Genomic DNA, 131,416 nt, shown 5'->3' on the forward strand with positions numbered 1-131,416 from the left:
TGATAGCCAGGACTTCAGGGAGAAATGCCTCTGTTCTTTGAAGTCTTGGCTTGGCTCCTTTAAGATCTGTGTGAGGGGGCAGAGGGGACCACGGTTAAATATCGAGTGGCGGGCGGCACAGTGGTTAACACTGCTGCCTCACAGCGCCAGAGACCTGGGTTCGATTCCCGGCTTGGGTTACTGTCTGTGCGGCATCTGCACGATCTCCCAAATCTGTGTGGGTTTCCTCCGGGTGCTCCGGTTTCCTCCCCCCAGTCCAAAAGACATGCTGGTTAGATGCATTGGTCATGCTAAATTCTCCCTCCAAACAGGTGCCGGAATGTGGCAGTGTTAATGTAAGCCTACTTGTGACTGATGAATAAATTTAAAACTTTAAAAGAAGCTAAATTATAAAATTATGAGAGGTATAGATAGGGTGAACAGATGGAGGCTTTTTCCCAGGGCAGAATGGGGGGCGCAAGTTCAAGGTAAGAGGGAAATGTTCAGTGGAGATGTGCAGGGGAAGTTTTTTTTTACACAGTGGATGATGAGGGCTTGGGATGCACTGTCAACTGAGGTGGTTGAGGTAGATACGTTAGCGACATTTAAGACTTATCTTGATAGGCATATGGACAAACGGGAAATAGAGGGATATCTATAATTGGCTGTCAGGGACATCTATAATTGAGAAGACTAAGGAAATTTGGCATGTCGGCTATGAATCTCACCAACTTTTACTGATGCACCATAGAAAGCATTCTTTCTGGTCGTATCACACCTCGGTATGGCTTCTGCTCTGCCCAAGACCGCAAGGAACTACAAAAGATTGTGAACATTGCCCAATCCAACATGCAAACCAAACTCCCATCCATTCACTTCCTGCTGCCTTGGCAAAGCAGCCAGTATAATTAAGGACCCCATGCACCCCAAACATGCTCTCTTCCACCTTTTTCCATCTTCTTCCATCTGGAAAAAGATACAAAAGTCTGAGGTCACATGCCAACCGACTCAAGAACAGCTTCTTCCCTGCTGCTGTCAGACTTTTGAATGGACCTACCTCGCACTAAGTTAATCTTTCTCTACACCCTAGCTATGACTGTAACACCACATATTCTGCACTCTCTCCTTTCCTTCTCTATGAATGGTATGCTGTATCCGTATAGCACGCAAGAAGCAATACTTTTCATTGTATGTTAACATACGTGACAATAATAAATCAAATGAAGTCAAATCAAAGCGGTCGGTTAGATAGGTGAACGTGATCAGCACAGGCTTGGAGGGCCGAATGGCCTGTACCTGTGCTGTACTGTTCTTTGTAAATGAAGGGGAGATGAAGGGCTGTGTTCTGTGTGTCCATTTCTATTTCAATTCTTGTATCAAACCTGAGAAAATGATGTGAGCGTCCTGCAGGTATGATGAACACCTTCTGTACTTGAATAAAATAGTTTAGTTTTGGTTTATTTATTAGTGTCACAAGTAGGCTTGCATTAACACTGCAATGAAGTTGCTGTGCAGATCCCTGAAAATAGTCCGCTCTATAATTCGAAACTACTTGATTTAAAACAGGCTTAACTTTAATATTGAAATGAAGGCCACCTGAGAACATTTTGATGGCGTGGGAATTTTCCAGCCATCACTGGGAAAAGGATTACTCAATGCAATATTGTGAAAGTTTCAGTTAATTTTTAACTCGCCTTTTCTCTTCCTGACTAAATAATCAGCAGACGCCATGGCAACGCTATTGCACAAATAATTCTCATTGCTAGTGATATTAATAGTGCCACAATGGTTTTCCCATCCTATTCATGATACACATGGCCCAACGGCATTATCGCTGGACTATTAACCCAGAAACTAATGTTTGGAGTTCGAATCCCACAGATGGCAAATTTGAATTCAATAAAAATCTGGAATTAAGAATTTACTGGCGGCCATGAAACCATTGTTGATTGTTGGAAAAACCCATCTGATTCTCTAATGGGAAGGAAATCTGCTGTCCTTACCTGGTCTGGCCTACATGTGACTCCAGAGTCATGGCAAAGTAGCTGACTCTCAATTGCCCTCTGAAATGGCTTAGTAAACTCAGTTCAAAAACAACTAGGAATGGGCAATAAATGCTGGCCAGCCAGCGACACCCATGTCCGACAAATGAATAAAAAATACATCAATAATTTGGGACTAAAATTAATACTTCCAAGTTTGCTGACGTCACAAAGCTTGTTGGGAAGAGGAGGATGTTAAGAGGCATTAAGGTGAGTGGACAAATGCAATATGACATGGATAGATGTTCACTGAATCTCTCCAGAGCAGAAGGTGGTTATTTGGCCCATTGAGTCTGCACCGATCACAATCCCAGCCGGTCCCTATCCCAACAACCTATTTTCCCTAGCAGGTCCCCCTGACACTGAGGGGCAATTTAGCATTTTCAATCCACCTAGCCTGCACATCTTTGGACTGTGGGAGGAAACCGGAGCACACAGGGGAAACCCACGCAGACACAGGGAGAATGTACAGACTCCACACAGACAAGCCAGGAACCGAACCCAGGTCCCTGGCGCTGCGAGACTGCAGTGGTGACCACTGTGCCACCACTTTGAACGGAAAAACAAACACAGAAAGGGACCCGAGTGTCACTGAAAGCAAGCAGGCAAACAGTTAGGTAGGCAAATGGTGCGTTGGCCTTCATTGCAAGAGGACTTGTGTAAAGGGGCAAATATATCTTTCTGCAGCTGTACAGAGCCTTGGTGAGACCATACCTGGAGTTCAGGTCTCCTTAAGTAAGATATACTTGCCATAGTGGGATTGCGGCAAAGGTTCACCAGATTGTTTCCTGGGATGGTAGGTTTGTCACACGAGGTGAGATTGGGTCGATAGGGCCTGTATTCACTGGAGTTTAGGAGAATGAGAGGGAATCTCATAAAATTCTGACAGAACTGGACAGATTGGATACAGGGATGTTGTTTTCTCTGGCTGGGGTGTCTAGATGTGGAGATGCCGGCGTTGGACTGGGGTAAACACAGTAAGAAGTCTCACAACACCGGGTTAAAGTCCGACAGGTTTATTTGGTAGTAAAGGCCACTAGTTTTCGGAATGCTGTTCCTCAGTCAGGTGAGTGGAGAGTTCTGATCAAAACAGGGCACATAAAGATGCACACAGTTTACAGAATACTGATTAGAACGTGAGTCCACATTCTAATCAGTATTCCAAACTTGGAGTCCACTCACATTGCACCTTTAAGACTTGAATAGCAGATTAGCTGTAAAGACTCACATTCTAATCAGTATTCAGTAAACTCTGTGTGTGCCTTTATGTGCCCTGTTTGTGATCAGAACTGTCTGCTCACCTGACGAAGAAACAGCGTTCCGAAAGCTAGTGGCGTTTACTACCAAATAAACTTTGGATTTTAACCTGATGTTGTGAGACTTCTTACTGGGGTGTCTAGAACAAGGGGTCACAGTCTCAGCATACCATTTAGGACTGAGATAAAGAGAGACTTCTTCACTCTTCACTTGCCATAGGGTGGCAACCCTATGGAATTCTCTACCAGAGAAGGCTGCAGTGACAAATTACTGAATATACTTAAAAAGGAGACAGAGTTATAAATATAAAATTAGAAATGGATAGATAGGTGTCAAGGGCATGGTGTTGAGATACAGGATTGGCAATGATCATGTGGAAGGGCAAAACAAGCTCGAATGGCCAGCTGCAGCCCCTATTTTCAGTGTAGTTCCCTTATTCTGGTTCATTTGAGTACTAATGGAGCAATACCAGGAAGGTTAGGCCACACCCATGGCATTTGGTGCTGACATTAGCACCTTAACATCTACAGAGGTTACAACAGAAAAGCACGTCAAAAATTAAAAGGACATGCCGACACTGGCTCTCCCCATGCGACACCTTAGTTAAGAAAGTCCACCAATGCCTCTACTTTATCAGAAGATTAAGGAAATTTGGCACGTCAGCTACAGCTCCCACCAACCTTTACAGATGCACCATAGAAGGCATTCTTTCTGGTTGTATCACAGCTTGGTATAATCCTGCTCTGCCCAAGACTGCAAGGAACTACAAAAGGTCATGAATGTAGCCCAATCCATCATGCAAACCAGCCTCCCATCCATTGATTCTGTCCACACTTCCCGCTGCCTCAACAAAACAACCAGCATAATCAAGGACCCCACACACCCTGGACACTGTCTCTTCCACTTTCTTCTGGAGGGAAAAAGATACAAAATTCTGAGGACACGCACTAACCGACTCAAGAACAGCTTCTTCTCTGCTGCCGTCAGCCTTTTGAATGGACTTACCTTAGATTAAGTTGATCTTTCTCTACACCCTAGCTACGATTGTAACACTACATTCCGCACCCTCTCCTACACTATGAGTGGTATGCTTTGTCTGTATAGCACGCAAGAAACAATACTTTTCATTATATCCCAATACATGTGACAATAATAGATCAAAAATCAAAATTAAATCATACTCACTTTGTCCTTTGTCCCTGAGTCCAGTTCATCAGGGAGACGGAGATGTCACTGTTTAGATGTTGCCTGATCCAATGCCGATACTTCAGGAGAAACCTGAAATTTATACAGTACCTGGAGAGTGGAGTAAGCTGTCTGAAGGTGCTTCATAGGAGGTGCTGTGAGAAAGAGATGCTGAGCCAGACAGATTAAAAACCATACAAACATACAAAATTGGAGAAATAGGCCATTTGGCCACTCGAGCCTCTACACCATTCAATAAGATCTTAGAATTCAGAGAGTTCCTACAATGCAGGAGACCATTCAGCCCATCAATCCCGCACTGACTCATCTGCTCGAGTTTTATATCCAATTAATTCTCCCTAACATTTGTAACAAGAATCTACCTCCAACTTAACAATATTCAATGATTCCACCTCCTTCTGAGGCATAACTCTCTTAAGAAACATATTCTCATTTCTGTCATACAAGGAAGAGACTAACTCATGATGCTAGGGAAGAATAATTAAATACAGTTAAATGATATTTTACACTTAATTGAGAGGCTCTCATAACCTCCAGATGTCCTGATGCACTTTATAACTAAGTGTAGTCACTGTCAGTTTGTATGAGAAATGCACACAGATGGACTTTCACTTCCCCAAGGAAAGTGCGGAGACTGATCAAATAAAATCCTCCGACAGAAAGGACATTGGCAGCAGGTTAGAAACCAATTGATTAGTCTTAATAAAATCTACCTTGCTGTGTAATAAACGCCTGTACGCATTTAAATGTTTCCTCCCAGAGACTGCAAATTCTGACTGCACTGGGAGAACCCCGGGAATTATTTTACACTGGACGCTTACAAACAGTGGACAACATGATGCTCATCCCATCAGCATGGGCCAGATTTGAAGCCAAGGTTTCAACGTCTTACCTTCTGTACAACCAATTCCCTGGAGATTGGCTCCTCATTGATACAGCTGTGGGTATAAAAGCTTCAGGAACTGAAGGAATCGTAGAATCCCTACAGTACAGAAGGAGGCCATTCGGCCCATCAAATCTGTACCAACCACAGCCCACCTAGGCCCTATTCCCGTAACTCCTCATTTACCTTGCTACTCCCCCCTGACACGAAGGGGCAATGTAGCATGGCCAATCCACCTAACCCGCACATCTTTGGACTGTGGCAGGAAACCTGCACCGACACAGGGAGAACATGCAGACTCCACATAGACAGTGACTGACCCGAGGCCAAGAATTGAACCCGGGTCCCTAGCGCTGAGGGGCAGCAGTGCTAACCACTGTGCCGCCCCGAGGATTTATAAAACATTCCATGCTTAAAAACAAAATGCACCGTTTTGCATCATTAACATTGCACTTTACTACCAGTGAAACAGTACATGAACATTTACTAATATACATACCATCATTATAAGCAGCCATAATAGTACATATACAATCAGGACTTTTTTTTGTGTGGGAATTAAGTTGAATAAGTGCCATTTGACATTGTTGTTACTGTGTCAGTTCATATTTTGCGACCAAAACAATTTAACATCTTTAAATAAGCTTGTACAGTTCTAATATTCAGATTCAAGTTGAGGATGTGCATGTTTTCACATTTGAGAGACGGGAGTCTCACGCCATGAAGCCTCTGAACTGCTGCTGCTTGGTACAGTACATCCACATGCAAATACATCATTTCATCTCATTAAAAACATTCAGCTTCAAGAGCACCGGAACTTATGAGCAAGGGGCGTCTTTCATTCTGGTACGAGAATATAATCGCACCACTTTACATTCGAGTAGATGGTTGCAGCCTACTGTTTCAGGTTGTGCGCCGTGTACAACAAATGGTCGGATGCCATTCTGTCGAAAGACACAACCCGCCCCCCCCCCCCCCTCGCTTCCCCCCACCCTATGCAAACCCAGCACGTTTAATCTGCCTCCCTTAATCAGGCGACGTTGTGAAATATAAGCCGCACTTACCAACCTTCCCCCTACATCCACTCAAATCATTCATCAGATGCAGACAGCTATCCACAAACCCTACTCTGCCCAGCAAAGTTTCGGGGTAGATAAGAATCCATCTGTCTTTTTCATTCAAAACCCAGCAGAGTCCGTTTTCATTTAATTTTTTTTTGCACCGTCATTCTTTATGAAAATTGCTTTTGGCTTTCTGAAAGATGCAAAAAAAGAAGTGTCTGTGGTACCTCACGAAAATGAGAACTCATTTTTTTTGAAAAAGAAAGAAGCCAGAGTTGAATACTTAAGCTAAAATGTAAAAACGCGAATGTAATTGTGCAGTACAGGTGAGTGCGGGGCAGAATGCCTTTTGTTCCGAGTTACCGGCGTCTACAAGTGATCACAAGAGAAATGGCGACAAGAGGAAAAGAAAAACCACAATTATAGACAGAACGGTCTATTTCGGCCAGGTACAAGTGTATTACAGGAAGTTATAGCACTGCAGACTCGAGGCGCATTTACACTCCGTGTACCTCATAATACTGAACATCATGCTTGCACCAAGATCTGGATTATACACAGAAACGTACTTGTTTGTGGGAGTGAAGGGAATGACAACAGTCTGTTCAAGCAGTCCTGACGTGCGCACAATCGCACTCAACGTCAGCACTTCACTGGTCTCGTTTGGTCATTCATCCGGCAGGTGACTGGGAGACTGACTGCAGAAGACCTCTCGACCGACGCAAGGTCGAGAGGTCACAGGCTAGGACGTAGTGTAAAAGACCTGAAGACACACGGGTGTAAATGCACCTTGAAGCCAGCCAGTGCCACCTCACAACTTACAGTACAGAGGTCATTTCAAGATATCGAATATCCGTGTCAACCAGGCTACTAAATTCTTGATCAAGAGCAGCCATTACAGATTCAAAAATATTCTGTGATAGCCTAAAATTAGATCAGGTCTCCTCGATTACTGTATCAACACTAGTAATGGTGCAAAGAACAGAATTCTCATCAGCGATTTTAAAAGTGCGAGATGAAAATAGTCTTGAGCTATCAAGTACTTGCGGAAACGTGGGACTGTTTGTGTGCGATCCAATTCAGTTATATATGTTGGGAAACACTTGTATATATGTATAAAAAGATGGGATGCATTAAAGTTTGGTGCCTGATCCCGACTTAGTCTGGCGTTCCACATAGAACAAGATGTAAGCCTTGGCTTTCACTACAGTCTCCTCCTCGGTCAGAGTAACAGTACTGTCATTGAAGTGGAACCAACGGCCTTCGTGAGTCGCATACGCAGTGTAATGGCCCGAGCCAACTCTGTAGGGGGGAGAAAGGGAGGGCGAGAAAAAAATAAGTTACTGCTCAAATGAGAAAGGACGTGGTTTGCAACATCTACAGTCAATTTCAATATGCTTTACATGAAAGTTATTTTTTTTAATTCATCATTTTACATCGGCTACTTTGAATCATGAATGACTTAGTCACACAACTCAACAAAATGGGCTCCTTCGAATCCCTGCAGGAGGAGGCCAATTGACCCACTGAGTCTGCACTGACCACAGTCCCTATTCCCATAACCTCATGTATTTACCCTGTTAACTCCCCTGATAATAGGATCAATGTAGCAAGGCCAATCAACCTAACCCCGCACATCTTTGGACTGTGGGAGGAACCCGGAGGAAACCCACGCAAACACGGGGGGAGAATGTACAGACTCCACACAGACTCTATGGTTGAGGAAGTGGTGACCCCACTGAATGGAACAAATAAGGGAAGACCAAGAATATTGCATCTAATGAAGCAAAAAGCAGGATCAGGGAACAGATATTAGAACAGCACTGAGACAAATAGGAATTTGGAAAACTGCCAGGTGGGGACAGGATTAGGCTGGCTTCAACAGGATAATTAGGTGAACTAGAATTGGTTGAACTGGAATCAGGGTGGCACAGTGGTTAGCAGTGATGCCTCACAGCGCCAGGGACCCGGGTTTGATTCTGGCCTTGGGTGACTGTCTGTGTGGAGTTTGCACTCTCTCCCCGTGTCTGCATGGGTTTCCTCCGGGTGCTCCGGTTTCCTCCCACAGGTGGAAAGACATACTGGTTGGGTGTTAAATTCTCCCTCAGTGTACCCGAACAAGTGCCAGAGTGTGACGACCAGGGGATTTTCACAGTAATGTCTTTGCAGTGTTACGTAAGCCTGCTTGTGATTAATAAATAAACTTTAACTTTAATCAGTAAATAGCATTTGGCCAGCTGCAGTTTTACAGTGAACTGTTCAGTCACGGACTTGATTCCTGGACTAATTGAGCTGACCTCATCTGGGGAGGGGTGAGATAGAGAAGTATAATAAATCGGTCCTGGGAGGAATGAAGGAAAACTGGACAGGTTCCCACTCTGCATGTGACATAGGTAAGAGGATGCTATTACATAACACTCAGATTAAGGCTCACACAATGACAAGACACACTTGGCTAAAGGACATGAGGGTTTGAAGGTCCATCAGGACCAGAAAAGAAAAAGCACAAGGGAAAATTCACCCACGGTGAGATCCGTATTGTCTAAGTCTGGAATCACAGAATCCTTATAGTGCAGGAAGTAGTCCATTCAGCCCATGGAATCTGAACTGACTCTCCGAGAACACGCCCCACAAAGGGCCCGCCCCCCTGCCCTATCCCTGTAATGCCACACATTGCTTCTTTAAACTTTTAAAAGTTTATTCATTAGTGTCACAAGTAGGCTTACATCCACACTGCAATGAAGTTACTGTGATAATCCCCCAGCTGCCACACTCGGGCGCCTGTTCGGGTACACCGAGGGAGAATTTACAATAACTGATCACTTTAATTACAGATACATCCGAGCCAATCCCCAGTGGACATGCTGCAGAACCACTACTGACAACAAGTTGCAGTTACAACAATTTGCGTAACGACAGATATTAGATGGAGGTGGGGTAAGGGGTAAAACGTGTCTGTGTCTGGGCTCATCAAATTACTCCCTAGCCTCTAACCTTCCTTTACCTGAGCACAGTACTCAAATTCATCCTAAGTCCTCTTGTGCAGGGAATTTAGTGCGTTTCCTGTTCTCTATTTATTTTATGTATTATTTATTTGTGTCACAAATAGGTTTACGTTAACACTGCAATGAAGTTACTGTGAAAATCCCCTAGTCGCCACATTCCGGCGCCTGTTCGGGTACACTGAGGGAGAATTTAGCACGGCCAATGCACCCTAACCAGCATGTTTTTCGGACTGTGGGAGGAAACCGGAGCTCCCGAAGGAAACCCACGCAGACACAGGGAGAACGTGCAGTCTCAGCACGGACAGTGACTTAAGCCGGGAATTGAACCCAGGTCCCTGATGTTGTGAGGCAGCAGTGCTAATCACTGTGTCACCCACGTTCTCTCACAAATTCCCCAAACCTACACATTTTGTGACACTAGGGGGGCAAATTTTGCATGGCCTATCCCCCTAACCCACATATCTTTGGACTGCGGGAGGAAACCGGACCACCCAGAGGAAACCCACGCAGACATGGAGAGAATATGCATTCTCTGCACAGACAGGCCGGAATTGAACCTGGGTCCCTGGAGCTGTGAGGTAGCAGTGCTAACCACTGTGTCAGCATGACTGTGCTCGAGCAAGTGCAATCACTGCAGAGCAGATGGCCAATTTAACCTGTTGGTCGGATTAGGCAGGGACATTATACACTATACACGGCAAATATTAAAACTATTTTAAAAGCAACATCGCCAAATATTGAAACAAACAGTAACACTGGCCGCCAGCCCAGTTGCTAGCTGCATAGTAAATTGATCCTCGTATATGGTGCTCTGTTAAGTATATATTTGACCATCTTCCCAGACACTAGTGAATGCAAAGCAGCAGCCAAAAAGACATGTTTGCAGCAGTGCAATTATACAATGTAATTACAAAAGTTAATGACCCCCTCTTCTTGGATTAGACTTGAGCACCAGTCCTTACCCCAGTGGACAGACTAGCTGACTCCTGAAAGGATCACTCTGTGGAGCTCCCCACTACACGGAGTTCACAATCTGAAAACTGGCACCTGGGTCCCAATGCCATTCATCATAGAATCTCTACAGTGAAGGAGGGGGCCATTCAACCCATTGAGTCTGCACCGACCACAATCCCTCCCCCACCCAGGCCCTATTCCCCTGTAACCCACATATTTACCCTGCTAATCCCCCTGACACTAAGGGGCAAGTTAGCATTGGTCAGTCAACCTAACCTGCACATCTCTGGAGTGTGGGAGGAAACCCACGCAGACAAGGGGAGAAAATGCAGACTCCGCACAGACAATGACCTGAGGCTAGAATTGAACCGGGGTCGCTGGCACTGTGAGGCAACAGTGCTAACCACTGTGGCACCATTGTATTATAATATTATAAAATTATAAAATTGTATTATAAATTATACTTTGCTTCCCTGCAGCATCAGGCTAGAGTCTAGAGCCACAGCTGGATCTGACTGCCAAAAAGATGCTTTCATTGTGAATATTTAGTTTTTAAGGCATCTTCAGTTTGCATTTTATTTACACCAGGGTAGCAGGTTCATTCCCACCGGGTGCAAGGAAACTAAGAATGGTCAAACACATATCAAAAAAGACTTGGCTTAACCACCGGACGGAACTGTTCCAGCTCCATTATTTTAAGCTCAATAACGCTAACATTTATTGCATGTTTATTACTATAATGGAAATGCATTGACTATGTAATTCTTTCCATAGAATTTCTGGCTTCGCTTTTGGAATTCACTAAAGCTTCAGGTCAAGTTTCATAGATTCACACCACATGACAAATGGCACTGCTGCCTCTCAGTGCTGAGGACCCGGGTTTGATTCTGGCCTCGGGTCACTGTCTATGCAGAGGCTGCACGTTCTCCCCGCGTCTGCGTGGGTTTCCTCTGGGTGCTCCGGTTTCCTCCCACAGTCCAAAGATGTGCAGGCTAGGTGGATTGGCCATGCCAAATTGCCCCTTAGTGTCCAAAGATGTGTAGGTTAGACGGATTAGTCATGGGAAGTGTGAGGGGTTATGGGGAGAGGGAGGCAAGGAGGGGGCCTGGGTAAAATGCCCCGACAGAAAGTTGATGAGGACTTAATGGACCAAATGGCCTCTTTTGCTCTGTAGGGTATTCTATGATTCTCTGAGCAGGTCAGGTGGATTGGCCATGCTAAATTCCCCCTTAGTGTCCCAAGATGTGCAGGTTAGGCAGATTGGCCATGCTAAATTGTCCCTTAGTGTCCAAAGATGTGCAGGTTAGGTGGATTGGCCATGCTAAATTGTCCCTTAGTGTCCAAAGATGTGCAGGTTAGGTGGATTGGCCATGCTAAATTCCCCCTTAGTGTCCCAAGATGTGTAGGTTAGGCAGATTGGCCATGCCGACCACAATCCCACCAAGGCCCTATCCTGTAACTCCGTGTGTTTACGCTACAAATCCCCCCCAACACTAAGGGGCAATTTAGAACGGCCAATCAACCTAACCTGCACATCTTTGGACTGTGGGAGGAAACCCACGCAGACACAGGGAGAATGTGCAAACTCCGCACAGACAGTGACCCGAGGCTGGAAGTGAACCCGGGTCCCTGGCGCGGAGAGGCAGCAGTGCTGACCACGGTGCCACCATGCTGCTCTGTGAAGAAAGACAATAACAATGAAGAACAAAAGAGTGCTCACCCTGAACCATGATGCACCACCACAGCCGCAAGGTCATATAGACAACTTTCTGGACCACTGTTCTCGGGCTAGAATAGGGGAAAAGAAAAATGCAGAGATCTTTATTACAATAGTCATATTCTATTATATCTTTCTCTTCATAGCATTTTAAAATTGGTCCTCTCGTGGTACACTTCCAACTGATCTCCCCTAGGCCTCTATCCATTCGAGCTAATGGGAGACAAGTGGGTGAGATTTCTTTTCCAAGACAGTGCCAGTATTAGGTGACTTCTTGCAAGCTGTGCCCAGCATTCCTTCTAATTCTGTCTTTTACTCTCATCTATGCTTCTAAAATTTAATTCTAACTCTTGTAAACTCTAATTTAATCTCTTACAGACTTGGAGCTTTCACCTTCTTTCGTAGGGAAAAAGATACAAAAGTCTGAGGTCACGTATCAACCGACTCAGGAACAGCTTCTTCCCTGCTGCCATCAAACTTTTGAATGGACCTACCTCGCGTTAAGTTGATCTTTCTCTACGCCCTAGCTATGACTGTAACACTACATTCTGCACTCCCTCCTTTCCTTCTCTATGAGCGGTATGCTTTGTCTGTATAGTGCACAAGAAACAATGCTTTTCACTGTACACTAATACACGTGACAATAACAAATCACATCAAAATTAAAAAGATGGGTTGGTTGGTCCTTCCTCTTCAGGGGCTTACTGAGGAGGAAGAACGCTGCTGGAAACACCAACACGAAGATCAGTGATGGTACACACACCTCTGGGTCAGATAGATTCGAAACCCCACGGGAGGACTTGAGTATGGACTTGGCGATGGCTCTTCATTGAAGTACAGAAGTAGTGCTGGGAACGCAGTCTTTTGAATGTGTGCCTATGCAGACGATCACAGATGCTTCAGGAAAGAGCAGAAAGCTCTCCCGGTGCTAACATTCCTTGTTCACCCAACACCAACAATGCTCCATCACTCATTTCACTTTCCATCCGAGTGGCCTTGCAGTCTGAGATCTGATTGCCACATTAGCTTGTCAAGCAAAGAGGACATGCATGGCGGGTGGCATGGTGGCACAATGGTTGCTGGCACTGCTTTATCACATAACCAGGGCCCTGGGTTCAATTTTGGCCTTGGGTCACTGTGTGTGTGTGTGTGTGTGTGTGTGTGTGTGTGTGTGTGTGCAGTCTGCATGTTCTCCCCGTGTCTGCATGAGTTTCCTCCGGGTGCTCCGGTTTCCTCCCATAGATCAAAGGTGTGCAGATTAAGTGGATTGACCATGCTAAATTGCCCCTTAGTGTCAGTGGGTTTAGCAGGGTAAATACGTGGGGTTACAGGGATTACAGAATGGGAGGGGGGGGGAGGGGAATTGTTGCTGGCACAGGTTCGATGGGCTGAAAGGCCTCCTTCTGCATTGTCAGGATTATGGGTCACATCTCCCACCATCTGCGGAGGATGGAGGTCGGAAACTGCTTTCAATGAAGATTAAAATAGTTCTGAGGCAGAGAATACTCAATCAAAACTCTTAAGAAAAATATCAGTAACTCCATCACTTTACTTAAATCAAACAAATGGAAAGTTGGCAAGAGCCTTAAAAATCTTATTTGTGGATTAAGCTGGCGCATTTTCCTGGAAACCTTGGATGTTACTTTGCTGTAAAGAAGTGTTTTTTTACAGAAACATAATAATTATTAGCAACTTGTATTAGTATGGCAATGAAGTATTTCTAGATATGGCCATCCCACAGCTTGAGGATATACAGTGCCAGGGACCCAGGTTCAATTCCGGCCTTGGGCGACTGTCAGTGTGGAGTTTGCACGTTCTCCCCATGTCTGCGTGGGTCTCCTTCGTGTGCTCTCTGGCTTCCTCCCAATCCAAAGATGTGCTGATTAGGTTGATTGGCCATGTTAAATTGCTCCTTAGAGTTAGGAGGATTAGCAGGGTAAATATTGAGGTTAGAGGGATAGGACCTGGGTGGGCTCAATGGCCTCCTTCTGTACTGTTGGGATTCTATGATTCTAGGTCCCACAATCAGTTTGGCAAAAACGTTCTTCAAGATCTCAGAGTGTGGTGCCCAGGGGATTTTTACAGTTACTTCATTGCAGTGTTAATATAAGCCTACTTGTGATACTAATAAACTCAACAAGATGTGCTACATTCTTCAAGAGAATGGTGAAGTCATTTCAGAACTATGCTATTTTGAGAGTCCCTTTTGAAAATGGTTACTGAGCAAATAAAATGCTCAAAGGCCACTTATTGTTCTGTCTGTCAAGAATAGCTTCTGTTATGCAAGAACCAGCCGGCATTTGAAGACAACGATAGAATGAGGTATTGTTGACATATACGCAGTGATAGATCTCCCGTGGTTTGGCGTAGGGCAAAACTGTTTTTCATATTCTAAAGCAAGTGATCTGAAACTTAAACATGTCTAAACCAAGACGTAGCACGATGAGGTGGTGAATTTGGGGTGAGCGGGATCGAAGGTTATTGGTGTTAGAATGTAACCTTTTTATTAGATGTAATGTGACCAATGGTAATAAGCTGTAAGGGTCAGCTGACCCAGTAAACCATGGAACCAATTACAGAATGATGTGATGGTCAGCTGACTCGCTATCAATAAGAACCGGTTGGGAATTGTAGGGAAGCTTGGAGTGGCCCAGGGCGAGGCCCCAAGTTTGGGGTAATGAAGTTTCTTTATTAAACCCTTTCTGTGATTTATAAGTTGGAGTAAGTTTTGTTGGTATTTTTATTGTCTACATTTGAAGAATCCCCTCTGAAGAAACACTGGGGGGGAAAGCAGGATTAGGCTATTGATTAGCCATGATTATGATGAATGGCGGAGCAGGCTCGAAGGGCCTAACTGTCTCCTACTGCTCCTACGTTTCAATGAATTCCCACCGAGGCTCTCATACATGGACCACCAAAACTACAGAACCACCGCAGAAACCTGGGGAAACGAATGCAAATGCCATTTTTGGTGCTTGTCCACGGGTTGTCTTGGCTTTCCCCTGAAGTTACAGTATATCAGTGACAGAGCCTGGTGTGAAAGGGGCCCCTGTCGGACTGGAATTTATTCAGCTAGGTGAAAGGACACAAAACAACTGGCCGACAAAAACAGGTAAATTTTAATAAAGGATTTCAGTCAGAGAGGTTGTTCTGCAAACATTCATATTGTCAGACAGACAACAGATGATAAGTGCCTCGTATCTTAATACATTTACCTCCAATAAGAAGCACTTCATATCCAGGCCTCGCAGAGGAAATTCTACATACGTGTCTATTTTATTGCGCAGATATGCTGTCCAATGAAATCTTTTCAGATGCAAACATAACACCTAAAAATAAAGGAAAAATCAGTGAGGCTACTTGGTGGGGTCACAAAGTTATTCAGTTCTTGGTGTAAACAACTCCCTTCCAAACATCCAACTATAACATGCTGAACAACCAGAGAAAAACGACCATGGCATTTCTGCATGATCCAAGTGTTTACAAATGAATCGTGCATCTTTAAATTAATCTGTGGATCATCTGAGCTTTCTATCAGTTTTAGTTTATTAGCTTAATAGTTAACGCACTGTATAAAACAGCAGCAATGATGATTTTACACCTTCTATTGCCCGAGATTGCTCAGTGCAATACGGTAATTAGCACTGCTGCCTCACAGCGCCAGGCACATGGGTTCGATTCCTGGCTTGGGTCACTGGCTGTGCAGAGTCTGCACATTCTCCCCATGTCCGCGTGGGTTTCCTCCGGGCGCTCCAAATTCCCCCTACAGTCCGAAAGACGTGCTGGTTAGGTGCATTGGCCACGCTAAACTCTCCCTCAGTGTACCCGAACAGGCACCGGAGTGTGGCGACTAGGGGATTTTCACAGTAACTTCATTGCAGTGTTAATATAAGCCTACATGAATAAACTTTAACTTTTTAAAAAAGGTAACTGTCACATTCTAAAATACAAGATGACACCCTAAACTAGTTCCACGATTACAGTGAACATGCCCAGATTCACACTCTCTTGAATCCCCAAATTGAAGCAGTTATCTCCTTTTCGATATCTCTGTCAGCCTTTGTTACTCAGCCTGAGCAGCTTGAAGCTCTGCCCCAGGCACAGAGTTGTGACCATCTTCCATTGGTCAGAGGTGTTTGAAGTTTATTTATTAGTGTCGCAAGTAGGCTTATGTTAACACTGCAACGAGGTTACTGTGAAAATCCTCTAGTCGCCACACTGCGGCGCCTGTTCGGGTACACTGAGGAAAAGTGGGAATATTCACTGATGATTGTACAATTTGCAGTTCCTCACACACACTGAAACAACACTTGACCATATGCAGCAAGACCTGTACAGCATTCAATTCAGACTTGGACTGATAACTGCCACACAAGCAAATTTCAATGTCATTACCATCGCTCAATCCCACACTATTCAACATCGTTGGGTTTCCTCCTGCAGTCCGAAAGACGTGCTGGTTAGGTGCATTGGCTACACCAAATTCTCCCTCCGTGTACTTGAACCATTGACCAGAAACTGAGCTGGAGTGGCCACACTGTGGCTCCTAGGGCAGATCTGAGGCTGGGAATTCTCTGGCAAATCCCACACCTCCTGACTCCCCAAAACTGTCCACAATCATTAGGAACAAGTCAGGAGTGTGACTAAATACTCTCCACGTCTAGATGAGAGCAGCTCCAAAAAACCCTGAAGGAAGTTTGACACCAGTCGGACAAAGCACCACCATCAAGATCTAATCTCTTCACCATTGATGCAAGTATCAGCAGCATTTGGCATATACAAGTTACACTGCAGCAACTCAGCAGCTCCCTCCAAACACACAACCTCTACCACCAGCAACAGGTGTATGGAAACACCATCAACCTCAAGTTTCCTTCCAAGTCACCCACCACCCTGACTTGCAGCTATATTGCTATTGCTTCACTATCGCTGGATTAAAATCCTGAAAATCCCTTCCACCAGCACACCCCAGTCCAACGCCAGCATCTCCACATAACAGCACTAAGATCTACTTATACCTCATGGGTGACCAGAACTCTCCACTCACCTGACGAAGGGGCAAACCCCGAAAGCTAGTGGGTTTACTATCAAATAAACTTGTTGGACTTTAACCTGGTGTTGTGAGACTTCTTACTGTGTCCAAAATGCCCATCGAGACTGCACTGACTCTCCGAAAGACCACCTTACCTAGACCCTATCCCCCACAACCCCATGTATTTACTCCAATAATACCCCTAATCTACACATCTTGGGACACCAAGGAAGAATTTAGTACGGTCACTGCTTGTGCAGAGTTTGTACGTTCTCCCTGTGTCTGCGTGCATTTCCTCCGGGAGCTCCGGTTTCCTCCCACAGTTCAAAGATGTGCGGGTTAGATGGATTGGCTGTGCTAAATTGTCCCTTAGTGTCAAGGGGCTAGCTAGGGTAAATGCATGGGGTTATGGGGATGGGGTCTGAATGGGATTGTGGTGATTCAATAGGCTGTATGGGCGTCCTTCTGCACTGTAGGATTCTATGATTCTTCTATGAATCTAATTCCTCTAACCTACGCATGCTGGGACAATTTAGCATGGCCAATGCACCTAACCAGAAGCTTCATTGCAGTATTAATGTTTACTAGTGACAACAGTAAATAATAATAAATCTTTGGACTGTGGGAGGAAACCAGAGCACCCGGAGGAAACCCATGCAGACATGAGGAGAATGTGCAGCCTCCGCACAGACAGCGACCCAAGCCGGGAATCGAACCTGGGTCCCTGGCGCCATGAGGCAGCAGTGCTAACCACTGTGCCACTCTAACAATTTGATAAATAAATACAGCAACTCAACCAGTTTGACTGAAGCAGAACGCTCACCTTTGGCAACTTCTGAATCCAAAATTTTTTGGTGCTCTTCTGTCGCTTTTTACACTTGTGGCACATGTAGAGCTCGGTTTCATCCAGCTCCTCCAAGTCTGTAAAGCTGCGCAGGCAATCTGCAATAGAAATAGCCCAGAGAACTGCAATCACTGGCATCTGGAATTCATTCTGTCACCAAATTAAGCAAATCCAGTCTGAGGGAAGGAAATACGGAGTAACGCTCCCACACTGCCTCAGAATGGAAACGTTAAAGTAGAAAAGTAGAACGCAGCAATGGTCTCCTTCTGTGGTTTGTTCAGGTAATCAAACTGATGAATCCATTGACAACAGGGTCAGTGACCCAGGGGAGACAGGGTATAAGGTAAGGGTTAAGGTAATTGACAAAAGGAGCAGGGTGGGAGATAATGGGATTTAACTCCTGAAAAATTCAGCAAGTTACAATCATGACTAACTGGGGGAGGTGACAGGAGAGTCAATATTCACTTTCAAGAGGGCAATGGATATAAATGCTGCAGATACTATTCTGCGACTTGATTCTCCCCACTACCCCCAAACCCCCAGGTTCAACTCCCAGCTTGGGTCATTGACTGTGTGGAGTCTGCACATTCTCCCCCGTGCTTCCTCTGGGTGCTCTGGTTTCTCTCAAGTCCAAAGATGTGCGGGTTAGGTGGATTGGCCGTGCTAAATTGCCTCTTAGTGTCAGAGGGACCAGCAGGATAAATGCATGGAGTTACAGGGATATGGCCTGGGTGGGGTTGTGGTTGGCACAGACCTGATGGGCTGAATGGCCTCCTTCTGCACTGTAGGGATTCTATGATTCTTTCTCCCATGCTGGGTTTATAATTTAGCCCAGACGCAGCATAAATATTGCCTTCTCTCTCGGGAAAGATTGACTAGGCTGGACCTTCATTTTCTGGAGTTTGGAAGACAGAGAGGTGATTGCATTCAAACATACATAATTCTTACAAGGTTCGAGTGAATAGATCCGGGGCAGGGGCAGGGGCAGGGGCGGGGGTGGTCACATCATTCAGAAGAGGAGTGGCGAATATTTAGAATTCAGAGAGCTGTGGAGACTCAGCCTTTGAGTATGTTCAAAGCGAAGATCAAAAGGTTTGTACATAAAAAAGCATCATAAAGGAAACAGGGAAAGTGCAGGAAAACGTTGTTGAGTAGCTCAGCCATGTTCTCAGTTAATGCTGCAGCAGGCTCAAAGAGCGGCATGGTGGCACAGTGGTTAGCGCTGCTGTCTTCGCAGCACCAAGGACCCGGGTTCAATTCTGGCCTCTTTGTAGAGTTTGCACATTCTCCCAGTGTCTGCATGGGTTTCCTCCAGGTGCTCCAGTTTCCTCCCACACTCTAAAGATGTGCTGGTTAGGTGGACTGGCCGTGCTAAATTGACCCTTAGTGTCAGGGGGACGAGTGGAGTTATGGGAATAGTGAGTGAGATAGTTGTTGTGCAGACTCCACAGGCTGAATGGCCTCCAGGCTAAATGGCCTACTCCTGCTCCTACTTCCTATGCTGCAAAGTTTCCTATTTCTCCATCATTTACAGGCGTATTAATGTTTGCTCATGTTTCCTAGACTGGATTTGTCTACAACAGCCAGTACTCTCACCATGCTCTGGGACTGACTGACTAACCAACTGAGTGACAAACAATTTCTCCCATCCAGAATGTCTGAGCTCAGCATCAACGTGTTTCTAATGTCCTCCTTTTGGTCTGACGTGAAAACCAGTCCTTCTCAGTGACTCATCCCAAACAATGAATTATTTGCTGACAAACTGATTAAAGCGCTGCAGAAGAAAATATATTTGTAGCATCGTCCTTCCTGCAATTCACGTTGTTCGCTGTCATGTGCGGCAGAGGGTCAGGCTGAAAATTAAAACTCCCACTTTGTACTACTTTCACATAGAGGATTTGTTAACATCATCACAAAATTTCCAAGCACTTAAAACCCAGTGATTCCTAACTCAGGACTGCAGCAGCAGAATCATAGAATCCTGACAGTGCAGAAGGAAGCCATTCGGCCCATCGAGTCTGCACCCATCACATTCCCACCCTATTCCCATAACCCCATGCATTTACCCTAACTAGTCCCCCTGACATTAAGGGGCAATTTAGCACAGCCAATCCACCTAACCCACACATAGAACGTTAAGAGTGCAGTACAGGCCCTTCGGCCCTCGATGTTACGCCAACCTGTGAAACCAATCTAAAGCCCATCTAACCTATACTATTCCCGTATCATCCATCTGTTTATCCAATGACCATTTAAATGACCTTAATGTTGGTGAGTCCACTCCTGTTGCAGATAGGGCATTCCACGCCCTTATTACACTCTGAGTAAAGAACCTACCTCTGACATCTGTCCTATATCTATCAACCCTCAATTTAAAGCAATGTCCCCTTGTGCTCTTTGACAGAAGACCTCAGGCCCATTGGGAAGAGGCAGGTTTACAGGGAAAATCCTCTTGTAAGACATTTCGAACATTAAGTGATTGACTTCAGAACACAATGGTTATTGAGCAACATGGTGGCACAGTGGTTAGTGTTGCTGCCTCACAGAGTCAGGGACTGGAGTTTGATTCTGGTCTCGGGTCACTTTCTGTGTGGAGTTTGCACGTTCTTCCCTGTGTCTGCGTGGGTTCCCTCCACGTGCTCCGGTTCCCTCCTACAGTCCAAAGATGTGCGGGTTAGGTGGATTAGCTATGGTAAACTCTCCCTTCGTGTCAGGGGAACTATCAGGGTAAATAGATAGGTTTAAGGGGATAGGGCCTGAGTGGGATTGTGGTTGGTGCAGACTCGATGGGCCAAATGGCCTCCTTCTGCACTGTAGGGATTCCATGATTCCCTACATTTGCATGTTTTAGATATTTTAACTGGTCCAAGCAAAGGGGGAACAACAAATAAAGTGCAAAGAAACTAACGATCCCCCCTACTCCATTTCCAACTTTTCTGTATATACTCATTACTGGCCAGTAACTTTCTGCATTTCAAAAAGTGATATGACGATATGAAGTTAATTTTAATTTAATGCGTTATTTATTATGCTTTCTTTCCTTTTTCCTGTCACTTGATCATCACATCCTTACAATATGATTTCCTGGAGCATCTGCACCCTATATCATTCTCAATTTGGACTCATAATTGGAATGAACACACTGCAACTTAAGACAAGACCCAATGTGATATTTAATGCTGCAGACACAGGTTTTATACTGATTACTAAGTGGCTGCATTGCCAGCAACCAAGGACTGGCTTCACTCAGTGTCCTGTCTGATTTGGTGAGCTTGATGTTTGACAGATACCAAAGCTCTTCAAATCCTCTGTCAACGGCAGCTGGAACTGGGTGGGTCCAGAACCATTTTGCATCCTGTGAATGGCTGAGCACACAAGAATTTTGATTATTTTTTTTCCTCTCATTGAGTTTAGAAAGGATTTTTAAGAGTGTAACAAGGCTACCTTCCTTCCAGTCATCATAACTGGAGTGTTAGGGGCACACCGCAACCCTGCGGCAGCGACTAGCCCGTTTACACGTGTTTCCGGGTTCAACTGAGCGAACAGAAATGAGTGTTACTTTCAATATTCTGAGGACCACAGTGAGATTTAAGTTTATTTATTAATGTCGCAAATAGGCTCACATTAACAATGCAATGAAGTTACTGAGGAAATTCCCTAGTCGCCTGTTTGGATAGACTGAGGGAGAATTTAGCAAGGCCAATTCACCTAACCTTTTGGACCATGGGAGGAAACCCACACAGACACGTGGAGAATGTGCAGACTATGCACAGAGTGACCCAAGTCGGGAATCGAACCCGGGTCCCTGGTGCTGTGAGGCCACAGTGCTAGCCCACCGTAACGCCCCGATTTCCAACTGTAGTAAGTTCACGGAGGCAGAGGTCCCTCCACCATATTCCCTTTATTTGCAATTCCACCAGCAGTACACAGAGTGCGATCAGTCAGCAGTCTACCTTCAGGAGCGCCAGAGGAACTGACACACCCTGTTAAATACAAGGAAAAGACTTCCTGATTGGCCCATCAATTGGCCCCTTACTCAGGGAGTTTGTATTCCAATAGGCCAACCTTAATTGAAGTCATTACGCTAACTTCAGCAAATATACTACTTGCTTTAACAGTTTTATGTGGAAGATATCACAAATAGTTTATAGTAAAGGTGTGGCACAGATAGTTTATAATAAAGGCATCGTCTTCCTCCTACATTAAATTGCAGTTCACATGACAGCATGGTGCAAATTCGGTTGTCTGAAACACAGGGGCTGCTGATCAGGAACGCGTTGGAAGGGTTAGTCTCGGAATTCCCAAAGGACTAAATTCCCAGTGCACAGGGAATCCAAATTTGGAAACAGGAAAACAGCTGCAAACTATTATAACATCTACTTCTCGTAAACTTGACAATTACTACATCCTCAGCTCCCACCGATGGAAAAAAAAACAGGCCGATTCAGGTGCACGGTGACAAAAACACAAAATGTTGGAAGAATCTCAGCAGCGTCTGTGGAGAGAGAATAGAGCCAACACTTCCAGTCTGGATGACCCTTCGTCAGAGCAGGACATCCAGATGCATCAGTCTTTGAGAAGTTAGCCCAGAACTATCTTGTAAGAAGTCTCACAACACCAGGTTAATGTCCAACAGGTTTATTTGGGACCACGAGCTTTCGGAGCGCTGCTCCTTCATCAGGTGAGCCACTAGCTTGTGATTACAAGCTGGACTTCAAGCTGGTGCTCTGAAACTTCTAACTGAGCTTACCCCAGCATCTCCACATCTGAAATATCTAAATTGAGAACAAGACCTCACCATTCACCCAACAAACTTTTACAGCAGTGTCTCCCCATGGTGTGAAGGTGCTGGTTGGTCACGCTAATTTATAATTTTTAAGAAACAACAGCAATGCAGATGGCAGAATTTAAGTTATGATCTCACATCCTTCCGCAGCAACATCCCTTCCTCACTGGTGTGGCTTACAAATCTAACAAACAAAAGCAAAACACTGCAAAGACTGGAAATGTGAAACAGTAAACAGAACGCTGGAAACACTCGGCTGACCAAGGAACATCTCTGGAGAGAGAAACAGAGAGAAACAAAGTTCTGACAAAAGGTCACTGGGCGGCAGAGTGGCAATAGGGGTTTTCCTGATTCTTTTCCCCCTCTATAAGGAGCCAAAACGTAGCCATGACTTGACATAATAATAAGCTCTTGCAACAAGGTGAACCTCAAGCGGATAAAAACCATAAAGAAAGCTAATTAAAACACTCATTGTGGTGAGAAGTACAGGACAGAAAAGCAAATCTACATAAGCCTTAGAAGATCAGGTAGCATAGTACGCTGAGTTCGGAGTCCCAAGCTACAGGGAGGATGCTGAAGCTGTAGAGAATACACACAGATCCACCAGGGTCATTTGGGAGTACTGAACTTGATACTTGCTGAAAAGGGGCACATATTGTCAAAGCTTTTCATTACACACTCATCAGGACAATTGCAAGAATACTAAATTGCAAACACTGACAACAACTTACACACAGTAAGAAGTCTCTCGACACCAGGTTAAAGTCCGACAGGTTTATTTGGTAGCAGAGCGCTGCTCCTTCCTCAGGAGGAACCCGACGGAGGAGGAACACTCCGAAAGCTCGTGCTACCAAGTAAACCTGTTGGACTTTAACCTGATGCTGAGAGATTTCTTACTGTGCCCACCCCAGTCCAACGCTGGCATCTCCACGTCATAACTACTTATACCACAGGAGAAAAGGCTGCTGATTGGTTGGCAAGCGTCAGCTCTGATCTGCCAACATGTTGCCATGGAGAAGGCTACAGGGAAGTAACTACAGGCTCCCTAGACTCCCAGGCCCTTTAAGGAACGCAAAGGCTGAACGTATTCCTTTATTTGCAGGGAATGGATCCTTGTATTGCTACTCTAACAACCAATTTAAGAACCAGTCAAATTCAGTAATACACTTGCTAAAACTCATTCCCAGGGAGCTGTCTGTGCAAACAAAAGGAATACGGTCAAGTTGGATTTTCTATGTAATTTCATGTACCCCTGACATATGTAAATTGCTCCACTTCCTTCTTCCAGCCTAGCCCAGAACATCTAAATTTTCTATGCTTTGCTTTGCTCCTTTACCTGCAAGCAACCAAGCTCCACTTCAGACACCACAGCACAGAAGCCAAGCTAACATAGTGGTAAGGTCACTGGACTAGTAATCCATGGGGAAAACATGCAAATGCCACACAGACAGTCACCAAATGCCAGAATCAAACGGAGGTACCTGGCTCTGTGAGGCAGCAGTGCTAACCGCTGTGCCGACCTTCATCTTCTTCAAAATTAACAGCTTAGGTTAGCGTATGCTCACTGCACGTAGAGAGTTTTAACCTGCCCCAGAATTTGCACATTCTTCTAGGATCAGAGACCCACCAATCCACACTGTGGCCAAACGGGGCCACCTAAGATGGTGATATACAAAGCATGCTGGGATAATTGGCTAAGTACAAAAACAGACAGGCTGCAGCTTAAAGGACAGAGATAAACAGACTGCAGCTCAAATGACCGAATACACAGGAAATAGTCCATCCCAAAGACAATGGACACTCTCTGGTCAAACAGGGTTGTTTCTCGACACAGGGGCACCTTAACCCCTTATTTGGGAGACAGGTAAATGACCTATATGCCTCCAGCACCTACAGGCACGGCTGTTGGGGACCCACCCAGAGATCAGTGTGGCAGCACCTACTTGGACCCTACTGATCAGGGTGATCAAGTCCCAGTCGATCGATCTCTCCCTCCCGTGAACGATGACAATGGTGACCATCCCCAGCTATGACTAACACAAGGACAGCCATCCTACCAAAAGCAGAAGGAAGACCAGAGCCAGAGTATCAGACTACACAGAGGACTACGGAGGCCAACACGAGGATAAAAGCCAATATCTGCCTGGGTACTTGCCAGTCACTCAAAAGTTAAGTCAAGGTCTAATATTGGACTTGAACTTTAGTATTCTATAAGATAAATTACTGTTGATTGGGTGGGTGATTAGTATCAATTGTGTGTGTGAATAAACATTACTGTACTAACAAGAAGTTGACTCACAATTCTTTGTCACCGTATAAAGGCTAAAACAGACTGTGTGGCAGTTGAGGCAACAACACAAAGTTCTAGCCATGAATGGGAGGGCAGAAATATCCTAATCCAGCTTGGATGCAAATTATTGGGAGAAGGGAAGAGACGTCCTTGAAACAAAAGTACTTGACCTTTGAACTGTCCTTAAAACACAAAGCCTTCCTCACTAAAAACTAGCACCTTTTCTGTTGAGTATGACTTGGGATCACAGCCGTAATCGAGCAATGTGGGTATGGGAAAAGCTCTCAGAAAATAGTTCCATCAGCACAGATTGTAATTCACAATACACCAATAGCATCCTGTAATCCTATACAATAATAAAGGAACATAACTAGAGAATTTAGCATGGCCATGCACCTAACTATTTCAGGCATCTTAAAGGCAGAGGGACAATTATAAAGTAATATAATAGTTAATAGTGGCTCTTTCAAACCAGGCAGCACAATAGAGCTCTCATTTTGGAGTGAGTCAATGATATTACAATTTACTTTTGTGGTAACAAACATTTGCACAGAAAGGATGGAAGTAAGGAGCCGCTCTGTCATTAAGCAGGCATCGAGTGAAGCGTATTCCTGCAAAACCAGGTGGATAAAGCCAGAGTTACACCAACGAATTAAAACCAGAAGTAGTGTAATCAGGAACTGAGTTAGCGAGCAGCGTGATGTGGCATATCCTGGACCTGCAAAGTTTCAAGAAATTGTGATTCGAGCAGAGAAACATAGAGCTTGTGGGACAAGCTTGCTACACCATGCAACATGTGCGAGAAAGGTGGGTTGACAAGATGACACAGTCCAGAAGATGGTTATCGCACGGTCAGAGAGGAGTAGGAAAGCAGGACACATGCAGATGCTGACCTGCAGGAAGGAACTGTACGTGAACGTGTGAAAATATTGTTAGTCTGGAAAAGGAAAGATTTTATTAATGACCACAGTCAGAGGGAGTCAGAAACAGTAGCACATCGAAACTGAACAGTAACCCAACAGCGAACGCTGAGCAGAAATGAAACTTAAAAGACCACAAAGCAACAGCCAGCAATATAATTTTATTGGTGAACCAAACATCTCACTCAAAATATTTTCTCCACCCTTACTGCTGAGTTTTTAATTCCTTCAGATTGTTACGGACACACTGGTAAACAGTGCATGATGGTCTACATGACTTGCTGGGAGAAAACTCAACGGAAACTAGTACCAAGCAGAGGCCTAAGGCTCGCATTGGTGTCAGTACTACTATCGAAATTTATGGCTTGCTTCAGAGCACTGGCACAGCAGGTCTGCTGTTCCTCACAGTGGGGCGGGGAACATTAGTTCATCCTGAATTTCTGACTTACCATAGGAAATGCCACTGGGGGAGGCAGGGGGTGGTGGTGGTGTGGGGGTCTCAGTTTAAACAGAAGTGTTAAAAGTTAAAGCTGCACCCCCTTGCTGTCTAACTCGCTTCCTCTCCCTCCCCCCCACCCCCTTATTTGAGATTACTTTCAGTGGCCTGTTCACTGTTAGGCGGTCACCAATTTTATACTCCCTTTGCATTTTCCACTTGTGTAAACATTAAAACCAAACAGAACCTTACCACATAGGGTACATACTGGTCCATTGTCCTGGTTCTTGGATCTTTTGTTTCTGAACTGACTTGGGATATCTAATGAAAGATCTTGAAAGAAAAAACATGGTTGAGAGTATAATAAATCCCTAGGTAGGAAATATTTTAACACAAGAATACTTACCAAGGAATGGGTCAAACTTTCTGGATTCGGTCCCACAAATTAGACAGTTCACTTCATTCTGAAGTATCCCTCCAAATATGTTCGTGACAACTGTTGAAACACCATTTCTGAAAGCGATCAAAGTATCGTCAGTGACAGTGAAGTAGAAAAGAGGCAGTCAGGCTAACAAGTAACTAACGACTATACACCACAGCAACGACGGGCAATGCACAAAATACAGCGCTCAGTAATAAATATTCCCAGTATACTTCATCTGATACACAAAACGATCCAAATCAGGGGCTTACATGCAGCATCTACTGGACGAAGAGATACTCGAGCTGTCCGGCGAGATGAATGAAGTTGTCATCCCATTGTAACTCCGCTGAAGCTCTAAGTGGAGATGGTCTAACAAGTAGCGCATAAACTCATGGGCATCTTGCTGCTGATATCCCCTGCACAGGGAGACGGGAGAAAAGCACTCTTTAATCTTCCTGAGGCACAACATTTCAACCGATTCTTTCCATCATAAATTGCTTAGAGGACAGTATTCAATCTGATATTAGAATTATTGAATCCCTATACAGTACATTCAGCTCATCGAGTCTGTACTGACCACAATCCAACCCAGGCCCTATTCCTGTGACCCCACACATTTACCCTGCTAATCCCCCTGACACTGGGGTCAATTTAGCATGGCCAATCAACCTAACCCGCACATCTCTGGACTTCTATAGTTCTGTAAGTAAATGCCATTCTAGGTTACGTGTTCAAAGCCTTGAGTAGGGCTTGAACCTGTTGCAACTTTTTTTGTTTACTTGGGTGAGAAGACTGATTCTAGGAGGTCCGACAGTGAATTCCTGCATACCTTGAGACACTAAGGGGCAACTTACCATGGCCAATCCACCTAACCTACACATCTTGGGACACTAAGGGGCAATTTAGCATGGCCAATTCACTGAAGCTTCACATCTTTGGACTGTGGAAGGAAACCGGAGCACCCGGAGGAAATACACACACAGGAACAATGTGCAAACTCCACACAGACAGTGACCCGAGGCTGAAACTGAACCTGGGCCTCTGGCGCTGTGAGGCAGCAGTGCTAAGCACCGCGCCGCTGTTATTTTCTTAATGATGGAGTTGCCATTTCTTTGGATAAGTAAACTAGTTATTATGCAAAGAGTGAAAAGAAAATTAACTTCTTAAAATTGTTCATATTGAATGTGAAACCTTTGATATTATTTACAACGTGGAACTTGGAAACATATCGGCCTTTCCTTTGCTGTCGCAGGGTCAAAATCCTGGGCCTCCCTCCCGAACAGCACTGTGGATGTACCTACACCACATGGACAGCAGTGTTTCAAGGCAGCGTCTCAGGCATGACTTCTCAAGGGCCATTAGGTATGAACAATAAACGCTGACTTAGCCAGTCACACCCACAACCCGTGAAAGAATAATAAAAAATACATTCATGTGAAGCATGTTGCGGGCAGGAGGCGAGGGAAAAGATTTCCTGAAAAGTACTGGCAAACATTTGGAAAGCGGTCACTGAGCTACATGCTGGACCACAACTCAATGTGCAACGTGAGCTATGCAGCAATGAACAAGGGCAATTGAACCATGCCAAGGGAATGGACCACTTCTACTGTAATGTACCCTGTCACACATGACAAGCAAGTAACATATGTTTTACCGACCTCGCTATATTATGCTCCGAATGGGAATTATTCTCTCCCCCTCCCTCACTGCATCCAGAAATTCAAATCAGGAATCTCCATTATAAACTCCAGCCCTATACGCTCAGGGGCAGCACGGTGGCACAGCAGTTAGCACTGCTGAATCACAGCGCCAGGGACCTGGGTTTGATTCCCTGCTCGGGTCACTGCCTGTGTGGTGTCTGCACGTTCTACCCATGTCTGCGTGGGTTTCCTCCGGATGCTCCGGTTTCCTCCCACAGTCCAAAAGACTTGCTGGTTAGGGGCATTGTCCATGCTAAATTCTCCCTCCGTGTACCCGAACAGGTACCAGAGTGTAGCAACAAAACAGTAACTTCATTGCGGTGTTAATGTAAGCCTACTTGTGACAATAATAAATAAACTTAAGCTTCATGATAAAGCAAATGGTAGGACTTTCAATTTGCTTGTCTGGAAATGCATTCAATTTGTTGAGGGAATTCAATGTGAAGACTCCTTGCCGAGTGTCCATACTATATTAGTACACCAAAAAATTCCTTTAGATTCTATACGCTAAGTTAAAGTTTATTATTAGTTTATTTATTGGTGTCACAAGTAGGCTTATATTAACAACGCCATGAAGTTAATGTGAAAATCCCCTAGTCGCCCCACTCCGGGTACACTGAGGGAGAATTTAGCTTGTACACTGCACCCTAACCAGCACATCTGTCACGCTGTGGGAGGAAACTGGAGCACCCGGAGGAAACCCACGCAGACACGGGAAGAATGTGTAAACTCTGAACAGACAGTAATCCAAGCCGGGAATTGAACCTGGGTCCCTGGCGCTGTGAGGCAGCAGTGCTAACCACTGTGCCGCCCCTTTGAAACATATTATGGACAGCCTCCTAACCAAACTATTTACAGTTCCAGGCAAGGCCATTACACGCAAACATAAAGTAGATTACAAATCACTAAATCCCAAGAATCAATGTGCTGTTTATAAATGTTTTGCGTTGACAGAGTTACAAAATAAATCGAGGGGCCAGGGCCACATTTTCCTTGATTGAACAGGTTTCCAAGGGAAATGATGCACGTTCTCAGCTAAGTCAGTGCACAAGAATTTCCCACAGCAAAATGACTCTGTAAAACAGATGGCAGACCAACTGATCCATTAAACCTTTCTCTCCTGTAATTCGTCTGTTTTTTATTCATTCGTGGGTTGTGGGCGTCGCTGGCTAGGCCAGCATTTATTGCCCATCCCTAGCTGCTCTCGAGAAGGTGGTGGTGAGCTGCCTTTTTGAAACGCTGAAGTCTACCTGATGTGGGTTTAGCGATTGATACAACTGAGTGGCTTGCTAGGCCATTTCAGTTGCCAGTCAACCACACTGCAGCGGCTCTGGAGTCACATGTAGGCCAGACCGGGTAAGGACAGCAGATTTCCTTCCCTGAAGAACAACAATGAACCAGATGGATTTTTCCGACAATCAACAATGGTGTCAGGGTCATCAGTAGATTCTTCATTCCTTTTTTTTATTGGATTCAAATTCCACCATCTGCCTGCGGCAGGATTCGAACCCGGGTTCCCAGAACATTTGGATTAATATAGTGTAGCGATAATACCTCTAGCCCATTGCCTCCCCAGTACAGATCAGCAGATGCAGCAGGTCAGCTCCATATTCTTGGGTGCACTTTTTCACACAACAGTTCTCCCTCTTGCTGCTTACCTGAAATTTGGCATGATTTTCCAAATTACGTAGAAGAGAGACTCAGGACAGAATGCAGCTTGGCTTCCCTGCCATAAGGCACAGAGTGTTTTCCGGAACTCTTCTACTAGGGAGCTGTCATTTTTAACAGAGAAACAGGAAATGAAAGGTGCACCGTTAATAGCACTGCTCAAAGACTCCTGGCCCCACTTATATACCTTACAGGAGGAGAGAACCACACAGCACATCTGACCCAGTTTTCTAAGCATTATCCGCTGAGTTTCATCCCTCTGCATTTATTGCGTTACCCTCTTCCTATTTAAAATTTGATAAAGATTCTGTCCTCCCACTGTTTCTGACATTGGAAAAACGTTACGGTCACAAAAACATTGCTGTTATAATATCCTGGGCTCTTCAGGGTCTTGTATATAACTCATGATGTGCTACGGGCATAGCGCACTATAGCAGTAGCAGTTGATTTATAACTGATTTATAATTTCCCACAGCCGTTAGCCAATGAATGCTAAACAACCTTCAACCCTTTTGAAATTTCCATTTCTCTTTAGCATGAAGTAATATGATAGAATAACAGCAGCATCAAAGGTGGCCATTTGGTCCCTTTCTCTGTGCTGGCCCTCTGAAGAGACAATTCACCTAGTGCCACACCTCTGATTTTTTTTTCCCGTTAACCATGCAAATTTTTCCTGTTGAGATAACGGCCAGGATTCTCCGATCTCGTCCATCCCACCACCGCTGCCAGCGGGAACAGAGAATCTGGCGCTCAGCCGAAACTTCACTCACTGCAGAGTGGCCGGAGAATCCCAGCCAACAGTCCGATTCCCTATTGAGATCCTGGATTGAATGTGTCTCTGCCACAGTAACATTCCAGATCCTAACCTTAAAAAATGTATTTGAACATAACCCCTTGTCATTCCCAATCCTCACCCCACAGTCCAACGAACTAACCATTCACCTGATGAAGGAGCAGCGCTCCGAAAGCTCACAATTCCAAATAAACCTGTTGGACTTTAACCTGAGACTTCTTACTGTGCCCACCCCAGTCCAACGCCGGCATCTCCACATTAAGGAATTAACCATTCTAAAGGACACATCCAATCCATTTGGCTCAACTCAAAGTTACGGACAGTGGAATATTTTTGCCAATACTGCAGTGACTGGGGAATATAGTGAGCATATCTGCCCTGCAGCTCAGGTTAAATAAAAGACCGAGCTTTTTTATTGTCTCAATTTTACAATATTTTTTGATTCACTCTCGGCTTATAGCCACTCCATTCAACATTACAGATCATTACAACAAACAGAGGGATGTAGCAACGTACACACTGTTATCTCCTTGGCTCCTGGTATGATAGGTCCTTCTGCCTGCGGTTTTACCACTGCGCAACTCCACTGCTGGTAGCTCCTTGAAGTAACAGCAGAATTGCTGGATGTTGCTGCAAGGGAAGGGGAAAAAAAGAACAGCCATTGGTCGCAAAGCCCATCACCATCACTTTCAGTACACATTTTTAAAAGTACCATTAGCGCGATTTTTCCAAACTGCGGATGTTAAATAACACAATGCCGGGAGCAATCACGAGGCAGCAGTCTGATTGATGGGAGTGCCCCGAATAAGCAAACACAGTACAAATAGTTTCCAACAGGCACACAAACCCAGAAGTGAGATTACAGCTTGAAGATCTCTTTGGGGAATTCTGCACAAGTAAATGTGATGAGGCACCTTCTCCTGCCAGCACGAAAGCCCCAGCAGTTAATAGCACAAAGCTAGCGATCAACAGTGCCCTGAAGCGACTGCAAGGCAATAATCTCACGCTGTGCACATACTTCTGCTGGAACTTATTCACACTGTGCTCTCTTGTTCTGAACACTTCATCAATCAGATCATTGCCCTGATATTGCTCTCGGGCACGAATTATTTTAGGAGCGCGTCAGAAAAAAACCAGGCCCTTAACTCTCAAGTCTAAAAGCATGGCTTTTTAAAGAAATAACAGGTCTCTCAGCAAAGAAAGTGCTGAGCGTCTACTGAACAATTCACAGCAGTAGACCCAGCTGAAGTCAAATTCAGTATCTCATTTATGCCAAATCCTTTTAGGATCCCCAGGCTGTGCTATCCAGAACTGCACTGAAATGTGGTGCAGGTTTTTACTGGAAATTTAACATACATGATTTCAGACTAGCAGGGGGCAGCATGGTGGCTAGAAACGCTGCCTCACGTCGCCAGGGACCCGGGTTCAATTCTGCCCTTGGGTCACTGTACGTTCTCCCTGTGTCAGCGTGGGTTTCCTCCGGGTGCTCCGGTTTCCTCCCACAGTCCAAAGATCTGCAGGTTAGATGGATTGGCCGTGTTAAATTGCCCCTTAGTGTCAGGGGGACCAGTTAGGGTAAATGCATGGGGTTATGGGGATAGGGCTTAGGTGGGATTGTAGTCGGTGCAGACTCGATGGGCCGAAAGGCCTCCTTCTACACTGATTCTAGAAGTTTGGGCCTCCATCAAATTACTCATTCTGAAAAAAAAATTGAAAAACAAATCACTCACAGGCTCTCGAAAGCTCTGATGGTTTAGTTAGTGAGCAGCTAAAGTAAATATAGAAAGTACCCAGGTTCAATCTCTGGTCAGCACTGAAAGAGCTAATCTCAGTCAGCGGGTGGAGTTCTCAACCACTTGCAAGTTCCCCTGTAAGCCATGCACATTCCTGACTCGGAATTACATCAATGTTATTTCTCTGTCGCTGTATCAAAGTCCGGGAACTTCCAATGCTGCTTTGAGTGTACCTGCCCCAAATGGACAGAGGCAGTTCGAGAAGGCGATTCGCCGCCACGTTCACAAGGGCAATTAGGGATGGGCAACAAAAGCAGGCCTTGCCAGTGACGCCCACACGTCATGAAAAAATGAAAAGGAAACAGTAAATTTCTCAGCACCCTGGTTACATGGAAACTAGAAGCAGGAGTAGGCTATTCAGCCCTTCGAGCCTGCTCTGCCGTTCATTTTGATCATGGCTGATCATCAAATTCAATATCCCGATTCCCCCCTTTCCCCCATATCCCTTGGTTCCTTTAACCCTACAAGAGCTACATCTAATTTCTTCTTGAAATCACACAACATTTTGGCCTCAACTACTTTCTGTGGGAGTGAATCCCACACATTCACCACCCTCTGGGTGAAGAAATTTCTCCTCACCTCAGTCCTAAAAGGTTTACCCCTTATCCTCAAACTATGACCCCCTAGTTCTGGACTCCCCCACCACTGGATACATTCTTTCTGAATCTACCCTGTTAGAATTTTTTAAGTTTCTACAAGATCCCCTCTCTCTCTTCTAAACTGCAATGAATATTTTAAAAAATGCATCAAATTAAGAATCTGCTGATGACCATGAAACCACTGTTGGAAAAACCCATCTGGTTCACTCATGTCGGTTAGGGAAGGAAATCTGCCGTCCTTACCTGGTCTGGCCTACATGTGACTCCAGACCCGCAGCAACGTGGTTGACTCTCAACTGCCCTCCAAGGGCAACTAAGGATGGGCAATAAATGCTGGCCAGCGAGCGACACCCAATAAAATAAAATCCTAATCAACTCAGACCTTCCTCATATTACAGACCTGCTATCCCAGGAATCAGCCTGGTAAATCTTTGTTGTACTCTCTCTATAGCAAGGACATCCTTTCCCAGATAAGGATGGCAAAACTGCACACCAGGTGTGGCTTCACCTATACAATTGCAGTAAAACATCCCTATTCCTATACTCAAATCCTCTTGCTCTGAGGGACATTAGAAACAGGAACGGCAGTGTTCCCTCTCCCAAACTATTCTCTGAACCTGCTTGAGATGCACTTACACAGATATTGGGCAATGGTGGAAATAGGCAATTTACTGATCAGACACTGTCTAGGTTTACAATTCAAGAATGTCCAACTCTCACATGGAACTGGATTAAGCCTCCAGGAATGCAGGGCAACGTATCAGGCACGGTGGCGCAACAGCGCCAGGGACACGGATTCAATTCCGGCTTCAGGTCACTGCCTGCGAGGAGTCCGCACATTCTCCCTGTGTCTGCATGGGTTTCCTCTGGGTGCTCGGTTTCCTCCCATGGCCCAAAGATGTGCAGGTCAGGTGGATTAGCCATGCTAAATTGACCCTAGTGTCAGGGAGAAATAGCAGGGTAAATATGTGGGGTTACAGGAATAGGGCCTGGGTGGGACTGTGGTTGGTGCAGATTCAATGGACTGGATGGCCTCCTTCTGTAAAGTACGAGTTCTATGATGAGTCTACGATGACAGGATAGATCATAATCAGTTTCTTAATCTGATTCTGCCCAATCCTCAATTGGAGGGATTATTTAGGGACTGGCTGGGCAGAGACACCCTCCCACCTCACATGGAGAAGAGAATCTAACTCCTCTTGGCTGCTGCTGAGTCGATTCCCTGGTCTTCTCAGGGAATGCGAGCCTTCTACTATTTTGGGAGCTAGTGGTATGAAGTGGAGCGCTGCCTGTGCGGAGTTTGCACGCTCCCCCCTTGTCTGCATGGGTTTCCTCCCACAGTCTGAAGACGTGCGGGTTAGGTGGATTGGCCATGCTAAATTGCCCCTTAAGAGTCCTGGAATGTGTAGATGAGAGGGACGAGTGGGGTAAATGTGTGGGGTGACGGGGTGGGGCCTAGGTGGGATTGTGGTCGTTGCAGACTTCCTTCCTTCTGTGATTCTATGAAAATCAGGGCCTGCCGAAGTGAGAAATCCGGATGGAATTCCATTAACATCTGCATCATACACAATGACTACAGTACGTTCTTTGCACTGGATCACACTGTGTACAATCCGAAGCGTTTTTTTTTAAGCAGTGAAATTTATTTCCACCCTGAATTCAGAACGTTTCCTTAATCATTAACTATTATACCAAACAGTGTTGTACCTTGGCAGTTAAACAAAACATTTAGAGAGAAAAAGTGCTTTATTAAAAGTACTTCCACAGGGGCAGCAAGGTGGCACAGCAGTTCGCGCTGCTGCCTCACTGCGCCAGGGACCGGGGTTTGATTCCCGGCTTGAGTCACTGTCAGTGTGGAGTCTACATGTTCTCCCTGTGTCTGCGCAGGTTTCCTCCGGGTGCTCCGGTTTCCTCCCACAAGATGTATGGGCTAGGGGGATTGGCCTTGCTAAATTGCCCCTTAAGCGTCCTGAGAAGTGTAGGTTAGGGGGATTAGCGGGGTAAGTGCAGGGTGGGATCCTCTGTCGGAGGATAGTCAGCGCAGACTCGATGAGCCGAATGGATTCTATGATTCTAAGGCAGCACCGAAAGCTTTGTATTCAAACAATCATCAAATCCTGAAGATTAAATACAAGCCTGTGAGCTCTGTCATTATTCAGTAAAGGTGACATCTTTTGAATCTATGCTGCAAAGATAGTTATACTAATTATAAGAGAAAGGAATGACTCATTAAGGAGCACACTTCATTCAAACACAACAGTAACTTCAAAACTTTCTCTGAATAGAGACACATTTTCAGTAATTAATATTAGACTAACTAGCCACAATTTCATAGAATCCCTACAGTGCAATAGGAGGCCATTCGGTCCATTGAATCTGCACCAATCACAATCCCATCTAGGTCCCATCCTTGTAACTGCATGCAATCCCCCTGACGCTAAGGGGCAATCCCACCCAAACCTTCTCCATAACCCCAAGTATTTAGCCAGCTAATCCCCCTAACCTACATATATCTTGGGACACTAAGGGGCAATTTAGCATGGCCAATCCACCTAACGTGCACATCTTTGGATTGTGGGAGCAAACCGGAGCAAACCCACACAGGCAGGGGGAGAAAGTGCAGACTCCACACAGACAGTGACCTGAGACTGGAATTGAACCTGGGTCCCCGGTGCTGTGAGCAGCAGTGCTAACCACTGTGCCACCGTGCCGCCCTTGGAAGGAAAACTAAAGAAGTCAGTAATTCGAAGTGCCTGCTACCCTTGTCCTTCTAGGTGGAATTTGTCATAGAATCCCTTCAGGGCAGAAGGAGATCACCTGGCCCAAAGAGTCTGCATCTATTCTCAGACAGTACATCCTACCCAGGCCACTCCCTTGCTCCATATATCTACCCTGCGAATCCCCCCAACCTACACATGTTGGGGCACTAAGGGGCAATTTAGCATGGCCAAACCACGTAACCTGCACATCTTTGGACTGTGGGAGAAAACTAGAGCACCAGGAGGAAACCCATGCAGACACGGGGAGAACGTACAAACCTCCGCACAGGCAGTCACCCAAAGCTGGAATCAAACCCAGGTCCCTCTCACTGTGAGACAGTAGTGCTAACCACTGTACCACTCTGTCTGCTATTATCCTTATTCTGTTCTGTTGTAGTTAACTGGTACAGTGAGTGGGTCGCTGGGCCATTTCACAGGGCAGTTAAGAATCAAGCAGATTGCTGTGGGTTCTGGAGTCACACGTAGGCCAGACAAGGTCAAAGATTTCCTTCGTGAAAAGGATATTATAGAATTTGTTAGGTTTTTGAGTCAATCTGGGGGTTTCAATGTCACCATTATTGATACTAGCTTTTTTAGTTCAGGCTTATTTAATTAACCAAATTAAATTCCTCATCAGCAGGTTATTAATCCTGGCCTTTGCATCGTGCAGTGCTACTGGCACACTACTGTAGCCATTAATATGAATCATCTCTGACCTCCCTCTCTCCCTCAAAGCTATATTTCCCTCATCTTTTACATATAATTCACAAACCATTGCCTGCCTATGCAAAAGCTCTCTGCCTAGGCTGGAACAGAGTGCTGTTTACTCAGTATTAATACTGTACAATTGGATTTGCCTACTAGCACTCAGCGTACTAAGCTCCCTGGATAATACAGAAAAATTAAAATATTTTGCTGCTTAATGCACACTTATACTTCATGTTGGATGGCACAGTGGTTAGCACTGCTGTCTACAGCGCCAGGGACCTGGGTTCCATTCCCGGCTTGGGTCACTGTCTGTATGGAGTCCGCACGTTCTCCCCGTGTCTGCGTGAGTTTCCTCTGGGTGCTCCGGTTTCCTCCCACAGTCTGAAAGATGTGCGGGTTAGGTGGATTGGCTAAATTCTCCCTCAATGTACCTGAACAGGAGCCAGGGTGTGGTGACTAGGGGATTTTCAAAGTAACTTCATTGCAGTGTTAATGTAAGCCTACTTGCGACAATAAAAAATAAACTTAAAAACTTCAAACTATTGAGGAATAGAAAGTACTTCAATCTGTATTCTAACTGCTGGATGGCACAGTACACACTTTATAATGTGTTAAATCATAGAGCAACCGTCCAATTACTGAGAGACTGTTGCAATTTGCTGGAGTATTCCTGTTGCAAAAAAAAGGTTTCAAAGACAGGCTGCAGAAAAATGGGTTGTAAAACTGTAGCATCGTCAGGCTATACAAATTCCAATAGATTCTGTGTGCATGCAAAACCTGCTTAATCTGGCCTTAATATTTCAGTTCCACACACCATTTAGATAAGGCTTGTCAAAACAGCAGCCTGTGGGCCAGAATCCAGCCCATCAGCCTTTCTACCCAGCCCACTAAACATCCTTGGACATCGGGGACAGCAGAGTCTGTGTGCATGTGTGTGTCTTTGTGTGTGTGTGTGTGTGTGTGTGTGTGTGTGTGTGTGTGTGTGTCTTTGTGCATATAGGAGGTGTGGACAAAATGAGCCTGGTTGAAGGTTCAGTATCATGCCTGATCTTGGGCTTCAACTCCATTTTCCTGCCCATTTCTCGATTGCTTGAAAGTAATTTAGAATATAGAATTCCTGCACTTCAGAAAGAGGCCATTCAGCCCATCCTGGTCTGCAGTGGCTTTCTGAAGAACACCGCCCTAACTTTGTAAGCCCACGCATTACCATGGCTAATCCACCCCCAAACATTGTTCTATGTTCTACCTCAGCCTAAAATGTATTTAATAATGGAGCATCCACACTCGTCTGGGGCAGAGAATTCCAAAGATTCACAACCCTTGCAGTGAAGAAACTTCTCCTCATCTCAATCCTAAACAATTGGCCCCTTATCCTGAGACTTTGCCCCTGTGTTTTAGACTCCCTGACCAGTGGAGACAATCTCTCAGCATCTAGCCTATCAAGCTCCTTTACAATCTTCACAGAATGCACTCATAGAATCCCTACAGTGCAGAGTCTGCGCCGACAATAAGGTTCACTTGACTGACCCCTGGGATGAGAGGGCTGTCTTATGACGAGGGACTAAGCAAATCGGGCCTATTTTCTCTGAACTTTAGAAGAATGAGAGCAAATCTCATTGAAACACACAAGGGGGCAACAAGGTGGCACAGTGGTTAGCACATTTACCCCACTAATCCCTCTAACCAATGCATCCCAGGACACTAAGGGGCAATTTACAAAGAACAAAACAGCACGGGAAACAGGCCCTTCGGCCCAACGAGCCCGCACCGCCATCTTAACAATGTGTTTTTCCTCCTCCACCCTTGACCCATGTCTATGCTTATGGTACCCCCATTGGAAACCAGATTAAGGGGAGAATAATTTAGGGACAATTTGTTAGCATGGCCAATCAACCTATCCTGCACATCTTTGGAGTGTGGGAGGAAACCGAAGCACCCGGAGGAAACCCATGCAGACACGGGGAGAATGTGCAAACGCCACACAGACAATGATCCAAGCTGACCCAGGTCCCTGGAGCTGTGCTAACCACTGTGCCACTGTGTGCCACTCTTGTGCGTTTCAATGAGATTTCCTCTCATTCTTCTGAAGTTCAGGGAACATAGAGCCGATATGCTTAGTTCCTCATCGTAAGACAGCCCTCTCATCCCAGGGTTCAATCTAGTGAACCTTTGCTGTACCGTCTCCAACACAAGTATATATTTCCTTAAGTGCGGAGACCAAAACCGCACACAGTATTCCAAATGCGATCTCACCAAAACCCTGGACAACTCCAGCAATACTTTTTTATTCCTGCGCTCCAATTGCCTTGCAATAAAGGCCAACATGCCATTTTCTTTCCTAACTGTTTACAGTACCCACACGTTAACTTTCTGCATTCCTTGTACGAGTACACGCAATTCTCTCTGAACATCCAACACATACAAATTCCTGGATAAAAGCAAATTACAGCTGATGCTGGAATCCGAAAACAAACAAGAAAACGCAGGAAAATCTCAGCAGGTCTAACAGGTAAGGAGAGGATAGGGCTGACATTTCGAGTCCAGATGACACTTTGTCAAAACTTTGTGTTCAAGCACTTTAACAAAGGGTCATCTGGACTCGAAATGTCGGCACTTTTCTCTCCTCACAGATGCAGCCAGACCTGCTGAGATTTTCCAGCATTTTCTCTCTTCACGTGCAAATTTCTCACCTTTTAAAAACATTCTACTCTTTCCTACATTGTAATCGGTGTCATCTTTGTTATCTGTCTGTACCCCTTTGCAGCCACAGTGTCCTCCCCACAGCTTACCTTCCCACCTACCTTTGGGCTATCTGCAAACCTCAGTTCCATTACTTTGTTTCTTTTCATTCATTAACGTGGATTGTAATACTGAGAAAGTGGGACCTCAGGGTTGAGTAAGTTACCTGAGGGACTGGAGGATGGCATTCATAAAACAGGTGTTCCCAAGATTCCGAAGTCCTGTGGCGCAGATGGCAGTGGTTCCGCCCTGTCAGACAATTAAAAGTAATGAGTTGGCGATTAGTAAACGGGCCCCAAGTTCAATGTGAGGCACAGCCAGCTGGAACTCATGTGAACAACCAAAGTGTTAAACTGGCTAAACCGAGTTACTGCAATATAGAATCATCTACATTGCACTGCAAGGCTTTTCTTTAAAAGGAGCTGCGTTAGGTCGGTCCTTTCAAATTTCTCTGTGTAAATACAGATTAAAAACTAAACAATTAAATACACAACCGGAATGGGGAGTCATCTATTCTGAACTGCATAAACTGCGCGTGAAATTTACTGTTATTTAAATACCTAAGCAGAAGACTAGTTGTGGCTTTAATCTCAGAATTTAAAACACACTCTCCGTTTAGAATTAAAAGACATGGAAATATCAAAGAAAGTCATCGAAGACACGGGTTCGATTCCCAGCTTGGGTTAGTGTGTGTGTGTGTGTGTGTGTGTGTGTGTGTGTGTGTGTGTGTGTGTGTGTGTGTGTGTGTGTGCGCACACATGCGCGTGTGGAGTCTGCGTGCTCTCCCCATTGTCTGTGTGGGTTTCCTCCCGCAGTCCGAAAGACATGCTGGTTTGGTGCATTGGCCGTGTTAAATTCTCCCTCAGTGTACCCAAACAGGTGCCAGAGTGAGGCGACTTTCACAGTGACTTCATTGCGGTGTTAATGTAAGCTTAAGTTTCCTCCCACAGTCCAAAGATGTGTAGGTGAGGTGGAATGGCCATGCTAAATTGCCCCTTGGTGTCAGGGGGGACAAGCTAGGGTAAATAGGTGGGGTTATAGGGATAGTGCCTGACTGGGAGTGTGGTTGATGCAGACTTGATGGGCCAAATGGCCTTCTTCTGCACTGTAGGATTCTATCAACTTAAAACATACAATTACCAATTAGTTTAGAGTTAAAAGATATAGAAATGTCAAAGAACATTAACGACAAGAGACGCTAACGAAAATAAATCAAATGTAGAAAGGCTTCACAGGACCGTTTTCAGGTCACTGTCATAGACACAGTAACAGAAATACAAGCAACTACACGGAGTGCTATGAAAAAGGCTGGTCTTTGATAAATCTGCAATAACTCAACAGAAGCCTCTTTCGCTGAGGATGTTATTTTTACATCCAGTCAACAACAAAAAAAAACAAAGCGAAACACCCCAAGGTAAGGGATCATAAAAATTAATGGATGCAGGAGCATGTAGAAGGAAAGATGCCATCTTCGTTCACCACCCTCCCCCCTCCAGCCCCGCTCCATCCTCCCCACTGTTCCAGCCAGTGGTAGAAAAAGAAACACTGTCAACCACCACAGTGGCACAGTGTTTAGCACTGCTGCCTCGCAGTGCCAGGGACCCAGGTTTGATTCCCGGCTTGGGCGCTCCAGGTTCCTCCCACAGTGCGAAAGACGTGCTGGTTCGCTGCACTGGCCGCCAGGCTAAATTCTCCCTCAGTGTACCCAAACAGGCGTGGGAGTGTGGCAACTAGGGGATTTTCACAGTATTTTCATTGTAGTGTTGGTGTAAGCCTACTTGTGATGAATAAATAAAATAAAAATAAGTTAACAAACCCTCTACCAAACTGTATCCTTCATGCGCGACCACATGGATGTTATTTACGCTAAACAAGAAGTGAAAGCCAGAATAGTATCATTTACTAAAAGGCGGGGGATTACCCAGGGCTGTGGTGAAGACTTGCTTTTAAATGATGCAGTGCAGTGTTGCCTGGGTTCTGAATCAATATTTGGCACACATGTATCTCCAATTAACTTCTCATACAGGCGACACCAGGCCCCAGACGTTGGCCTTTTTTGTACAAGGGCGTGTTTTTGTACACGTAGACACGGGATGGCAGAATTTGAGCAGCCTAGATCCGCTGACATTGAGGCAACCTTCCTTGCAATTTATAAACAACCTGGACGAAGAGTTTGAAGACAGATCACATCCCCAAAGGTCTCACCCCGAAACGGGACAATGTTTCTGAACATTAATATGTGACAGGACCATTCAAAAGTCTGAAGGCAAAGGCACGGTGGCGCAGTGGTTAGCACTGATGCCTCACAGCACCAGGAACCCATGTTCAATTCTGACCTCGGGTCTCTGCCTGTGTGGAGTTTGCACATTTTCCCCATGTCTGTGTGGGTTTCCTCCGGGTGCTCCAGTTTCTCCCCACAGTCCAAAGATGTGCGGGTTAAGTTGATTGGTCATGGTAAATTGACCCTAGTGTTGGTGGGATTGGCAGTGTAAATATGCGGAGTTACAGGAAACGGCATTGGTGGGATTACTGTTGATGCAGTCTTGATGGGCCAAATGGCCTCCTTCTGCACTGTAGCGATTCTACGATTAATCTGAAAAAAACACACCAACCCAATTTGTATGGTCGCTTCCCAATCGCACCCTTTTTGGTAAGCAAGGCACTTTGATTAGTCAATCACACTCATCATGCAAGGTACACCTTCTTCCGTCGGGATAAAGACACAAAGGTCTTTGTATCAAACACGCACCAACCGGCTCAAGAACAGCTTCTTCCCCACTGCCGTCAGACTTCTGAATGGTCCTATGACACATCAAGCTGATCTTTCTCCTCACCCTATCTGTAACGGCAACACTACGCTCTGCACCCTTTCCTTTGCGTTTATGTACTCTATGAACGGTATGCTTTGACTGTATAGCATGTAAGAAACAATACTTTTCACTGCATGCTAATAAATATGATAATAAATTAAATCTATTCAAGGGCACCTAAATAACAAAGATACCTATATCAGACTGATCTTTCTCCTCATCCTATCTGTAACTGCAACACTATATATTCTGCGTTTTCTCCTTTCCTTCTCCCCTACGTACTCTATGAACGGTATTGTTTTGTCTGTATAGTGTGCAAGAAACAAGACTTTTCACTGTATTCCTGTACATACGACAATAATAAATCAAATCAATGACAGACAAGGAATGGTGCAAGAGTGATTAATTAATATTCCATTTAACAAGGTTCCCATCACTTGAAATGTCCTATACTTACATTGACCTTCACATACTTGTTGTTCACAGACGAACTTTCCATCAATTTTCTTTTGCGGTGTCTGTCTGCTGAAAATGCTGAACTGTGTGATGAAAAGGACACATTAGAGAGTGCATCACTTCCATACAATGCAGTGCAGTCATCTCAGCCTTTTATTAGCTGCTATTTCCTATTCAATGCTGGGTTCAAATAGCCAATTATCCCAAATATTTGTTGAGTCGTGCTGCACAATCAGATAAAATCTCACAGAGACATTGGAAGGAATTGGACGTGAATCAGAGATTGTCGCTGACTCTGTGTCGACGGGCGGCATGGTGGCACAGTGGTTAGCACTGCTGCCTCACAGTGCCAGGGACCCAGATTTGGATTCATGACCCCAGAGTCACTGCCTGTGGGGAGTCAACACATTCTCCCCCGTTTCCTCCAGATGCTCTGGCTTCCTCCCACAGTCCAAAGATGTGCAGGTTAGATTGACTGGCCATACTAAATTGGCCCCTTAGTGTCAAGCAGGGTAAATACGTGGGGTTGAAGCGATAGGGCCTGGGTGGGATTGCGGTTGGTGCAGTTCGATGGGCCGAAGGGTCTCCTTCTGCACTGTAGGGATTCTATGATTTCTATGACAAAGCAGGAAAACGTATCACTTGGATCACAAACTGAGTTAGCAACGGAGGACTAAACTCAAGAACGATCATCGACCTGAAACATCACGGCTGTTCCTTTCTCCACACGGACTGCCTGACTGGCTGAATATCTCCAGCATTTTTGTGTTTCCTTTCCAGGTTTCCAGAACCACAGCGTTTCACTTCTTTCCATATTTATAATAACTGATCACTTTAATTACAGACACATCCGAGCCAATCCCCAATGGATATGCTGCAGTAGCACTATTGACAGCAAGTTGCAGTTACAGCAATTTATAGACAGTTTGCGTAATGACAGATATTAGGCGGAGGTGGGGGAGGGGGTAAAATATGTCTGCGTCTCAGCTTGTCGAATTCTCCCTAGCCTCTAACCATCCTTTGTCCTTGTACTCAATTCATCCACAGTTCTCTTGTGCAGAGAATGTAGTGCACTTCTCGTCCACTATTTATTTTACGTATTATTTATTTATTAGTGTCACAAGTAGGCTCATTATTGACACTGCAATCAAGTTACTGTGAAAATCCCCTAGTTGCCACACTCCGGGTACACTGTTCAGGTACACCGAGGGAGAATTTAGCAAGGCCAACGCGCCTAACCAGCACGTCTTTGGGACTGTGGGAGGAAACCGGAGGAAACCCACGCAGACATGGGGAGAATGTGCACAGACAGTGACCCAAGCCAGGAATCGAACCCAGTTGCTGGCACTGAGAGGCAGCAGAGCTAACCCACTGTGCCGCCCTATTTAGTTCGTGTCACATTATTTCTGGATTGTAACCGCCATCATTTCAATTTCCCTACAAAGGGGGAATAAACACTGGCCCCTTGCCCTTAAACAAACAAAATAACATGAACAGTGATTTAAGGAGAAACGTTAAGCTAAAGTGATATGACCGGCATGGCATTAACCTGCATTCATATCTGGCCTTGCAATGCAGTGAAACATTCTAAGAAGCTACACAATCAGGTTAAGCATGAGGAAAATTCTACACTCTGTAAGCCAGATTTTGCAGCTGCAAATCAGGCTGGCCAACACCTCCAACCAACGCCATCATGCCACTCTGACATTACAAGTGGTGAGCGGGTGTTTTAACGGGTAATCGGCCTGCTTAACGATCAATCAACTACGATTTTTCATCGCCCACGCCTTTTTTTGTTCAATGCACAAAAAAAAAACCCATTGTGAGTGAGTTACGCCAGGTACGAGGGTGGATAAAGAGACTCTGAGGAGAATCGGCGGCTGTACATTGCTGCAGAGTTAGACTTTGCCTTTTTTTAGGCTGCCATAATAAAAGACTAAGAAGTCTCACAACACCAGATTAAAGTCCAACAGGCTTATTAGAAATCATGAGCTTTCGGAGCGCTGCACCTTCTTCAGGTCACTCAACTGATGAAGGAGCAGCGCTCCGAAAGCTCGTGATTCCAATTAAACCTGTTGGACTTTAACCTGGTGCCGTGAGGCTTCTGACTGTGTCCACCGCAGTCCAATGCCGGCATCTCCACATCATAACAAAAAAAAAGAAGGGGACATAGTGACATGGATATCCTGGAAGTTGAGATCTAGCACAGGAACTAGAAATCACCTTTTCTGGGGAAAAGCAGCAACCAGTCTGTGGTGGAAGATACCACCCTGCACAGATCACCTATGGGCAAAAGATGAATTAGCTCCACTCTCAGAACGCCAGGTCTTTCCAGATTGCACAGTGGGGACAGTAAGATCCTTTTGTGAATCACTGGTTGGTGAAATCAGTTCACTCTGGTCACAAACATTTTACTCACTGGGCTCATTCCAGGCTCAGTAAGAAGTCTCACAACGCCAGGTTAAAGTCCATCAGGTTTATTTGATAGTAAATGCCACAAGCTTTCGGAACGCTGTTTTCCTTCGTCAGGTGAGTGGAGAGTTCCAACTCATTCCAGGCACCAGTCAGAGCCCTTTGTGGCATCGTGGAAGCTTCAGCACATCACGGCACAAAGATAGGGACAAATATGATGTCTGGGCCAGCCTCCACACCTGATGGCCACTAACTAGCCATCTGACTTTTGATTCAATGTAGGGGACGTGAGCGAGGTAGCAAGCAAACCCCCCTCCCTGCTGCCTGAACCCCCAATTATTACCCATTCTGGTCCCCTCAGCCAGCTGGTAACCATAACATACAGTCTCATATTCTGATGGAGCTGTTTACAGCGAATTAAGATCAATAATTTCACTTCCTACATTACAAAAAAACTAACTGATGCTCGGATTCTATTAAAATAGATTAAGCCATTTTACAGTCAATTACGAGGCTGGAATTCACTTCCTCCCAGAATCAGCCTTCTCACCCGAGTTTAAAAAAAGCTGCAACTGGTTCAAGCCCCACTCAAGGTTTTGAGCATGTAACCTAGGCTGGCACTTACTTGTAGAATACAGGAGTGCTGCAACTATGATGTGCAGGTTAGGTTGATTGGCCATGTTAAAATTGACCCTAGTGTCAGGGGGATTAGCAGAGTAAATATGTAAGGTTACGGGGATAGGGCCTGGGTGGGACTGTGGTCGGTGCAGACTCGATGGGCTGAATGGCTCCTTCTACACTATAGGGATTCTAGGATTCTTTCAGAAGCGATATTAAACCTGTTAAATCAGGCAGAAACAAAATAATGCCATGAACAGTATGGACTTCTCTTGGCATTCTAACCAAAGTTTTCTGTTTAATTATCACCAACCAATTATTTGTTTTTTAATTCATTCATGGGACTTGGGTCTCACTGGCTGGCCAGCATTTATTGTCCATGGGCAGTTAGGGTCAATCACATTGTTGTGGCTCTGGAGTCACATGTAGGCCAGGCCTGTTAAGGACAGTAGAGTTCCTTCCCTAAGGGACATTTGTGAACCAGCTGGGTTTTTTCTGACAATCAGTAGATTCTTAATTCCAGATTTTTTTTTATTGAGTTCAAATTCCACCATCTGCCGTGGCGGGATTCGAACCCGAGTTCCCAGAACATCAGCTGAGTTTCTGGATTAACAGTACAGCGGCAGGATGGCACAGTGGTTAGCATTGCTGTCTCACAGCGCCGGGGGCCTGGGTTCGATTCCTGGTTTGGGTCATTGTCTGTGTGGAGTCTGCACATTCTCCACGTGTCTGCGTGAGTTTCCTCCAGGTTCTCCAGTTTTCTCCCACAGTCCAAAAGACATGTTGGTTAGGTGGGGTGGCCATACTAAATTGCCCCTTAGTGTGAGGGGGACTCGCTAAGGTAAATGTATGGGGTTATGGGGATAGGGCCTGGATGGGATTGTGGTTGGTGCAGACTTGATGGACCGAATGGCCTCCTTCTGCACTGTCTGATTCTATGATACTCTATGATAATAGCACGAAGTCACCCATACTTGGTGTTGATCAGGAGCACATTGGCTCCCATATATAAGTGACTTCATTTACAAAAACATTCGCAAGCCGTCTGATTGATATTTTCATTTACAAGGAAATATCAATCAGACGGCTTGCGAATGTTATCAGACACACTTTATCAATTAGTTTCAATACTAACTTGGGAGGTAGAGAAAGTGAAATTAAAACAGAGTGCCAGAGAAATGGTGGGTTAGTAGTCAGCAGGATATGGTGGCTACTTTGCCACCTCAGAGCATAGAAACACAGAAAAACTACAGCACAAACAGGCCCTTCAGCCCACAAGTTGTGCCGAACATGTCCCTACCTACTAGACTTACTTATAACCCTCTATCTTACTAAGTTCCATGCACTTATCCAAAAGTCTCTTAAAAGACCCTATCGAATCCGCCTCCACCACCACCGCCGGCAGCCGATTCCACTCACCCACCACCCTCTGAGTGAAAAACTTACCCCTGATACCTCCTTTGTACCTACTCCCCAGCACCCTAAGCCTGTGTCCTCTTGTAGCAGCCATTTCAGCCCTGGGAAAAAGCCTCTGAGAATCCACTCGATCAATACCTCTCATCATCTTATACACCTCTATCAGGTCACCCCTCATCCTTCGTCTCTCCAAGGAGAAAAGACCTCAACCTATCCTCATAAGGCACGCCACCCAATCCAGGCAACATCCTTGTAAATCTCCTCTGCACCCTTTCTATGGCTTCCCCATCCTTTCTGTAATGAGGCGACCAGAACTGAGCACAGTGAGCAGGAGTTGGAAGAAGAAACGTAAAGGTGAGAAGGTGGGTTGATCTAAGCACAGAACATAGAGAGGCCCTGAGGCAAATGTTGCAGAGAGCGGTTAAAGGTTAACTGCTGCATCCACTGAGTCGGAATGGAAGCAACACAAGGCCAGCCTCAGAAAGCTGGAGGAAGTGTTAGTCATGACAAGGAAGGTCAAGAAACACAAAGGGATAATTCAGTCACAGACAGCATGTCACTGATGACTTCAGCCCAAGGAATGCTGCCACGATATGACTGGAAGTCAGTGTGGAGGCTTGAAGGTGTAAACAGAGATAAAACAGATGGGTTCACCAGGCAATTCAAAGGCCTAAGTGGGATGGAGCAACAGATAGGTCGGTGGTGAGTTCTCAGGTAGAGAAAGATAGCAGCAGTTTTAACGGTAGACACATTATTAATGGTTCCCTTCCCTTGGACAATGTCATAAGTGGTGATGAAGTAATCGGGTTTTAGATAGAAGAGGATTGAGGGAGCAGGGAATGGGGCCATCAGAAGAAAATGCAAGTGGAGCAGAATCAGTGCCGGACTTGTTGGGAGACGGTATGGAGGTCAAGTAAAGCAGGAAGCAGTAGCATAGATGGTCATCTCAGTGGCAAAGAAATTCACAAGCTTCTCATACTCAGTATTTGAGGTGAGGGCAAAGGAGTGAATAGAACTCAAGGTCATTCTTAAATAGTAGAATTATTTTACAATAACAAGTGTCTTGGCAGGAGAATGGGGTACAGTAAAGTCAAATCTGTAGCAAACTAACTTAGCCAGTTGCTCTTCAGAGTACCTTCTCCACTCTAGGCAGTGAAGAGTGGGCAAATCATATAATGATTGGGAGACAAAGGGCAGATTGCTGGGGAGAATAATTTTATTATTATTTATCAGTGACAGAAGTAGGCTTACATTAACACTGTTACTATGAAAATCCCCTAGTCGCCACACTCCGGTGCCTGTTCGGGTACACAGAGGGAGAATTTAGCATGGCACATCTTTCAGGCTGAGAGGGGAAACCGGAGCACCTGGAGGAAACCCACTAGACATGGGGAGAACATGCAGAGTCCACACATACACATACACACACACACCGGGAATTGAACATGGGTCCCCTGCGCCACTGTGGGTAGTGAAGAGGCAACTATTTAATGGTCGACAGCACCTGGTGTGTTCTGGCAACTGGAGAACAAAAAGAAGAGGAAAATGGGAGCGAGAGAGAGAGCAAGCAAGAAGGAGCAGTAGGAATAATATTCTACAGCCAAATGGTAAGGGAAAGCAGGAAGTAGTAAAACAGCTTTGTGGGTGACAGTGACGTCTGCATTTGAAGTTTGAATCAACAGCAGGTTTGATGGGTGGGCTGTGGATATGGGTCAATTACTAATCTCTACAATGAATGACATTTTAGAGATTGAACCGTCTGCTGTTGTATTTTTTAAAGTTTATTTATTATTACCACAAGTATTAACACTGCAATGAAGTTACTGAGAAAATCCCCTAGTCGCCACACACCCGGTGCCTGTGCAGGTACACTGAGGGAGAATTTAGCATGGCCAACGTACCTAACTAGTATGTCTTTCGGACTGTGGGAGAAAAAAAATGGAGCACCTGAAGGAAACCCATGCAGACATGGGGAAGATGTGCAGACTTCCCGTGACCCAAGGCCGGGAATTGAACCCAGGTCCCTGGCGCTGTGAGGCAGCAGTGCTAACCACTGAGCCACCGTGCCATGAAGGGCAACTGGTGCAGTAAGCTGTGAAAATACTTTGTGCAAATATTAGCAAACACAAGTGATACTAAGCGACTGGCAGCATACCTGGCTTTGCCCGAGTAGCATTTCTCCAGCTAGATCACACGATACCAAACATAAGCACTGGCACGTTACGATTTTAAAAGAATTACTGTTTACTCACTATATCATGTGAAATGAAGCTTATGTCTTCTGCTGTCAAAGACTGATGTGTTTCTCTTGTTTGTGTGCAAGAGGGATTTTTAAAGCAGGACCGCACTCAACTTCCTGTGCATGACAACACAGGAGATTTAGGTACACACGCCTTACAAGGCACTGTGCTATGCCGCACAAGTTTTGTAAAAGGTCCAAACTACATCACACGCATGAACCCTTTAAGGGTAGAGATAAACTGTGGTCAAGTGAAGAATGGACTTATTCCCATCAATTCAGTGATTTCTGCACCTCAGGAAACACTCGAGGAAGCAAGTTCATCCAGATGTCAATTAAGACACTGCATACATCCTGCTGCCAGAACACATTCAAGAGTTTCTCTTAAGAAAGACAGAGAAAGGGCAAGAGTGGCGAAACACGAGAGACCTTTGAAGCCAGGAAATGGTATCATGAGAACAGCGGTAAACACAGGTCTGAGCATTTCCCTGCAAGAACGCACGTGGTGCAGGGACCGGTTTGGTAGATTGAAAGGGTGGAGCAGAATGTTTCTCGCTCCCACATCACAGCAGAGTTGTTAAAAGAGAAAATGGTGATGCTGGAAAGTATCATTTTTGTTCATCTGAAATTTAATTCATTTGGGGGGGGGTGGGAGAACTCAAATTAAGATGATGAAATATGCATACTGAGAATTAAAAATGAGTAAATTTTAAAGGACAAGGCGAACTTGCATTTGTATAGCATCTGTGGAAAGAAACAGGATAAATATTCCAGGTTCAGATGGTCATTGATCGAAGCATCAACTCTGTTGCTCTCCACAGATGCTGCCAGACCTGCTCAATAAGTATTTCCAGCATTTTGCTTTTCTTTCAGATTTCCAATATCTGCACTATTTTATTTCACTTTACCAAGACGTGCAGATTAGCTGGATTGACCATGATAAATTGCCTCTTAGTGTCCAAATATGCGCAGGTTAGGAGGACGGACCATGCTATATTGCCCCTTAGTGTCTAGAATGTGCAGATTAGCTGGATTGGCCATGCTAAATTACCCCTTAGTGTCCAACCATGTGCAGAGTAGGTGGATTGGCCATGCTAAATTACCCCTTAGTGTCCAACCATGTGCAGAGTAGGTGGATTGGCCATGCTAAATTACCCCTTAGTGTCCAACCATGTGCAGATTAGGTGGATTGGCCATGCTAAATTACCCCTTAGTGTCCAACCATGTGCAGATTAGGTGGATGGGCCATGCTAAATGACCCCTTAGTGTCCCGGATGTGCAAGACGGGATCGCCATGGTAAACGTGTGAGGTTGCAGGAATGGGGGGGGGAGGAATGTTAAAATGTAACCGGCGATAACATTGGGTCTGTTGTAATGTAACCAATGGTAACAAGCTGTAATAGTCAGCTGAGTAAAAAGTCTGACAACACCAGGTTTAAGTCCAACCGATTTATTTGATAGTAAACTCACTAGCTTTCGGGGTTAGTCCCTTCAGGTGAATGGAGAACTCTCCATAGCTGACTGCTATCCCAACGATTATATTTGTCTGACTACTCTAACTAGTTCTATATTCTCACTATTTGAGTTTCACTATTCTATACTGAGTATTTTGAATGATCTTGTGATTGACATTGTAAGCAATGGTGCCTTACATATCAAAGACAATGAACTTGGAATGTTTGCCATGCTCAGATATGAATACAAGTTGCTGTATATTCTCTATGGCTGGAAGAAGCAGTCACTCATAACACAGAATCATACAGTGCAGAACAGGCCCTTCAGCACATTGAGTTTGCACTGACACATGTGAAACACCTGAACTCCCACCTAATCCCATTTAACAATGCTGGGCCCATAGCCTTGAATGTTATGATGTGCCAAGTGCTCATCCAGGTATTTTTTTTTAAGGAATGTGAGGCAACCTGCCTCTATCACCCTCCCAGACAGCACATTCCAGACTGTCACCAGGTTCTAGATAAAAGAAGTTTTTCCTGCATCCTCCCTAAACCTCCTGCCCCTCACCTTGAACCTATATTCCCTCATGACTGACCCTTCAACGAAGGGGAAACAACTGCTGTGATGTTAGTGTACCTTTAAGAAGTGTTTTTTTTTAAATCATGATCTCTGCGGCTCTCACAGTCAGTATTTATCATGCTCACAGTTTTAGGTGATGTCATTGTGGGAGAAGAGAAACTGGGCAAGTCAGGTGACAAGAGGTTTCAGCTTCATTTTAGCTGCAGTGTTAGTGGCAGTCTTAAAAGCAAGCTGGGAAAAAAAGTATCTTTCTCTGTTTTTATTCTGAAACTGTTACCATTTAACTGAAGACACAGCCTATTGTCTTCCTGTACTAAAGAATCTGTGCTTTGGGGAGTTGATACCACTACAAACTGCTCTGAATTTTCAAGATCATTTGAAATCAGCATTCAACCCAGGGAACTCAATCCCAGTATCAAGGCAGAAATAGTCTGTGCTATGTTGAACCTGTGAAAAGGGTTTTTATTGTCTATATGGGTTTTGATTTCAATTGGAACACATTAGAGATATTCATTAAGAGTTCTACATTTATAGTGGTTGTTTTCTCTTGCTTGTAATTGATAAAAAGTCTTGCTAATTTTCTTACTATACATGTTAAGTAAATTCTTAAATAAACTATGTTTGATAAAAGCTCTCTAGTGGGTCACTTGAGTCATACGAAGTGAAGCATCTCATGTTTATCCTAGCCAAATTCAAAACTTATGATTCAGGTGGCCTTCATAAAACACTTTGGAGTTTCTAATCCAAACCATAACATTGCTCCTTATCCAGTCCAAAGATGTGCAAGTGAGGTTGATTGGCCATGCTAAAGAAAAAAATTGCCCCTTGGTGTACTAGGATGCTTAGGTTAGAGGGATTAGCGGGTAAAATACATGGGGGTAGGGCCTGGGTGGGATAGTGGTTGGTGCAGACTTGATGGGCTGAAGGGCACTGTAAGGTTCTAGGATTCTATGATCCACTCTGTTCACTGTTGCCCCACAATCTTGTACACCTCAATCAGATCACCCCTCGGTCTTCTCTGCTCCAACAACAACAACCCAAGTCTATCCAACCTCTCTTCATAACCTAAATGCTCCATCCCAGGCAGCATCATGGTGAATCCTAACTGAACTTGAATAAGTACGGCAGCAGGCAATAAAGAATCCATTGTGGGATTCTTAAAGGTTTCAATCAATTCGCCTCTTCTAAACTCTAGTGAATACCTTTCCTCATGAGATAACCCACCATTCCTGGTGTTAGTCTGAATTGCTTCTAATCCATTTATATTTTTCTTCAAGTAAGGAAAACAATTAAATATATACAGTAATTGTGAAAAATGATACTTTATTCATATAGAAGAGCAAAAATGCCACATAAGCTATTTTCTCAGCTCAATGTTTGGAATCCTTGCCCTTTATAAAGCGAGAAAGGGGGTAAAAAAACACTCCTAGCTGTGTGGAGCTTACTGATCAGGCTATCACCAGAATTACAAAGGCAGCCAGCTCAGAGACAGTGACAAGAAGAGTCAACACATGAAACAGCGGAACGCCAACAAAGCAGCTGGGGCAATTTTTACTGGCCTGAAATGAGTGGGACTGTGGGGAACGGTTTCTCTTGAATTGAAAGGGTGGACAATTTATAACTAATAGGGTAAGGCTAATGTATTATAGACAGGTAAGAGTGACAAAAATACATAAAACATGCAACTTTACATGAACTGTGTCAGAGGACTCAGACCCCTCTCACTACACTTTTTTTTATAAAATATATATATTTCCATGGCCCAACTTCTAAAATAGTAGACAATAGACAAAGAACCATTTCAAATGGCTGAGGCGATGTCAGTCTGCATCCCTCAAACAACAGGTGCTAATATGGCAGCGGCGCAAAAATTGATGCCTCTATTTCTGAAGACCCCCTGTGGGTCTGAGCTGATACATCTGATAGGAGAGTCTCCTGTTCGAGACTTCATGGTTGGAACATCAGCAATCTCAGGGACCCAGTCAAAGGAATTTGCAACCTTTTTCAAAGTGGAGGGGTGAGAGACATGTGGCATGAACCCATAGCTGGTGAAACCAGCATTATGATACGAAGAAACTTCAGAGTTTCCATCTTTGATTCTGGACATTGACACACTAATTACTTTCTCTGTGGTATTTGACTGGTAAATCTTTATCTTTTTAGCGTACGAGTGTGCAGGTGGCTATGTAGCGACCCCTCTCCCATGTCTGAACATGTGAGAAATAACACAGCTGTGTTAGGTGCTGTGAGGCCACACCTGGAGTACTGTGTACAGTTTTGGCCTCCTTACTTGAGAAAGGATATACTGGAACTGGAGGGGGTGCAGAGATTCACTAGGTTGAATCCAGAGTTGCGAGCATTGGCTTATGAGAGTGGACTGGGACTATACTCATTGGAATTTAGAGAAATGGGGGGGGGAATCTTACAGAAACATATAAAATTATGAAGGGAATAGATAAGATAGGAGCAGGGAGGTTGTTTTCACTGGCAAGTGAAATTAGAACTACAGGGCATAGCCTCAAAATAAGGGGAAGCAGATTTAGGACTGAGTTAAGGAGGAACTTTTTCACACAGAAGATTGTGAATCTGTGGAATTCCCTGCCCAGTGATAAAATCAGAAAATACTGGAGATATTGGGCAGGTTGGGCAACATTTGTCATGGAAGCATTTCAATTTACACAGGCCCGCCTTTAAATCTCTTAGGATTAATGGGCTGGGTCTTTCTTGGAGTGCAAACTAAGTCCTGGAAGCTATCCTCTTATAAACCAAATCTGGAATGCTTTCATAGCAGAAATCTAACTTGGACCATTCAGGTAAATGCCAACCACTGGATTTGTATGAAAGGATCTTTCCAAGCTTCAGCTGAGGCTACCTCATTGAATGTTTTTAAGGCAAGGATAGATATACACTTATGAACAGTAAAGGAATTAAGGGGTATGGGGAGCAGGCAGGAAAATGGAGCTGAGTCCATGAAAAGATCAGTCATGGACTTATTGAATGGCAGAGCAGGTTCAAGGGGCCAGATAGCCTACTCCTACTACTTACATACTAGGGAATAAACTATCTAGAGTTTGCTGTGGGGTTATCATTAGAAAATTGAATCATGTCAGATGGAGGGGTTTAAAATTTTATTTATTAGGGTCACAAGTAGACTTATTCTAACACTGCAAAGAAGTTATTGTGAAAAATCGCCTAGTCGCCACACTCCGGCTCCTGTTTGGATACACTGAGGGAGAGTTTAGCACGGCCAATGCATTCTAACAAGCACATCTTTGGACTGTGGGAGGAAACCGGAGCACCCGGAGGAAACGCACAGACACGGGAAGAACATGCAGACTCCACACAGACAGTGACACAAGGCAGTAATTGAACCTGAGTCCCTGGCACTGTCAGGCAGCAGTGCCACCAGGTTGGGATACATGCCACCCAAGGGGTATCAAATCTAATCACTTGTTTTGCGTCTGGATGGATGAAGAGAGGAGAAATCAGGGCTTAACCTCTCTCCAGTCCACAGCTGCTTATTTAGCCCAAACTGATGGAGGGTCATCTAGACTCAAAACATTGGCTTTATTTTCTGCCAATAAATGCTGTCAGACTTGCTGAGATTTTCCAGCCTTTTCTACTTTTGTGCCGTTTGTTCATTGTTACTGGATCAAAATGCTGGAATTTCCTCCCTAATGGCATTGTGGGTTAACCCAGAGCACGTGGACTGCAGCGATTCAGGAAGGCAGCTCACCACCACCTTCTCAAGGGGCAACTGGGGCTGGACAACAAATGCTGGGCCCAGCCAGCAACTCCCACGATTGAATTCAAAGATCTCTTCACTCACACAGACAGGAAATAGCCATCACTGTGAAAGTTGTGCATTTAAGTGGGAGCATAAGTGCACACAATTTCAACACGTTATGCTCTCTTCATTAACAGAGCTATTACAGAGGAAGGCTGAATCCATCCATAAAATTAAAGTTATTCATTCGCAACTAGCTCTCAGCGAGGCGACTATGATTGGGGTGAGTTGCGCTCACCCCATAAATGACTGTCCTACCATAAACACACAAGCTCACATGACTAGTGGTTACTTGGAAAAGACACCGAGTGACCGGTGCCCAGGGAACTGTAGCCCAGCAAAGAAACAACTTCTTTCAGGAAAGGAGAGAAATGATTGCAAGAGAAAACTGTCACAAAGGGCAGGAAACTTGCTTTTTAGAGTTCTGTGCCACCTAAACAGTCACAGTAAATATCTGAGTTACACAGAGAGGCTGGACAGACTGGGATTTTTTCCCCCGGGGCATAGGGGTGATCTTATAGAGCTCTATAAAATGAGGTGCATAGATCAGTTAGATAGTCAACATGTTTTCACAAAGGTAGAGGGGGAGTTTAAAACTAGAGGGTGAGAGGGGAGAGATACAAAAGGGCCCAACCAGAGGGGCAATGTTTTCCACACAGGGTGGTGAGTGGCTGGAACAAGCTGCCAGAGGCACTAGCAGAGCTGGATACAATTTTATCTTTTAAAAAGCATTTAGACAGCTATGGGTAAGATGGGTATAGACGGATATGGGCCAAACATGGGCAACTGGGACTAGCTTACTGGTTTTAAAAAAAAGGGGTGGCATGGACGAGTTGGGCTGAAGGGCCTGTTTCCCTGCTGTAAACTTCTATGACTCTGATTTCAAAAGTTTTGAAGCAAACAGGTTTAAACATTTCTCATGGCAGACAATTATCCAGCTCGACTGTTCAATTAAGTGTTTTTTTTCCCTCTTCCCCACGTCCCTGACTGAATACTGGAGTAAGCCTGATTTTGTAACCTTGGCGGTCATTACAAAACCGCAATCCAGTGGTAGAATAATAAATAGACATCTTCCTGGCATGACAAATCAGCTGCCTGCCAGGGTTTAAATTCTGCAATCGGAAACACTAGAGAAATGATGCCAAGTGCAGAGAACTTTATGTCCGCCAGATTTTAACTTTCAATAAACTAGACAGGCAACTCTTCCACTAAACTTTTTGCAAAATGTTCACAGATCTACATTAGAATGGTTAGTTACTGTACTGGTAAATACCCTAGGAAGAGGATACATAAGGTGGCACAATGCTGCCACTATAAGGCACTGCTGCCTTATAGTATTAGGGACCCGGGTTCAATTCCCGGCTTGGGTTACTGTCTGTGTGGAGTTTGCACATTCTCCCTGTGTCTGCATGGGTTTCTTCTGGGTGCTCCAGTTTCCCCTCACAGTCTGAAAGAAATGCTGGTTATGTGCTAAATTCTCCCTCAGTGTACCCAAAGAGTGTCGGAGTGTGGCAGCTAGGGGATTTTCACAGTGACTTCATTGCAGTGTTAAGGTAAGCTTACTTATGACACTAATAAATAAATTTTAAAACATTGGAACCACAGCAGGGACAGAATCCAAATCTGATCTGCATTCTTCATCTCCAATTAATAGTGAATGTATGTATTAGCGTGTTCCTTCACAACAATGAAAGAACCTTATGTGATATCTATCACTACCTCAATATGCCGCACAGCACTGCTAATTAGTTAGTTATGGTGGCACAGCGTGGTTAGCACTGCTGCCTCACAGCACCAGGGACCCAAGTTCGATTCCCAACTAGGAGCACTCTGTGTGGAGTTTGCACATTCTCCCTGTGTCTGCATGGGTTTCCTCCTGGTGCTCCTGTTTCCTGCCACAGTCCAAAAATGTGTGGGTTAGGTGGGACAGCCATGTTAAATTGCCACTTAGTGTCAGGGGGACTGGCAGGGTAAATACATGGGGCTGAGGGGATAGGAACTAGGAGGGATTGTGGTCGGTGCAGACTCGATGGGCTGAACAGCCACCTCCTTCTGCACTTTAGGGATTCTTGGATTTTAAATATGGCCATTGTGTAATGAAGCCAATTGAGACACAACATGGTCCTGCAAAGACTAATGGCCAGCTAATTGGTTTAGGGTCCAGGGTTGAGGGATAAATGTTGACCCACACACAGTGAATGCCTGTTATTCTTCAAATTGTACTACTGGGCTTTTTAAATGTCCAACTGGGAGCACACAGGGCATTGGTTTAACACCTTGGGTGGAGTTTTCCAGTCCCGCCTGCTACAGGAATCACAGGACCATACAAAGGTCCGAAAAGATCTGCTGTCCTCGAGCAGGAATTTCCTGCCATGGGGCCAGAAAATCCAGCCCCCTCATCGTCAATCTCACAGTGCCAAGGATCTGGGTTCAATTCCTGGCTTGGGTCACTATCTGTGTGGAGTCTGCACGTTCTCCCCACATTTGCATGGGCTTCCTCCCACAGCCCAAAGATGTGTGGGTTAGGTAGATTGGCCATGCTAAATTGTACCTTAGTATCAGGGTGACTAGCTAGGGTAAATGCATGGGTTATGGGGCTAGGGCTTGGGTGGGATTGGACCAACTCGATGGACCAAACAATCTCCTTCTGCACTGTGGAATTCTGTGATTAAGGATGTGTACATTAGGTTGATTGGCTGTGCTAAATTGCCCCTTAGTGTCCCAGGGTGCGTAGGTTAGAGGGATTAACCAGGTAAACATGTTGCGTGATGGGGATAGAGCCTGGGTAGGATTGTAGTCTGTGCAGGTTTGATGGGCTGAATGACCACCTTCTGCACTGTAGGGATTCTATGATGTGGAAGTCACCACTTCCTACAATGTAGCACAAACCTCTGAAATGCTGCTATGAGCCACAGTTTGATATCCATGGGATTCATTGCAAATTAACTCAGCAAAAACGTCCGCAATCTGCAGTTGATTTGGGTGAGAAGTGAGGCCCCATTTGGAGGGGCCCAGATCAGGAACTGGTAATTAAATAGCATTGATTAGTCACGGTACAGGTTCCAATTAAGGAGAAGGCAGCAGACAAGTAGAGCTTTTGCACGTAAGCCTCCAAGAAGCTTGATGATAGTTGCTGTAACAGGATCAGCTGCTAATGTAGTTGGTTGAATCAAAATGACCTGGAGATGTTTCACCATTACTTTGTTCACGAATCCTATAAGTATTCAGAAATCTACAATGATAGTTTAAATTTCAATAAGCATTATATTCAGCAGAAAGGCTTTTTGAATTCATTGGGCACTTTCTGTGCCTATTACATTTCCTGCAATATTTTTCCCCTTTTCGCTTTCTTTATCATCAAGTTTGATTTGATTTATAGTCACATCTATTGCGATAGTGGAAAATATTGTTCCTTGTGCGCTATACAGACAAAGCATACCGTTCATAGAGAAGGCAAGGAAAGGGTGCAGAATGTGGTGTTACAGTCATAGCCAGGGTATAGAGAAAGATCGACTTCATTCAAAAGTGTCTGTAGGCTGCGTCAAAGTAGGGTCTGAAGAAGGGTCATCCAGAGTTGAAACCTTGGCTCTTGTCTCTCCCCAGATGTTGTCAGACCTGCTCAGATTTTCCAGCACTTTCTGTTTTTTGTTTCAGGTTCCAGCAACCACAGTATTTTGCTTTTATTCATTCAGAAGTCTGGCAGCAAGGAGGAAGCTGTTCTTGAGTTGGTTGGTATGTGACGGCAGACTTTTGTATCTTATTCCCGATGGTAGAAGGGGGAAGAGAGTGGAAGAGAACTATGTCCGATGTGCGTGGGGTCCTTGATTATGCTGGCCGCTTTTCCAAGGCAGCAGGAAGTGTAGATAGAGTCAATGGGTAGGCGGCTGGTTTGATTGAGTGATGGACTGGGCTTCATTCACAACCCTTTGTAGTTTCTTGCAGTTGTGGACAGAGTAGGAGTCATACCACACAACCAGAAAGAATACTTTCTATGGTGCACCTGTAAAATTTGGTGACAGTTGTAGCAAATGTGCCAGATTTCTTTCGTCTCCTGAGAAAGAAGAAGCGTTCGTGGGCTTTCTTAACCATAACATCGGCGTGAAGGGAGCAGGACAGGTTGTTGACCTGGACACCTATAAACTTGAAGCCATTCGATCATTTTCACTTCGTCCCTGTTGATGTAGACAGGGTAAGAAGTCTCACAACACCAGGTTAGACAGGGACATGTCCACCACTGCACTTCCTGAAGTCAATGATATCTCCTTTTGTTTTGTTGACACTGGGGGAGAGATTATTGTTGCCGCACCAGTTCACCAGATTCTCTATCTCTTTCCTGTACTCCATCTCATCATTGTTTGAGATTTGACTTACTATAGTAATATCAGCAAATTTGAAAATCGGTTTGCAGGGGAATTTGACCACACAGTTATAGGTGTATAAGCAGTATATTGAGGGGCTGAGGACAGCCATGTGGGGCACCAGTGTTGAGGATGATTGTGGAGAAGGCGTTGTCGCCTTTCCTTACTGATTGCTATCTTACTGATTCAGGATCCAGTCGCAGAGGGAGGAGCCGAGCTCCAGACTACAGAGTTTGAGGATAAGTTTTGTAGGAATAATAGTGTTGAAGGCTGAGCTGTAGTCAATAAATAGGAGTCTGATATAGATGCCTTTGTTATCTAGGTGTTTCAGGGTTGAGTGTAGGTGCCCAAAGGTTGACAACACCTTTGTGCATCTCTGATTCAGGTCGAGTGACAGGAGGCATGTTGGCGATTATTAAATACACTAGAAACATTTGAAAAGGTTACTGTTCCTGCTATAGATCTGCCAAACAAGAAGAAGCCTTGTAGGTATATTTTACTTAATAAAAGCAAAATACTGCAGATACTGGAGATCTGAAACAAAGTGCTGGAAAAGCTCAGCTGATCTGGAGACAGAAACAGAGCTAATGCTTTGAGTCAAATAACTATTCTATAGAATTGGTTTATTAAATGCTCATTTGTAATCAAGGGCCCCATGCACCCCGAACATTCTCTCTTCCACCTTCTTTCATCAGGAAAAGATACAAAAGCCTTAGGTCACGTACCAACCAACTCAAGAACAGCTTCTTCCCTGCTGCTGTCAGACTTTTGAATGGACCTACCTCACACTAAGTTAATCTTTCTCTACACCCTCGCTATGACTGTAACACTACATTCTGCCCCTTCTCCTTTCCTTGTCTATGAAAGTTATGCTTTGTCTGTCTAGTTCACAAGAAACAATACTTTCCACTGTACAAAACACATGTGACCATAATAAATCAAATCAAACATAAAACACGGCAAATTCTCAAATAGTGACTTTAAAAGTAATATTTTTTACTTACAAAAATGGGAAGGCCTAAAGATAAAGTCACAACATTCCAGGCAAAGTTAGGAGACAAAAATCCATTCTCAATATGGAATGCGCACAAGAAACATTTCCCCCAATAGTATAAATGAATTAGATTCAAATGCACACTCTAATATCATACTACCTCAGCTATGCAATGAGAATTCCAGAGATGAAAGGATTGATGTACGAGCAGATATTAAACAGTTTGGGCTTGTACTCGCTGGTGTTTAGAAGGCTGAGAGGGGATCTGATCGAGGTATATAAAATACTAAAAGGGATTGATAAAGTAAACATAGACCAAATGTTTCCCCTCATGGAGCAATCTCGAACAAGAGGTTGCAGGTACAGGTTAAGAGGCAGTAGGTTTAAAACTGAGATGAGGAGGAACTACTTCTCGCAGAGGGTGGTGAATTTGTGGAACTCGCTGCCCCATGGTGCGGTGGAATCTGAATCATTGAATGGTATCAAGGAGATAGATGTACTTCTAATAACAAAGGGATATGGGGAACAGGTGGATGAGACCAGGGAGAGATCAGCCATGACCTGACTGAATGGCGGAGGGCACAGGAACATAATTCCTATGTTCCCTACCTAAATGTCTACTTTTAATAAATTGAATACCAGTTTAAGATATTAAAAACCAGTTTGTAAATGGCAGCAAGAAGTGGAAGATATAAAGCATTTGTAATAGGACCATCAAATGTACCTAATATTTAATGGATCATAACAGCTGGATACGGTTTTTACTTTTCTTCACTCAGTACATAATGGAATGAATGACTGCAGAACACTTTTTCAAATTAGTTCCTTCTTGACTCGCAACATGACTACCTAACGGATAAATAACCCATTCAGTATACCACTTGCACACTAGCTGTAGCTCTGCTGCTGAAGTGATGAAGAACATAATAAATCAAAACATGCTCGATAATCACTCGCTGCCTTTTGCAATAAAATTCGAGATTAAGGAGAATCGGTGCTGTTCAGTGCATTTTAGACGGACAAGGAAGGGTTTAATTTTGTTCCAGTAGAACGCACGCAATTGAAAAATGATTCTCAAATGCAATTCTGTCTCCCACTCCTGCGCAATAACTCTATTCAAGGGTATACGTCAAACATATTCCACAAAACGTTTTAATACGAACTCAATTCCTGCTACCTCTCAATCATAGTGTGAAAGCTTTCATCAAATCATCTCGTCGAAAAAAAAAGCCATCAGTCTGTCGACACAAAGGGAGCTCACGTTTCATTGCTGTATATTCATTCTCTAAGTAAAGCCTTCTTTCTACATTATGAGCAATGTATTAAGCGACATAATGGGGGCGGGCACGGTGACATAGTGGTTAGCACTGTTGCCTCACGCACCACGGACCCAGGTTCGATTCCGGCCTCGAGTCACTGTCTGTGTGAAGTCTGCATGCTCTCCTCGTGTCTGCACGAGTTTCCTCCGGGTGCTCCAGTTTCCTCCCATCATCCAAAGATGTGGGGGTTAGGTGGATTGGCCATGCTAAATTGACCCTAGTGTCAGGGGAATTAGCAGGATAAAATGTGTGGGATGGGGCCTGGGTGGGGTTGTGGTCAGTACAGACTCGATGGGCGGAATGGACTCCTTTTGTACTGTAGGGATTCTATGATTAGTATTCAGGGGGATGACTAGGGGTGCAGGAATAAAGGGATATCACTATGATTTACATTTCTTGCCTCGAGGACACAACTTTTCTTCATTGACAAAACCGCCAGTTAATTGGATCTGACAAAAATGTAGCAGTCCATCTCAAAACCACTCCAGATTTATGAGAGTTGGAAATGTACACAGCTGATTGCCTGAGTTGGATAGAATTCAGGCACGACCCTGGATGGATTTACAGTGAAGTCTGATCATTGCCTTCCTGTCAGACAAGGGATCAGCTCAGAGTGCACAATTCACTTGCTCTCTGGCCATCGGCACAGCCAATAAAAATCATACGACGCTGGGTCAAGAATTACTTCAGGTCAGGAATTCCACTTAAATAATAAAAGACAAATTCTCGTTCCAAAGGTTACTTTTCTGTCAACTCACCATTTGCAAGCACTCCATAGCGGGAAAGTGGTGGAGAAGGGAGATGAATTGTTGCATGTGGTCTACTGGAATAGATAACAAGTTCCTTGGGTTGGCCCTGTTCTTAAAATTATTTTGCACACGTTGTGGGAGGCCCCCTTGAAAACAAAGACATGTTGGACCTTTCCCATTTGCAGCTACTGGCCTTTTTAAAAGGAGTGTTTTCTAGACAGCAAACACATACTATAAAGAAATGGGTTTCGATGTACCATAGAAACACAAAGTAGAAGCAGGAGGAGGCCATTCAGGCCTCTGATCCTGCTCCGCCATTCATTTTGGTCAGGACTGATCATCGAATTCAATATCCTGATTCCCCCCTTACCCCCATGTCCCTTGATCCCTTTAGCCCCAAGAGCCACATCTAATTTCTTCTTGAAATCACACAATGTTTTAGCCTCAACTACTTTCTGTGGGAGTGAATTCCACACATTCACCACCCTCTGAGTGAAGAAATTTCTCCTGGCCTCAGTTCTAAATGACCTTTTCTTACTTCTGACTTTTCATGTAGACCATGGAGATTTAACTGAAAGCCTGGACAGTACAAGATGAGAAAACTCTGAACTGTCAGGAAAAGTCGGTGAAGATTTTTTGTTTTATTCATTCCTGGGACGTGGGCATCGCTGGCTGGCCAGCATTTATTGCCCATCCTTAGTTACCCTTGAACCAAGTGTCTCGTTCAGCCATTTCAAAGAGCAGTTGAGAGTCACCACATTGCTGTGGCTCTGGAGTCACATGTAGGCCAGACCAATTAAGGACAGTAGATTTCCTTCCCTAAAGGACACTGGTAAACCAGACGGGTTTTTCCGACAATCGACAACGGCTTCAGATATCAGTAGATTCTTAATTCCAAATTTTTTTTTATTGAATTCAAGTTCCACCATCTGCTGTGGCGGGATTCGAACCCAGTTCCCCAGAACATTAGCTGAGTTTCTGGATTAATTGTCTAGCAATAATACCGCTAGGCCATCACCTCCCCTATCTCTTCACAGATGTTGCCTGAGCTGTTGATTATTTCCAATATTTTCTGCTCTTATTTCAGACTTCCAGCATACCCAGTGTTTTTCATCTAAAATAGCATGTTGCCCTTAATTGCACTGGAGTAAGGAAGTCTTGCAACAATTACACAGGGCTTCAGTGAGACCTCGCCTGGAATATTGTGGTCTCTTTACCTAAAGATGGGTATACTCACCTTACAGTGTGTGCGAGGGTTCACTAAACTAATTCCTGGAAGTAAGAGGTCTGTCCTTCGCAGAGAGAGAGTAGAATTCTCCATTTTGGAGAATAAGAAGCAATCCCATTGAACTGCACAGAATTCTCAGCAGGCTTTACTCTCTTCCACCTTCTTCCATCGGGAAAATATACAAAAGCCTCAGGTCATGTACCAACAGCTGCTTCCCTGCTGCCATCTGACCCACCTCAGACAAAGTTGATCATTTTTTTAAACATGCGAGTATGACTGTAACACTACATTCTGCGCTCTCTCCTTCTCTATGAACAGTATGCTTTGTCTATATAGCACGCAAGAAACAATACTTTTCACTGTATACTAATACATGTGACAATAATAAATCAAAAAAGGTCTGGAGAAGCGAAAACTCAAGGTCTCAAAACGAGAAGTCCATCATTTAGGTACAAGATGAGGAGTAATTTCTTCATTCAGAATGGTGATTCTTTAGAATTCTCTACTCTAGACGGTTGTGAATGCTTCTGTGTGTATTAGAGACTGAGACTGATGAATTTTTGGAAATTAAGGGATATGGAATTATGGCAGGAAAATGGAGCACGGTGAAAGTTCAGTCATGATCTTTATTGACTAGTGGAAGGGGGTCTACAGGCCTTTTCCTGCCCATTTCTTGCTCTTACGCAAGACTTTCAGAAGCTCACAAGGTGAGATACTTTTCTACCTTCTTCTGTTGGGAACAAGATACAAAAGTCTGAGGTCACGTACCAACCGACTCAAGAACAGCTTCTTCCCTGCTGCCATCAGACTTTTGAATGGGCCAACCTTATGTTAAGCTGACCTTTCACCACACCCTATTAATAGCGGTGGCACAGTGGTTGGCACTGCTGCCTCACAGACTCAGGTTTGATTTGGGTCACTATGCAGAATCTGCACATTCTCCCCATGTCTGTGTGGGTTTCCTTCAGGAGCTCCGGTTTCCTCCCATAGTCCAATAGATGTGCTGGTTAGGTGCACCGGTCATGCTAATTTCTCCCTCAGTGTACCCAAACAGGCGCCAGAGTGTGGCAACTAAGGGATTTTCACAGTAACTTCATTGCAGTGTTAATGTGTCTACTTGTGACACTAATAAGCTTTTAAAAGTAACTGCAACACTATATTCTGCACCCTTTCCTTTCCTTCTCCCCTACTTTATGAACTTTTTCTGTATAGCACGCAAGAAACAATTCTTTACACTGTATCCCAAGACACGGGGCGGCACAGTGGTTAGTACTGCTGTCTCACAGCACCAGGGACCTGGGTTCGATTCCTGGCTTGGGTCACTGTCTCTGTGGAGTTTGCACATTCTCCCCATGTCTGCGTGGGTTTCCCCGGGTGCTCCGGTTTCCTCCCTCAGTCCGAAAGATGTGCTGCTTAGGTGCATTGACCCGAACAGGCGCTGGAGGGTGGCGACTAGGGGAATTTCACAATAACTCCATTGCAGTGTTAATGTAAGCCTTACTTGTGACTAATAAGCGAACTTTAAAAAACTTTACAATACGTGACAATAATAAATCAAATCAAATAAATGCAAGAGCTATTTTTAAAAAACATGCCTCCCCCACCCAACTCTCGCCACAAAACGAAACCTTCAATTTGGCATTTCCACTACAATACAAATTAAAAGTACCTAAAAAAGAAAGTGCAAGCAAAATGTGACTTCACTGCTCTGGCTGGACTGGATACAGAATTAAAATTTTTATTTCTCAATGGAAAATAAAAGTTCAACAGAAACCAAAGCAAACAAGAAGGGAAAGAACAAGTATTTATGGCTTCAAACGAAAGCATTCAATTATCCAGGCCACTGGTATGCTTGGCCATAAATTTGTTCTTTGATGACCAGAACACACACCTCTCAAGATTAGCAGAAATTGCTTTCAGTGAGATTCTTAACTCAGCAAGATATCCCACTTTGAGAGAAACTGGATAAAACCACAGCTCTGTAGGTGGCGAAGTTTTCACCCCTGTGGAAACTTGAAGCTAACGGCATTCCTCACAGGACCGGAAATCAATTGTTCGGGAAGTGCCAGCCAGAGCACCGATGTGGAAAAGCCATTCCCTGCGACTTTAACCCTTTCAACTACACCAAACTGATTGGGAACTGGACTGAGTAAAGCAGAGGAAGGACGCGAGGCAGCATTACCTCTGCTACAAAGAACTATAATATCCCCAGTCTAGCAACTCTCATATTTAGGAGCGGCTTTCAAAGTTGTGAACAAACAACTATTTTACAAAGCCATGCAAGGTCAGGGCTATGACTCAAGCAGAATGACAAGTTCAAATTATAATAACTCACCAACCACATTTCCTGCACCCAAAAGAGTGGGAGCACGGTGGCACAGCCGTTAGCACTGCTACCTTACAGCACCAGGGTCCCAAGTCACTATCTGTGTAGAGTCTGCACATTCTCCCTGTCTCTGTGTGGGATTCCTCCGGGTGCTCCGGTTTCCTCCCACAGTCCGAAAGACATGCTGGTTAGGTTCACTGGCCGTGCTAATTTCTCCCTCAGTGTACCCGAACAGGCGCTGGAGTGTGGCAACTAGGGGATTTTCACAGTAACTACATTGCCGACTTGTGACACTAATAAATAAACTTTAAACCTCTCCATCTGGTGTGATCCAATTTTCTATTGATAACCCCACATCAAACTCTAGATAGAACAAACTCCAGAGAGTTAGTTTATTCCTAAGAACATAAGAACTTGGAGCAGGAGTAGGCCATCTGGCCCCTCGAGCCTGTTCCGCTACTCAAGATGATCATGGGTGGTCTTTTCGGGGGCTCAGCTGCACTTACCTGCCCGCTCACCAGGCACCAAAATGTGGCGGTGAGGGGATTTTCGCAGTAACTTCACTGCAGTGTTAATGTAAGCCTGTTTGTGACACTAATAAATAAGAAGTGTTTTAGAAGCTTCGAACGGAAGGACAAATGTACACGCGATTGATTTCTCCCACCCCATTCTCATCTTTTAGTTGCCTTGGGAGCTATATTCGTCTCAAGAGCTTGCTTTGGGGATCTGCACCGAATTCTTCTCTGAATTCTGCATTTTTTTTTGATTTCCAAAACCGGAATCTAAGGACAGCTAAACTAATCGAGAAAATAAACCTCAGAACAGTCAAGTGATACCATTAACTTAATCACACGTACTTCTCCAAGTTCTGTAGATGCTCTCTGACCCTCTGGACCAGGCCCATCTTGGTATCATTCACCACAAAATCATCACATCTGTAACTAGAAACAAAAAAAACAGAATACACATTAAAAATCAGCAGTTGTCTCTTTACTCCTCAATGTTATTGATCCCTTAAAAATGATTGTACGTCACTTGATAAAACATTCACCTCCTACGGCAAAATGCACAGGAATCATAAGAACTAGGAGCAGGAGTAGGCCATCAGGCCCCTCGAGCCTGCTCCGCCATTCAATAAGATCATAGCTGATCTTTTCGTGGACTCAGCTCCACTTACTCACCCTCTCACCATAACCCTTAATTCCCTTAACTGTTCAAAAATGTATCTATCCTTGCCTTAAAAACATTCAATGAGATAGCCTCAACTGCTTCACTGGACGGGGAATTCCACAGATTCACAACGCTTTGAGTGAAGAAGTTCCTCCTCAACTCAGTCCTAAATCTGCTCCCCCTTATCTTGAGGCCACTGCCCCTGGTTCTAGTTTCACCCGCCAGTGGAAACAACCTCCCTGCTTCTATCTTATCTATTCCCTTCATAACCTTATATGTTTCTATAAGATCTCCCCATATTCTTCAGAATTCCAATGAGTATTGCCCCAGTCTACTCAGTCTCTCCTCATAAGCCAACCCTCTCAAATCTTATATGTTTCCACCAGGTCCACATGTTTCTATCAGATCTATAAGTCAAGACAAAGGCCCTGATTTTGCTGGCATGCCTGTAAAATCTGGATAGAAGAAATCAGGGCGGGCGAGGCTCGCAGAACGGCACTCTCTGTTGGCCTCGGGCCCGATCTTACGAGCCTCGGGCAGGCGTGCCTGTAAAATGCCGGCTAGAGAGTCACCCACGGGTGAAGGAAGGGCAACAAAGAGCAAAGGTAACTGGACCAGGATATTCAGCTGGAATTTCTGTCCACATCTGCTAAAGTCGTGTTATCTCCAACTTTATTGTAACCCGTCAGCATTTCCATCACCACTGGCAGGAGGGTACAACTGCAGCATAAGGGTCATCGCCATTAAAAATCCAGACAAAAGAAAATATCTAGAATGGAAAGGCGGCCTGGGCTTTCTTGGAAACTTTCGGCAAAGTACAAGTGGAGTTTGTCCCTTGTCTTTCCTGAGGGAACACTCGTGTAACTGATTTATGTTAGCTCCATGCCAAGACAGTACGTGCATTTCCCTGATCTTTTGTGTTGCATCCAAGAGGCATTTTCCAAAACCTTCTGCCACTTTTAAAATGTTTTTAAGGGATTTAATTTCAAACAAAATGCCACCAGTGTGGTGCACTCAGTTTTTTTTGGGGGGTTGTGGGGGGTCTGTGCCAACACACGCTTCCCCGTTCTTCCTTCTGCCCCACGGGTGGCACGGTGGCACAGTGGTTAGCACTGCTGCCTCACGGCACCAGGGGACCCGGGTTCCATTCCCAGCTTGGGTCACTGTCTGTGTGGAGTCTGCACGTTCTCCCCGAGTCTGCGTGGGTTTCCTCCGGTTTCCTCCCACAGTCCAAAGAAGCGCGGGTTAGGTGGACTGGCCGTGCTAAATTGCCCCTCAGTGTCAGGGTGATTAGCAAGGTAAATACGTGGTGTTACAGGGATAGGGTCAGGGTGGGATAGTTGTCAGTGTAGGCTTAATAACAGTAACAGTACATTCTGCACTCTCTCCTTTTCCTTCTCTATGAACGGTATGCTCTGTGGGTGTGAGGGTTAGGTTGATTGGTCATGGTAAATTGCCTATGCTAAACTGCCCATTTGTGCCCCTGGATGCTTAGGATAGACGGATTAGCGGGGTTATAGGGATAGGTCCTGTGTGGAATTGTTGTCGGTGCAGACTCGATGGGCCGAATAGCCTCCTACTGCACTGTAGGGATTCTATGATTGTATGATCCCTTCCCCCAATCATACCAATTCAGAATGACTAAGCGGCCGAAATGGTCTCCAAAGTTAGCACACCCTTGCGCAATGAAGGATGATTAAATGTAGAAGAGGGTAGACGGTCAAAAGGGAAGTATCATGCCAGAAGACCGCACTCAGAAACCCTTCCCCAACAGCAGCAAGAATACTTGACACAAGTTTCCGAGATTAATTAAAAAAAAATTAGCTGTAAAGTAAGTGCAAAATGCAGTGCTGTAACTGCAGGGCTGAAGTATTCGAAGAGGCAAGATCACAGAAAGAAATGCACAACTTTTAGATATAATTCAAGTGACGAATAATCTTTCATTTTAAGTTGTTGCTTTATTGGTGAAAATTCTAAATATCTAGCAGTAATTGTATATAGCAGAAAAGACAAGTTACGTTGCCTGTAGTTATGTTCGGGCGTGGCAGGACTGATGTACGAGGAGAGATTGACTAGGTTAGGGTTTTTTTCCCTGGAGTTCAGACCAATGAGGTTGGGGGCTTATAAAATTCTAACAGGACTAGACAGAGTAGATGCAGGGAGGATGTTCCGGATGGTGGGGGTGTCCAGCACCAGGGGTCACAGTCTGAGGATTCGGGGTAGACCATTAGGACGGAGATGGGGAGACATTTCTTCACCCGGTGAGCCTGTGGAATTCATTCCCACAGGAAGTAGTTGATGCGAAAACACTGAATGTATTCAAGAGGTGGCTGGATGTAGCACTTGGGGCAAACGGGATCAAAGGTTATGGGGAGAAAGCAGGATTAGGCTATTGAGTTGGACGATCAGCCACGATCGTGATGAATGGTGGAGGAGGACCGAATGGCCTCCCGCTCCTATCTTCTATGTTTCTTAATGCAAAGATTTGCCAAAGGCATTTTCAAACAGGAAACACGTGACAAAGCAGCAAGGTTACTTGCAGCATCAAGGAAAAGATGTGTAATGATGCGTGACTGAGGTTTCCTAAGTATTTAATTCAAAAACAAACTACATATTTCTTGTGTAACATGTGTGGTTCTCAAGGAGGAATCTGCAATCCCAGATGCATGATAAATTGGAGAAACTGATTTTATAATTTTAAACTGGCTGCCTTTCAAGTTAATTAAATTCATAAGCAGCAGCTCAAAGTTTAGTTTACACTATGGGTCAGGTTCCACCTCTGCTCACAGTTCACTCAGCGACTTGTCTATCGACTCAAATGAAAAGTGGCAGCGCTGACTAATTAGAACATTCGGGAGAAACACAACCAACCTGGAGCTGTGCCTAATGGCAGTGTTAGCTCCTCGGAGCCGCAATAATGGTTATGTAATGCAGAAATACCAATACTTGGCAGCATGGAGACGCAGTGGCTAGCACTGCTGCCTCACAGTGTCAGGGACGCAGGTTTGATTCCCGGTTTAGGTCATTGTCTGTGTGGAGTTTGCACATGCAGTCTGTCGCTGTGTCTCTCCCCCGTGTGAGTTTCCTCCGGGTGCTCCAGTTTCCTCCCACAGTCCAAAGATGTGCAGGTTAGGCGCATTGGCCGTGCTAAATTGCCCTTTAGGAGGATAGGTTCGAGGGATTAGCGGGGTAAATATGTGGGGCTACAGGGATAGAGCATGTGTGGGATTGTTGTCGGTGCAGACACGATGGGCCGAATGGCCTCATTCTGCACTGTAGTGATTCTATGATACTCCAAATACATTTACATGAATATTAATCCTTGTTAACACCTCATTTTTCCACAGCTGATGCCTCACCCTGCACAGTAAAATATCTAATACATTGAAGAGAATAGATTTTCAATTTCTCAATACTTTTAATGAAGTGATTCAGAAGCACAATCAAAATTACAATGTCAGGACTTTATCCACACTTCCTCCCCTTTTCTTGTGCAATGTTAAATTGCAGAAGTAAAGATTACTGATAATAGAGATTTGAAAGTAATGAACGCTGTGCTCCCTGGGACATTATTTTCTGACTGCTTCTTGCTGTACTGAACAGGACCAGGGTGCCAAAATTCCCCAAAACAGCCAGCAGATGATGACAGGACACAGAAGTGTCTGCATTCCTATTTAACAAATGCAGCACGGTGGCATGGTGATTAGCACTGCTGCCTCTCAGCACCAGGAAGCCGGGTTCGATTCCCGGCTTGGATCACTATCTGTGCAAAGTCTGTATGTTCTCCCCATGTCTGCCTGGGTTTCCTCCCACTGTCTGAAAGATGTGACGGTTAGGTGCATTGAGGGAGAACTTAGCACAGCCAATGTACCCGAACAGATGCTGAAGTGTGGTGACTAGAGGATTTTTACAGTAACTTCACTGCAGTGTTAATGTAAGCCTACTTGACAGCTCAGTTACTATCACTGTTTGCTGTGCAGATACATGGATTTGGGCCGGTGTCTGCAGGAGTTTGCACATTCTCCCCGTAATTGCGTGGGTTTTCTCCAGGTGCTCCGGTTTCCTCCCACATCGCAAAAACGTGCTCTTAGGCTGATTGGTGTAACAAATTGTCCCTAAATTAGTCTTCCCTCAATGTTCCCCAATAGGTGTAGACAAAGGTCATGGATAGAGGAGGGCACTCAATGTTAAAATGGCGGCACGGGCTCGTTGGGCCGAAGGGCCTGTTTCCCGTGCTGTGTTGTTCTTTACTTGTGACACTAAAACTTTAAACTTAAGGAAATTGGGGTGTCAGGAGGAGGGCGTGCATAAGAGGTCAAGACAGTAAGAAGTCTCACAACACCAGGTTAAAGTCCAACAGGTTTATTTGGTAGCAAACGCCACTAGCTTTCGGGATTTTGCCCTTTCGTCAGGTGATACATCGGGCAAAGCCCCGAAAGCTAGTGGCGTTTGCTACCACATAAACATGTTGGACTTTAACCTGGTGTTGTGAGACTCCTTATTGTGTCTACCCCAGTCCAACACCGGCATCTCCACATCAAGAGGTCAAGAGTCAGAGAGCAACAGAACATTGGGATGGGGAAATTACAGGGTCAGAGGAAGTTTCAGAGATAGTGAGATAAGATAGTACCAAAGGAGTGCTACATTAGGTGACGTCCTGTTTTGCTTAGATGAGAGATGAGATGGGGCAGCACAGTAGCACAGCGGTTAGCACTGCTGCCTCACAGCGCCAGGGCCCTGGGTTCGATTCCCAGCTTGGGTCACTGTCTGTGTGGCATTTGCACACTCTCCCTGTGTCTGTGTAGGTTTCCTCCGGGTGCTCCGGTTTCCTCTCACAGTCCGAAAGATGTGCTGGTTCGTTGCACTGGCAATGCTAAATTCTCGCTCCGTGTACCCGAACAAGCTCTGGAGCGTGGCAACTAGGGGATTTTTGTAGTAACTTCATGACAGTGTTAATGTAAGCCTACTTGTGACACTAATAAATAAATTTTAAACTGAATAGCACTACTGCTTCACAGCACCAGGGAACCAGGTTCAATTCTGGCCTTGGGTTGCTACCTGTGTGGAGTTTGCAGGGTCTCCCCACGTCCATGTGAGTTTCCTCCAGGTGCTCCGGTTTCCTTCCACAACCCAAAGATGTGTAGGTTAGGTGGAATGACCATGCTATATTGCCCCTTAGTGTCCCAAGATGTGTAGGTTGGGTGGTTTAGCCATGGCTTACAAGTATAGCAGACAAGGTCGCAGCTGCGAGGCTAAATGGTTAAGGCATTGTTGGATGTGAAATCCGATGTGGGTTTCCTACGCAGGTTCGAGTCCTGCTCGCAGCGAGTGTGAAGATATTTACAGGGATAGGGCAAGGTAAGATGCACTGTCAGAGAGTCAGTGTGGACTCAATAGGCGAAATGGCCTCCTGCAGGGATTGAGAGAAATTTGGAAGCTTTATTTTTAAACTATCACAAACAGGAATACATAGCTGTGTCAAATCCCAGCTCTGGAAAAGAGAGCAATGCTACACGTCCCGGCAGGACTACTGAACCTCTTTGCAATTCTGTATGCAGCCCAAGCTAGAGACATGCAGCATCTGCAAGGCCAAATCTCACAAAGGTAGCTTCACTACATGTGCTGAATCATGTCATTGAGTTAGCAGCAACAGGAAGCTTACAATGCCGTAATTGTACCATCATTCAGTCTTCCCCTAGCCTGTCATGAATACTGCAGAACACCTTTGTTACTGGGGCAGGTGTAAACCCAGGAGATTAATCAGACGTGGGGAGAATATTAAAATGGACAAGCTGCCCTCACCTTAGAGTGTGCTGCACTGCACTCAGCTGAAGGAAGACAGGTTTCTCACTGCAGAAACACACCCAAAAGCCCTGAGAGAAATTGCCTGAGGACCGGGTAAAAGGTGCAGATCACAAAGGAGTTCAATAGTTTAAACTGACATGAAGATTTAGCAAGAGCTCTGGAACAGTTAGAGTATTTGGATACCGATTATCACTGTGTGAGTGGGAGTACCTGGAGATATTAGCTGATGCTTGGTGAACCAAGGGTAACACCACAGATCTAAAGCTGACATTTGACTGTTTTATCACCACCATCATGAAAAGGCTACCACTGTTTGTAGTTTTGTTTCCAGAAGTTGGAAGGGGCAGCACGGTGGCACAGTGGTTAGCACCGCAGCTTCACAGCACCAGGGATCCGGGTTTGATTCCCGGATTGGGTCAGTGTCTGTGCGGAGTTTGCAGGTTCTCCCTGTGTCTGCGTGGATTTTCTCCAGGCACTCCAGTTTCCTCCCACAGAGCAAAGCTGTGTGGGTTAGGTGGATTGGCTATGCTAAATTGCCCCTTAGTGTCAGGTGGGACTGGCTAAGGTAAATACGTGGGGTTATGGGATAGGGCCTGGGTGGGATTGTGGTCGGTGCAGGCTCGATGGGCCGAATGGCCTCCTTCTGCGCTGTTGGATTCTATGATTCTGTGCGGACAGTCGCACATTCTCCCCATGTCTGCGTGGGTCTCCTCCGGGTGCTCCGGTTCCCTCCCACACAGGTTAGGCGCATTGGCCATGCTAAATTGCCCCTTACTGTCAGGGAGATTAGCAGGGTAAATATGTGCGGTTGCAAGGATAGGGGCTGGGTGGGATTCTAGTCGGTGCACTCGATGGGCTGAATGGCCTCCTCCTGCACTGTAAGGATTCTATGATTTTTTTTTAAATATTAAGAATTTTATATTTGGCTGCCCTGTTACTCTGCAAACGTTTGGCCAGGATAGATTTTGGGAATATATCTGGTCTGTCCTCGAGAAAGATGCTACTCTTTTCAGGCAAATTGAAAATTAGTTTTTGGAATAGTAACATTGAGCAATTGTAACACAATGTTGCATTAACCATATTTGGAGAAGCCATTGTTTCTGCTTAAATAATTATAACGTGTTATCATAGAATCATGGTGCAGAAGGAGTCCATTCTGCCCATCAAACCTACACAGACAACATTCCCACCCAGGCCTTATCCCCGTATTTACCCTGCTAATCCCCCCTGACATTAAGGGTCAATTCAGCATGGCCAACCAACCTAACACACGCATCTTTGGACTGTGGGAAGAAACTGGGGCACCCGGAGGAAACCCACACAGGCACTGGGAGAACATGCAAACTCCACACAGACAGTGACCCAAGCTGGGAATCAAACCCAGGTCCCTGGCGCTATGAGGCAGCAGTGCTAACCACTGTGCCACCCTGCGATCCCTCTCCTTCTCCCACCCAATCAAACCCTAATCCAATTCCCACATTTTATGCCACTGCTGAGTGCCCATTGTGTCAAGACACTTAGGTGGGGTGGGTGTCTTGGACATTACCATCCTGACAAAGGGTATGTACCCCGCTCCTCCACTCGTAGCCAATGTAAAGGATTCTCCTGAATCACTAGGCTGTAACTACCCGAATAGACGCCAGAGTGTGGCCTCTAGTGGATTTTCACAGTAGGTTCATTGCAGTGTTAATGTAAGCCAACTTGTGACACTAGGACGTGCGCTGTGATACATTAGACGATGTGCTGTCTTGCTTACAGGAGAGATGGTGCACAGTGGTTAGCACTGCTGCCTCACGGTGCCAAGGGCCTGGGTTCGATTCCCAGCTTGGGTCACTGTCTGTGTGTAGAGTTTGCACATTTTCCCTGCATCGGGGTGGGTTTCCTCTGGGCGCTCCGATTTCCTCCCATAGGCCTAAGATATGCAGCTTAGGTGGATTGGCCATACTAAATTGCCCCACAGTGTCAGGGAGACTAGCTAGGGTAAATGCACGGAGTTACAGGCACAGTAAGAGGTCTTACAACACCAGGTTAAAGACTCTTTCACCTGATGAAGATGAGGCACTCCCAAAACTTGTGCAACCAAATAAGCCTGTTGGACTTTAACCTGGTGTTGTGAGACTTATTACTGTGCCCACACCAGTCCAACACCAGCATTTTCACATCTTGGGGTTATGGGGGTAGGGCCTGGGTGGGATTGTGGCTGGTGCAGACTCAATGGACCAAATGGCCTCCTTCTGCAATGTTACCCCAAGAAAAGAAGCAAGAAATGCTTCCCCAGTCTAAGCCAGGACTTTCATCCCTCGGTCAGAAAGATTATCTGGTCATATATCCGTTCTGCTGTTTGTGTGACCTTGGTGTACGTACAAACTAGCTGTGCTGAAATCCACTGGAATGGCAATAATCAGATCTCCTGTTAAAGGCTAAGCTTGAGATTTCTCTGTCTCCTGGCCAACATTTTCCTTTCAATCAACTCTGCTACAGAAAATAACACCCCCCCATCCCCCTTTAGTCTGAAACACTTTACAACATGATGTAGTGCTATGTAATCCAAGCATGTTCATTCTTTTCCTCTGTGCAGGTTTCAAAAGAGACAAAAATGTCATGGTTTTTGTGCTGTTGAAAAGCCTGAAACATTTCGGCTAAAACCCGCATTGAAAGCACTTGCTTCAGTTTCTCGAGGCGAATTTTATCCAGCACTGAAGGTCAGGCTGAGACAGGTCCTTCAATTTCAAGGAATGTTTGCTAAAGTGTACATCGAGAGCTCCAGCTCGAAGAATTTATTGCAAAGCCTGCGTTAACACCACTGTTTGACCTTCACGTACCAGAAAGTGCTGTAACTACTGCAATCCATACACACTGCGTGCTGCAACTTCTCTTTTTCGTGCTTTTCTGACTTTTTAATGTTGGAATTAATCTGGGCATCTTCATAGTGTTTCTTGGCGTGTCCATTCACATATCTGCAAATTAAAAAAAAAATTCAGACGATTCAGCTCTCAACTGTCACCATTTATTGATGTCTCGACTTCTCACCTTATCTCTATCTGGACAGCACTGTCAAAGACGCCATCTTTCTAAAGAGACCTCAAACCTCCCTGCCTTGTTTGATCTCTCAGAGAATTATAGAGTGCAGACGGAGGCCATTCGGCCTCTTGAGTTTGCAACCCCACATATTTACCCTGCTAGCCCCCTCCTGAAATTAAGGGCCAATTTAGCATGGCCAATCCACCTTGTCTCTCAGGTTACATGGAAACAGAGGAGGGTGTGGCATGGTGGCACAGTGGTTAGCACTGTTGCCTCACAACACCAGGGACCCGGGTTCAATTCCCAGCTTGGGTCACTGTCGGTGCAGAGTCTGCATGTTCTCCCCACGTCAGTGTGGGTTTCCTTCGGGTGCTCCAGTTTACTCCCACAGTCTGAAAGATGTGGTGGTTAGATGCATTGGCCATGCTAAATTCTCCCTCAGTCTACTCAAACAGGCATTGGAGCCATAGAGGTTCACAGCATGGAAACAGGCCCTTCGCCCAACTTGTCATGCTGCCCTTTTTTTAACCCACAAAAGTGGAGTGTGGCGACTAAGGGATTTTCACAGTAGCTTCATTGCACTGTTAATATCTACATTTACAGGCACAAAGTAGAAAGGGTCGAGAACTTCAAGTTTTTAGGTGTCCAGATCACCAATAACCTTTCTTGATTCCCCCTGTGCCAACTCTATAGGTAAAAATGCCCACCAACGCCTCTACTTTCTCAGAAGATTAAGGAAATTTGGCATGTCAGCTACGACTTTCATCAACTTTTACATGTGCGCTGTAAAAAGCATTCTTTCTGGTTGTGTCACAGCTTGGTATGGCTCCTGCTCTGCCCAAGGCTGCAAGGAATAACAAAAGGTTGCGAATGTAGCCCAATCCAACACGCAAACCAGTCTCCCATCCACTAACTCTGTCTACACTTCCCACTGCCTCAGCAAAGCAGCCAGCATAATTAAGGATCCCACGCACTCTGGACATTCTCTCTTCCACCTTCTTCCTTCGGGAGAAAGATACAAAAGTCTGAGGTCATGTACCAATCAACTCAAGAACAGCTTCTTCCCTGCTGCCGTCAGACTTTTGAATGGACTTGATATTTCTCTACAGCCTAGCTGTGACTGTAACACTACATTCTGCACTTTCTCTCATTTCCTTCTCTATGAACGGTACATTTTGTCTGTATTGCGCATAAAAAAAAAGCTATTTGGCCCATTGAGTCTCCACTGACAACAATCCCACCCAGGCCCTATTCCCATAACTCAACATATTTACCCTGCTAATCCCTTTTCACTGCATGTTAATACATGTGACAATAATAAATCAAATCAAAAATGTAAACTTACTTGTGATACTAAATAAATGTCTGGCCAGGATTTATTCCTCAACCTCCATCACCAAAATAGACCAATTGGTTGTGCATCTCATTGGTGCTTGTGGTCACCATCTGAAAACTAGCCACTGCACTTTCAATATCACAGCAGTGGTTACGCTTCCCTGAGCAGGTTACATACTAGTGAATAACTCTTTGATGAACTGAGGGAGGATGTGAAAAGTACAATGCAAATCTACATTATTTTAAATTATACACCACAGATTTATCAACGTGTGAAGCTGAGCCAAATTAACACTTGCTTTTAAACAGCACACAGATGATATTTTTCCAAATCTATTTCTCCGTGGGTAGCGTTATGTGACACACCCAGTTCCCACATTTGACGATTCAATAATTGCTTCAAGCTGCACAACCAGGCAGCAGTTCCAACATAGTTGTCCCATTCAAGATACTGCATGGCATGCAGCTGCGTAAAGCATTTAAAAGGTAGCACGCACTTGACTTGACTAGACAGCGCACAGCGAGAGAGAATAAAATAACAGGGATGTTGATAATGAGCATACAGCCGATTGCAACTTAAATCCTCAATTTCCCAGGAACCATAGAAAACCTACAGTGCAGAAAGAAGCTATTTGGACCATTGAGTCTCCACTGACAACAATCCCACCCAGGCCCTTTTCCCATAACTCGACATATTTACCCTGCTAATCCCTCTAACCTATGTATTCCAGGACACTAAGGGCATTTTAGCCAATCCACCTAACCCGCACATCTTTGGAGTGTAGGAGGAAACCGCAGCACACGGAGGAAACCCATGCAAACACTGGAAGAAGGTGCAGACTCTGCACAGACAGTGACCCAAGTCAGGAACAGGGCCCGGGTCCCTGGAGCTGCGAGGCAGCAGTGCTAACCACTATGCTGCCCCAATTCGCACTACCCAATGAATCTCAGCCAAGACAGCGCTGATATTGAAGCCTGGCCTCCTCCTTACTGTACTGCGATGTTCTATGTTCTGTACTGTAGGAAATTCTATGAGTCTATTATGCTTCTACAGATACCACAAATGATTAATTGGCAAACACCCGCTGGTCAGGATCACGTGAACAAAATCACTCGTCACACTTTGCTACACAAATCATTAGCATCAGAGGAGGAATGAAGGGAGAGGGAGACAAAGATGTGGGAGGAAAGAAATGGTGCCTCCTTTCAAAGTTAACTATAGCTGTGCCCAATGTGTGCACGGTTCTGAATAATTACATGAAACATTTGATAAAGGGACTGTTGTTAAATTCCACATGCATACAAGAGATTGCATGGTTGCTGCCAGGTTAAATAGCCTGTTTAGTTGCACCATTCCAAACAAAAAGAAGCAAAACAATTAGTTTCTAGCGATTCAGATCTAGAATCACGGCTAAGGAAAACGGCTGAACCATAATTCCCTGAAGAGGGCACAGTGAGAAGTCTCACAACACCAGGTTGAAGTCCAACAGATTTATTTGGAATCACAAGCTTTTGGAGCGCTGCTCCTTCATCAGGTGAGTGGAGAGGTGGGTTTCAGAAACACGGCATACATAGACAGACACAACTGCAAGATAATGGTTGGAATGCGAGTCTTTTCAGGTAATCCACGCCTCGCTGAGCAGATTAAGGCGATGGACTAGAAATCCATTGGGGTCTCCCCGTGCAGGTTCGAACCCTGCCGACTATGGGTTGATTTCTTTTTCTTGATCAACATTTTTAAAAAATTGCATTTTATTTGCAGCAGCGAGATAGGCTGATATATAAAATGCGCAGGATTTCAAAAGAAGCAAAACAGCTACAACCCAAACCTTAACAGCGGGACACTCGCTTGCTAATCAGAACCGAGAGTTATCCCCCGACTAGCGGCTGGAAAGCTAACAGCCCCCAGGTATGTTTTTTTTAAATATAAATTGGCTGTTCATTTTGATGAATTTTGCCCAAATTACCCAGCCTGTCGGATGGAAAGCTACAAGACTTTATTTATTGGATTTATTTACATGCAATTATTGGACAGAGGACAGAGAGCAGAGGAAACAGAAGGGGGGGGGGGGAGGACTGCCCACAGGATAAATCGGTCGGCAATCGGAAACGAAAACATATCGTTTTCCCCTTTCTCCGCAGATACTCTCTGACCAGCAGAGTTTGTCGCCTTATTCCAGGTTAGCAGCATCTGCGGAATTGAGCTTTGTACGAGCGTTAAAAGCAAAAAGTGTCTGATTTTATTGGAATCACAGCCCCTGCTGGCTGAACACATGTTGGTGAAATCACACCACCAGACTGCCCTGTCCTCCCCGCCGGACAACATCACGAAGCACAGGTGGCCCACAAACAGGGGGTGAGGGAGAGAAGGGCTGTTATTTTTAAACATACCCACGTCAACCCACGGCCTGTTCACCAGCCCGAGTTTGGTTTCCAAACAGTCGCCTTTACATTTCTTTTCCACAAGTGAATTAATTCCTTTGAAAGAAAAATCTAACAGCACATTAACACGAAAATTATCCTGTTCCACAACACCACAAAAAAACCCAAAAAAAGGGTTGCCAGAGAAAGGAAGCACTGCCCAACTCAAAAAGGTACAAGGCGCGCCATTGATAGGGAGCGCAGTCTTTGGAAAATAATTTCACACATTTGAAACATTAAATGAGCCAAATTACATTTCACTAAAACCTGCACACACAGTTGATTCACAGTGTATATGAGTGCTGTGTGTATGTATGTACCTCAATTCTGCTCCTATATCTTAAGGTCTTATATTTTACTGTCACGTGCATCGGTGTGCTTTCCAAACAGAACGTTTGATTAGGGCGCAAAGTGAAATCCACCCTAGCTATGACTGTAACACTACATTCTGCACTCTCTCCTTTCCTTCTCTATGTACAGTATACTTTGTCAGTACAGCGCACAAGAAACAACACTTTTCACTGTATGCTAATATATGTGACAATAATAAATCAAATCAGACGTTATTTTCACAAATGAAGTCTGAAATCATTAAAAAACACGACCATACTGTTATAACATTGTGACAAAGACCTGAGAATGAACAGAAACATGACCAGTTTCACTCATTTCACTCACAGGAGGTTTGCAAATTACAGTCAATAAATAAGGTATTGAGGAAATTGTTATAGGTAGGAACAGGAATAGGCCTTTTTTTAGGCCTCTCGAGCCTGTTCCAGCATTCAATGAGATCCTGGTGGATCACAGAATAGAATCATTGAATCCTACACTGCAGTGGCATTCGGCCCATTGAGTCTGCACTGTGACCCTATTCCCGTAATCCTACATATTTACCCTGCTAACCCTCCTGACACTAAGGGGCAATTTAGCATGGCCAATCAACCTAGCCCGCACATCTCTGGGCTGTGGGAGGAAACCCACAGAGGCCCGGAGGAACTCAACACAGGCACTGAGAGAAAGTGCAGACTGCGTACAGACAGTAACCCAAGGCTGGAATTGAACACAGGTGCCTGGTGCTGAGAGGCAGCAACGCTAACCACTGTGTTGCCCATAATCCAACTCCATATTCCCACCTTCACTCCATAATCCCTTCCTACCTTTAGCTTTCAGGATTCTAGCATCCGCAATATTTTGCTTTTATCTACCTTTAGCTGTGATGGAGTGGATTGGAGACATCTGAAATAGTGTCAGGACTTGTCTTTTTGTTAAATCCAAAAACAATAACAAATCTAAATTCCAGAGCATTTTCGTCTTGGTACGTCCATTGAAGTGAAAGCACTCCACACACAGGCATTCAATTTTTTTTATTCATTTGTGGGACATGGACTTCGCTGGCTGGCCAGCATTTATTGCCCATCTCTAGTTGCCTGAGGGCAGTTGAGAGTCAACCACATTGCTGGGTTTCTGGAGTCACATGTAGGCCAGACCAGGTAAGGACGGCAGATTTCCTTCCCTAAAAGGATGTTGGTGAACCAGATAGGTGTTACTGACAATGGTTTCATGGTCATCAGTAGATGCTTAATTCCAGGTCTTTATTGAGTTCAAATTGCACCATCTGCCATGGCAGGATTCGAACCCGGGTCCCCTGGACATTAGCCAAGTTTCTGGTGCAATTTCTACGCAGACTTTCTGTCTGTGTAGAAATTGCAAAAGTCACCTGACCCTTGCCAGCCACCTTAACAGTCACATTGAAACCAAAAGAGAAAATGCTAGAAAATCTCAGCAGGTCTGGCAGCATCTGTAAAGAGAGAAAAGAGCTGACGTTTCGAGTCCAGACGACCCTTTGTCAAAGTCACGTTGATGTCCTTTTCAGATAAAAGGTAGTTACTGAGTGAGGTCTATGTTGAATAAGACATGCCTTAATTGGACATGACCATTAACACAGACCTTGCAATCTCAGATTTGAATTGAACAATTTGATCTCGCAACAATTATCGTTAATGAAACAAATTCCAAACTTCTGTCACCGTGTGTGTGTGAAGGGTTTCACTCCAGACAGGTCTGGCTCTAGTTGTTAGACTATATCCCTGGTCCTAGATTCCACAACCAGTGGAAATAGTTTCACTCTTATCTACTTTAACTATTTCCCTTAATATCTTGATAAACTTGAACCAAATTACCCCTTCAAAACATCAGGAATGCAGTCCTGGTGGCCTAATCTTTCCTCGCAGTTTAACCCTCGAAGTTCAAAGCTCATTGTAGAAAATCCACTCCCTTCAAAGCCCAAATTCCTTCCGGAAGTGTGGTGCCCAGAACTGCTCAGAGTCCTTCAGCTGTAGTCTGATCAGGACTTTGTACAGTTGTTTATTTATTAGTCACAAGTAGGCTTACATTAACACTGCAATGAAATTATTGTGAAAATCCCCTAGCTGTTAGACTCCGGCGCCTGTTTGGGTACACTGAGGGAGAATTTAGCATGCTTAACGCACCTAACCAGCACGTCTTTTGGACTGTAAGAGGTAACCGGAGCACTCCGAAGAAACCCATGCAGACACAGGGAGAACCTGCAGACTCCTCGCAGATACTGACCCAAGCGGGGAATCAAACCCTGGCGCTGTGGACAGCGGTGCTAACCACTGTGCTACTGCGCTGTTGAAGCAGATTTCTACTCCTTTGCAATCTAGTCATCCAATTATAAAGATCAGCCTTTCATTCACTGTTCGGTTTTATTTTCTGTACTTATTCATACATCTCCCACATTGATAATTACAAACAAATCTCAGGAACTGTCTCAGGGCAAACAAGGTGATTAAACAGAAATATTACAAGGGCATCCGAGAAAGAAAAACTTTAGAATTGCGGGCCATCTCCTGGTAAAACACTGCAGCCAATCAGCCCACTTGGAGGCAAGCAATGAAATTTGCTTCAGCATGTTCCAAGAACGTGCAACATCCAACATGCTCAGAGAAAGGCCAGGGGAGCACAGCTGCAGATTTCCCCCCCAAGTACCACGGTGGCAAATGCTTAGCAATACTACCTCACAGCACCAGGGACCCAGTTCAATTCCAGCCTTGGGTGGTTGCCTGTGTGGAGTCTGCACATTCTCCCCATGTCTACATGGGCATTCTCCAATTTTCTCCCACAGTCCAAAGATGTGTAGGTTAGGTGGATTGGCCATGCAAAATTGCCCCTTAGTGTCCAAAGATGTGTAGGTTAGGTGGATTGGCCATGCTAAATTGCCCCTTAGAGTCCAAAGATGCGTAGGTTAGAGGGATTAGTGGGGTAAATGCGTGCATGGGTAGGGCGGGGGTGAGGGCCTGGGTAAGGTGCTCCTGACAGTTGGTGCAGACTTGATGAGCCCCTCCTGCACTGTAGGCATTCTATTATACGAACAATGACAATATCATTGAATCCCTACAGTGCAAAAGGAGGCCATTCGACCCATTGAGTCTGCACCGACCCTTGAACAAAGTAACTTACCCAGGCCCTTTCCCCATAACTCCATCTGCCATGTTAATTCCCCTGGCCTACACATTCAGAGACACCATGTGGTAATTTAGTCAATCAACTTAGCTAACATATCTTTGACTGTGGGAAACAACCAGAGCACCCGGAGGAAACCCATGCAGACACTGGGAGAACATGCAAACTCCACACAGACAATGACCCAAGCCGGGAATCGAACCTGGGTCCCTGGCACTGTGAGGCAGCAATGTTAACCACTGTGCCACCCTATAAATGAACCCTCTAAACATCCATGCTAATCTCATGAGATGACCTACAGAAGAAGAAGATGTGGTTATCTCATCATCCGAATTGTTAATACAGCAACTAATTGAGGCCTCAACACAGATCCCAGCAGGAGACCACTCGTCTCATCCTGCCAACTGGAGTCCATTAGCCTTATTCTCTGACTCATGCCCAGCTAGTTTTCCAACCAGGTCAATAATTTGCCTTCAATATCATGAGCTTCAGCCTTAGTCAACATCTTTTAAGAGGATTCTTCAGAAAAGTCTTCTGGAAATCCTTGTAAATAACAATCACAGGCATTCCCTGTCCACAACAGTTACATCATCAACAACATCTGATCCTAATCATGAGGTATTACCTGCTCTTTATCAAAGCATGCTGCCTCTCTCTCTCTGAAAAGTTGAAAATGTTGAAGATGTTCACTCATTTTGTTCTTGATGACAGACTCTGGTCCACAACTCTCTAGTTTCCCCCTCACCTTTCAGCAGCCAAGTGACATTTGCAATTACCCAATCTCAAGGAACAGTTTTGGAATGAAATGAACTTTGGAAGATTATAAAATCATCTGCAATTTACTCACCTATTTCTGAAACTTAGGGATGGAAAGCACCTGGACCAGTATATCGGTTGGTAGCATCAATTTCTCCATCACTTCATAGAATCCCTGCAGTGCAGGAGGCCATTTGGGCCATTGAGCCAGCACTGACCATAATCCCATAGAACCTACTCCTGTAACCCTCCTATTAAGCTGCTAATCCCTCTGAAGCTAGGGTCAGTTTAGACTGGCTAATCTACCTATCCCACACATTTTTGGAAAGTGGGAGGGAACCCGAGTACCCAGAGGAAACCCACACAGACACAGGGAGAACATGCAAACTCCACTCAGGCTGGAATTGAACCTGAGTCCCTGGCACTGAGACAGCAGTGCTAAAAAAAATGTGCCATCGTGCTGCCCTTTTTCCTACAGTGCAGATCGAGGCCAATTGGACCAATGAGTCTGCACCAACCACAATCCCACCCAGGCCCTATCCCTGCAAGTCAAGTATTTACTCTGCAAACACCCCCCTGACACTAAGGTTAATTTAGCAAGGCAAATCCACCTAACCCACCTATCTTTGGAGTGTGGGAGGAAACCGGAGCACCCAGAGGAAACCCGCACAGACATGGGGAGAATGTGCCATCTCCGCATAGACAGTGACCCTGCAAAAAGGAATGGATGGGCAGAGGCCCAGCATTTCCCACAGAGCTGGAAGCCACTGTAACTTTGTTCCCTCAGCCTCTCTTTAAGAACAACAAACATTCATAAACCACCCCAGAGCTGACACACCGTTCGTTCAACTCAGGATCTCACAGCGTCTGCAGCCAGAGGCCAAGCTTCAACCAGCAGCAAGGGACCTAAACTATCTCTGAGTAGCGGATTTGTAATTTTCTTTTTAAAAATTGCACTTCACCCCTCCATAAATGCTGTTATCTAAATGTTTGGAACCGTATCAAGAACAACTGAATACCTTTCCAAAATTTATTGCATAGAAACATGCAGGAGGAGGCCATTCAGCCCTTCGAGCCTGCTCCACCATTCATCACGATCATGGCTGATTGTCCAACTGGATTTGGTTTTTATCTATGCCAATCATCCGTAGCCTACCTAGAAAGTCAAATGCCCAACACTTATGGGCTGTCTCACACATCCAGGTATATATTATTTCTGAAGGGGATAAAAATCTTGGATCCTACTATATATATATATATATATATATATAGAAAGCCTCGTATTTGCCTGGCACCTTGCATTACCTCAGGACTTTGTGCAGTGCTTTATAGCCAAATTAGTACCTTTTGAAGTGCTGTCATCCTTATGACATAGGAAATATGGAAGTCAATTTTCTCACAATAACGTGCCTCAAACTGCAATGTTTTACAAAGGTACCATGCTAGTTGAGCGGTAGACACACCCTGGGCTGTGTAACCAAATGGAGATAGAGAGCGGGATTTTCCAGCCTCGCTCACCCCAAAACCAGCAAGTCCTGCCCGAGGTCAACGGACCTTTCTATGGTCCACCCCTCGCCCAGCAGGACAATGAAATTCACCCCAGAGACTTCTGTGCTAATTCCGCTCCCCCCCCCAGCAGTCTGTAACTCAGAACATACTCCAGTGGCAATTAAGACTTTTGCATGAATTGTGAAAGTCATTTCCTCTTTCTTTTTTTTGAAAGTAAGTTTTCGTTTAAGGTTTTCTACTTTACCTGTACCATAAGAAGCAACAAATTGGCAAAATCTAATACAGTAATCATTATCTCACATGGTTATTTCCTCATCTCTCTTAAATAGGAGACTTTTTTTTTAAACTTTGCCGCCAGTCCTAGATTCTGTCAAGGGGGAAGACACCTCTTAGCATTTACCTTGTCAACCACCCCCTTCCACCTCAAAACCTTGTTTCAATAAGACCACCTCTCATTCTTCTAAAGGCTGTAAGTACAGGCTTAATTTACTCAACCTTTAAGACAGCCCCTTCATCCTATGGCATCAACCTAAAAAAAACTTCTCTGAACAGCTTCCAATGCAAGTAAGTGTAGCCATCCTAAAAGGAAATGAAAAATGCTGGAAAAACTCAACAGGTCAGACAGTATCCGTGGAGAAAAAGATATGTACAATAAATATAGATTTGATAAATGGGCAACAATTTTTCAGACCAAGCACAATGTGGGGAAGGGTGTGGTTGTCCACTTTGGCAGGAAGAATGGAAAAGCAACATAATATTTAAAGGGAGCGAGACTGGAGAATGCTGTGGTACACTTAACACTTAACTGCTAACTCTGCTTCTTTATCCACAGTTGCGGTCGAAGCTGAGATTTTCTAGCATTTCTTTTGTTTAATCAGCTTTCCAGCACCCTCAGTATTCTGCTTTTGTATATCCCAAGTAAGGAGACCAAACCTCCACATGATACACTAGCTGCAGTCTCATTAATGCCCTGTATAATTGTAGCGAGGCTTCCCTGCTTTAATACTCCACCCTCCTTGCAATCAAGACCAACATTCCATTTGCCTTCCTAATGACTGACTGTATCTGCATGCTGACTTTATTCATTCCCAAGTCTTTTCCAATTTTCCCCAATCTTCTTGCCTACTGCTTTCTTTGCAGCAAAGTTTATTTATTTAAAGTTTATTTATGAGTGTCACAAGTCGGCTGCAATGAAGTTACTGTGAAAATCCCCTAGCTGCCAGACTCCGGCGCCTGCGGGTACACTGCGGGAGAATTTAGCATGGCAAAATCTAACCAGCACGTCTTTCGGACTATGGGAGGAGACCGGAGCACCTGGAGGAAACACACACAGACACGGGGAGAATGTGCAGACTCTGCACAGACAATGACACAAGCTGGGAATTGAATCTGGGCCCCTGGTGCTGAAAGGCAGCAGTGCTAACCACTGTGCCACCGTACTGCCCACTGTTTGTCAATTTCAATTTGAAACCATCCTTAATTTCCTTATCCACACAATAAAATCTCATACAAACTTTCTTTCTCAATGGGATATATCTTTGATGTGAGTTATTTCTTTAAATGTTACTCAACTGTCTTACCTTTTAACCTGTTTCCCAGCTCCCATCCTAGCTCTATGCTCTTGTACACATTTGAAATTTTCACATCTCTTTAAAAACATATTTGGCTTTTCCATTCTTACTAGCAAAGTGAATAACCTCATACTTCCCAACATACACTCCGTCTGCCCGTGCAATTAACCTGTCTATATCTCTCTGCAGCCTCTTAAAAAGCCTATCTAGAGTGGGTGTGGGGAAGATGTTTCCACTAGTGGGAGAGACTGGAGTTCGAGGGCACAACCTCAGACTGAGCCTAACCCACCCATCTTTGGCCAACGCGCCTCACCAGCACGTCTTTCGCACTGTGGGAGGAAACCGGAGCACCTGGAGGAAACCCACATAGACATGGGGAGAATGTGAAAACTCCACAACAGACAGCGACCCGAGCCAGGAATTGAACCCAGGTCCCTAGCACTGTGAGGCAGCAGTGCTAACCAATGTGCCACTGGGGAGGAGGCAGGAGAATGGGAATGAGAATTATATCAGCCATGATTGAATGGTAGTGGTACTGACTCGATGGGTCAAATGGCCTAATTCTGCTCCTATATCTGATGAAATCCTCAGAGCTTACACTCCCACCTCGTCTTGTATGGTCAGCAAATCTGGATAAATTACTCTTGGTCTTTGAGAAGTTATTAATATGGATTGTAAACAGGGGAGGCCTAAGCAATGATCCTTGTGGCTCTCCACCAGTTCCAGCCAGCCAACTTACAAATACCCCATTTAACCCTACTCAATGTCCTGTACATGAACCAACGCTCTATCCTTCCTCCCCAACTCTTAAGCGCCATTACATTGAGTGCCTTTTGGAGATCCAAAAATACTACATACTTTGGTTCCTCTTTATTTATCCTACTGGTCATATCCTCAAAAAATTCACTGAATTTGTCAAACTTGATTTCCCTTTCATAAAATCATGTTAACTTTGTCAGATCACACTGAGATTCAAGTGCATTATTAAGATTTCCTTAATAATAGAATCCAGAATTTTCCCAACAACTGTGGCCTATAGTTTGCCATTTTCTCTCTCTTCATTTCGTGAATAGGAACATAGGAATTAGGAGCAGAAGTAGGCAAATTCAGCCCTTCGAGCCTGCTCTGCCATTCAATCAGATCATGGCTGAACTCTCCTTGGTCTCAAATCCTCCTTCTCTGTCCTCCACATCCCTTTAACCCACATTTTTAATTAGGAATGTATCTACCTCCTCCTTGAAGCCATTCAACGATACAGACTCCACTGCGCTATGGGGCAGTGAGTTCCACAAACAGACCATTCTCAGAGTAGAAATTCCTTCTCATCACAATTTTAAATCTACCACCTCTGGGTGTGGCACAGTGGTTAGCACTGCTCCCTCACAGCGCCAGGGATCCAGGTTCAGTTCCCAGTTTGAGTCACTGTCTGTGCAGAGTTTGCACGTTCACCCCATGTCTGCGTGCGTTTCCTCCACGTGTTCTGGTTTCCTCTCACAATCTGAAAGACATGCTGGATAGGTGCATTGGATAAACATATGGATGATATTGGAATAGTGTAGGTTAGATGGGCTTTAGATTGGTTTCACAGGTCGGCACAACAGTGAGGGCCAAAGGGTCTGACTGCTGTAATGTTCTGGAGTGTGGCGACTAGGATTTTCACAGTTACTTCATTACAGTGTTACTTGTGACTAATAAATAAACTTTTCTCAACCTATATCTGTGGCTTCTTGTTTGAGATTGCCCCACAAGGGGAAACATTTGGTCTATGTTTACTTTATCAAACCCTCTTAATGTTGTATATACCTTGATCAGATCCCCTCTCAGCCTCTGAACTCCAGCGAGTACAAGTCCAAATTGTTTAATCTCTCCTCTTTCACCCCTGGAATCAATCTGGTGAACCTCCTCTGAACTGGCCCCAATGCCACCACATCCTTCCTCAAATACTTTCTGCAGGGTGGCATGATGGCACAGTGGTTAGCACAACTGCCTCATTACCCCAGAAACATGGCTTGGATCACTGTGCGGAGTCTGCACATTCTCCCTAAGTGGGTTTCCTCCAGGTGTTCTGGTTTCCTCCCACAGTCCATAGATGTGGTCTTACCCTGTTGCATTTGCCTTCCTAATTACTGACTGCAGGATTACTTCTTGTGATTTCCAAGTCCTTGCAATGTTTTCCAATTTTCTGGCCCTCGGCAACATTGTTTGTCTTTCCTTTCAATTGAAACCATCCTTAATTTCCTTATCCACACATGATGCCATTCTTCTCATCAGTCTTTCTTTCTCAATGGAATATATCTTTGTTGTGAGTTATACAATTGCAATAACACATCTCTACTTTTTTACTCCAGTCCTTTTGCAATAAATGCCAATATTCCATTTGCCTTCTTTATTTCACGGTGTACATGCATACCAACTTTCTACAATTCATAGAATCCCACAGTGCAGGAGGCCATTTGGCCCATTAAGTCTGCACAAACCCATTCAGGCCCTATCCCTTAACCCCAAATACTTTATCCTGCTTGTCCCCCTGACACGAAGAGTAATTTAGCATGGCCAATCAACCTAACAGCATATCTTTGAACTGTGGGAGGAAATCAGAACACCCACACAAAGATGGGGAGAAAGTGCAAACTCCACAGTCACCCAAGCCATGAATTGAACCCTGGTTCCCGGCGCTGTGAGGCATTAGTACCAACCACTGTGCCACCATGAACAAAGACACCCAGATCCATCGGCCTAGAAGCAGTTTGAATCTGCTTTTCATTTGGGGCAGCACAGTGGTTCGCACTACTACCTCACAGCGCCAGAGACCTGTGTTCAATTCCAGCTTCGGGTCACTGTGTGGAGTTTGCACATTCTCCCCGTGTCTGCATGGGTTTCCTCCGCTTGCTCCAGTTTCTTCCCACAGTTCAAATATGTGCGGGTTAGGTGGATTGGCCATGCTAATTTGACCCTTACTGTCAGGAGGAGTAGCTACTGTAAATATGTGGGATTATGTGGATAGGGCCTGGTTGGGATTGTGGTTGGTACACACTCAATGGGCCGGAAGGCTTCCTTCAGTACTGTAGGGATTCTATGATCCCCCTTCCCCTTTTTCTTAAAATAGCGATGTTACATTTGCTAATTATCGAACCATTGAGAGTATTCGAGAATATAGAAAATCTTGGAAAATCATGACCCATTTGTTCCCTACCTCTTTCCCAATCTTAAGCCATCTGTTACTGAGTTTTTTTTAAAATCTATTCTATTAAAAAACATTGGCCTTCCATATTCACACCACATCATTCAATAGGGAGATACTCTAATATGTCCAAACCATCCTGTATTAAACAAGCACCACAGATGTTAGAAAGTAAGCAATAGTTTAAAAAAAAGCTTAAAAACATTTGATAGTAAGTTAAAAATCATGCCGGGTTTGCAATCTGGTACTAAGCGCGTCACAGGGTTCAGGGTGAACAAGTTACACACCTGCCAACATTTACATAACACTATTACTACAGAACTAACGAACAAGTGCTGCAATTAGAGTCTGAGTTTATCTTTATGACAGTGTCAATATAGTTTTACCATACCTTCCACAGTGAACACTTGAACACATTAGACAGACCCATGGACTTTTGTTGGAACGACAAACTGCAAAAGAAAATTGAGATCATCGTTTTACTTTTAGAATTCACAAATCATCTGCAAGGTTGTTCATTTCTCTGAGCATAATATATACTATAAAAAAACCTTGCCTATTGCACATGAGTATTTAAGGAAACAAAGTTCTCGTTCCCTGAAACTGTGGTCAATATCATAGAATCCTTACAGTGCAGAAGAGACCACTTGTCCCATCAAGTCTGTACTGACTCTCTATCTTAGCTAGGCCCATCCCTGTAACCACACATTTCCCATGGCTAACCCATCTAATGTAGACATCTTTGGACACTAAGGGGCAATTTAGCATAGCCAATCCACCTAACCAAAATATCTAAATACAGAACATTACAGCGCAGGACAGACCCTTTGACCCTCAATGTTGCGCCAACCTGTGAAACCAATCTAATGCCCATCTAACCTACACTATTCCAATATCATTCATATGTTTATCCAATGACCATTTAAATGCCCTTAATGTTGGCGAGTCCACTACTGTTGTCGGATGCTAAGGGCAGCGTGGTAGCACGGTGGTTAGCACTGCTGTCTCACAGCGCCAGGGAACCAGATTTAATTCACGGCTTGGGGTCACTGTCTTTGTAAAGTCTGCACTTTCTCCCCATGCCTGTGTGGGTTTTTTCTGGTTTCCTCCCACAATTTTAAAGACAAGCTGGTTAGGGTGCATTGGCCGTGCTAAATTCTCCCTCGGTGTACCTGAACAGGCGCCAGAGTGTGGCGACTAGGGGATTTTCACAGTAACCTCATTGCAGTGTTAATGAAAGCCTACTTGTGACACTAATAAATAAATTTGCATGGCCAATCTATCTAACCCGCACATCTTTGGAGTGTGAGAGGAAACTGGAGCACCCGGAGGAAAGCCACGTAGACATGGGGTTTCAATATGCAGTGGTCAAGCCATGGTATAAAACGTACAGGCCACAGCATAGGATTCAGACTGCAAGACAGGCTCTTCATATTTTATAAAAATCATACTGTCGCTGGTAAGGATGTATTGAAACAATTTGTTGAGGCATCAAACGACTGAACTTCACAGTAACTCACTGACTTGATGCTGATAACAACAGCAGGCGCAAAGCGACAGCTGTGTAAATGTAATACAGCGCTTAATCCCCAGAGAGATTTTCAGGGTAGCCGGTGAGTCACTTCTGGTAATGGTCAATAGTCAGCTCACGATAGACATGAACATATATGAATGGTGGGCAGCACAGTGGTTAGCACTGCTGCCTCACGGTGCCAGGGGCCTGGGTTCAATTCCCAGCTTGGGTCACTGTCTGTGTGGAGTCTGCACGTTCTCCCCGTGTCTGCATGGGTTTCCCTCGGGACCCCACAGTCCGAAAGATGTGCGGGCTAGGTGGATTGGCCATGCTAAATTGCCCCTTAGGGACAGGGAGACTTGCTAGGGTAAATGCATGGGGTCATGGGGACAGGGCCTGGATGGACTTGGGGTCGGTACAGACTCGATGGGGCGAATGGCCATCATGTGCACTTGTAGGATTGTATGATAAAATCTGTTGAGGCATCAAACGACCGAACTTCACAGTAATTCACAAGCTCAATGCTGATAACAATAGCAGGCCCAAAGTGACAGCTGTGTAAATGTAATACTGCGCTTAATCCCCAGAGAGGAGATTTTCAGGATGGCCAGCAAGTCACTTCTGGTCAATAGTCAGCTCACAGTAGGATGATGACATATATATGAACATTCTTGCTATCCTGTTAAGACTGAATCCTGTATGATTAATTTTATGAGGCACCTTTTAATGTGGAAAGACAGTCCATAAATGTGACCAAAACAAAATTACCACTTTTGTATTTATGGCACAGAGCAACAATTTTAGTGGAACCGGTTATCACAAAGCTTCGACAGTTAATGTACTGAAAAAACAGGATAACTACACTTGTCCGCTCATGCACAACGTATATTACACTGCGAGGAAATAAATGCAGGCTGAGTTTTTTTTTGCTGCACTTTTGAACTTAAGACAGCTTTGAGATGGTCCCTTGGTGGTCTGGCAATATCGGGGCTTTAGTTAATCCCTTTAGTACGCAGCCACCACTGTATTTAACATCCCACCAAGTGATTAGCAGTAATTGTGGAACTGAACTAATATATATATAAACAGAAAACCCTCCTTATTCTTGTGCAATGTAATCTCTGCTGTTGCATCCAGGTGTTTACAATGAAACAACAATTGACCACAAATGGATTCCCACTTTCAAAACTTTTCTCATTTCGATTGAAAGGGCAGTTTATTTTCAAAAGAGCCACAAGAATCCCTACAGTGCAGCAGAAGGCCATTCGGCCCATCGAGTCGGCACCAATTCTCTGACAGAGTACCTTGCCCAGCCCTGTTCCCGTAACCCCACGCATTTACCCACCAAATCCACCTACCCTACACATCTTTGGATACTAGAGGGTAATTTAGCATGGCCCAATCCATCTCACCTGCACGTTTTGGACACTACAGAGGCAATTTAGCGTGGCCACTCACCTAACCTGCACATTTTTGGACCGTGGGAGGAAATCGGAGCACTCAGAGGAAACTCACACAGGCACGGGGAGAACATGCAGACTCCACACAGACGGTGAACCGAGGCCAGAATTGAACCCGGGACACTGGCGCTGTGAGGAAGCAGTGCTAACCACTGTTCACATTTTTCAATAAGTTAACCCAGTCCCAAAGCATTGAGGGGGGAGGATGAAAGAGCAAAAGATTTAAGAACAAGATGTTGGCTAGAAAACGTAGTATTGGAAAAAAAATTTTAAATCCACTTCAAACATGGGTGGAGTAAAGTGTTTGGAAGATTCTTCACACAGTGTTCACCTGCTCTTTATGGTGACTCATGCACCGACTGCTGTTATAGCAAAATGCTTATAGCAAAACGCTTCAGCACAGAGAGACTACGTACGAGTGCTGAGTATCTGGCCTCGAAGGATACCACAGCCATCACAAATTGATTAATTTTGTTTCTTTCCCATCAATTAGCAGAGTGGCTGCTTGCACAGGAGGGGTCTAAGAGAAAGCCCCACCAAACATTATAAAAGTAAGTGCTAAAGAAACTTCAAGAGGCTCTGCAGATACAATGCCACACCTTTGCAAAGCTCTGAACCTAGGTTTACACAAATAAATGACATTCCATTATCATTCTGACTCTCCAACCTATCAATCACCCCTTGCCTAGAATCTTTCACATCTCATAGAATATCTACAGTGCAGAAGGAGACCATTCAGCCCATTGAGCCTGCACCAACAAACACCCAGGCCCTATCCCCCATGTTTAGATCTCCCTGACAATAAGGGACAATTTGGAATGGCCAATCATCTAACCTGCACACCTTTAGAATGTGGGAGCAAAGCGGAGCGCCCAGAGGAAACCCATGCAGACATGGGGAGAAAGTACAAGCTCCACACAGTCATCCAAGGCCGGAATTGAACCTGGATCTCTGGCGCTCATAGGATCATAAAACCACTACAGTGCAGAAGGAGACCATACAAACCATCAAGCCTACACCGACAGCAATCCCATATCCTCGTAATCCTACGTATTTACCATGCTAATCCCTCGGACAGCAATGGTCAATTTAGCATGGCCAATCGACCTAAACTGCACATCTTGGGACACTAAGGGGCAATTTGGCATGGCCAAACCACCTAACCTGTACATCTTTGGAGAGTGGAAGGAAACCGGAGCACCCGGAGGAAACCCACACAGGCACGGGGAGGATGCAAACCCCACAATGACAGTCACCCAAGGCCGGAATTGAACCAGGGTCCCTGGTGCTGTGAGGCAGCAGTGTTAACCACTGTGCCACCGTGCCGCTTGCTGTGAGGCAGAACTTTTTACCAATTCTGATGAAAGGTCATCAATCTGAAACATCTCTCTTCACAGACACTGCTGAATATTTCCAGCATTTTGTTATTTTTATTTAAGGGTTGGAGCTGAGTGGGAAGATGAGGATATCCAGGTAGTTAATGCTTGGTAAAGGTTATGTCTGGATAAACTTTCAACAAGCAAGCCCTTGGGTGCCGATTAATTATTGCAGGAATGTAATGGCCTTTAAATATTTACTGCCAATGTTTAACTCCCAGGCGATTAGAGCAGTTGATTGCTCCTTCTCATTGCATACATTTTCAGCTACCTTGTGACTGGCACTGGGATTGCAGAAATCAATTCCTGTGGGACTAAAGATGAGTGGGTTTCAATCAGAGCCCAAATACATTTAAGGTAATTCAAAATCATCAGCGGAATAATGTCAGCTCCAATTTCCAACTTCAAAATCTGTACCGAGAGCTCATTCAACACTCATCTTATAAGATCTGACCTCAATCAAGGGGAATTTCACAGATGCTCAAATTGCAGATTTTAAATGTCCCAGAAATTATTTGTTCTTCAAAAATATATTTTTTATGGAATCAAGCACACTGCAACACAGATGTAATTTCAGTCACAGTTAGGTTACTGGACTGATTTCCTACACAATAATCCCTCACAAATATAGAGCAAAAATGTGAATTTGCACACAGTACTAGGTCAGAATTTTACCGTCCCGCCTGCCACAGGAATCAGAGCAGGCGAGAAGAGGACAATGGGGAAGTCTGTTGACTTCAGGTGGGATTTTATGGTTTCTGGACGAGCGAGGCTGTAAATTTCCATCCACTACTAAGTCTGACTATGTATCACACTAGAGTTCACCTCCACGGTAGGGTGGCTCAGTGGTTAGCACTGCTGCCTCACACTGCCAGGGACCCGGATTCGATTCCCGGCTTGGGTCACCGTCTGTGTGGAGTCTGCACATTCTCCCCATGTCTGCGTGGGTTTCCTCCAGGTGGTCTGGTTTCCTCCCACAGTCCAAAAGATGTGCTGGTTAGGTGCACTGGCCATGTTAAATTCTCCCTCAATGTATCCGAACAGTGTCGGGTCAGAGTGTGGTGACTAGGACAGTAACTTCATTGTAAAACCTATTTGTGACACTAATAAATGAATTTTTAAGCCAACAGCTCAGACTTTGTGGCAATACATATACACATTTTTAATTGTGGTCCAAATAATGTTTCATTCATACTTTGCAAATGAATATCTATCCATTTCCTCAGGTTCTCCAGTGCCTACATTGGCCCTCATTCAGATACTGTCAGGCAGAAGTAATGGAGACTTGCTAAACTCGATTTCCATTTGCCCCGTTTTAAAACAAAGCAACATGTTTCACACTCTTAATTCAAATTTGTGGTACTATTTTTAAATCCATAGATTAATGCTCAGTCCCACCACCGCCTCCTCAAGGGCAATTCAAGCTGGTTTTGTCAGCACGCCCAGAATCAATCAAAAAATATCTTAAGAAAATCTGTTCAGTTATTATCTCAAAGTCGAACGCAAAATATTGCGGATTCTGGAAACTGAAACAAAAACAGAAACGTGCTGGAAAATCTCTGTAGATTTGACAGCATCTGTGGAGGGAGAATAGAGCCAGTATTTTGGGTCTAGATGACCCTTTGTCAGACCCTTCTGACGAAGGGTCATCTAGACTTGAAACGTAGAAGATAGGGGCAGGAGAATGCCACTTGGCCCTTTGAGCCTACTCCATCACTCATCAGGATTATGGCTGATCATCCAACTCAATAGCCTAATCCTGCTTTCTCCCCATAACCTTTGATCCCATTTGTCGCAAATCCAGCCGCCTCTTGAACACATTCAATGTTTTGGCAAAACATAGGCTCTACTCTCTCTCCACAGATGCTGTCAAAACTGCTGAGATTTTCTGGCAGTTTTCTGTTATTGCAAAGTTGCTAGTCTTTATTTATAAGAACTTTCTATAGTAATCTACATTGGTCAAATCTACAGGTAAAATTGCATCTTAAACTTGTCTATTAGTAATGGAATTAATATATTTTACTCAGATTTGATTAACTTTAATGCAAAGATTTTGTAGACACTGGGAATGAAATGTCTAGAGTTCTGGATCTTATTACATCCAACTATTGGATCAGCGAGGCCTTTACATCACAAACATTACTACTCATCCCCCTCTCTCGCTTTGCAAATGCTACTACTGGTTGCAAGCAGATCTCCAGAAATATAGAAGAACTAAAACGGTAGCACGATGGCACAGTGGTTAGCACTGCTGCCTCACAACGCCAGGGACCCGGGTTTGATTTCCAGCTTGGGTAACTGTCTGTATGGAGTCTGTCTGCGTAGGTTTCCTCCGGGTGCTCTGGTTTTCTCCCACAGTCCAAAGATGTGTAGGTTAGGCTGATTGGCTGTGCTAAATTGCCGCTTAGTGTCAGGGATTCTAGCTAGGGTAAATAGGTGGAGTTACGGTGACAGGGTCTGGGTGAGATTGTGGTCGGTGCAGATACGATGGGCCAAATAGCCTCCTTCTGCACTGTAGAGATTCTACAAGATAGGATTACTATTTGGCGAATCAGGTTTACTAACATTGATAATATCCGCAGTAGACCTCAAAAAGAGAACACAGTGAATGGAACAGAGAGAGTTTTTAAAGTTTATTTATTAGTGTCACTGGCAGATTTACATTAACACTGCAATGAAGATACTGTGAAAATCCCCTAGTCATAGAGTAGAATCATAGAATCCTACAGCCAGAAGGAGGCCATTCGGCTCACCGAGTCTACACCGACCACAATCCCTTTCAGGTCTTACCCCCATAACTCCATGCATTTACCCTAGCTAACCCGCCTAACCCGCACATCTTTTGGACTGTGGGAGGAAACTGGAGCACCTGGAGGAAACCCACGCAGACAGTGGGAGGAAGGATGTGCAGGCAGTTACCCAAGCTGGGAATCGAACCCAGGTCTCTGGCACTGGGAGGCAGCAGGGCTAACCACTCAAGAGGAAAGCAGCTCTCCCTTCCTGTTGCCCTGTTCTGCTTTATCCCTCAGCTTTTCCCTTTCACAAGGCGTTTCTGACAAGTTTCAAAATTTAATCCCTCTCTTTTACACCTTTCCAAATGTATGTCTACTGCCCATTTAACTTCTTGGGTGGGTAACTTGCTTTTCAAGCCTCGGTTCTAAGTTCTTGGTGAACGGAAAAGGATATTTTCTTGTCTAATGGTGTCCCCCTCCCCAGACTGTATTTTCACAGTAACTTCATTGCACTGTGAATGTAAGCCTACTTGTGACTAATAAATAAATACTTTAAATTTAAAAACTCTGAAGTGTTAACCAGGTTGAGGTGCCGGATTAATGAGATTACAGCTCCCCGTTTTTTGGATCAATATCCTACTCCCCATGTGTTACCACGCAGTAGCGCATCAACAAGAAAAACACCCTTAAGCAGATATCACACAGTCCTTTCCATTTCCTCTCGCAAACACTACCAGCAACAGGAAACAGGCCCAGTAACAGAGTAAGTACTTCCACGATTGCTTCATTCCTCACACAGCTATTGTTTAAAAATCACATTTCCACTCTCAGTATCTCCTGTTTCAGGCTATTGTGAAAGGCACAAGATTATACTATTGGTGGCTCCCTAACATCTGGCAGAAAGCACAATGAAATCTGTGGAAGCTTTTTGCTGGTTTAATATTTGAGCTTTCCTGCAAATTGATACAATGAAGTCAATTGTTCACAGCAGTCAGATCACCAAAATAAATCAACTTAATTTTAAGGGTGGCACAGTGGGTTAGCACTGCTGCCTCACAGCGCCAGGGACCCGGGTTCGATTACCGGCTTGGGTCGCTGTCTGTGAGGAGTTTGCAGAATCTCACTGCGTCTGCGTGGGTTTCTTCTGGCTGCTCCTGCTTCCTCCCATGCTTCAAAAATGTACTTAGTGTCCCAAGATGTGTTGGTTAGGGGAATTAATTGAGCAAATGGGGATCAGGCTTGGGCGGGATATACTGTTGGAAAGTTAGTGCAGACTTGATGGGCTGAATGGCATCTTTCTGCACTGTAGACATTCAATGATAAAACCATGATTTAGCTCCACATTTTATAATAAACCATGATGCTCATTTGAAAACTGGAGTATTGCTAACTCACTCATAGCTCAACATGTGGTACAAACAAATACCTCAGGCTCAAACATGTGCTCAATTTTTAAATAGTTTTGATTTCCATTTGTGGGACTTGGGCATCACTTACTGCGCATTCCTAACTGTTCTCCAGAAGGTGGAGATGAACCGCCTTCTTGAACTACCACAGTCCATCTAATAAGTTTATTTTATTAGTGTCATGAGTAAGCTTACATTAACACCGCAATGAAGCTACTGTGAAAATCCCCTAGCTGCCACACTCGGCACCCGTTAGGGTACTCAGAGGGAATTTAGCATGGCCAATGCACTTAACCAGCATGTCTTTCAGACTGTGGGGGGGAGCGCCCAGGGTAAACCCACGCAGACTCCGCACAGACAATGACCTAAGCCAGAAATTGAACCCAGGTCCCTGGCGCTGTGAGGCAACAGTGCTAACCACTGTGCTGCCTTGCAGATACAGCCACGGTGCTGTTAGGAAGGGAGTTTCAGGGTTCTGATCCAGCAACAGTGCAGGAACGGCAATCCAGCTGCAAGTCAGCAAGATGTGTGGGTTTAGAGGGGAACTTGTGGGTGCTGGCATTCTCATGTGCCTACTGCCCTGCCAGGTAGTAGAGGTCATGGGCTTGGGAAGTGTGGCTGAACCTGCCTTGGCATGTTGCTGCAGTGCATCCTGTACATGGTGCGTACAGTAGCCACTGTGCATTGGTGGCAGAGGTTACGAATGTTTAAAGTGATGGATCCCGATCAAGCCAACTGCTGATCTCAATTGGCGTTAAGGCCGGTGAGGAAGAGGGGAAGGCCCTGAACAATAACATTTGTGGAAACCAAATCAAGGGCAGTTTTTGACTAGTCACAGTGACCCCTTTCAGGGAACAGTTTACCAACATGGCTGGATAAGGAGTGCCCACTTGGAACGGGTATTGGGGAAAAAAAACACCCAAAAAGGTGAACCTCAGACGTACTGATAATTCCTAGACAGACAGAATCCCTATAGTGCAGGAGGCCATTTGGCCCTTCAGGTCTACACCAATCACAATCCCATCCAGGCCCTCTCCCCACAACCCCATGCATTTACCGTAGCCAATCCCTCTGACACTAAGGGGCAATTTAGCATGGCCAATCCACCTAACCCGCACATCTTTGGATCGTGGGAGGAAACTGGAGCACCCAGAGGAAACCCACACAGAGAACGTGCAGATTCCAAACAGACAGTGACCCAAGCTGGGAATCGAACCCAGATGCCTGGTGCTGTGAGGCAGTAGTGCTGACCACTGTACTGGATACCACACAGCCCGAAAGAAAATCACAAAATTTCCTCTGCTTTCCTGGAGCTGTGGCCACTCTTACACTAAACCGTTTCTGAAACATCTTGGGGGAAGACGTTGCGAAACTCATTGGGATCCTCAGCCTGGAAACAGAGTGTCTGCGAGGTGATTTTAATTGTACGGAAAAGGCAAACCTCAAAAAGTACTGAAATTAAATTGCAAGGGTGGGATGTGGGTAAACACTGGGAGGATGTTTCACTTCTGGGAGAGTATAGGACCAGAGGGCATAGTCTCAGAATAAAAGGGGTGATGATTTAAGATGGGTTTGTGGAAGAATTTCTTCTCTCAAAGCGTGGTGAAGCTTTGGAATTCTTTACCGCGGGAAGCTGTGCAGACCGAGAACGGGATTTTCACCATCACCAGAAATTCCCACCCGAGGTCAACAGACCTTTAAACAGTCCTCCAAACTTTCTGTCTTACCCACAACATGGTGGGCAGGACCAGAAAATTTACCCTCTAGATCTGGAACATTTTCAAGGCTGAGATGGATAAGTTTTTAATCAGTCAGGAAATTAAGGGATACGGAGAGCAGCTAGGAAAGTGGACTTAGTGTTAGACCAGGCATGATCTTGTGAAGCGGGCTCAAAGGGCTGAATGGCCTGTTCCTATTTCTTATGGTCTTATGGAATCAAGCTAATAAAAGGAAACACAAACTTCTGACTGATATCAGGATTCTTTACAAAGGACAGCCAACAACATAAAAGTTACGAAGGGCTTTGCTGGAGTCCCACTAACAGGAGGACACGGATTTGACATAATTGGCAAAATAACCAAGAGAGAAGCCAGATAAGATTTTTTTAAAATCATCTGCAATCCTATCTCAAAGTGACGGAAGCAGATTCATCGATAACATACGGTGGGGAACTAGGTAAATACTTGAAAAAAAATCGTATAGGGGTACAAGGAACTGCAGTCAAGTAGATAGCTCATTCAAAGAGATGGCATAGGTATGTTGAGCCAAATGGCCTCCCTTCTTGCAATGTACGAGCCTCTGATTCTAACACATGGAATAGACTCTGAGGTAGAAAGCTGGAGGTGAACACCCCGACAATTATTCTGCGCAAAGGGCCTTTGGAATATTTTGAGTTGAATTGAGCTTTTGTGGATTGCACGTATAATTATATCCATAGATGCCTGAAAGCAGTAGGACAGTTAGATAAGATGGTTAAGAAGGCATCTGGGATACTTGCCTTTATTTGCTGAGACATATAGAGTATAAGGAGCAGCAAACTTATAATGGAGCTGCGTAAAACACTTGTTAGACTACAGCTAGAGTACTGTGTGTGGCTCTAGTCACATTATAGGAAGGATGTGATTGTACTGGAGAGAGAGGGTGCAGAGGAGATTCTCCAGGACGTTGCCTGGGCTGGAGCGTTTCAGCTTCGAAGAGAGGCTGGTTAGGTTGGGCTTGTTTTCCTTAAGAGCAGAGAAGGCCGAAGGGGGACGTGATCGAGGTGTACAAAATTACGAGGGACATAGATAGGAAGGAACTTTCCCCTGAGTAGAGGGGTCAATAATCAGGGAGCATAGATTTAAACTAAGACTCAGGAGATTTAGAGGGGGTTTAAGGAAAGATTTTTCACCCAGAGTGTGGTGGGAAAATGGAACTCACTGCCTGAAAGGGTGGTAGAGACAGGGAACCCTGACAATATTTAAGTAACATTTAGGTAAGCACTTGAAACGCCGTCAGATATAGACCAGTGCTGGCAAAAGTGATTAGAACAGATAGGTGTTTGACAACTGATGCAAACATGATGGGCTGAAGGGCCTCTTTTTGTGCTATAAAAGTCTATGATAAGTATCTTGTGATCTTGAAAGTTGTGTTCCGGAGGTATGAATGAAGACAGCACCACCCAGTTTACTATTCCCATTCACAATGAGATATCACCCACATGCCTGTCCTTAGGCTGTTTTAAAAATAACAATGTCATTGTATCCCTGGGAAAATACCCACTGAAAACATGAAAGATTGCAATGACAGCTCCACTCATACCTTTAACTATCTAGGGTGCACCAGCAGGGAAGGAGGTTGCTTTGGTTTACAGTCAGTGGTACACTTGGTACAGCACTTACAAAATGGTCAGTGGACCCACGATCTCAATGGCCAGTACTGTTAATCCACTAGCATCACCACTTCCAGTAAACATTCACCAAGCCCAGAGGGACGGCACAGTGCTTAGCACTGCTGCCTCACAGCGGCAGGGACCCGGGTTCGATTACCGGCTTGGATGATTGTCAGTGCGGAGTTTGCACATTCTCCCCGTGTGTGCATGGGTTTACTCCGGTTTCCTCCCACAGTCCAAAAATGCATGGGCTAGGTTGATTGGTCATGTTAAATTGCTCCTTAGTGTTAGGGGAATTAGTAGGGTAAATACGTGGGGTTGTGGGGATAGAGTCTGAGTGGGATTGTTGTCAGTGCAGGCTTGATGGGCCGAATAGCTTCCTTCTGCCTTGTTGGTATTCTCTGACTCTGAAGTGCCGGAAAACCTCAGCAGATCTGACAGCATCTTTGGAGAGAGAACGGAGCCAACATTTCGAGGCAGGATGACTCATCATCTGACAAACAAAAGACTCGAAACACTGGTTCAGTTCTCTCTCTCCACAGATGCTGAGATTTTCCAGCATTTTGTGTTTGATTTCAGCAGCCGCAGCATTTTGCCTGCACCAAGTCCTTGCGTGTGGTTCACCAGATGAGTCAGGTGACAAGTGTCAGGGGAACACCCACGCGGGAGACCAAAACAAGATTTCATGGGATGAAATTTAGCTCAGCGCTACAACTCCAAAGCAGCAGTAAACCAGGGCTCCAAGCTGGAGCAATCTTCTGCATACTGAGAAAATACTTCAAAGATCCAGCAGATCCTGAATATACATTCAGCATTTCCATTAAGTGCACTTTCATACTGGTATTTTTACGACTCAAGAGACACATTTTTAAATGGGCTTTCACTCAATTACAACACAGACGAAGAAACCCTTCTACAGGCCTGGAATCAGTTTGAAAAGTTTTACACATTTGGCACAGTGGACAAAAGGAAAGGAATGCTACCAGTCGGAAGTCATGAAATCCCAGGGGTTGTTTGAATGTCCTCAAATCAGATTTGCAACAAAGACGACAATTATAGTTGTGCTTTTTGGGGGGCTGGGGTGGGCAATCAAAACTGAGCTACAAAATTACCTCTGCCACTACACCACCATTCCTCTCACACGTTATAAAGTGCAGACCTTCTAGACAAGAAAGGCTGGGGGCTGGGGCAGCACAGAGGTTAGCACTGCTGTCTCATGGTGCCAGGGCACCGGGTTCAATTCCTGGCTTGGATCACTGTCTGTGCGGGTTTCCTCCCACAGTCCGAAAGACGTGCCGGTTAGGTTCTAAATTTTCCCTCGGTGCAGCTGAACAGGCGCCGGAGTGTGGCGACTAAGGGTAACTTCATTGCAGTGTTAGTGTAAGCTCACTTGTGAATAAACTTTAAAACTTTTTTTTAAATCTGGCCTCCGGTAGGTAATCTACCATCAAAGCTGCTAACAATTTGCGGAGAAAAGCATCACATCGTTCAAAACGAAAAGTACTATTGTATTTCTCGACCCTCTTGTAGTGAGACAAAGCAGATGAGATCACAAACCTATCCCTTTCGCCTATCATTGTAACAGAAATTCCACGTGCAAGGTCGCCTAAAGCAAAAGTTCCATTCCCTATGAAAGGTAAAGCCAACTTCTTTCATCCACTGCACTGGGCAGCTCAGACAATGGAAACAGTACAAGGCCTTAATGTTTCAGTACAAGGAAAGGCTCCAGCTACCTAACACGCCTACTGTAAAGAAAAAAGTCACTCAAAGGTCTGACTCGCACAGGAGTTCTGCATTGTGACATGGGTTTTGTAAAAATCAACCCTGCATCCTCAGGGTAAACTGCAGGTTACTAGAAATTAAATGCCAGCTATTACATCCAGACTGCATGGCTAGGACGTGGCAAAAATGCTAAAGAGACAAGGAGGTTACTTTACAAAACACACACTGGCTAATAACAATCTCTTTTTTAAAACTTGGCCTATATTAATTAAATACAGCATCGAGGTAAATCCAGTTGGGCTCCCTTGAACACCCCTGCCCCTTCAAATTTGTCTTGGGAAAAAAATCAGAAAATTTGCCCAAGTGGGGGGTAAAAGAGAGAGCGGAGGAAGGGAGAACCAAACTGACAAATTGGGAGGGGGTCAACAAAGAGGGGAAGAAGGGCAATGAGGGGTAAAGGAGGAGGAGGGCCAATGGGGGTAAGGAGAGGGAGGAGGAGGGCGAATGGGGGTAAGGAGAGGGAGGAGGAGGAGGGCAAATGGGGGTAAGGAGAGGGAGGAGGAGGAGGGCGAATGGGGGTCAAGGAGGAGGAGGGCGAAGGGGGGCGAGGAGGAGGGCGAAGGGGGGGGCGAGGAGGAGGAGGGCAAAGGGGGGCGAGGAGGAGGAGGGCAAAGGGGGAGGGTGGCAAAGAGGGGGGCGAGGAGAAGGAGGGCGAAGAGGGGGGCGAGGAGAAGGAGGGCGAAGGGGGACGAGGAGAAGGAGGGCGAAGGGGGACGAGGAGAAGGAGGGCGAAGGGGGGCGAGGAGAAGGAGGGCGAAGGGGGGCGAGGAGAAGGAGGGCGAAGGGGGACGAGGAGAAGGAGGGCGAAGGGGGACGAGGAGAAGGAGGGCGAAGGGGGACGAGGAGAAGGAGGGCGAAGGGGGACGAGGAGAAGGAGGGCGAAGGGGGACGAGGAGAAGGAGGGCGAGGGGGGGGCGAGGAGAAGGAGGGCGAGGGGGGGCGAGGAGAAGGAGGGCGAGGGGGGGGCGAGGAGAAGGAGGGCGAGGGGGGGGGCGAGGAGAAGGAGGGCGAGGGGGGGGGCGAGGAGAAGGAGGGCGAGGGGGCGAGGAGGAGGAGGGCGAAGGGGGGGCGAGGAGGAGGAGGGTGAAGGGGGGGCGAGGAGGAGGAGGGCGAAGGGGGGGCGAGGAGGAGGAGGGCAAAGGGGAGGCGAGGAGGAGGAGGGCGAAGGGGGGGGCGAGGAGAAGGAGGGCGAAGGGGGGGCGAGGAGAAGGAGGGCGAAGGGGGGGCGAGGAGAAGGAGGGCGAAGGGGGGGGCGAGGAGAAGGAGGGCGAAGGGGGGGCGAGGAGGAGGAGGGCAAAGGGGAGGCGAGGAGGAGGGTGAAGGGGGGGCAAGGAGAAGGAGGGCGAAGGGGGGGGCGAGGAGGAGGAGGGTGAAGGGGGGGCGAGAGGAGGGGGGCGAGGAGGAGGGGGGGCGAGGAGGAGGGGGGCAAAGGGGGGCGAGGAGAAGGAGGGTGGCGGGGGGTGCGGCGAGGGGGGGGTGCAGCGAGGGGGGTGCGGCGAGGGGGCAAGGAGGGTGTGGGGGGTAGGGGTGTAGGAAGGGTGAGGGGTGAGGGGGGCAGGGGTGAGGGGGGGTAGGGGGAGGTGGGTAAGGAGGGAGTAAGGAGGGGTAAAGCGGGGGTAAGGGGGGTAGGGGTGGGGGGGGGAGGGGGGTAGGGGAGGTGGGTAAGGAGGGAGTAAGGAGGGGGTAAAGAGGGGTAAGGGGGGGTAGGGGTGGGGGGGGGAGGGGGGTTGGGGGGGGGGAGGGGGGTAGGGGGGGGTTACACAATGGAGTGTGTGAGGGTCAGGGGGGGGAGTGCGGTTGTGGGGAGTCACTCACCGGCGCAGCACCAGGAGGAGGGCGAGCCGCTCGGGAAGCTGCTGGAATCGGGCACGATGCAGACGCTGCTGGCCAGGTGCGGGCACTCCATTCCGGGACAGAGCGGGGCTGCGGGGCCTGGAGCCTGAGGCCGGGGCCTGGGTGCCGGTCTGTGTGTGTGTGTGTGTGTGTCCGGGGCGGGAGGAGGCGCCGGGCGGGAGGAAGGGGAGGAGGAGAGTGCGGAACTGGCGGGCTGCCTCCTCCTCACTCAGTGACTCACTGACTCCCAGCGCCCGCCATCTTCCACCGCCTCGGCCTCAAATAATAAATAACCCGCAAAAATAATACCCCCCCATCGGGGGGAGCGGGGGGGGGGCAAGGAGGTTGTGGGGGGTGAGTGAGGAGGTTGGGGGAGAGTGCGAGGGGGTGGGGAGGGTGGGGGGAGAGTGCGAGGGGGTGGGGGGAGAGTGGGAGATGGTTGAGGGGGTGGGGGGAGAGTGGGAGGTGGTTGGGGCAGGGTGGGGGGAGAGTGGGAGGGGAGGGGGGTGCGGGGAGAGTGGGAGGAGAGGGGGGTGCGGGGAAGAGTGGGGGGTGGGGGAGAGTGGGAGGAGAGGGGGTGGGGGAGAGTGGGAGGAGAGGGGGTGGGGGAGAGTGGGAGGAGAGGGGGTGGGGGAGAGTGGGAGGAGAGGGGGTGGGGGAGAGTGGGAGGAGAGGGGGTGGGGGAGAGTGGGAGGAGAGGGGGTGTGGGGGGAGAGGGGCTGTGGGGAGAGTGGGAGGGGCTGGGGGAGAGTGAAAGGGGAGGGTCTGGGGGGGAGTGCAAGGGGAGGGGGGTGGAGGGAGAGTGTGAGGGGGTGGGGGTACTGGAGAATGTGGGGGGCAGGGGAGAGTGTGAGGGGGAGGGTGGTAAAGAGTGCGAGGGGGGTAGGGGGAGAGTGCGATGGGTAGGGTGTGTAGGTAAGGGTTGGGGGAGGGGGGTGGAGAGAGTGTTTGTGTGTGTGTGTGCGTGGGGGTGGGTGGGTGGGGGGAGAAGGCCGCTTCTTGTCACCGACCCTGAGAGAATCCGAATCCCCCTCAGATCCGGCCCGAGGCTTCAGTCATTCTCCCTCTTTCCGCCAGTGAGAGGAGTGGGATAGCAGGAAGGAGGATGGGCTGAAGATCATCAAATGGTAGCCCTCCCCCCCAACCGCCACCCCACCCGTATCCATGGTGACCATTGTTCCCGGGGAGGGGGGGCGGGCACAGCGATCACCCCCATCTCTGTAACTATGGGGACTGCCTGAGGTGGGGAAGGGTCCATCTGATCTCACAATGCCTGGGAAGATTAAATGTCAACAAGGGGGTAACTGGGGCCGAGGGGTGGGGTATGGCCAAATCACCCAGGGGAGCGGTATGGCCAAAGTGACCGCAAAGTGACACATGGGCCAATGGTTAAAGTAACCCACAGGAGGATGGCCAACGTGACCTGGGAGGGGAGGAGTTGATGGCCAAAGTGACCTGCTGTGGTTGATCGCCAAAGTGACCTGGGGGTGGATGGCCAAAGTGACCCAGGGGAGGGGGGAGGTGTTGGCCAAAATGACCCGGGGGGGAAATGGCCAAAGTGACCCAGGGAGGAATGGGGTTGGGGGGGTGGGTAGGATGGTCAAAGTGAGCCGAGGGGTGGTCAAAGTGACCGGCGGGGGGGAATGGTCAAAGTCACCATAGGGCATGGCCAAAGTGACCCAGTGGGTGACCCAAGGGGTAACCAGAGGCTGACCAAAGGTTTGGCCACGGCAGATCAGGGTGGGGGAGTATGTTGTAACTTTGAGGTCACCTGTGGGTGACCAGTGGTAAACCCAGGAGGAAGGTGACCTGGGGGTTAACCACACTACACAATGCCCCGGGAAGGTAAAATCAAGGGCAACAGTGGAGTGACCTGGGGGAACGGAAGGTGACTGACTGAGGTAACCTCAGGATTAACCAGGGTTATCTGTGAGGTAACCTGAGCTCACCTTGGGGTAAACGGGGGGCTAACCAGGAGGTAACCTAGGGGGTACCCCGGGAGGGGAGGGGATGGTGGAGGAGCTGAATTGGGATTACCAGGGGGTAACAGGGACTTACTGGTGACATGAGATTCACCCAGTTTCATTTTGTCATCCCTAAGGAGATTCATTTTGGGTACATTGTCTATTTATTTAAAAAATTAGAATAAAAGGAAATAAAACTACTGCACAGGTCTAACTGTAACCACTTTGGCTGTTCCCCTGGGTCACTCTGGCCATGCCCCCCCCCAGGTCACTTCGGTCATGTGTTTCTCCCCCCCCATCCCTTCGGGGTCACTTTGGCCATGTGTTTCCACCCCCCCCCCGTCGGGGTCACTTTGGCCATGCCACTTCCCCCCCCTACCCTCCCCGGGTCACTTTGGCCATGCCCCAGGTTCGTTTGGCCATTACCCCCCCTCCCAAAGTTTGTTTGGCCGCTCCCCCCACCAACCCCGGGTCACTCTGGCCATGCCCCCACCCCACTTCATGTTGGCCATACTCCCCCTGGGTCACTTTGGCCATTTCCCCCACGCACACCCCCACCCCTTCCGGGTCACTTTGGCCATTCTCCCCAGGTCACTTTGGGCACCCACCATGGTCACTTTAGCTATGGCTCCCCCTGGTCACTTTGGTCATGCTCCCCTTGGGTCACTACGGCTATGCCCCTTCTGCAGTATAGAGAATGTATGAAAATGTTTCAAAAACCATTCATAGAATAGAATCCAGATGCAGACCATTTGACCCATCTGTACTGACTCTTAGACAGACTATTTTATCCAGGCCCTTTCCCTGTAACTCCACACATTTGCCACGGCTAATCCATCCAACCTACACATCTTTGGACACTAAGTGGTACTTTAGCAAGGCCAATTCACCTAACCTGCACCTGTGGGAGAAAACTGGAGCACCCAAAAGAAACCCACGTAGAGACAGGGAGACTGTGCAAACTCCACATGGCAGACCCGATGGGCCGAATGACCTCCTTCTGCACTGTAGGGATTCTGTGATTAAGGCGGGATTTGAACCCGGGTCCAAGTGCCAACCACTGTGCCACTTTGTTCAAATGGATTGAATGAATCAGTGATAAAAGTTTAATGTTTAGTTACTAGTCACAAGGAAGGCAATGAAGTTACTGTGAAATTCCCCTGGTTGCCACACTCTGGCACCTGTTTGGGTACACTGAGGGAGAATTTAGCATGGCCAGTGCACCTAACCAGCATGCCTTTCAGATTGTGGGAATAAACCGGAGCACCTGGAGGAAACCCACGCAGACAACGTGCAGACTCCACACAGACAGACGGGAATCAAACCTAGGTCCCTGGCACTGTGAGACAGCAGTGCTAACCACTGTGCCTCCATGCCATCCAGTAAATAAGTCAGTATCCTCATCTATTCATCAAACTGCTGTTAAAAGTTCATATAGAAAAGGCCCAAACAAACTCAAGAACCAATTTGTCCTGTATCTAAGGGATTGTAATCTTTTCCTTGAATGCATCTGACGGTAATACTGAAATAAGGGTGATTCCCATTGCTCATGACACTCTTTAATTCTTCAAGAGCAGAACCCAGTTACTCATTGAATGGAATAACGATTCCACGCTTTTAAACAAACAAAATAAAGTTTAAGGTTTATTTATTAGTCACAAATAAGGCTTACGTTTAACACTGCAATGAAGTTACTGTGAAATTCCCCTAGTTGCCACACTCCGGCACCTGTTTGGGTCAATGCACCTAACCAGCACATCGTCAATTGTCGTTAATGAAAAGAATTCCAAACTTCTGTCACCATGTGTGTGTAAAGGGTTTCACTCCAGACAGGTCTGGCTCTAGTTGTTAGACTATATCCCTGGTCCTAGATTCCACAACCAGTGGAAATAGTTTCACTCTTATCTACTTTAACTATTTCCCTTAATATCTTGATAAACTTGAACCAAATTACCCCTTCAAAACATCAGGAATGCAGTCCTGGTGGCCCAATCTTTCCCCCTCAATTTAACCCTTGAAGTTCAAAGCTCATTGTAGAAAATCCACTCCCTTCAAAGCCCAAATTTCTTCTGGTAGTGTGCTGCCCAGAACTGCTCAGAGTCCTTCTGCTGTAGTCTGATCAGGACTTTGTTTATTTGTTGTTTGTTTATTAGTCACAAGTCGGCTTACGTTAACACTACAATGAAGTTTTACTGTGAAAATCCCCTAGTCGCCACACTCTGACGCCTGTTTGGGTACGCTGAGGGAGAATTTAGCATGATCAACACACCTAACCAGCACGTCATTTGGACTGTAGGAGGAAACCGGAGCGCCCGGAGGAAACCCATGCAGACACGGGGAGAAATTGTAAAATGTCAGAAAATTAAGACAACATCATAAGATGTGCAGGTTAGAGGGATTGGCCATGCTAAATTTCCCCCTAGTGTGGGAGTTAAGGGGATAAGGCCTGGGTGGGATTGTGGTCGGTGGTGACTTGATGGGCCAAATGGCCTCTTTCTGCACTGTATGGATTCTATGATCTATCTTAGATTCTAACATTCAGATGAGATAAAATTGGTCAAATACACCACATTGCAAATTAAAAGGTAGATGTGAGCCAAATCCCATGATTTCTCAATAACCCATCCAGATATGAGTCACATATAAATCAGAACATTTTTTGTTAATATCCTTTGTGACTTTCACAATGGAAGATCTTTGCTTTTGAAGATCTAGCCTCTGAATTCCCTCAAAAGCCACTCCAACTCAGATTGCTCACCTCCCAACGGTTCAATCTCTCCTCCTGAGACTGTTCCGTGTGATTCGCAAAGCCGCCCTCCCACCTCTAATTGCTGATACAATTCCAACTCCTCCTCAGACTGTTAGCTTCACTGTTCTGGCACTATCCCTGGGTATCTCCAAACTCCTGTCTCCCAACTGCACCAAGCTATAAATGCCTCCCTGAGCTTCTTAATGTTCAAAGTTTATTTATCATTTGTCACAAGTAGACTTACATTGAAACTGCCATAAAGTTACTGTGAAAATCCCCTAGTCACCACACTCCGGCACCTGTTTGGGTACACTGAGGGAGAATTTAGCATGGCCAATGCACTTAATAATGATCTTATTGAGTGGCGGGGCAGGCTCGAGGGGCTGGATGGCCTACTCCTGCTCCTATTTCTTATGTTCTTATGTTCTTAACCAGCACGTCTTTCAGACTGTGGGAGGAAACCCACACAGACACGGGGAGAACATGCAGACTTTGCACAGACAGTGACCCAAGCCAGGAATCAAAGAACAAAGAAAATTTCAGCCCAGAAACAGGCCCTTCAGCCTTCCAAGCCTGCACCAACCATCTTGCCCATCTGAACGAAAACCCCTACCCTTCCGGGGACCATATCCCTCTATTCCCATCCTATTCATGTATTTGTCCAGATGCCCCTTAAGACTTACCTATCGTATCTGCTTCCACATCTCCCCCAGCAGCAAGTTCCAGGCACCCACCACCCTCTGGGTAAAAAAAAAATCTTGCTTTATACATCTCCTTTAAACTTTACCTCTCGCACCTTAAACCTATGCCCCCCATACTAATTGATTCTTCCATCCTGGAAAAAAGCTTCTGACTATCCACTCTGCCCATGCCACTCATAATCTTGTAGACTTCTATCAACTCACCTCTCAACCTCCATCGTTCCAATGAGAACAAACCAAGTTTCACCAACCGCTCATAATTAATACTCTCCATACCAGGCAACATCCTAGTAAATCTTTCCTATACCCTCTCCAAAGCCTCCACATCCTTCTGGTAGTGTGGTGACCAGAATTGAACACTATATTCCAAGTGTGGCCGAACTAAGGTTCTATAAAGCTGCAATATGATTTGCCAATTTGATTTGATGATGAAGGCAAGGATACCTTCTTAACTACCTTCTCCACCTGCGTTGCCACTTTCAGTGACCTATGTAACTGTACGCCCGGATCCCTCTGCCTATCAATACTCTTAAGGGTTCTGCCATTACTGCATATTTCCTATCAATATTAGACCTTCCAAAATGCATTATCTTACATTTGTTCCACCTGGGGTCCCTGGTGCTGTGAGGCAGCAATTCTAATCACTGTGCCACCATGCTGTCCTGAGGCATAACTGGCTCCAGCTCAGAACCAGTGACCTTCTGACATCTTCTCAGCTCCCCAGGATTCCTCCAAAGCTCGAATGGGCTCCCAGGGTTTCCTCAATGAGCTGCAAACCACACAAGGTCCAAGCTGCAAACCAACAGCTGCACTGACGCCAACTTACCCCTTCCCTCCACAGAGATTCTCTGACCCCTACGTGCCTGAGGCCTGCTAGCAGCAGCACCCTTTTGATGTTCAGCCTCTTCCTCTGCTGCAGAACACGCTGAACAATTGAAATCAAAGCACCTTCTTAACCTGCACCCATCTCGCAAAGTCACTAATTTAGTTCTAACCCCCAAAACAAATCTTTTCTCCAGACGGCATTTCTTCATTGACACAGTGTAGACATTACATTTCTAGTTCTCCAGCTAAATTAGCCCACTTGCTGTTTGATGTGTCCATCTCTCTCAGTCGACTCCATTAAGCAAACATGGCCAACTTTCTGAACTGCCATTTTAGTGTATGTTTTCCCAACATTTTAGTTACCTTCTCAACAATAATGTACCCAAAGCTAAACATTACCTCTAACTCTTAACATGAGCCATGAAAAAGCTATAGAAATCATAGGAGTCTCTACAGTGCAGAAGGTGGCCATTCCACCCATCAACTCTGTACCAACTCCTCTCCAACACAGCATCTTACCTATCCCGATATCGGGTCGTATTTATCATGGATAATCCCTCTAATCTACATAGTTTAGAATGCTAAGGGACAATTTAGCATGGCGAATCCACCTGACCTACACACCTTTGGACACTAAGGGGCAATTTAGCATGGTCAATGCACCTAACCTGCATATCTTTGGACTGTAGGAGGAAGCCAGAGCTCTTGGAGGAAACCCACGCAGACACGGGGAGGACGCGTAGACTCTACATAGACAGTGACCCAAGGCTAGAATCAAACCTGGTGCTGTGAGGCAGCAATGCTAATCACTGATTTGATTTGATTTATTACTTCATGTGTATTAACATACAGTGAAAAGTATTTGCATGCTATACAGACAGAACATACCAAAAATAGACAAGGAAATGAGAGAGTGCAGAATGTAGTGTTACAATCATACATTAGCTTTCAATTGCAGATTTTATGAATTGAATTTAAGTGCCACTGCAGTGGCCTTTGAACCCTTTGTGCTTTAGCATTAGGCTGGGTTTCTAGGTTACTAGTCCAGTTGCATTTCCACTATGCAGCTACCTCTCCTGGAAGGAACATGGTTGTATTGTGACTAATTTCCACAAGGGGTCATGACTGAGTTGTGATTTGACCACAAGCTTTTCAATCTCAACAGGTCCGGGAGCCAAGACTAGAGCGACCTTCCAGCACATCCAGGACAGCAATGGCTCAGTTATCACCCACTGCCCAAGCAATGTTCAGAACATCCTAAACCTCTTCAGCTCCATGTACAAAAGGTTTGGCCTCTCGCTCAACATCAGCAAGACCAATCCTCCGCCAGCCCTCCCTCCCAATGCTGTGTGTGAGGATTCACATGTAGACCAGACCAGACCAGGTAAGGACAACAGTTTCCTTCCCTGACATTAGTGAACCAGATGGGTTTTTTTCTGACAATCCAGACCCCAGACGATATGAGTGTCAAATTTTCCCCTGGGTGTAGGGCCAATACGTGCATCCCCAGCTGTGGTTACCTTCTTGATGGAGAGATGGTAGGGCCTGAATTTTTTAGAATGGTGAGGATGGCATCCCTGCCCTCCTCCACAGCCCAATGTCATGTTACGCTCTAATGAGCATTTACCGGCATCAGGCGGACTCTTGCTCGCATTCATAGAATATAGAACACTACAGCACAAACAGGCCCTTTGGCCCACAAGTTGCGCTGATCATATTCCTACCTATCAGTCCTATCTATAACCCTCAATCCCATTAAGTCCCATGTACTCATCCAGAAGTCTCTTAAAAGACCCCAACGAGTTTGCCTCCACCACCACTGACGGCAGCTGATTCCACTCACCCACCACTCTCTGAGTGAGAAAGCCCTGCCTCAGAGAGCTGCAGGACTGTCTAATTGGCTAGCAGCTCTTCAGACCGTCCAAATACAGCCATGTCTGAAGCTTCCTGGAATTATGTTCCAGGATCTGGTGACACAGTGGTTAGCACTGCTGCCTCACAGCGCCAAGGACCCGGGTTCAATTCCAGCCTCAGGTGACTGTCTGTGTAGCACGTTCGAATCATAGAATCACTGTAGCGCAGAAGGGGGCCATTTGGCCCATCAAGCCTGCAGCAACCACAATCCCATCCAGGCCCCATCTGCACAGTCCCATGCATTCACCCTACTAGTCCCCCGACACTGAGTGGCAATCTAGGACGACCAATCCACCTAACCCGTGCATCTTCAGAAACTGGTGCACCCAGTGGAAACCTATGCAGACACAGGGAGAATGTGCAAACTCCACACAGACAGTGACCTAAGCTGGAAGTACAAACCATGTCCTTGGTGCTGTGAGGCAGAAATGCCAACCACTGTGCTGCCCCCGTGTTCTCCCTGTGTCTGTGTGGGTTTCCTCCCACAGTCCAAAGATATGCTGGTTAGATGGATAGGCCGTGCTAAATTACCCGTTAGTGTCCAAATATGTGCAGGTTCGATGGATTGACCATGCTAAATGCGTTGGCACACGGGGATAGGGCAGAGGGGAGTGTAATGCTCTTTCAGAGAGTTGGTAAATTCAATGGGCTGAATGGCCTCTTTCTGTATTGTATGGATTCTATAACATGAAATGTGGGAAGTCTCTTCTTCCTACTGGCCATAACGGTTCAAACAGGAAATCTTGTTGCTAGTAAGTATAGCTTTAGAACAGCAATTTGACTTAATGTAGCGCCTTAACATCATAAACTGTCCCACAGTGTTTACCAAGAATGTTATAAGTATTTTTCACAATGAGTCTCAGATGGAGCTATCAGGGGAATGACCAAAAACTTGGTCAAAGAGGGAAATTTTAATGAAGATCTTAAAAAGAGGGTAGCAATGTAGAGAGGTTTAGGGAAGGAATTCCTGAGTTTACTTCCCTTGTAGTGGGCCACATGGTTGCCAAAGGTGGGATGATTAAACTTGCGGATGCTCAAAAGGCCAGAATTTGAGGAATACGGATATCTCGGCGAACTGGGGGACTGGACATATTTTATACATTTGTTCATAAGATATGGGTGTCGCTGGCTTGGCCAGCGTTTAATCACCAGCTCCGAATTATCCTTGAGAATTATGGTGGTGTCTTCTTGGACGGGCCTAGATAGTGTGAACATGGAGAGGATATTTCCACTACTGGTAGAGACTAGAACTCGAGGGCACAGCCTCAGAGTGAAGGGACACTGCTTGAAAACCAAGATGAGAAGGAATTTCTTCAGCCAGAGGGAGGGGAATTCATTGCCACAGAGGGCTGTGGAGGCCAGGTCATTGAGTGTCTTTAGATAGGTTCTTGAACAATAAGGGGATCAAGAGTTATGGGGAGAAGGCAGGAGAATGGGGATGATGATCATATCAGCCATGATTAAATGGTGGAGCAGACTCGATGGGCCGACTGGCTTAATTCCGCTCCATTTTTTTATAGTCTTATGGACCGCTCCAATCCATGAAGTGTAGATACACCCACAGTGCTGTCAGGGAGTTCCAGGCTTTTGTGCCAGCGACAGTAAAGGAACAGCCAACGTAATTCCAAGTCAGGATGGTGAGTGGCTTGGAGAGGATCTTCCAGGTGGTATTGTTCCTGGATATCTGCTGCCTTGTCCTTCTAGATGGTAGTGGTGGGTTTGGAAGGTGGTGTCTGAAGAGTGATTCTTTTGATTTTTTAAAAAAATTTGATTTATTATGGATTGGGATACAGTGAAAAGTATTGTTTCTTGTGCGCTGTACAGGCAAAGCATACCATTCATAGAGAAGGAAAGGAGAGGGTGCAGAATGTAGTGTTACAGTCATAGCTAGGGTGTAGAGAAAGATCAGCTTAATATAGTGGAGGTAATAGTGCATCTTATAGATGGTACACACGGCTGCCACTGTGCGCAGTGGTGAAGGGAGTGGATGTTCGTGGCTGCTTGCAGCGATAAGGAGGGGGTGAGGCCATAGAGAAAATTGAAAATAGTCCAACACTGTCTTATACTTGGCACAATTTGTCATTCCTGCAGGGGTCACAGTGTGGCAGGCGCCAGGCATGAGGGGAAGCCCGAGCTGATGTTATAAATCAAGTGAGTTCAGTGCCCCGTATTGGCTGCATGCTTTTGTACAATTCAATAAGTCTCCAGCACTGCCTGAGGAATCAGACTCCTTCAAGGAGAAATGGGGAATATTTGAAATTGAAATAAATATACTGCAGCAGAGAGATAAATAACACCAGCACAGAGTCGATGGGCCAAATAGCCTCGCCTGTGCTGCGAAATTCCACGTGTGGGATTTTCTTGCTGCGCTCGCCCCAAAACTGGAAAATCTCGCCTGAAGTGAACGGACCTTTCCATGGTTCGGCCCACCCCCGCCCCGCCAACCCCGACTGCTACGATTCCCGCGGCGGGACAGGAAGACTCCCCCCATGACGGACGACACGATGGCACAGTGGTTAGTGCTGCAGCCTCACAACGCCAGGGACTCGGGTTCAATTCCGGCCTTGGATGAGTGTCTGTGTGGAGTCTGCACGTTCTCCCCGTGTCTGCGTGGGTTTCTTCTGGCTGCCCCCGTCTCCCCCCACCCCCACACGGTCCAAAGATGTGCGGGTTAGGTTGATTGGCTGTGCTAAACTGTCCCTTCATGTCCCGGGATGAATAGGTTAGAGGGATTAGCAGGGTAGATATGTGAGGTGACAGGGGACAGGGCTTGGGTGCAATTGTTGTCGGTGCAGACTTGATGGGCTGAATGGCCTTCTTCTACACTGTAAGGATTCTATGATGCCTTCAGCGGGGAGGCTGCCTCTTCATGGTTGGGAGGAGGGGAGGGTTAGGGTCGGGGGTGGGAGAAAGGGACCACTCCAAATCTCAGCCCCCCCCCACCTCCCACCTTACAGCCTGTTCTCCCTGGCCCAGGAAATTTAAGCCCCACATCTAAATAACATGGTGGGAGCCTGGTGGGGTTCACTCAGTGTCCTGGCCAACATTCATCCCTGATCGAACATCATTAAAACTGGTGATTGTTATGCTGTTCGTGGGAACTTGGTTTGCACAGGTCGTTTGCCATGACCTTACAACAGTGAACAGCACTTAGAAAAAGTATTTAGAGAAAAGACAGAAACTTCTGGAAGAACGCGGCAGATCTGTGGACAAAGAGAGAGAGAGAGTCAGCATTTTGAGTCAAGTATGACTCTTCTTGGAACTTGGTATTCCATTGGTTGTAGTTTGTGATTGCTGGGGGATTTTTCAGAGACCAGATATTGCTAAAACTCAGCTCATACAAAGACTCTCAAAGTCAGCATCCTGGTTAAAGATGTATCTTTATTTGACCAACGATCGCTGGCAGAGATAATGTTGGGCGATGCTGGGGCAGCACGGTGACACAGTGGTTAGCGCTGCTGCCTCACAGCGTCAGGGACCCAGGTTCGATTCCCGGCTTGGGTCACTGTCTGTGTGGAATCTGCTGTAAGGAGGGCGGGGGGTGGGGGAGCTGAGATTTGGAGTGGCCCCTCTCTCCCACCTTAACCCTCCCGTCCCCTTAACCATGAGGAGGCGTCAGAGAGGACGCTGCCAACAGCAGAGGTCACCCTGTGTCTGCATGGGTTTCCTCCACAGCCTGAAAGACGTGCTGGTTAGGTGCTAAATTCTCCCTCAGATTACCCGAACAGTCACTGGAGTGTGGCGACTAGGGGATTTTCACAGTAACTTCATTGCAGTGTTAACGTAATCCTACTTATTACACTAATAAATAAACTTTTCACACCTTTCTAACAAAGAAGGCCCTGAAGCACAAAGGGACTTGGGAGCTCTTGTTCAAGATTCTCTTAAGGTTAACATGCAGTTCGGAAGGCAAATTCAATGTTAGCGTTCGTTTCGAGAGGGCTAGAATACAAGAGCAGGGATGTACTGCGGAGGCTGTATAAGGTTCTGGTCAGACCCCATGTAGAATATTGTGAGCAGTTTTGGGCCCTATCCCTAAGGAAGGATGTGCTGGCCTTGGAGGGGGTACAAAGGAGGTTCACAAGAATGATCCTAGGAATTAAAGGTTTGTCCTATGAGGAGCAGTTGAGGAGTCTGGGTCTGTACTCGTTGGAGTTTAGAAGGATGAAGGGGGATCTAATTGAAACTTATAGAATACTGAGAGGCCTGGATAGAGTGGACATAGAGAGGATGTTTCCACTAGTGGGAGAGACTAGAACTCAAGGGCACAACCTCCGAGTGAAGGGATGCTCCTTTAGAAACAAGGTGAAGAGGAATTTCTTCACCCAGAGAGTGTTAAATCTGTGGAACTCATTACCAAGGGTCAATTTAGCATGGCCAATCCACCTAACCTGCGCATTTTTGGAGTGTGGGAGGAAACCGGAGCTACCGGGGGAAACCCATGTGGACACGGGGAGAACATGCAGACTCCACACAGACGGTGACCCAAGTCAGGAATTGAACCCGGGTCCCTGGCATTGTGTGTATGTGTGATACGGGGAATTGAAATTGGTAAATGAACAGCAGCCAATCCGTTGTCTGATTTAAGCTGCACCCACTTTTCTGTTCCAAAGAAACGGTATGTGTTGATTGGCTATTATAATCACTGAAAACTTCACGCTCTCCATGGCGATCTCAGATTGTCCCCAGAGTACATTCTCATCCTTTACTGGGATGTGGGCAGTGTTTCTGGGATGTTGCCCATTCTAATTGCCCTTGGAATGAGTGGCCATCTCACATTGGCAGCAAAGAGTTGACCAATGCTGTGAGTGTGGAGTCACGTGTAGGCCAAACCGGGCAAGTATTCCCTTCCCTAAAGGGGCATGAGTGAGCCCGATGGGTTTTTAACAACAATCTTATTTATTGATTAGTGTCACAAGTCTACTTACATTAACACTTCAATGAAGCTACTGTGAAAATCCCCGAGTCGCCACACTCCAGCACCTGTTCGGGTACAAAGGGAGAATTTAGCACAGGCAATGCACCTAACCTGCACATCTTTGGACTGTGGGAGGAACCCGGAGCACCCAGAGGAAACCCATGCAGGCACGGGGAGAATGTGCAGACTCCACACAGACAGTGACCCAAGCCAGGAATTGAACCTGGCTCCCTGGCACTGTGAGGCAGCACTGCTAACCACTGTGCCATCCAATCTGTGGTAGTTTAACCAACATATTTCCAGATTTACTCCCCATTTAACAACTGCATTCGAATTCCACAAGCTGCCATAGTGAGATTTGAACCCTCAGCCTTGGGAGGATGAACCCGAGTCTTGGATTTTTGAGTCCAGCAATATTTTCTCACAGTGCCAGGGACCCTGGTTCAATTCCTAACTTGGATCACCATCTGTGCGGAGTCTGCACATTCTCCCCGTGTCTGACTGGGTTTTCTCCCAGTCTGAAAGACCTGCTGCTTAGGTGCATTGTCTGTGCTAAATTCTTCCTCAGTGCACCTAGGGGATTTTCACAGTAACTTCATTGCAGTGTTGATGTCAGCCTACTTGTGACACTAATGAATAAAAACTTGAAAGAGATTTATTAGCACTAAGTCACTGGCTCACCTGAACATGTGCTGCAGTTCCCTGTTCTGCCACCTGGTGACACTCTCTGTCCTGAGCTGCGAGACCAACTGAGACCAGGATAATGAACAGAGAAAGAAAATAAAAAGCAGAATGAGATGAGTTTTATACAATCGTTTTGTAGGTGAATAAATCCCCCTTTGCTTTTAACCAGTTCCCCTCTTTTCAGAAGGTGTTTAAGGGGACTGGGATCGAACCCGGGTCCCTGGCATTGTGAAGCAGCAGTGCTAACCACTGTGCCATCGCGCTGCCCTGTCTTACTGGGACCCAGGACTGCTGGCTGGAGTGGGGTGTGATGTCCCAGAACAGATGTACTCTGTGTAAAGGAATTCAACACAGTTCACCAGCGGCAGAGGGTGTGAACAACGGGAAAACCTGTTGACGGTGACGAGATTCAGTGATTTGATTTGATCTATTATTGTCACATGTATTGGGATACAGTGAAAAGTATTGTTTCTTGCGCGCTATACAGACAAAGCATACCGTTCATGGAGAAGGAAAGGAGAGGGTGCACAAGGTAGTGTCACCGTCACAGCTAGGGTGTAGCGAAAGAACAACTTAATGCGAGGTAGGTCCATTCACAAGTCTGATGGCAGCAGGGAAGAAGTTGTTCTTGAGTCGGTTGGTACGTGACCTCAGACTTTTGTATCTTCTTCCCGGAGGAAGAAGGTGGAAGAGAGAATATCCGGGGTGTGTGGGGCCCGTGATTATGCTGGCTTGTTTGCTGAGGCGGCGGGAAGTATAGACGGAGTCAATGGATGGGAGGTTGGTTTGCATGATGGGTTGCGTCATGACCTTTTGTAGTTCCTTGCAGTCTTGGGCAGAGCAGGAGCCATACCAAGCTGTGATACAACCAGAAAGAATGCTCTCTATGGTGCATCTGTAAAAATTGTTGAGAGTCGTAGCGGACATGCCAAATTGCCTTAGCCTCCTGAGGAAGTAGAGACATTGGTGAGAAGTTGAGTGGGGCAGAAAACTTTGGCCCATATCTCTTAATTCCCTGATTATTCAAAAGTCAAGAATCAAAAATAAAAATACTCAATGACTAAAGATTCACACTGTTGTGGGGTAAAAAATTCCAAACACTCCATCCTCACTGAGTGAAGAAAGTTCTCACCTCACTCCTAAATGATTGACCCCTTACCCTGAGACTGTGCTCCACATGTACTCGATACCCCAGCCTGGGGAAACATTTTCTGTCTATCCACCTTGTTAATCCACTTCAGAATTTCATGTATTTTGATTCTTCTGAACTCCAGCGACCATGGGGCTCAGATGTGGAAATCTCCCACAGTACAATTCCCCCAAGCCCAGCAAACTAGTCCAGTGAACCTTCGTGGCACTCTCTCTCTCTCTCGAGGAACTACATCCTGCCTTAAGGTTAAGATAAGGTTACAGCATTCTGCTGGGATTGTGAGACGCTCGACTGAGTTAAGCTCTGGAGCTCCCTCTTTAAACTTCATTTCCTCTCTCGCTCATCTGTACCTTCAAGGTTTCCCTTCAAAGCCATTTCCCTGTGATATAAATATGAGTTGTTGCGCGAGTAATTATTGTTTCAATTTATTATTGACACAAGTATAAGTTTAACTTTATTTATTTATTAGCCACAAGTAAGGCTTACATTAACACTGCAATGAAGTTACTGTGGAATTCCCCTAGCCGCCACAGTCCAGTACCTGTTTGGGTCAATGCACCTAAACGGCACATCTTTCGGACCGTGAGAGGAAACCAGAGCCCTCGGAGAAACCCACGCAGACACGGGGAGGAATGTGCAGACTCCACACAGACAGTGACTTCATCAAACCCAGGTCCCTGGCGCTGTGAAGCAGCGGTGTTAACCACTGTGTAAGTAGGTTAACATTAACATATGAGATAAAAAATGTGACGAGCTACGTAAAGAGGTATTAGGACAGATGACCCAAAGCCATTTTTTATTCATTCATGGGATATGGGTGTCGTTGGCTGGTCAGCATTTCCATCCCATCCCGAGGTGTCCTTGGAAAGCAGTTGAGAGTCATCCACATTGCTGTGGCTCTGGAGTCACAGGTAGGCCAGTCCAGGTAAAGGACACTTATTTATTAGTGTCACAATTAGGCTTACACTAACACTGCAATGAGGTTACTCTGAAAATCCCCTGGTTGCCACACTCTGGCGCCTGTTCGGGTACACTGAGGGAGAATTCAGCACGGTCAGTGCACCTAACCAGCACATCTTCCAGACTGTGGAGGAAACTGGAGCACCCGGAGGAAACCCATGCAGACAAGGGGAGATGGTGCAGCCTCCACACAGACAGTCACCCAAGCCGGGAATTGAACACAGATCCCTGGCACTGTGAGGCAGCAGTGCTAAGCACTGTGCCACTGTGATGCCCATGCCAATGTGTAATGGCACTGGCTACTTTATGGAGGTATAGGTTACACCATGTGGGTTGTATGGGGGTGAGATGTGCACCTGTGATATGGGTAAAGTGATTTTGTGAGGATTCACACTGCTATTAGAGTCTTGGTAAGGGGGGGAAGTTGGTGGTGGTGTAGTGGTATCGTTACTGGACTAGCAATCCAAAGACCCAGGGTAATTCTCTCGGGATCCGAGTTCGAATCCCGCCCATGACAGGTGGTGAAATTTGAATTCAATAAAAAATATCTGAAATTAAGAATCTACTGGTGACCATGAAACCAGTGTCAATTGTTGGAAAACCCATCTGGTTCCCTTTAGGGAAGGAAATCTACCATCCTTACCTGGTCTGGCCTACATATGACTCCAAAGCCACAGCAATGCGGTTAACTCTCAACTGCTCTCCAAGGGCAACTAGGGATGGGCAAACAAATGGGCAAACAAATGGACGTCCATGTCCGGCGAATGAATAAAAATACATTATGGCTTGGGTTACCTCATCAATGTCCAGCCAAGGGGTCCTGGATAGATCACTATTGTTGCATGTTGCCCATAGATCTTTGGCAGTTCATTTGTGGGTATGTCATCCCTTAATATCCAATAATGTGCTGACAGTTTGGCAAGAGTCATTGCTAACCGCCCACGTCTATTATTCAGTAGTAAGGGCAGCACAGTGGTTCGTACTGCTGCCTCACAGCGCTAGGGACCTGGGTTCGATTCCTGGCTTGGGTCACTGTCTAAGCGGAGTCTGCACGTTCTCCCCATGTCTGCGTGAGTTTCCTCAGGATTCTCCGGTTTCCTTCCACACTACAAAGGAACGTGGGTTAAGTGGATTGGCCATGCTGAATGCTATAGGGCCACGGGTTGTAGGGTGGACAATATAAGAACATAAGAAATAGGAGCAGGAGTAGGCCATCTAGCCCTTCGAGCCTGCCCCGCCATTCAATAGGATCATGGCTGATCTGGAGTGGATCAGTTCCACTTTCCCGCTTTCTCCCCATAACCCTTAATTCCCCTGTCTATCAGAAACCTATCTACCCGTGACTTAAATATATTTAGTGAGGTAGCCTCCACCACTTCAATGGGCAGAGAATTCCAGAGATTCACCACCCTTTGAGTGAAGAAGTTCCTCCTCAACTCTGATCTAAACTGCCCCCCCCTTATCTTGAGGCTGTGTCCTCAAGTCCTGCTATCCTTTCTAAGCGGGAAGAATCTCTCGACGTCTACCCTATATCCCCTTCATTATCTTATATGTCTCTATAAGATCCCCCCTCATCCTTCTAAAGGAGGATGGGGTCTGGGTAAGATGCTCTTTTGGAGAGTAGGTGCAGCCTTGATGCGCCAAATGGCCTCCTCCTGCACTGTAGGGATTCTAATAAAGTTATAGGATTGTCCATCAGCTGTGATTCTACATCCACCTTTCAGTTTTAGCTGTGTCCACACTCTTCACTTACACCTTGTCTGGGTACTAATCCTCTCTGAAATTTGAGGCATGTACAAGGAGCCTAAAATCATTCCTCCTCTTTGCATTCAGGAATGCTAACTGACAGTCCCTGTGGCTGAAATCCAACACTTCATCATCCTGGAGTCTGCCTGTATGCAAATTCTGTGCAGTCACTCTGACTCAGGCTTTGTCCTCACTCACCAACATGAAGAATGCTTTTGTCCAGCCTGAAAACACTCTAAACAATTCACATTCAGCAGGACAACAATCTGGGTGTGACACACACACTCTCTCTCTCATGCACTCGCGCGCGCGCACACACACACAAACACACACTGAGACAAACACACACTAAGAGACAAACTCACACACACACACACACACTAAGAGACAAACTCACACACACACACACACACTAAGAGACAAACTCTCACACACACACACACACACACTAAGAGACAAACTCACAGACACATACACACACACTCATACATGCAATATGCAACACGTGCGCAACATATTCACACATGCTACACACTTTCACATGCAACATACACACATGCACAACACACGCTACACACACACTCACAGGCAACACACACTCACACACAACACACACTCTCTCACACAGACACACACACCCACACTCACTTTCTCTCACACTCTCACACACTCATTCTCTCTCTCAATGCGCACACTCACTCACACTGAACTAGGTCTTTCCATAGCTGAGGGTAGGAGGTGGTCGGGAAGGTGGGGGAGTGGATTTGAGTCTCTCCCACTCTCGGAGTGGAGACCGTGGCACCCGGCAGTTAAACGATTATCAGGCAGCCCTGTTGAGAGTTGGCCTCTCCACACATATCCCGTGTCGATGTCCAACAGCTGCCTGCTTTTGTGACCACCCACACATGCACCCCCGCCTCCCTCCCTCCCACTCCAATCCTGCCAGACATCTCGCTGTCAAACTTAATGAGCACTTCAGGGAACTGTTCTGGGACATTTCACTTCTGTAAAAAAGGCCCTGCTGAAATCCAAATAGTTGCTGTGGTTAAACATCAATGCCAAGCTCTGCAATCAGAGGGTCAATTTTGCGAGGGGAGTGTCTTTCTCTTCAGATGATCTGTAAAAGAGTTAAGACCCAGGTGGGGAAATCAGACTTCCACATATTGAGACCAGGCCAATCCTCTATTAATCAATCATTTGGGAAAAGCATTCTGGAAGCTGCATTCAAAGGTTGAATCATACATTGTCCACACTGCATCGTCGTCATGGGAACGAGCGTTAGCCCTCCATTGCTTGATCACCAGGATCAATGAATTTATTTAGCTAAAGTTGTCACCTGCCGATTTCTTGACCCTTTCACAGTTCCGGTTAGCTCAGCTGGTTAGAGCTTGGTGCTAATAATGCCAGGGTCGCAGGTTCAATCCCTGTACTGGCCAAATGCAGTTACCTGTGTCTCTGGAGTCCAGGGGTAAACGGTGTGCTCAGTGGGAAATCTCGTTGTCAGCACAGGCTAAGTTGCTTTGCGTTCAGTCCTAATGCACCCAAATTAGGGGCGGCACAGTGGTCACACCGCTACCTCACAGCGCCAGGGACCCAGGTTCAATTCTGGCCTTGGGTCACTGTCTGTGAGGAGTTTGCATGTTCTTCCTGTGTCCGCATGGGTTTCCTCCGGGTGCTCCAGTTTCCTCCCATAGTGTAAAACACGTGCTGGTTAGGTGGATTGGCCATGCTAAATTCTCCCTCAGTGTTACCCGAACAGGCGCCGGAGTGTGGCAACTAGGGGAATCTCACAGTAACTTCATTGCAGTGTTAATGTAAGCCTACCTGTGACACTAATAAAGTTTACTTATTTAGCAGTCACAAGTAATGCTTATATTAACACTGCAACGAAGTTACTGTGAAATTCCCATGGTCTCCTGCTCCTGTTCGGGCACGCTGAGGGAGAATTTAGCACGGCCAATGCACCCTAACCAGCACGTCTTTCAGACTGAGAGGAATCTGGAGGAACCCACGCAGACATGGGGAGAACATGCAAACTCCGCGTAGACAGTGACCCAAGCTGGGAATCGAACCCGGGTCCCTGGCGCTGTGAGGAGGCAGTGCTAACCCACTGTGCCACCCTGCCCCCTCAGTGTAATAACAATAAACGTTATAATTTTACCCCTTTCATTCATCTCAACCTTTGGGTTTTCCCAATGATTTCTGCACGGGCCCTCCCATCAACCAAAAGGGCTTAAAGCCCAAAAATGTAAATGTAGAACATCCAGGAGAGGAATGTTAACTTTGTTTAAACTTTCTATTTCTGTGATATTTTCCCCACAGCAGTGCCCCAGAGAGGAATCTCTAATTCATCAACAATTTGCTTCCATATATTCCACTAACCATCTGGTGACCTTTCATCTGTACAGTTCTAATCCCAAAATTAAAGTCCCTTAGTCATCGATCAGTGAAAATAATCTTTCATCATCTTCCCTCTCAAAACCCTTTCGGAAATGGGAAGGTTCATGTGAAATTTCTTTCATGTTGAGCCATGCCTGAGGTTGCGATGAACAAGTAGTTATTCAGAGGCAATCTTCCCAGATTGGGTAATTGTGGGCGGCAACAGAATTTGGTGGACTGGAACTCAAGTTGATCAAGGGCCCATGTGCCATCTTAGAGTGCTCCCCTCACGTTGCCAGTCCGAGTTTAAACGGATTCTCTTGTCCTCCCAAGCTCACCCATTTGTGGTTACTCCATCACTGGACCTTCCTTCAGGGGAGTCTCCAACAGTAGGGTTGAGCAACTGACTGATATCGAAAGGATCGTGAATGTAGCCCAATCCAAAACTCAAACCAGCCTCCATTGACACTTCTCGCTGCCTCGGAAAAGCAACCAGCATATTCAAGGACTCCACGCGCCCCGGACGTTCTCTCTTCCACCTTCTTCTGTCGGGAAGAAGATACAAAAGTCTGAAGACACATATCAACTGACTCAAGCTTCTGCCCTGTTGCCATCAGAATTTGAAATGGACCTACCTCATATTAAGTTGATCTTTCTCCCCACCTTAACACGGTGGCACAGTGGTTAGCACTGCTGCCTCACAGCCCAGACCCAGGTTCGATTCACGTTTAGGTCACTGTCTGTATGGAGTCTGCGTGTTCTTCCCTTGTCTGTGTGGGTTTCCTCCGGGTGCTCTGGTTTCCTTCCACAGTCTGAAAGACGTCCTGGTTAAGTGCATTGGCCATGCTAAATTCTCCCTCAGTGTACCTGAACAGGTGCCGGAGTGTGACGACTAGGGGATTTTCACAGTAACTTCATTGCAGTGTTAATGTAAGCCTACTTGTAACTAAATAAAGATTGTAACATTACATTTTGCCGCCTTCACCAATCAGCAGCCCTCCTCTGGAGAGTTCCCCTCTCCCAACATCTCCCCACCATGATCTGCACCCTGATACCCCTTCCCCATCAGGCTCCACCCCCTTAGCACTACAAGGCAGGCAGGATGCCAGGCTGGCACTATCCCATGGGAACTGCACCCCCCCAACCCCTGACAGCCCGGGGAGGTGGGGGGGGTGGGGGGGGCTTCAATTGTCTTTTATCCCACTGGTGAGGCCATCATGTCAGGTCCCCGTTGGGTGGGTACCATCTGTGATCCTCGCCAGTGAGGACCTCGTCCAGCAAGGACGATACCGTAAACATGTCATTGATATTTAAATCAGCCCTGCAGCCTTCCTCGAACCTAATCACATAATCAGTCTCACACCCAGCCATACACACAAAGACTGAGGACAGGATCTCCTCCCTCATTCACAGCCGTTGGGGTTTCTATACACCCTGGCCACTGGCGAAAGATCCTACCGATGAGAACTGCTGGAAAATTCCAGCCTGAGTATAAAGACAGTGCATGTAGAATCTTAGAATCTCTACAGAGCAGAAGGAGGCCATTTGGCCCATCAAGCCTGTGCCGCCTTTCCAACAAATCATGCCACCCAGGCCTGATAGCCCTAGCCCCACGTATTTGCCCCACTTTCTTCCTAAACTGCACATCCTGGGTCAATTTAGTATGGTAAGAAGTCTCACAACACCAGGTTAAAGTCCAACCAGTTTATTTGATAGTAAACCCACAAGCTTTCGGAAACGCTGTTCCTTCGTCAGGTGTATGGAAAGTTCGATACACCTGATGAAGGAACAGTGCCTGCTGTGTTTAACTCAGTCCAATGCCGGCATCTCCACTTCAATTTAGCATGGCCAGTGCACCTACCCGCACATCTTTGGACTGTGGGAGGGAAACTGGGGCACCCGGAGGAAACCCACGCAGACACGGGGAGAACATGCAAACTGCACACAGACCCAAGCTGGGAATTGAACCCGGGTCCCTGGCGCTGTGAGGCAGCAGTGCTAACCATGGTGACACCGTGCCGCCTTGTTTTTTTATAGATTACAGTTAACTATTTCTGGCCTCCCACCTGTGGCTCCTCCAATGGATTTGCTGATTTAAAGTTTGGCCTTGCAAAGCGAAGGGTTCGCAGCAGGTTGCGAGATTTCCTATAGTCGAATAGCTAAGAGGTTGGTTCTCAGGTTTAACCTGGAAACTGGGACGGGCTAAGTCCACTGGCTGCCCTTTGACTTGTGGCTGGTTTCAGAGACGGAAGGCTGGAATCTTGCTACCGTTCATGCCAGCAGGAATTTCCAATCCTGCAGCAGTGAACAGGGATTTGGCTGGCCGCTGAATTCTCCGACCTCACTGCGGCAAGACCGTGGCGTGAGGGGACAGTAAGATCGCGCTGAGCTTCTCAGACTAGCTGATGACTGATGGTTCCTCAAAGGCCAATTGCCTTTGATCATAGAAACCTACAGTGCAGAAGGAGACCCTTCAGCCCATCGAGTCTGCACCGAACACAATCCCACCCATACCCACTAATCCCCTCTAACCTACACATCCCTGGACACTAAGGGGCAACTTCCTAGCATGGCCAATCAACCTAACCCGCACATCTTTGGGCTGTGGGAGGAAACCCACGCAGACACGAGGAGAATGTGCAAACTCCACACATGATGTGGATATGCTGGCGTTGGACTGGGGTAACCACAGTAAAAAGTCAGGTTTCAGTCCAACCAATTTATTTGATAGTAAATTCACTAGCTTTCGGGTTAGCCCCTTCGTCAGGTGAATGGAGAGTTCTGGCCTCAGACAGAGCATATAAAGCACAGACAGTTTACAGATTACTGATTAGAATGCCAATCTTTACACCTAACCTGCTGTTCAAGTCTTAAAGTGGCCAACAATGTGTGTGGAAGGAGCACTGATCACAGGTTAAAGAGATGTGTATTGTCTCCAGACAGTACAGTGAGTGAGGTTTTGCAAACCCAGGCAAGTCACGGGGGTTACAGATAGTGCGACATCAGATAGATTGTGTGGAGTGCAAACTCCACACAAATAGTGACCCGAGCCAGGAATCGAACGCAGGACCCTGGCGCTGTGAAGCAGCAGTGATAACCACTGTGCTACCGCGCCGCTGTGTTGCCTGCTTTTCTTTTTTTTAAACTTTATTCCAATCCAATCAAGTCAAATTAAAGCCAATTCAGAGTCCCAACAAGTTGGGACATTCCCGATCCAAGCTGACAAGACAGGGCTCTCACCCCCTGTCTTGGGCTTGACCACAGTAAAAAGTCTGACAACACCAGGTGGATCCAAGCTGATTGGAGTAGGTGTAGCTCCTACTCCAAGGCTTGATCTCATTTGCATCTTAGCCCAAAGGCGGAGAGGCCGCTTTAAAAAATTGCTTCAAATGAAGCTGAAATGTAACCTAATGACTTCAACCAAGCGCAGCATGTCGACACTACACTTGATCTTAGGCAAGAGGCCGAGAAGCGGCCTGTTGCCTGCGTACGTTGTCTAGCTGGCGTTTCTCTGCAGTCTGACTTGATCTCTCTCTCGATAAAACTTGTTATCTTAGACTAGTTTTGAACAGATGATCAACAGCACTGATAGAAAAGGCTTCACTGCACAAGAGGAAATGGGCCTTTCACGCTTAACTTGCAGATAACAATTCTCAGCAGCTTTCTTTTGTTAAAATTGATAAAATCTTTTGTTGGACCTGATGACATACGTAAGGGCAGAACTTTCTCAGAATGTGACAGAGGATGGGCTTTTCCCACTGCCCCAAGGCTGGAAAATCTTTCCCGAGGCCAACAGATCTTTGCACTGTCCGTGTCCCGCCTGCTAAGCCTCCTGTGGCAGGCGGGTCAGGAAAATTCCGGCCAGAATGTCAAGTCCAGATGAAAAACCGACATGTGTCTCTCCAGTTGCACAGCCGGGTTTTCTCCCCAGGATGAAAGCAGATGCTGGAATCTGAATCTGAAACCAAAAGAGAAAATGCTGGAAAATCTCAGCAGCACCTGTAAGGAGAGACAAGAGCTGACGTTTCGAGTCCAGATGACCCTTTGACCTAACCAGCACATCTTTCGGACTGTGGAAGGAAACCGGAGCAAAACCCATGTGGACACGGAGAGAATGTGCAGAGACTGGAATCGAACCCGGGTCCCCTGGCGCTTGAGAAGCAACAACACTAAGCGCTGTGCCACCAGAATCCTTAAATCCCCTCCAAATCTCTTGCCCTTTCCTTAAATCGATGCCCCACCCCACCTTTCTATCCACATCTCTCATTATTTATTAGTGTCACAAGTAGGCTTACATTAACACTGCAATGAAGTTACTGTGAAAAAACACCTAGTCGCCACACTCCAGCGCCTGTTCAGGTACACTGACGGAGAATTTAGCATGGACAATGCACCTAACCAGCAGCACTTTCGGACAGTGGGAGGAAACCAGAGCATCCAGAGGAAACCTATGCAGACATGGGGAGAACGTGCAGATTCTGCAGAGACAGTGACTCAAGCCGGGAATTGAACCCAAGTCCCTGGCGCTATGAGGCGGCAATGCTAACCACTGTGCCATCAGCATCCTCAAATCCCTTCTAAATCTTCTGCCCCCTTCCTTAGATCTATGTCTCCCCTCCCCACTAAGTGGAAAGTTTTCTTTTCAATCTAACCTATCTATGCCCCTCATAATTGTGCACAACCTCAATCATGTCCCCTCCTCCCAGCCTTCTTTGCTGTAAGGAAAACAAGATGTGGAGATGAAGGCATTGGACTGGGGCAAACACAGCAAGAAGTCTCACAACACCAGGTCAAAGTCCGAAACTTATTTGGTAGCACAAACCACCATTTGGTAGCAAGTGCTTCAAGGAAACAAGCCCAGCCTCTCTTCACAGCTAAACCGCTCCAGCCTAGGCAGTGTCCCGGTGAATCTCCTCTGCACCCTCTCTAGTTGCAACCAGTTCCTTTGTGTGTTTGTATCCCCTGCACCCCACGCCCCACCTCCCTCCCTTTGTTTAACAGTTCTCCCAGTTTTAAGCTCGGACTCCCCCTCCTGAACCGTTAACTCTTCTCTCCAGTGGCTAAAACCGTTATTAAACCTTAAACTTTGCAATAAGGAGAGGGGGCTGGGGGAGGGAACAAGCCTCACGATTATAAGCCCCTTGTTTGTGGTTAATGTATCATTTACTGAATGGCCCAAAGATTAAATAATCCTCAGATTATTTTGCTATTTATTGCTCGCATTGATTTCCTTTTTTGTGTGCTGTAACAGAGAAATTTATCACACAGGAAAATAAGTTATTTCATTCTAAGAATTTTTCTAAAAGTTCCTGCAGTGAAAGATGTTAGTGAGGTGGGGGGGGGGGTGGGGTTTGGACACTC

General features: G+C 45.9%; 1 protein-coding gene and 1 non-coding gene across 3 annotated transcripts; one reads left to right on the forward strand and one right to left on the reverse strand.

The window, feature by feature from the left end:
• Positions 1-6,370: 6,370 nt before the first annotated feature.
• On the reverse strand, positions 6,371-106,189 carry usp3 (ubiquitin specific peptidase 3). 2 transcript variants are annotated; one of them, XM_080216189.1, is made up of 15 exons: positions 106,048-106,189; positions 90,985-91,045; positions 76,139-76,273; positions 67,199-67,282; positions 42,863-42,944; positions 39,762-39,844; positions 31,514-31,627; positions 30,195-30,308; positions 27,106-27,252; positions 26,819-26,925; positions 26,665-26,745; positions 17,960-18,078; positions 15,320-15,433; positions 12,108-12,175; positions 6,371-7,730 (listed from the first exon to the last, which is right to left on the reverse strand). In XM_080216189.1, the coding sequence occupies exons 1-15, from the start codon at positions 106,136-106,138 to the stop codon at positions 7,562-7,564; spliced, it is 1,569 nt and encodes a 522-aa protein (XP_080072315.1). In that variant the 5' UTR covers positions 106,139-106,189; the 3' UTR covers positions 6,371-7,561. The 2 variants fall into 2 exon arrangements, with proteins under 2 accessions (XP_080072315.1, XP_080072316.1); XM_080216190.1 differs by lacking the exon at positions 26,665-26,745.
• Positions 106,190-125,038: 18,849 nt separating this feature from the next.
• trnai-aau (transfer RNA isoleucine (anticodon AAU)) lies at positions 125,039-125,114 on the forward strand. The gene has a single exon. It is a non-coding gene; the product is annotated as a tRNA-Ile (tRNA).
• The last annotated feature ends 6,302 nt before the right edge of the window (positions 125,115-131,416 follow it).

The sequence above is a fragment of the Carcharhinus amblyrhynchos genome, chromosome 32, assembly GCF_965287045.1.
Source record: "Carcharhinus amblyrhynchos chromosome 32, sCarAmb.v2.hapA, whole genome shotgun sequence".
Lineage (NCBI taxonomy): Eukaryota > Metazoa > Chordata > Chondrichthyes > Carcharhiniformes > Carcharhinidae > Carcharhinus > Carcharhinus amblyrhynchos.

Bases quoted from the DNA above. Each gene is read 5' to 3' on its own strand.
- usp3 (XM_080216189.1), bottom strand. From the start codon at position 106,138: ATGGAGTGCCCGCACCTGGCCAGCAGCGTCTGCATCGTGCCCGATTCC. The intron at 42,945-67,198 runs GTACGTGTGATT...TTCATCACACAG, and splicing joins CATCTACAGAACTTGGAGAA to TTCAGCATTTTCAGCAGACA. The intron at 7,731-12,107 runs GTGAGCACTCTT...TCCCCCCTACAG, and splicing joins GTGGTGCATCATGGTTCAGG to AGTTGGCTCGGGCCATTACA.